The sequence below is a fragment of the Natrix helvetica genome (genome assembly GCF_964273705.1).
Source record: "Natrix helvetica genome assembly, chromosome: 7".
In the NCBI taxonomy this organism is placed as follows: Eukaryota; Metazoa; Chordata; class Lepidosauria; order Squamata; family Natricidae; genus Natrix; species Natrix helvetica.
In genome coordinates this window covers 55275250-55419428 of record NC_138558.1, presented here as the reverse complement: position 1 = coordinate 55419428, position 144179 = coordinate 55275250, and the positions used below count along the sequence as shown (strand labels likewise).

Genomic DNA, 144179 nt, shown 5'->3' with positions numbered 1-144179 from the left:
TATGCTTTACCAGAACTACAACTGGTACAAAAATTGGCAGCTTGTGTATATACCGACCTTGGGTGATGGAGACCCATATTTTGAGGGCTCTTCGCTAGTTACCAGTATGCTTCAGAATACAATTTAAGGTGCTGATATTGACTTATAAAATCCTTCATGGTTTGACACCTGGGTGTTAATCTGACTGTCTCTTCCAACTATAATCAATTTATCTTGTAGATAACTGTTGCTCTGAGGAGAGCCAAAGGTGACATTACTTTTGTATGGTGATGCTATAGTTCGAACAGCCTCTTCTTGGAAAAATCTCCCCATCCATATTGACTTTCAGAGAGATACTGAATACTGAAATATTTCAGAGAGCATATCCTCAATTTACTGTATAGCATCATTTTTATTTCTTAATTAATTTTTCTCCTTTTTTGACATATATTGTCAGTCTTTTTAAATTCATATTACTGCTTTGCATATTTGAAATCTGCTGAGCTGCTGTTGTGGTAGAGTATTAACAAACAAGGAAACAAACAAAAATAAACCTCTGCATATGCATGAACTTTGTTCAGTCTCTCATCTTCACAGGATTGAGTCTACATACTGTAACTGTTGTGTCTTGATACTCCCCAGCAATCAGATGCAAAAATGATGATTAGTGATTGAGAAATTATGGGTAGTTACATAAAGATTGCACCCAAACATTTCATATTAGTGAAATCAGCTGCTAAATCAAGACAAAAATTGATTTATTTTTATCTATTTTTAATTTTATTCAAATGAAAATACAAAACTAAAAAAAACTAAAAAAAAACACACCACAAAGTGGTTCCCCATGATTGTTTTGTTTGTGTGTGTGTGTTTTTTTTTAATTTTTTGGAATTTTGTACTTTACCTTCATTTCAAATTGCTCAACATCTCTTTTTTCATAAAACATGGCTTGGAAGTTTTTAATCTAATTTAGGATACTTTGTATGTGGGTTTTTCTTAATACAATACAATAGCAGAGTTGGAAGGGACCTTGGAGGTCTTCTAGTCCAACTCCCTGCCTAGGGAGGAAACCCTATACCATTTCAGACAAATGGCTATCCAACATCTTCTTAAAGACTTCCAATGTTGGGACATTCATAATTTCTGTAGGCAAGCTGTTCCATTGATTAATTGTTCTAACTGTCAGGAAGTTTCTCCTCAGTTCTAAGTTGCTTCTCTCCTTGATTAGTTTCCACCCATTGCTTCTTGTTCTACCCTCAGGTGCCTTGGAGAATAGCTTGACTCCCTCTTCTTTGTGGCAACCCCTGAGATATTGGAACACTGCTATCATGTCTCCCCTAGTCCTTCTTTTAATCAAACTAGACATACTCAGTTCCTGCAACCGTTCTTCATATGTTTTAGTCTCCAGTCCCCTAATCATCTTTGTTGCTCTTCTCTGCACTTTCTACAGTCTTCACATCTTTTCTACATCATGGTGACCAAAACTGAATGCAGTATTCCAAGTGTGGCCTTACCAAAGCATTATAAAGTGGTATTAACACTTCACATGATCTTAATTCTATCCCTCTGTTGATGCAGCCTAGAACTGTGTTGGCTTTTTTGGCAGCTGCTGCACACTGCTGGCTCCTGTTTAAATGGTTGTCCACTAGGACTCCAAGATCCCTTTTACAATTACTACTGTTGAGCAAGGTACCACCTATTCTGTACCTGTGCATTTTGTTTTTGTTGCCTAAATGTAGAACCTTACTCTACCGTTGAATTTCATGTTGTTAGATAGTGCCCAATGTTCAGGTTTGTCAAGATCCTTCTGTATCTTAAGCCTATCTTCTGGAGTGTTGGCTATTCCTGCCAGCTTGGTGTCATCTGCAAATTTGATGAGTTCCCCATTTATTCCCTCATCCAAATCATTGATGAAGATGTTGAAGAGTACTGGGCCCAAAACAGAGCCTCGGGGTACTCCACTGCATACTTCCCTCCATGTAGATGCAGTTCCATTGAGGACTACACATTGCGTGCAGTTGGTCAGCCACTTACGAATCCATCTGGTGGTGATGCTGTCCAACCAACATTCTTCTACTTTATCTAGTAGTAGGTTATGGTCTACCTTATCAAATGCCTTACTGAAGTCCAAGTAAACTATATTGACGGCATTCCTCTGGTCCACTAATTTTGTCACTTTGTCAAAGAATGCAATAAGATTAGTTTGGCATGATCTGTTTTTGACAAACCCATGTTGGCTTTTGGCTATTACTTTGTTTGCTTCTAGGTGTTTGCTAATTTGTTGCTTGATCTTTTTCCATCATGCATTTGTTATGGCTCTTTGCCAACAACCTTTTCAATATAATTGTTATTATGTTATGGCAAAGGATATAAAAACTATTTCAATTCCAAGCAATTCAGGATTTCTTAATATTTTGGAGAAACATATGGCAGGATAGAGAGAGGAGGGAAGGAGAGGAAGTGAAGTTGGATGATTAACATGCCTAACCAGGGCTGTCAAACTCGTGGCCCGCAGGCTGTGTCCTGCCCACACCAGGATTACTAAAGGGGAAAAAAGTCCCAATACATCACATGATGCCGTTGTGACACCGCAAGTTTGACACCCTTGTGTTCCGACATAGGTTTTCTGAGACAGTAAAAAGCACATGCTTAGTCCCAAAAACCCTCTTTTTATTTCAACGGCTGTGAATTATGTTCATTCACAGCCCATAATGAGTCACAAATACCTTGTAAAGAGTCTGACAGAAGTATGCCAAAGTCTTTTGGGATAAGGTTGATAAGCACCCACCTTTATCTCCCTTGAAATGCTGCCAAAGACCTAATTAGCTTTACAAGACCACACAGAGCACAGAGTCAAAACGGAGCTTCAGAATTTAAAGAAGGGGCCAATCATTTCCAAACCTTACTCCCGAGTTACCCCTTTTGTCTTAACTGTTCTTGCCTTCTGGCAGCTCTGCACATGCGAGCACTGGGAACAGGCTCCCCTTGTTCCTCTTCCTCGCTGATGTCTGTCTGTGGAGGCTCCAGAGACAGCACATAACTCCCACATGGCCCTGGCCCCCTCTCTGCCTCTGACGCAGAGCCCTCGTCCAAGCCTTCCCCAGATTCCAGGACTGGCCCATGTTCCTCCCCAACTTCCTCACTGTCTGACGATGCAGGCCACTGGCAGACCGCAACACCCTGCTGTAATCTCATTTCCTCAGAAAGTCTCTAAGCACAGTCCTTTGGTGAGATATTTGCCTGCAGGTTTCTCAGGACTATAGCATTGCTGGTTTAGTCATTTTCACCATATCATTAAATTGTTGGTTTTATAGCATGAACTTACTATCCTCAACTCTAATGGAAGAGAGGGAAATAAAAAATGTAATTATGACCTGGAAGATGTCTGCACTGTGGATCGGACAGAAGCTGAGAGAAAGCCAAAGGCATGAATAGAGAGAATGCTGATTTTCACTGCTGATGCTGTGAATTTTTGGGAGGGGGTATGCTTTGTGGTCACTTTCTGTATGCTAATGAAGTCAGTTATTTTCTTTTCTGTAATCCTTTTTGACATGTAATTCACAAGCAAAAAATTGTCCATATTAGGTCCACATTATTCAGCAAGATAACAGGCTTCATGCTATCTTTCAATTCAGAGTCTAAAAATATAGCACCAGAGACACGGCAGTATTTTTATGACTCAACAGTTGCATAAACTCCTCCAGAGGGTCACATTGCACATCCAATAACTGTTTTCAGCTTTCTGTGGTTTTGTGTCTGAACCATTAATTGTTCCAAAGAGGGGTGTGGAATAAATAATTGTACATTGTTAAAAAAAAATCAGTTAACTAGGCCTGTACTAGAATTAAGTGGTTCTTGTAATTAATATCCAAATCCACCCAGAGGTGGTATTCAGCAGGTTCTGACCTTTTCTGGAGAACCAGTAGCGGAAATTTTGAATAGTTTGGAGAACTGGTAAATACCACCTATGACTGGACCTGCCCCCATCTATTCTCTGCCTCCTGAGTCCCAGCTGATTGGGAGGGAATGGAGATTTTACAGTATCCTTCCCCTGCCACGCCTACCAAGCCACGTCCACAGAGCTGGTAGTAAAAAGTTTTGAATCCCACCACTAAATCCACTATAATTCTTACCAAATCGTAAGTGTATAATTTTTCCAGGCAAAATAATTCTCAAGTAACCTTAAGTACTAGGAGACTAATAATGCAATTCTGTAAGTTCTATTTTCTTCTAAAAATATTTGTGTATAAGTCTGCTTGTCAGTTTCTTTATTTTCCTATTAAAGTCAATTGGATACAATACTTAATAAATACATATTGAAATCTAAAGATATGCTAAATGACTAACAATCCCTGTCAAAAAGATAGCAATAGTTACCATAACAGATGAGTCAGGAAATGTTAATTGGGAAGAGAAATTCCTAGTTTCATGGAATACAAATGAGATTCAAGCAAAAAATATTTGCTAGGAGAGACCTTTGCTTGATACTTTCTGTCAGCAGAAACAGTACAAGTTACATGAAGTTACTGAATCCTCAGAGACTTTTGCCTCTGGTGGTTATTATGGAATGCCAGATTGGCCTGTAATGAATTCTTCGTAACTCATGACCTTGTGGGTGAGAGGACAGACTATTTTATATTACCAAAAATCTGGATGGGTGAAAAGAGGAAGGGTCATGTTTCAGAGATATGACCAATAGAGATTTGGGGTTTGTCATCAAGCACATGGTCAGAGCAGGGGAAATACGCCAGCAGTGTTTTCCAGGAACATTGTTCCACTTGAGATGTGTTATGCATGAAGTTGAGCTTAGAAATAATTCGGAATTTCTCTTATGGTACCAGCCCTCCTGCTGCACAGTAGCATTCATGCCATGGCCATTAAACCTATTGCTGAGGAGGCAGCGACGTGCGGTGAGGTTTATGGCTGGTGAGGCACTGACACAGTGGTGGGTTTCAAATATTTTTAGACTTGTGGACTTCAACTCCCAGAATTCCACAGCCAGGCATGCTCAGTTCCGATTTAAAACGACAGCATTGTTTTTCTCCTTTGCGAAATAAGTTTCCTTTTTTCATTTTCTTTTTCTTCTCCCTTCCCCTCCTTCCTCCCTTCCTCCCTTCCTCCCCCTCTCTCAAACACACACACACACACACACACACACACACAAATTGGATTGGACTATCCTATCCCCTTCCCTCTCTCACTCACTCTCAAACAAACACACACACACACACAAAAGTTGGATTGGATATCTTTTCCAGTTGTTTGAAAGCAGCTCCTCTGCCACCACCCCCATTCCCCTGCTGCTTTCCCCAAACACCTCGACCATTGCAAATGGAGCCTGCTGTCTGGGTGGGAAATGGCTGGAATGCAATAAAGCCCACTCACTCACCTCCTGCTGGCAGGCTGGGGTGAGAGGAGAGGCAGAGAAGCCGGAGGGGAGCCGATCCGAGCCTTCCAAAAGAAAGAGGCTGGGGGAAAGTGTGTGTGCTACAGCATGGCTCTTTGCCTGGCTTCCATGGATGGCTCTGCTTAATTGTTAAAAAAGCCTCTAAAAAGCACCCTCTACTATGAGGCAGGAGAATTGCGTGCCTCATCTACGTCAGGAAATTTTAGGCTTTTAACCCTTGTTTAACTCTGCTCGAGTGATCATAAAACGCCTAAAGTCAGACTAGATGAGGCATGCAGTTCTCCTGCGTCATAGTAGAGGGCACTTTTTAGAGGCTTTTTTAAACAGTTAAGCAGAGTCATCCACGGTGAGGCAGCAACTAGCTCAGCTTTTTCCTTTTACATTTTTTTTCTTTTCATGATGAGAGCGGTGAGGCTGTGCCTCACTTGCCTCACCTGACTGCACGTCACTGTGAGGAGGCAATGGAATTCCATAGGCCATTGGTGCTGAGGGAATGTAAACTCGTATTCCTTGAAAGGGAGATCAGAGGTAGCTCAGGAGTTCAAGATCACAAGACAACTACAGACCTTTCAGAATCAGAATACAGCTAGAAGGGTCCTTGGAGGTCTTCTATTCCAGCACCCTGCTCAAGCAGGAGATCCTATATCATTTCAGACAAGTGACTGTCCAGTCTCTTCTTAAAAACCTTCAGTGATGAAGCACCCACAACGTCTGAAGGCAAGCTATTCCATTGGTTATTTGTCTTCACTGTTAGGAAGTTTCTCCTCAATTCCAGGTTGCTTCTCTCCTTGATAGTTTGCATCAATTGTTTATTGTCCTGCCCTCTGGTACTTTGAAAAATAAATTGACTCCTCTTTGTGGCAGCTTCTCAAATCCCGGAATACTGCTATCATGTGTCCCCACCCCAGTTGTTTTTTTCTCTAGACTAGCCAAATCCAAATCCTGCAACCGATCTTCATATGTTTTAGTCTCCAGATCTTTGATCATCTTAGTTGCTCTTCTTTGCATTTTTTCCAAAGTCTCAACATCTTTTTTGTAATGTGGGGACCGAAACTGGATGCAGTATTCCAAGTGTGGTCTTACCAAGGCTTTATAAAGTGGTGCTAATACTCCACGTGATTTTGATTCTATGCCGCTGTTTATACAACCAAGGAATTCTATTAGCTTTTTTGCTGCTGCTGCCGCCACACACTGCTAACTCATATTTAAGTGATTCTCCATTAAGACTCCAAGGTCCCTCTCACAGTTACTGTTTTCAAGACAGGTTTCTGTACTAATCTGTACTTGTACCTTTGGTTTTTTCTGTTCAATTGTACAACTTTGCTTTTCTCCACATTAAATTTCATTTTGTTGAATAGGGCCCATTGTTCATGTCTGTCAAGATCTTTTTGGATCCTGAGCTTGCAAATTTGATGATTTCTTCTTCTATTCCCTCATCTAAGTCATTTATGAAGTTATTGAAGAGTACTAGGCCTAAGACAGAACCTTGTGGTACACTGCTGATTCAGTGGTGGGTTCCTACTGGCATTCCCACTAGTTCACTGAGCGCGTTCTCACTTTGCTCGCATGTGTGCCAGGTGCACGTTGCGTGTGTGTACGCACTTGAAAGAAAGATACTCAGAAAGCAAGGAAAACAGTTTAGGAGCGGCAATTTAATCTGCCCCCCACCCCTGATTAGCTGGGCTTCAGAAGCTGAAATAAAGGTAAGTATAACCCAGAGCGGGTTTCAAAGCAACAGAGAACTGGTTTGCTCTCTGCTTGATGGCAGAGCTACCAGTTCAGGAGAACCGGTCCGAACCGGTAGAAATCCATCACTGCGCTGCTTACTTCCCTCCATGTGGATATAGTATCATTAAGGACTACTTGTTGAATATGGTTTGTCAGCCAGTTACAAATCCATCTGGTGATTATGCTGTCTTTCCCACATTTTTCTAGCATACAAAGAAGTAAGTTGCGGTCTACTTTGTCAAATGCCTTGCTGAAGTCTAAATATATTATGTCCACAGTAGTTCACTGGTCTACTAATTTAGTCCCTTTGTCAAAGAATGAAATAAGATTGGTTTGGCATGATCTGTTTTTAACAAACCTGTGCTGGCTACTAGTTATAACTTTATTTGTTTCTAGACGTTCACAGATTTGTTTTTTTAAAATTATGTTTTCCAGTATCTTCCTGGGTATTGATGTTAGGCTGATTAGTCTGTAGTTTCCTGAGTCTGGGTTTTTTCCCTTTTTTGAAGATGGGAACCACATCAGCTCTTTTCCAATTCTTTTCCAATGCTCCAAGATTTTTTAAAGATACAATACAATGGTTCTAAAATAACATCTGACAGATCTTTCAGAACTCTGGGATATAAATCATCAGGTCCCGATGATTTATATTAATCAAGGTCAGGCAGGTATTATCTTATCATTTCTTCCTTATTTTAATTTTTATTTCTAGTCTGTCTTTTACAGATGTTTTTGGTAGGTTGGGCTATAGTTTCTTTTTGTGTGAAGACTGATGCAAAGAATGTGTTAAGTAGCTCTGCTTTCTCTCTACTGCCTGTTACTTGGGTAAGGGTGGTGGGGTGGTGGTGGTTATACGGGACTGTCTAGAGCCGAGGGAGTTCACTGTTCCTCAGATACCCGGGTGTGAGTCACTAGGTATGAAATGGGGGCCAGGGAGGCAGTGGGGCCTGCTGATTGTATACTTGGCTCCTCGCTATACGTCAGCGGCCCTGCCCGAGCTCCTCGAGCTGGTCTCGGAGACGGCGGTTGAGATCCCCAAACTTTTGGTTATGGGGGATTTCAACCTGCCGTCGACGGGAGCAGCGTCTGAGGTGGCTTGGGAGTTCATGGCTTCCATGACAGCCATGGGCCTGACCCAATTAATTCAGGGCCCCACACACAAAGGTGGCCACACACTGGACCTTGTCTTTGTATCTGAGCAGTGGACGAGTGATCTGGGAATAGGGGATTTAGATATTACTCCCCTGTCATGGTCAGATCACTCATGTCTCCGGCTGGACTTCCCTGGCGCTACCCTCCACCGCGAGGAGGCGGAGCCAGTTTGTTCAAGCTGGTACCGCCCCAAGCACTTGATGGAACCGGATAGGTTCCAGACGGAGCTTGGGCCACTACCTGTAGCCCTGACCCGCGCTCGGTCGGAGGACCTAGTCGACGCCTGGAATAGGGCGACGGCGGGGGCCTTGGACCGGGTTGCGTCTTTGCGACCTCTCCTACGGCAGCGACCCACCCGGGCTCCCTGGTACACCGAGGAGCTAAGGGTGATGAAGCGCCATAGGAGACGTCTAGAGAGCAGGTGGAGGTCCTCACGCTCCGAGTCTGACGGAACACAGGTAAGAGCCTATTTACGGACCTACCTTGTGGCATTGAGAGCGGCCAAACGTAGACATTGTGCCGCTCTCATTGCGTCTGCGGATAACCGCCCTGCCACCCTGTTTAGGGTGACCCGCTCTCTCTTGTCGCAGGAGACGCGGGGGGCACCCTTGCAGGGAAGAGCAGAGGAGTTTGGGGAATATCTGCAAGACAAAGTCGCTCAGATCCGGAGCGGATGGGCCCCCCTCAGTGGGCCGGATGAGCCGTCAACAGTGAGTCTTGTGAGTCCACTCTGGGAGGAGTTTGACTCTGTTGCCCCCGAGGATTTAGACGGGTTGCGTGGACGGCTGCGACCCACCACATGTTCAATGGACGCGTGTCCCTCCTGGTTGGTACTGGCATCCTGGGAGGTGACACGAGGCTGGCTCCTGGGCCTGGTGAACGCCTCATTGAGTGAGGGTTCCTTACCGACTGCCTTGAAAGAGGCGGTGGTGAGGCCCCTACTCAAGAGGCCTTCACTTGACCCAACGGAGCTAGCTAATTATCATCCAGTCTCCAACCTCCCCTTTTTAGCGAAGGTTGTTGAGAATGTGGTGGCGCAGCAATTTCCACGTCGCCTTGATGAATCCGTATATCTAGACCCACGCCAGTCTGGCTTCCGACCCAGGCACAGCACAGAGACAGCCTTGGTCGCGTTGGTTGATGATCTCTGGAGGGCCAGAGATAGGGGTTGTTCCTCTATCCTGGTCCTATTAGACCTCTCAGCGGCTTTTGATACCATCGACCATGGTATCCTATTGCGCCGGCTGGAGGGGATGGGAGTCGGAGGCACCGTTTTACGGTGGTTCGGCTCCTACCTCTCCGGCCGGATGCAATGTGTGTTGACTGGGGGGCAGAGGTCGACCCTGAGGCCACTCTCTTGTGGGGTGCCGCAAGGGTTGGTCCTCTCACCCCTTTTGTTCAACGCATATGTGAAGCCGCTGGGTGAGATCATCCGTGGCTTTGGGGTTGAGTACCATCTGTACGCTGACGATACTCAGTTGTACATCTCAACCCCAGGCCACCCCAACGAGGCTGTCGATGTGATGTCCCGGTGTTTGGAAGCCGTCGGGGTCTGGATGGGGGACAACAGACTCAAACTCAACCCCTCCAAGACCGAGTGGCTGTGGCTACCGGCACCTCGGTTCAGCCAGTTAACTCCATCACTGGCCATAGGGGGCGAACAATTGCCCCCTGTGGAACGGGCGCGCAATTTGGGCGTCCTCCTAGATGCCCGGCTGTCAATGGATGACCATGTGGCAGCCGTGGCAAGGGGGGCGTTCCACCAGGTTCGCCTGGTGCGCCAATTGCGCCCCCTTCTTGACCGGGATGCCCTACGCATGGTCACTCATGCACTGGTGACGTCTCACCTGGACTACTGTAACGCTCTCTACATGGGGCTCCCCTTGGGACGCGCCCGAAGACTGCAGCTAGTTCAGAACGCAGCCGCGCGGGTAGTCATGGGGAGTACCAGGTACTCCCATGTAACACCTCTCCTGCGCGAGCTGCACTGGCTGCCTGTGGTCTTTCGGGTGCGTTTCAAGGTTCTGGTTACCATCTTTAAAGCGCTCCATGGCACAGGGCCTAGCTACCTGCGGGATCGCATCCTCCCACACACATCCCTTCGGCCAATTCGCTCTCACAGGGCGGGGCTTCTCCTGGTGCCGTCCACTAGGCAATGCCAACGGGCGACACCGAGGAGTAGGGCCTTCTCTGTGATGGGCCCAACCCTCTGGAATGACCTCCCCCCGACATTAGAACCACTACTGACCTCCGCTCCTTCCGACAGAAATTGAAGACTCACCTGTTCCGACTGGCTGGTCTGGCATAATTATAACGTTTTCCTCCTGCCATACACACTTTTATTGGTTTTTAGAGGGATTGTCTCTTTTAAATTTAATTTTACAGGATATTGGGATTTCAAATTTTGTATATCCTGATTTATTTATTCAGCTGTACAGTTTGGCATATCTTTTATCCTCCTCACATATCTATTTATTTAATAATTTTAACTTGTTATATTTTTGCTACGGACTGTACACCGCCCCGAGTCCCTTTTGGGAGAGGGGGCGGTCTATAAGCGCTAATAAATAAATAAATAAATAAATAAATAAATAAATAAATAAATAAATAAATAAATTAATAAATAAATAAATACTTCCTTGCTATTTTCTCTCTTTAATGGACCGACTCTTTCCTTGACTTTTTTCTTTTATGTTGAAAGAAACTTTTTTATTATTATCTTTGATTTTTGTTGCAAGTCTTTGTTCATTCTGAGCCTTTGTTTTCTTGATGTGTTGTAGCAATCCTTTCAACTTCCAAAAAGGCTCCACACCCATTTGCACCACTCAGGTGACCCTGAAGAAACAGATAAACCTCCAAGTGGTCTTAACGACTCGCTAAAACAATGCAAATGTTTGCAAGCAGTATAAATCCTTCCATTCCCCACCATCCAGGCAGAGATGAATAAGCTTCTTGGATGAGAAGTGAAATGTCTTCAAAGAAAAACCAGAAAGTCCAGATGCCTCTTGAAAAAACACATTTAGGACAACCATGACCTGGATAACTGAGCATCTCCATAGACACAAGACTCTTTAGTTTCATTCTGTTTTGCCTGTATCTTCTTAATATTAGTATTACTAATTGCTGCTTGATTTTAACTCTTCATAGTTTGCAGTGTCATTGCTTTATAATGTACTTGTAATTCTTGATAAGCTTTCTCAATGGATGGTACAGTATATCTTTAGAAAAGCTGATGTTGTGATCCTAAAATTCTGTCATAAAATTGAATCTAAGTACACTAACACAAACCACATCTTGTGAATGGGGGATGAAAAAACTTTGATTGGGCCTACTTTTAAACTTAACTAAAGTGGTTTATAAAGAACGCACTTAAAACATGATGTTAGTTGCTTTGCAAAGTTCATCTTTTGAGGTGAACTTAACCTCCCTCCCACAAATTTTTCAATACACCTAACCCAGAAGTGAGGAATTGGATGGGATTTTCACCTACATTGGCACTGATACTGACAGTCTAAACCAGGGGTGTCAAACTCAATTTCACTGAGGGCTATATTAGGGTTGTGTTCGACCTTGGGGGGGAGGAAGAGTGGGTGTGGCTAACTCGATGTCACTCATGTCGGGGTGGCCTGAGCATTCTGTCAGCGAGCTCCTGAGCTCTGTTTTTGGCTGCCATGGCCTCCTGCAACCCTCTGTGAGTGAAAACGGAGCTCGAGAGGGCTGCTCGCAGCTCTCCCTAGTTCTGTGTTCACTGGCAGAGGCACCGTGGGACTGGTCCTTTGCTGTTTCCAGGGCAGCCCCATAGGCCAGATTTAAGTACCCTGTGAACAGGATACAGCCCCCAGGCCTTGAGTTTGACACCCCTGATCTAGACCTTGCTCTCATTACTTGATGACAATCTCAAGGTAGGTGACTAGAGGCTGGGTTGGAGCAGTGGAAAATGCATCTTCAATATATGCATTCATGCTTCTCAAGAAGCTATCACTCAATCTAAGAATTCTGTACAAAGATTAACCAGTCTACAATTTTTCTTTTCTTGGGAAGGTTATTAAGAGGGTTGCAATACAGGTAGTCCTTGACTTAATACACTTCATTTAGTGACCATTTAAAGCTACAATGGCACTGAATAAAGTGACTTATGACTGTTTTTCACACTTAAAACCATTGCAGCATTCCCCTGGTCATGTGATCAAAATTCAGACTCATATTTATGATGCTTGCAATGTCCTGCGGTCATGTGATCACCTTTTGTGACCGTCTGACAACCAAAATCAATGGGGAAGGCAGATTCACTTAACCATTTCACTAACTTAACAACTGCAGTGTTTCACTTAACAATGGTGGCAAGAAAGGTTGTAAAATAGGACAAAATTCACTTAATAATTGTCTTGCTTAGTAACAAAAATTTTGGGCTCAGTTGTGGTCATAATTCAAAGACTACCTGTAATATAATGTCTTGGAAGAAATTATTATCTCAGCTTAGATTATTGAACCTTTTTAATTGAGTTCAGGCCTTGACGTGGCAATGAGGTTGCATGGTTAGATGCCATCTGATAAGACAGATAGGGAAGTACGAAACCTCTTGGCATTAACTGATATCTCAGTAACCTTTGATGCCATCAGTGTCTCTCCCAGAGTCCAAATGCTTCATACCATATTAATTATTTATTAATTGATATTTGGATGATAACCAAGTTATCATCTCTATCACAGGTCTCTTTTAAAGTTAACAAGAACAAAGTCTATTTTATGTCTTCTCATGAAATAACATAAAAATGAAGACTGTGAAAGCTTTAATGCTCTATTTTATAAATATCCATAAAGATTGTTTTCCAAGGCAGAGCAAATTAGTAATATAGGTCATATCGTCAATAAAAAATATATATGCTGGGATGCTGCATAATTAGAAACAAGAGGAGGTAGTCGATTCCAGCAGCCATTCTTTATCAATCTTTCTCAACTGGTTACTTAGCACTTATCTCAGTGAAATAATGTGCTAAGAAGGAGCATAGGCTGATTTAACAGAGACTGCTTTCACAGGAAAGTTTTTTAGAATAAAGGAAGGAGGAAGATATTTAAGGTGCCAATAAAACATAAACAAATAGCCATAAAGACCATCACCATCTAGGTCAGATAGTTATTTGGATATGGCACATGCAGTCTACAGTTTTCAGTCAACATGCAATCCCCAGATCCTTTTCTCATGATCCTTTTCTTTTATAATTATCTAATTGCACTTGTTGATCAGGATTTCCCTAGTATCACCCATAACTCGTGGAGTAGATATCTAAATGTTTGAAATTACTAAGACTGTGGCACTACTAAAAATAAAATGCTTTAGTCATGGTATTTTAAATATTTGTTGGTCATTTCTCAATGCAAAGAACTTTCAAGAAAATGGCAAGAATGTAATTGTTAGTTTCAGATCTCTAGCTGCTTCTCAAAATTATATTTCAAATCAGTTGGCTATAAGTTGTAGTAGTTCTGCAGGTATTAAATTGTAATGAGGCTGAGAGTTTTAGCTGCCTGAGATATACTCAGATCAATAAGCGTACCGTATTTTTCAGAGTATAAGACGCACTGGAGTATAAGAGTACAAAACTACTTGGAGTACAAGATTTTGAAGAGGCAAATTAAAAAAAAGTTTTTGCAATCTGCAGACCTCCCAAAAACGGCCCATTTTTTTTGCAAAAACTGGCCTGTTTTTCATCAAAAAAGGCATGCATAGCCTTTAGGAGGCTCATAGAGTGCTCCTGTGTGTGTGTGGGGGGGGAAACGGCCTGTTTTTCGCTCATTTATGCCCTCTCCAGCCCCCAGGAGCACTCTGAACGCCTCCTAAAAGCTATGCATGGCCATTTTGGTGAAGGAGGCGGGGTTTCAGGAGGCAAAAAATGCTGGATTCAGTGTATAAGACGCACCCAGACTTTTAGCCTCTTTTTTGAGGGAAAAAGGTGCGTCTTAAACTCTGAAAAATACGGTAGTTATGCTTTTTGGTAGTTGAATATTGTCTATAAAAGAAAAATGTTCTGCAAAGCTCATTCTTTCTGGATACTCTTTGAGTTCCCACTTTCAGAAAAGAGATATGACTATTTTTTAAATCAAGAATCAAAAAATAGTTTGCCGTTGATTTCAGTCCCCCCCCCCCCAAGTATTTCAATGTGTGATACAAAATTCAGTATATTGTACAGTTATTACTTAATACAATAGCTAACCCTGTAATGGATTTTTGCATTCTTTAGAAAGCAACACAGCCAATGATTTCCTGGAGCATTTTTTTGCCACTTGCTGTATAAAAGCTGCATGCATTCAGCTTCCATAATGCAAAAGAAGAACTATTCTGCATGGCTGTTACATTCATTTCCCCAAATTCTTATATATGTATCATTCTTAGAATTTTGCATCATAATAATATCAGTGATGTTGGCTAATGAAAATACGTTTTTTCTTGGCTAGTGTTATTGTCTCATAATGGCAAATGCAAAATATTATATGGTATTGATAATTTCAGGAAACCATTTATTCCGTTCTAAATTGTTATTATAATTCAGAAATGACATGAATGACAATACTGAGAGAAAGCTTAATCCAAATGTAAGAAGAGTATCAAGAAATAATTGAATCATTCACTCAATATTTTTTTCTGGTGTACTTGGCTAGTCAAAGTTTTTGTGATGTATTTTGGCTTGTCAGAAGGATTTTGGCAGCAGACATCCAACACAGTTTTTAAAAAAGAAATCAGTGACAATTTTAAGAGTGGCATGTTTAACAACAAAGAAAGTTGTTAATAGTATCTTTGTATGTTTAGTTTGATTCATTCCATTTCTGCATCAGTTTAGGAGAGCATCAAAGCACTTATGTCCATTTCCCATCCAGCCTTTCTTGGGTGAAGCAATAGAAATGAAGTGGGGCTTTTTTTTGGAAATTAGCTTTAATTAGTTGTTCTATCTGAAGCTTCATCAAAGTGAAAGGGCATCTCAACAAGCTGCATACCTGTACATACATGCAGACTCATAAACAAATGGATATATACACACGTCATACAGTGATATCTACGCATCCAATCAGGTCCAGCAGAAGAGGCTTGTTAGAGGTTCCATCCAGTAGAGATGCTGTCAAATGAGGAGTATGGGCCTTTCTGGCTGTTCTGTTCTTGAATAACTCTGCTCTCCTGGTGACTGTACTTCAATTGTTTAAACATGTTGTATTGTTTTTATAGTTGCTTTATTTTTTGCTTATTTGGTACTGTTTATGCTTTAATTGTAAGTAATCCGGAGCCATGAATGTGAGATGACTCTTGAATAAATAAAGAAATAAATGGAATAAAGAAAGAAAGAAAGAAAGAAGGAAAGAAAGAAAGAAAGAAATTGAAGAAAGAAAGAAAGAAAGAAATTGAAGAAAGAAAGAAATTGAAGAAAGAAAGAAAGAAAGAAATTGAAGAAAGAAAGAAAGAAAGAAAGAAAGAAAGAAAGAAACAATTTTTTCACTGTAGATGGTATTTTTGTATATTGTTTTCATTCATGTATTCCATTTTAGCATTGAGATCTATACTGAAGAAACATGAATTTTAATTGAGTTATTGTTGATACGTTGTTGTGAAAATATGATACTTCTGAATGCATTTCTCTCTTGTTTCTCTTCTTCATTTATTACACACACGGGGGGGGGAAGGGATTGAGCGGGGGGAGAGAATTTTTCAATGCAGCAAGTTTTTTCTTCTGTATTTTATGTTTCTTTGTTTTACAGGGCAGGTGAGATTCTTGCAAAGAGCCAGGTTTAGATTCTATCAAACGGTGCAGTAGATTCTTGTGCCCACTCACCACCTTCTCCCAGGTTCCCCAGCACTTTTCAATGCTTAACATTAATTTATGTACTTCAAAATGTAGATGCTTAATAAAATATTTGGAAAATCATATTCATTCCTATCCAAATCAGCCAATCTCATTTAGCAGCACAGATGGCATTTTACTGTATCTGCTATCTGCCTTCAGTTAATTGTCTTGACAACTGTAAAGGAAAAGAGGGGTATCCATGAGGACTGCTAATGCCAAGATGGCATTTGTAAAAGTTTTCATTAAAATTAAATTATTAAAATATAGCCAGATAAACATGCCTGATAAGAGCAAAAGAGCTGAGTTGCTCTAAGGCATAAAAGTCTTCTCATATGAACCTATACTATAATGCAGAGGAGACATTTAAAGATTCACAGGATTCTTTTAAGTCTAGGGCCTGGATACACAATGCATAGCCAACCAAGTATTGCTAAACTATTATCTTCCAGCATCTCTTACACTTGACTGTACTGACTGGGTCTGTTGGGACATATGTTCACTCTTGTGCAGTTCTTAATAAGATTCAATTACAGGGAGTATAGCTATTCCATTAACAATATACTGTAAAACCAGGAAAAAGTCCTGCTGGAGCAGACCAAAGCTCTTTTAATACAGTATGCTGTTTCTCACAATGGTGAAGCAAAACCCACCAGCAGAATGGAAGAAACTAATATTCAGAGACTTACTTTCCTGGAATTTAAGAAGTATAATAAAAGTGGGAGAAGCCTTTCTCTGTTCATTTTTCTTCCTTCATCCATTCTGGAATGCTTCCACCTAGTCACCTCACCCGTTTTCTTAAATTATTTACTGTAATTTCTAAAAAATGGAACTGTGGGCTGTTTTAGATATATGTAGATGGACAACCTGTTAATGTCATGGGCCACATGTTATACTTTTTTGACTCGGTGAGAGCCACAGTGATTCTAGTAATGATACATAGTTGGAAACCCCACAATTAATTTTGGCAGCTGTAGTACATAAATTTGGCAATGTAGTTGGGAGGGAGGTTTCTTGGCAGGGATACAAAAATGTTAGAATCTGGGTATATAAAAGATTGTTATCTCTTTCCCATATTTATATATACTATAAATGTATGCTATAGAAATACTATACTATATTATAAATATAGTACTATAGAAAATATAGAAAACTCTCCAAATGTAAGGCGAGATTTGAGCTTTTGTATAGAGATTGTATTTTGATAGCAACTCTATGGTTGATGCATTAAGAATAAACCAACACAAAGTATTTTAAAAAGAAAGAAAATTGGGAATAGATATGAATACATCAATATAAAGATTAAACTGTTAAAGCAGGAACCGGAGGGTTCTCAGGTTTGACAGATGGCTGAATGGCCTATAACATTATCATTTTAAAAATGTTTTTTTAAACTGTGCAGTGCTTTACGTGTTATTTATTTTATGGTCTATTTTTTATTGAATGCAACCCAAAGTCACATTTTGTAAGACTGATGGCTATATAAATATGATAAACCAAATAAAATAATTGATAATGGGGAAAAAGCCTATGAAACTTTTCAACCCTGAGAAAAAGCAACAGAAAATCAATTCTGCTTTATTGTTTTTTTTTAAAAAAAACATAAAATATTTAGATACCTGAGTGCCAACTTGTGAGTTCTATAGGTCAAAAGATAGTCTAAATAGGGAAGAACACTAACTGTTATATATTGATCTAGAAATGAGAATATGTCAAAACAAACCTGCAACAAAGATTTGTGCTTGTATTGAAAGAAGAATACGAAAAATGTAATTATGAAACCAAAATTAAGCATAGTAAATTGTATGTTTTTGAAATGTTTGAGACAGACTAGAAATAAAAGTTAAAATAAGCAAAAAAATGGTAAGAGAACACCTGTCTGATCTTGATGGATACACATCACCTGCACCTGACTGATTAAATTGAGTTATAAAGGAGATGGCAGATGTTATCTCAGAACCACTGACTGTACCACATCTTTCAAAAATCCTGGAGCACTGGGGAACTACTAGAGGACTGGAAAAGATCTGATGTGGTTCCCATCTTCAAAAAAGGAAACAAAACCAGACTTGGGAAACTACAGACCAATCAGCCTTGCATCAATACCCATAAAGATACTGGAAAAGATAATAAAAAAAACCAGAATAGATCATGCCAAACCAATCTTATTCCATTGTTCAACAGAGTGAGTAAATTAGTAGACCTGCAAAATACTGTGGACATAATATACTTAGACTTAAGCAAGGGATTTGACAAAGTAGACCACAAGTTACTTCTTGGTAAGCTAGAAAAAAGGGAGATATATAGCATTACCATCAAATAGATTTGTAGCTGGCTGACAAACCATATTCAACCAATACTCCTTAATGGTTTTAAGTCTACATGGATGGAAGTAAGTAGTGGGGTACCACATGGTTCTGTCTTAGGCTCAGTACTCTTCAATATCTTCATAAACAACTTAGATGAGTGAATAGAAGGGGAACTTACCAAATTTGCGGATGATACTAAGCTGGCAGGAATCGCCAAAACCCTCGATGATAACCTCAAAGTCCAGATGGATCTTGACAGACTTGAAACTGGATCCTAGCTAACAAAATGAAATTCAATGTAGAGAAACGTAAAGTCTTACACTTAGGCAAGAACAACCAGAAGTGCACATATAGACTGGCTGAAACCAGGCTTAATAGCAGTAACTGTGAGAGGGATCTTGGAGTCTTAGTAGACAACCAATTAAATATGAGACAACAGTGTGCGGTGACAGCCAAAAAAACCAATGTGACCCTAAGTTGCATTAACAGAGGGATTCAGTTAAGATCAGGTGATGTACTAATACCACTCTATAAAGCCTTAGTAAGATTACACCTAGAAGACTGCATCCAGGTTTGGTTACCACACTATAAACAAGATGTTGAGACTCTAGAAAAAGTGCAAAGAGCAGCCAAGATGATTAGGTGACTGGAGGCTAAAACATACAATGAACAGTTGCAGGAACTGGGCATGACTACTCTAGTGAAGAGAAGGATTCGGGAGACATGATAGCAATGTTCCAATTTGAGTGGCTGCTACAGAGAGGAGAGGGGTCAAGCCATTTTCCAAAGCACCAAAAAGCCAGACAAGGAATAATGGATGGAAAGTGATCAAGGAGAGATTCAACCTATAAATAAGGACAAATTTTCTGACAGTGAAAACAACTAAGCCATGGAATAGCGTGCTGTCAGGTTTCCAAAAAATGCCCTAATTGATTAATGAGCCTTGGACCAAACTTCAAAAGAAAATTAGTCATTTATTAGGAGCATTTATTTTTTGCAAGATCTTTTCACAGTCAGATTTAAGCTTTGTTTGAGTTATAGCTGAACTTTACCCCTGTTCCTCCCCTTCCCTCAGTCTGTGTCATAAATCACATTCTCCAAAGAGGTGCAAGTCCTTGTCAAAAGATGATCACATGACCTTGGGCACAGCAACGGTCATAAATATGAACCAGTTGCCAAGCATCTGAATTTTGATCACATGATCATGAGGATGCTGCAAAGGTCGTAACTGTGGAAAATGGTCATAAGTCACATTTTTAGTGCTGTTGTAACTGTAAACAGTCATTAAATGAACTGCTGTAAATTGAGGACTACCTGTATAGAAAGACATGCAGTTCAATGTAAGAATTGCAACAGTCTCCCTGTCAGGTCCCATAGATCTCTATCGGGAGGCTGCCATTCTGGTGGGGAGGGAGCCTGGGTGCATTCCTTTTTATAGCCTTTTTTCTGATGCCTGTATATCCTGTACTTTGATTTACCTTCTTGGGAATGTAAGGACCATCTGTTTTTTTCTCAGTTCTGAAGCCTCCAGCAAGAGACTCCTGGGAACAACTTCTTATCACCTTCTCAACCTGCTATTCTCAAAACAACTTCCCACCTGTGGATTGGCTTATTCAACATCGGACTGAGGGGAGAAGTTTCTAACTGCTTTATCCTAACTGAATTGTGCGGCAAGTTTTAGATCCTGATTCTTTTCTCCTGCAATCACTTTCCTCCAATAAAAGGTTCCTTTTGAAATGTTAATTGTTTGAAGAGTTTTACTTTCTTTAACGAAGAGGCAGACCATTACACTTCCTGATGTGTAAGGTCCTATTGGTAGCAGGACTTCTACTGTGATTTCCCTACACTATCAGTGCTGCTTCTATTGTAAACCATCTAAGTTGAAATACTGAAGATCAACAGGATTCTGAGAGACATATTTTTCAGTTTAGAACACAAATTGAGCCAGAAAACATGGACTGAAGACAAGTATGAACACTTTTAAGTATTCCAACTAACTAAAGATGTACAAATAATTCATCATCTTGAATAAATAGCTAGTCTTCTAAAATTCTATTTGGCTTTTTTCACATGTATAACTGAGTATGTAACACACTCATCTTATATTTATTTTAATAAAAAATATGTGCTCAGCTGCTTCATACTGATTTTTAGTGTTGCCTTCAGCTTCCTTCTAATTAGTTAGAATAAAAAGAGTCAAGTTTCACCTTCGGGATTTTTAACATTTTTTTATTGCTTATAAGGCTTTGACTTTTGGAAATTGCCAACTGACAGAATTTCACTACTATATCTTGTATCCTGGAGATTTCTTTATCTTTTTCTTTTTATCCTCCTGCTAGCATGATAGATAAGAATGTAAGAAGTCTTCACATAACAGATGGCAGAGTAAGCTAAACAAAGTTAGATGAGCTGCTTCATATATTCAATAGGTACATCAGTATTTCAAGTGCCAAACAGATATACTGTAATGTATGGCCTAGAAAGCCAATATATTTTAAACAATTATTTTATCAAGCACATATTTTTCACTAGTGAGCACATTCAACACATTTCTTATTTTTTCTTTTTGTTTTGCTACACAAATTTAGAAGAGCTCATGGATGCTGGCATTACCTTTTGCAACGTAAATTAGTCAGATAAAAATATTAATAATAAAGCTAACATATTCTTCCATATTTTGAACTATACACAAGAAAATTTTCTGCATAAATAATTGATTACTTTTCCAGTTAAGTTACCAGTTGAGAAAATATATGCATGCATGAGCCGAGTAGTTGATTTTTAGCCTTTCATTCATACCATTTTCCTTTTTAATTAAAAAAAAAAAGATTTGTGTCCTAGGGCAATAGTATGGTACATTGACATTATAGAAGTGAACAAAACAATTGGCCCCCACCTTCAATAAATCACTAGAGATGTGCCATGTTCCTTCTTGCTTCAAACACTCCACTATCCTCCCAGTGCCAAAGAAGCCCTCCATCAAAGAACTGAATGACTACAGACCAGTTGCTCTAACATCTGTAGTTATGAAAACCTTTGAAAAGCTAATACTGTCCCACTTGAAAACCATCACGGATCCGCTGTTAGACTCCCTGCAATTTGCATACCGAGCAAATAGATCGACAGATGATGCTGTTAATATGGCTCTGCACTACATCCTACAACATCTTGAATCTCCAAAGACCTGCACAAGAGTCCTCTTTGTAGACTTTAGTTCAGCATTCAATACCATCATACCGGACATTCTTCTAAATCAGCTAGCGGTAACTGATAACACTTGTAAGTGGATCACAAGCTTCCTAACATACAGGAAGCAGCAGGTGAAGCTAGGCAAAATCATATCAGATACCTGTACAGTTAGCACAGGAGCCCCCCGGCCCCCAGGCTCTTCTCTTCTCTATATATACCAATGACTGCATCTCAAATGATCCATCTGTTAAACTACTGAAGTTTGCAGATGTTACAACAGTGCAGTCTCATTCAAGACAACGACGAATCCACATACAGATGGGAGGTTGAACAACTAGCCTCGTGGTGCAACGGAAACAAACTGGAACTGAACACACTCAAAACCATAGAAATGGTGGTAGGTTTTAGGAGAAAATCTCCTATACTACCACCTCTTACAATACTAGACAATACAGTATCAACAGTAGAGACCTTCAAATATCTAGGTTCTATCATATCTCAAGACCTAAAATGGACACCTATATCAAAAAAGCACAAAAAAGAATGTTTTTTCTGCGCCAACTCAGGAACCTCAAACTGCCCAAGGAGCTGCTGTTACAGTTCTACAGAGGAATTATTGAGTCTGTCATCTGCACCTCTATAACTATCTGATTTGATTCTGCAACACAGCAAGACAGACACAGACTTCAGAGGATAATTAGAATTGCGGAAAAAACAATTACTACCAACCAGTGACGTGCGGTGAGGTTTATGGCCGGTGAGACACTGACACAGTGGTGGGTTTCAAATTTTTTTAGACTTGTGGACTTCAACTCCCAGAATTCCACAGCCAGGCATGCTCAGTTCCGATTTAAAGCGACAGCATTTGTTTTTCTCCTTTGCAAAAGAAATTTCCTTCTTTCTTTTTCTTTTTCTTCTCCCTTCCCCTCCTTCCTCCCTCTCTCCCTCCCTCCCCCCTCTCTCAAACACACACACACACACACAAGTTGGATTGGACTATCTCTCCTACCCCCTTCCCTCTCTCTCTCTCTCTCACTCACTCTCTCTCAAACAACAAACAAACACACACACACACACACACACACACACACACACACAAGTTGGATTGGAGGGAAGAGCACCAGCGAGGAGACCACAGGAGGAGGCAGGAAGCCAGTCAAAGAGCCATACTGGAGCACACACACTTTCCCCCAGCCCCGGAAGGATCCAGCCCAGCTTCACTGATTACAGGTTTGAAAAGGCAACATGGCTCTGCCTGCAATCAAACTACACTTGGAGAGGGAAAGGGAGAGTAGCACAAGCGAGCCAGAGTCCTTCCCTCCAGCCTTTGCCCAAAGCCCCACACCAGGAGGATGAAGTTTGAATTCCTCCCCCTCCCTCCAATCCACATGTACCTTTTCCAGCTGTTTTCAACTCTGCTCTTGCCTCGGGTCCTCTGAAGAAGCCCCGCCCAAACAAGCGCCCTCTACTATGAGGCAGGAGAACTGCGTGCCTCACCTATGTCAGGAAATTTTAGGCTTTTAACCCTTGCTTAACTCTGCTCGAGTGATCATAAAACGCCTAAAGTCAGACTAGATGAGGCATGCAGTTCTCCTGCCTCATAGTAGAGGGCGCTTTTTTAGAGGCTTTTTTAAACAGTTAAGCAGAGTCATCCACAGTGAGGCAGCAACTAGCTCAGCCTGACCTCAGCTCTCGCCTTTTTCCTTTTACATTTTTTTTTCTTTTCATGATGACAGTGGTGAGGCTGTGCCTCCCCTGCCTCTCCTGACTGCACGTCGCTGCTACCAACCTGCCTTCCATTGAGGACCTATATACTGCACGAGTAAAAAAGAGGGGTGTGAAAATATTTACATACCCCTTGCATCCTGGACATAAATTGTTTCAACTTCTACCCTCAAAACAACACCTTAGAGCACTGCACACCAAGACAACTGGACACAAGAACATTTTTCCCCAAACGCCATCACTCTGCTAAACAAATAATTCTCTCAACACTGTCAAACTATTCACTAAGGCTGCATTACTATTACTATTAGTCTTCTCATCGTTCCTATCACCCATCGCCTCCCATTTATGACTGCATCACTGTAACTTTGTTGCTTGTATCCTTACGATTTATATTGAAATTGATTGTTTCCTGATTGCTTATTTTTACCCTATGATTATCATTAAGTGTTGTACCTTATGATTCTTGACGAATGTATCTTGTTTTTTTATGTACACTGAGAGCATTTGTACTAAAGACAAATTCCTTGTGTGTCCAATCACACTTGGCCAATGAAGAATTCTATAAAACAATTTTTGATTTTTGGGGTGGGTGGGGTGGGGTGGGGACTATTAAACCTGCAAGATACATGTATTTTATAGGTTCATATGTCAAAACAAAAACAGAGCTGCATATTACTGTTGATTGCTACTGTACACTCTCAGAAAGGGAAGAAAATGGTAAGTGAGCACCTGTCTACCCTAGATGAGTTCAAATCACCAGGACCGGATGGATTACACCCCAGAGTTCTGAAGGAACTAGCAGACGAGATCTCAGAACCACTGAATTATATCTTTCAGAGATCCTGGAACACCGGGGAACTACCAGAGGACTGGAAAAGAGCTGATGTGGTTCCCATCTTCAAAAAAGGGAAAAAATTAGATCCAGGAAACTACAGACCTATCAGCCTAACCTCAATACCAGGAAAGATTCTGGAAAAAATAATCAAGCAACGAATTTGCGAACACCTAGAAGCAAACAAAGTAATAGCCAAAAGCCAACATGGATTTGTCAAAAACAGATCATGCCAGACTAATCTTATTGCATTCTTTGATAATGTGACAAAATTAGTGGACCAGAGGAATGCCGTTGATATAGTTTACTTGGACTTCAGTAAGGCTTTTGATAAGGTAGACCATAACCTACTACTAGATAAAGTAGAAGAATGTGGGTTAGACAGCATCACCACCAGATGGATTGGTAACTGGCTGACCAACCGCACTCAACGTGTAGTTCTCAATGGAACTGCATCTACATGGAGGGAAGTATGCAGTGGAGTACCCCAAGGCTCTGTTTTAGGCCCAGTACTCTTCAACATCTTCATCAATGATTTGGATGAGGGAATAAATGGGGAACTCATCAAATTTGCAGATGATACCAAGCTGGCAGGAATAGCCAACACTCCAGAAGATAGGCTTAAGATACAGAAGGATCTTGACAAACTTGAACATTGGGCACTATCTAATAAAATGAAATTCAATGGTGAAAAGAGTAAGGTTCTACATTTAGGCAACAAAAACGGAATGCACAGGTACAGTATAGGTGATACCTTACTCAGTAGTAGTAACTGTGAAAGGGATCTTGGAGTCCTAGTGGACAACCATTTAAATATGAGCCAGCAGTGTGCAGCAGCTGCCAAAAAAGCCAACACAGTTCTAGGCTGCATCAACAGAGGGATAGAATCAAGATCACGTGAAGTGTTAATACCACTTTATAATGCCTTGGTAAGGCCACACTTGGAATACTGCATTCAGTTCTGGTCGCCACGATGTAAAAAAGATGTGGAGACTCTAGAAAGAGTGCAGAGAAGAGCAACAAAGATGATTAGGGGACTGGAGACTAAAACATATGAAGAACGGTTGCAGGAACTGGGTATGTTTAGCTTAAGAGAAAGAAGGACTAGGGGAGACATGATAGCATTATTCCAATATCTCAGAGGTTGCCACAAAGAAGAGGGAGTCAAACTATTCTCCAAAGCACCTGAGGGTAGAACAAGAAGCAATGGGTGGAAACTAATCAAGGAGAGAAGCAACTTAGAACTGAGGAGAAATTTCCTGACAGTGAGAACAATTAATCAGTGGAACAGCTTGCCTCCAGAAGTTGTGAATGCCCCAACACTGGAAGTCTTTAAGAAGATGTTGGATAGCTATTTGTCTGAAACGGTATAGGGTTTCCTGCCTAGGCAGGGGGTTGGACTAGAAGACCTCCAAGGTCCCTTCCAACTCTACTATTGTATTGTATTGTAAAGCTCTGGCAGCAACAAATACTTCCCCAGATGTATTTGATATTGAAGCCAGTTGATTATTATATATGTCATGAGCCACAGTGGCGCAGTGGTTAGAGGGCAGAACTGCAGGTTACTTCTGCTTACTGCCAGCTGCTTGCAATTTGGCAGTTCAAATCTCACCAGGCTCAAGGTTGATTCAGACTTCCTTCTAAGGTGGGTAAAATGAGGACCCAAATTGTTGGGGGCAATACGCTGACTCTGCAAACTGCTTAGAGAGGGCTGTAAAGCACTGTAAAGCGGTATATAAATCTAAGTGCTATTGCTATCTGTCCCAAATTATTAGTGAAAGAGAAATAACAACAACCATTACAATTCAATCAGTCCCCCCACTGTGGTGTTAATATTCACTATTAGCTTTCACCTTGCTGAACATATTGTTGCTGAAGTTCAGAAAGAGCATATATTTGATTTACACATACGAATGTATAAACAAGTAGATGTTGTATTATGACTGCTATAACCTAAAAGAATTCCCCATCTGTGAATGCAAAGGTGTATGCCAAGTCATTTCATTTATGTATTTATTGTGAATGTTACCTTCAGGCATTCAAGCTTTAACCCTGAGTCCAGTGAGTACACACTGGCTTAAAATTTTCACTGCAATGCTAATCAGAACCTTTTAATACTCAAATAAATAGAAATCTCACTTCCCAGAAGTGTGAGGGATCTGTCCCAATTATGAAAAAAATATATATGGGGAGGGAGAGCCACATCTAGTTCTCCAGGGCAAGTCGCAAACAGAGTAAAATGCCTTTTCCCAAAGAGTTGACAGTTGTTTACATTTTCATACGGAAGAATCCAACCAGTTGTCAAGTTTATTTTTAGCGAACATAAACTTTACTACTTGCCTCCTCTCTGAAGCTGAGGGATGGACATAAAAATGATTAAATGGCAAGATGAAGCAATGTCTGAACTCCAGTAAAGGAGGAAAACTTCTGAATTTATATAAATATTCTTCCAGTGGGAAAGGGCATGAATCTTTTACTATACAACGTTTAATTTTACTAATACGTTTTTGATTTAAAGGTGGGGAAAGCGTGTGTTACTCTTAAAAACTTCATACTGAAATAAATTTCCACAGAATGGCCATACTGACTAACAGAAAATGTTAAACAGCAAAAGAGTATTTTGCTTTCCAATAGCCATGAAAATGATTGCACAAAAACCTGGCTCTGATTTTTAAGAAGGATTCAAAAGGGCTGCTGTAGTGGGAACTGATTGAGAAAGATATTAACGATTCTAAATTTATCTAGAGGATAAATTGTGGCTTCACAGCTGCTATCACTACATCTGTGGGAATTTGCATATCCTCCCATGAACTGCTTTAGGCTTTTTGGCATAATTCAAGGATATGTACTTCATTCTCTTTGGGTGGTACAGTGTTCCTGAAAGTTCATAATGGAAAGCAGTATTGCTGCATTATATTCCATCTTTACTGGCTAGAAGGTAATTAGCCTTGCTGGACAAAAATCTCATTGTCAAGCAAATAGCTATGTTGTTTGAAATATTTGTAACTAGGATATTAAACTCTTCCATTTAAATTAGAATATTTCAATAGTTACTTTCACCAAGGAACATAGTACGCATACAAAGCAGAATGGGAAGAGAAAAAAGTGATTGCTAAATTGGCACCGCAAGAAAGTAAATATCAAGAGCATAAAATAAAATTCACAAAACAGACTTGGGTAGAACAGTACTATTCATTACCAAAGGCAAATTAAAGCTGTGTGCCACTACTTAATTCTCCTTAGTGTACTTCCCACACTACCAAAGTTTAAATCAGGAAAATATTTTCTGAACAATTAGGTAACTGATTGGGAATGTAAAGTAGGAAAGAGATAGTGCTAAAAGAATCTGCATTTCACCTGCTCTTTCCCAATCTTTGTTTCTTCAATCAATGATTTATGATGTCAGCCTAATCTAACCACTTATGTCCCATATTTTATTAATTCAGGTTAGGTACAGATGTGCTTGCATTTAAATTACTGGGCATTATTTTCATAGAAGCATGCCTGCAAAAAATAATTAAAGGCTGTTCTTACATAAAGGCCTTGACCTGCTTAGAATTGTGTGAAACTTGGCCCAAAGGCATTGCTGAAAAGAGAAATTACAAACTATATCACATAATCAGATAAGACAGTTTGTAATTTTTGAGACTGCACAGAAACCAGCATGCATTTTTTTTTGCTCTCAGATAAACTGAAGGATCTTCCTCATTTTTTCATGCTGAACAAAAATTTAATTGCAAACCTGGCCAGATGGTGCAAAATCCTTGGGCAAGATTTAGTGATCATGCAGTGTCCACTTTGCATATTGCTGTTATCCATTAACTCCAAAGAGCATTTTAAACTATTGTATCCTTATTATTGTTAGGAAAGTAAAGAAAAAAAAGATCAGTGAGGGGAAAAACACCTTTCTTTCCTTAACTTGTGGAAAAGAACAACATAAGGAAATGGAAAAAGTAAAGCGCATAAAATGTAGAGAGGAGAGCAACGTGGTTTTTAGACATAGCAGTTACTCATATTGATTCATATTGATTCCTTTTTATATATCATAATAATAAAAGTTTCTAAATGTATTTTGACAATTACTATCTGAATACATTTTAAACTTTTTCAAGTTTTAAAAATAAACTTCATAATTATACACCAGAAGGAAAAATGCACATTAAAAAAAGGAATGCGCACTGGCCACCTGGTCTTTGGGTTTCTGGCATGCATGCTGGTCTTTGTGTGCACCGAAGCACTGGAACCCCAAAGACCAAGTGGGTGACGCATGCATGGGTGCCAGCCAGCTGGTCTTTGGGTTTCCAGCACTGCAGCACATGCAAAGGCCAGCTGATCAGTGTGCAAGTATGTGTCGGAAACCAGAAAAGCAGCTGGGAATGGTGTGCGTGTCCACAGAGAGGCCACCTCTGGCACACATGCTATAGGTTTGCCATCATGGTTTTATAGTGTAGGAAGAAAAATCAAGGCCGGTTCCAAGCTGGGAGAAAAGATAAATGGAGCATAGTTACAAATAAAAAAGAAGGGGTCTGTTTATTTGGTTTCCAGAAACTTCAGTGACAACAGCAATGTCTCTGGGGTGGCTGACAAAATGGCTGAGTGAGTGGATGGAACTTTATAGTGTTTTGGGCAGTGGTGAGATTTAAATAATTTAACAATCAGTTCTCTGCCCTAATGACTGGCTGGGTAGGCATGGCTGGTTGGTCATGTGACTGGATGGGCGTGGCCAATTCAATGTAACTCACGTCAAGGAGCACCTTGCCCGGCCTCTCCTCGCCATGCCGGGCCACGCCTTGCCCCTCCCTTCCAGCCACTCCTTGTCACACCCAGCTGCTCGCCTTGCCAGAATGAATAGTTTTCAAATAAAAAGAATGCTTCCCTTGTGCAAATAAATAACAAACATCTTGACTTCAGGTTTGATGCATCTTGCAAAGTATTACTTTTGATTCTAGTCTCCTTTCCTACTAACAGGTCCATCTCAGATTGTAATTTGCTACAACCTCTCATCTTTTGCATCATTCCATGGGAGATCATTCTGAAATGTTATCTGTGATGTTTGAAGCTTTACAGGTTTGTTTCCTCCAACTCTGTTTTCGCATGCAATTCTTACAAGTTATTTTGACATTCCTTCCTCCTTTTAAAACAAAGTAGTGGTTAAGGTGCTAGCCTAGAAACCAAGAGACTCTGAGTTCTAGTCCCATTTTAGTTTTGAAAAAATGGCTGAGTGACCAATCACTCTCTCCGAGCCCAAACCACTTCTTACATTGTGGCTGTGAGGAAACTAAGAGGAGGAAGAATATTAGATAAGTTCTCCACCTTGAGTTCCTCATAAAGTAATAAAGATAGTGTAGGAAGTTATCACCTAGCCCTCTCCCAGAAAAATAAAATATCCTAGGAAATATTGATAAGGCAGAATATTATATTTTCCTGGATGTGAAAAAGGGAGAAACACATTTTAAACACTAAATTCCTGCAGCTTCCTGCCCATCCCCACTTTGTCAATGGGCCATTAAGAAGGCCAAGCTAGTCCACTTTACATAATAAAGAGTTCAGCTCCAGGGGGATGGGTGTAGAGTTCAGTGTAAGAGACAATGAAGGCATGATAATAAGCCTTTACTCAACTGACCACATGGCATCTGAACTCAATCAAACCTGGATTCAAAACAGCCTAGAGGGTTGCCCTTGCAAGGGCCCATGGGAGTCTGGCAACCAATCAGAATACATTTCTTACACAGGAACAGGAAACAGATAGGTGGGGCCGAACAGATTATAAAAATCCCTGCAAGCCCTTCTTCAGCCCTTCTCTTCCCTTCTCTTCTTCTCCACCAACATTGAAGCATGTGATCACCTTTGTTGTTCAGGACTCAAGCCATGTGGTCCTGTCCACCATTAAACCATCTTTCCAAGCAGCCTCCATGACTCCAGTGTCTTTTTCCCCACTTGGAGCCGAACCCAGAAGGACATTTCTCCCAACAATTGGCGACCCAGATGGGACTCCAAGCTAGCCTAACAAATGGATATGGCCCAGGTAAGCCTCCCATGCCGGCACAGACCCCATTGAGTCTGTGGGTGGACTTTATCTTGGCCTTAGCCATTTGGATCTAGGCTTTAAAGGGGTTTTGAGTTTGAGCTCAAAGGCTGCCTGGAAAGAAGGTGAATACCTCTAAATTTTAATTCTCTAAAATTTAATTTTAAAGCATGGGAAATGTATGTATGCCTGCCTGTGTGTGACTAGTGTGTGTGAAAATGGATGGAAAAGTGAATGAATTTTTTATTTTTTGTTGTTGCTGCTGTTTTTGTCCTGTGAGAGAAAAAAAAGCTAAAGCCCATAAGAAAGTTAGTGAGAAAAAGGGAGGTACGCATACCCGCTCCGACAGCACCCCTCCTGGGTCACTGTGCGGCTGGTCCTCCGGGTCTCTTTCCCCAAGACTTGAAACTGTAAGAAAAGTCCCTGCGTGAAAGGGCGCGAATCGAGAGAAGGTTCCCGCGGTGAGGAATGCGTCAAAAGTCCCTCCGAAGGGCACCCCCAGAAAAGTCTTTCCGAAGGGCACCAATAAGACCCTCCGAAGGGCAAACAGAGAAAGTCCCTTCAAAAGGGCACGAAAGGTCCTCTAAGGACGCGAAAGTAAAGTGGGGAAATACGAAGTGGCAAACCCGGCTAGGACGAAGTGAACCCACATCTAAACGGGATCATGGGAAGCGGTAGCTCGAGGGTAGCCATGGAAACCCCCCTAGGGGAGTTGTTGGGGGCCTGGGACGAAAAGCAAATGCCCGTCCTGGCCGGAATGAAGAAAAAAAAGAGCAGATTGTAGAAAATGGGCTTTGCTGAAAGATGATACAGGAAAAACTAATTTGGCTGAAAAGGTACTTAAAAGAAAATGGTGGGGTTTCTTTTTTTTCTCCTCTTGTCTGTCTCTTTCTCTGTCTTTTATGTAACCACGTGGTTTTTGTTTCTTAAGATTTGTGCCTTCCCCAATTTAACTGAAATTCATGGTGGGAATGATTTTGTTTTTCCCTCTTTGTCTGTCTGTGTGTATATCTAAGTCTTTGTGCACCCTCAAGGTAATTGTAACTAAGATGTCTCCAATCCAAAAGACAAGAATTTTAAAGTGTTCAAAGAAAGAAAGGAGTAAACTGGCAGAAATTGCCTTTGCTCAGTTTGTTGGGCCTAGAAAACTAACTGAAGCTGGGGAGGGTCTTTACTTTGTGTCTGTTCTGGCCAGCAGAAACAGAGTAAAAATATTTTTTTCCTTCCTTCCTTGCCTATACCTTAAAGTAACAACCCAGGAAATGTTTGCAAGAAAAGTTTCATCCTTGCATTTATTGTGTGTCTAAATGATTTTACCTGTCCATTTCTTTCCTGAAGCATGTGAATCCAGACTCCATTTCTCATCTGTGATATCCCCATAATGTTTATCTGTTTAGCTGCTTAGTAACTAATGGTTTTATTTTTTTCAAACTCTGCCTGCAAGCTATCTACCCCCCCACACCCCTCCCTTACCTCTAATCCTCCAACAATGCCTTTTCTGTGGGGGAGGGAACCTTGTTCTCATGTCTTTCAGCCCTAGAAGATTGTATTCTTCAGGTGAGTATAGATTTTTTTTCCCTTTTGGGGGGAGGAGGAGAGTGTTGCCTTGTGTGTGCATGTATGAAATGAAGGAAATTCCTACTAAAGGTTTGCCTTCAACCTGAGTAAAAACCCTCTGCACATTTTTCTGACCAACCTACTCTATTAGTCCTAAAGTAAAAACCTGGCCTCCAGAAGGCAGTTTTGATTTAGATTTTGTCAATAAATTTGCTGATTTTCTGGCCACCATCAGATGAATCAAGGGCCCCACCCAGATGCAAATGATGTGTTAATGAAAGTCTCCATACATCTTGGATCTTTAAAAATATGCCAGCATGTGCTGGGAGAGCCAACCTAGAACCCTGGCTGAATGCAAACAATGTGTGGACAAACATCTCTGTACATTGTTTCTATACATCTTGATATTTAAAAATGCCAGCGCGTGCTGGGATATCAAGATAGAATTTGGATCTTTAAAAATTAGCCAGCGTCCGCTGGCAGGTCCAAATTAGAAACGAACACCCCAGGGCAGAGACAGGCATTAACAATCTAGTGTGTGATCATTTCCAGACCTGGAGGGAAGTTGAGATCCTTTAATAATAGAAAATGGAGCTCATTGGCTTATGTACAGCTCCCTGAAGTAATTGTAATAACTGCCTTGCATGAAGAAAGAATGAAATGGGATTTTTGTATGTGAAATTAATGATTGCAGTGCAAATGTGAGTATGTTGATGGTAAAGTTGGTATGAATGTAGTTTGATTCCCTTTCATATAAAGAAGCAGTCAGTTACAAGGTTGTTTAATGGTATGTGTGTGTATGCATGTGTGTTATCATTTCCAAACCTGAAGGGAGGGTGAGATCCTCTAATAAAAGAAAATGAAGCTTGGTGGCTTGTGAAAAAAAAAAGCTTCCTGAAATACCTATGATTGTTTGGCATGAGCAAGCATGAAGGTCTGATTGCAGTATGAATGTGAGTATATGTCCCCCATGCCCCAGGGAGTGATAAGTGAATGGATCCAGAGATCCACGTGATTGCCTGTGTGAATTCCCCCCCCCCCATCTTCTTTCTGGGTCATTCTTTGGAGGGAAGCAGGAAAAGCGGGGAGAATGAGTGTCTGCTCATTTTTACCATGAGTGTGTGTATGAAACGCCCCAGTGATACCTGTGAATGCCTCTGGGCATTCCCCCCTCCTTCTTTCCCTCTTTCCTTTTGGGTCATTAAAGGCTGAAATTTTTTCTCCTCACTTTAACCACTTTCCCCCCCCCTCTCTTCTGAGAAATTTGGAGTAAATGGGTGATCTGCTCCGCTTACCTTTCACTATTGTGATCTTTTATCTGCATATAACAATTATGCAGTTACATTTCTTTGCTCTGAATACAATTTTGATTTTTTTTCTTGAAATTTTTGAGGTTTAAAATGCTTAATTAAACCTATAAAAAGGAATGATTTTGAGATATTTTGCTTACATTTGTAAATGTTTTAACATACTTAATGAGAATTTGCTTCCATCTGAATGGAATTTGATATTTTGGAGTGTTGACTCAAAGTACCTTTTTTTTAAATTGCAATTTTTTTTAAAGCTGTTTTTCTTCCCTCCCTCTTTTACACCTGAGTGCATTTTTAAATGTTTATGAGTCAAGGTGCTCTACCCTATGATATTTTATTTGTTTGTTTGTTTGTTTGCAACACAAGTTGTTGTCCCTCTTGGAAATTTACTCATCTTACTGCAAAAGTGTTTCAATCATACAGGCAGTGGGAATGTCATGTTCCATGAAATTTACATCGTCTGCCTCCTGAAATAATGTTTGGATTTCCACACTTGGACAGAATGGGTGAGATTCCACAAAATGAGACTAAAGATATGTCTGTAAAGAACTGTATTCTTGGCCTCTCCTCTTTTTTTTACCTCAGAAACAAAGGACTGCTAGCTCAAACCATAACTCTCCAATTTGCTGCTGGTGATTGCCTCCTGATAAAACCTGACATGAGGAAAAAAAAAACTTAGCCAAGCCTGGGACAGACTGCCAAGACTGACTGACCACTCTTACCAGCAAGCCAAGCCTAGTACCATCCAGCAGACATGAAAGAACCCTGAAGGAGATGAAGAAGTAAAGACCAAAAGACTCTTTTCAATTCCCAGAAGGCAGCTGTAAAGACTATGGGGGAGGGTGGAAACTGATTGTAAAGTTTTGTTTCTTTGCCTCCTTCACAGAAATTGTAAGGTCTTCTTTCCTGTCTCATTTATATTGTAATCAGTTTAATGTATTCATGTAAGAATTGTATTTGAGAATGGCTAGCACAGCAAGTTCCGAACACCTTAGATTTCTGGCTGGTGGGAGGGAAATTTTGTCCAAAATGTCTGTATTTTCTGTATTGTAGAAGCAGCTACACACACACACACACACACACACACACACACACACACACACACAAAGAGAGAGAGGGAGAGAGAGAGGCTCCATTCAGAATTAGATTGAAACTATCTCCTTGGCCCAACTCCACAAAGCTTTTCCTAGGTTGATTTTTGCCTTTGCACAAAAGCCTAAGCAGTGATATCTCCCTTTTAATCCCATGGGGGAAGGGAAGTTCCCCTCAGGCAATCCCCCCACTTGAAGAGCTAGCAGAGAGGATCTCCAAAAAACCCCAAGCTCTCACAAGAAAAAAACCACACTGCCCAGTAAAGCAGGATATGTTGCACTGGTGGTCTCAGGAGGAGGAATCCCAGGGCTCATTGTGTGTAGTTTTAAAAATACTAAATAGTCTGGATTGCACACTAGCTAAACTCAATTTGGCCTCACTAAAATAGGAGCCAGGGCAAGTTAAAGAAATCCCTTGGAAATGGGCAGCCTGTACTTCTTTAAAAGGAAGAATCCTTCAATGGCTGTGAAGGGTTTTTTTTGGACTTCTGCTTGCTTGTAACCTGGAAGCTCACAGAAAGTGATATCAACCATCTAAAAATAATTGGCATGGTAAATTGGATATTGTAAATTTCTTTCCAGAAATTGTACCCTGGTTGGTAAGACCTTCATGGTTGAAAGCTCTCTGGGAGCCACTGAAGGGATCCTTCTGCTGTCTCTTTCAATGCTTTTCCATCAGAAAAATTAAGTTTCCCTGATCTGACCAATTTTATCTTTTGTCAAAAACATGTGCGTTCCACTCACATTTTTTTGAAAAAAAAAAGGAGGGATTGTAGGAAGTTATCACCTAGCCCTCTCCCAGAAAAATAAAATATCCTAGGAAATATAAGGCAGAATATTATATTTTCCTGGATGTGAAAAAGGGAGAAACACATTTTAAACACTAAATTCCTGCAGCTTCCTGCCCATCCCCACTTTGTCAATGGGCCATTAAGAAGGCCAAGCTAGTCCACTTTACATAATAAAGAGTTCAGCTCCAGGGGGATGGGTGTAGAGTTCAGTGTAAGAGACAATGAAGGCATGATAATAAGCCTTTACTCAACTGACCACATGGCATCTGAACTCAATCAAACCTGGATTCAAAACAGCCTAGAGGGTTGCCCTTGCAAGGGCCCATGGGAGTCTGGCAACCAATCAGAATACATTTCTTACACAGGAACAGGAAACAGATAGGTGGGGCCGAACAGATTATAAAAATCCCTGCAAGCCCTTCTTCAGCCCTTCTCTTCCCTTCTCTTCTTCTCCACCAACATTGAAGCATGTGATCACCTTTGTTGTTCAGGACTCAAGCCATGTGGTCCTGTCCACCATTAAACCATCTTTCCAAGCAGCCTCCATGACTCCAGTGTCTTTTTCCCCACTTGGAGCCGAACCCAGAAGCACATTTCTTCCAACAATAGGATAACCATCTAGCAAAATAAATAAATCATTTGTGAGAATGATGTCCTTCTAAAGGAGAAGGGGTGCTGAATGTCTTGTCACATGCCTTATACTACTGAATTTATTTCATTTCTATCCACTTTATTTTTGTCTACCTTTTGGTTTATTCTTCAAAGATGGCATAACCTGTGAAATTCTTACCTGTCTCACATGCCAAGGTTATGTGGGAAAACATAACATGTGACAGGCAAGGCAGCAGAAATCACTAAGCAACTACAGAAAAGTAGAGAAAAATGAAGAAAGGTACGGAAAGACAGAAACGTGGAGGCACCAGGGTGCAAAAAGCAGAGGACCTCAGGGAGAAGGAGTTGAGACATCCACCTTTCATCAAACTGACACAACCTAGCCAACTACAGAAAGGTAGGAAAGTTATCCATGCCTCTTTTATGTGGTCTTCCCATTGGAAATTTTGAGATTGTTTCAACTGACAATTTTGCCAAACATCTCCCCAACTCACAATAAAATAGCGCTCACAACCCATAATTAAATAGTACTGTTCCAATATTTGAGGGGCTCCTACAAAAATGAGGGGGTCAATCTATTTTCTGAAGCACCAAAAAACATGACAAGAAACAATGGATGGAAACTAACCAGAGAGAGAAGCAACCTATGACTAAGGAGAAATTATCTAAGGGTGAGAGCAATTGACCAATGGAATAGCTTGCTTTCAGAAGTTGTGGGCGTTCCATCACTAGAGGCTTTCAAAAAGAGATGGGACATCTATTTGTCTGAAATGATATATTGAGTCTTTTGCTCAAGCAGGGAGTTGGACTAGAAGACCTCTGAGATCCCTTCCAACTCTATTATTCTATGTTCTCTATGTTCTAAATTGGGTGCTTCACAGCAGAAGCAATGCAACTAGCTGGACCACACATGCATTAAATTCAAGCTGCATCGTTGTCCCAGTCTGTATCTTTTTCCCCCAGGAAGAAATAAGAAGTAGCCAACACTGCAGCAGCTATAAAAGGTTTTGGGGAACTCCAGGGAGTATCAGCTGATCACATAAGTGTTACTTAATACCCTTTATAATTTAAAAACAGGTAATAATCTTGGTCAACCAGCTAGATGCATTGTCACCGAAATTCATTTCATTCTATTTTGGAACAGGGCATCCTTTTTCTTAAAGAAATGGATATTTATCTGCATGAAGATTATAGTATGGTGGTCTTGGGTAGAATAACTCCCTAAATGTGCATTCAGCCTTTCTTTCCCAAACAGTATTCAAGGTAGCAAGTTCTCACGAGTCCTATTATAATCCTCCAAGCAATATCCTTGGGAACAGGACTGACCTGCTCTCACCTTGCTCTCGCTGATGGCCTGGTGAGCAGGTGGCTAGCTTTGGCCCAGGGCATTGTTGGAAGGCCTGAGTACATAGCTGGGCAGCTGGGAAAACTGACGGCCTGGGCGGCCAGGTGAGCGGGCAAGCAGGCAGCTGGTATTGGCCCAGGGTGTTATTGGAAGGCCTGGGCACAGCGAGGGGAAGAGTGGCTGGGAGGGGATGGGGGAGGCGTGGGTGGGTATGGTGAGGAGAAGCCAACTGCACCCAGGCCTTCAGACAACACCATGAGCCAAGGTGAGAACAGGTAGAGGCACTTCCTAAGGATCCTCTTGGAGGCTTATAATAGGACTTATAATAGGTGGTGAGGTACACTATTCAGCTGGTTTGTCGAACTACACAATAAGCTACCAGTTCTACTAAACTGGTGTGAACTGGTTGAATCCCACCACTGGTTTTGGGATTTTGTGATTGAGATGCTCCAGGGGGTTATGCAATGTAGGGAGCCTTGTGTCTTTTACTATTTCAATGGTGGAGGGTTAATCCTATTATGTTCTAAAGGTCATGTCTTGTCCTTAGAAATTGGGTGGGGGAATGTAAATTCTTAATCCCATCAACTGGAGCTGTGGCTGAAAATGTTTTGTTTATGAATAGATTGACCCAGTCTTTCTGAATGGATACAAAATCTGCATTCCTAAAAGTCAGCCTCTTCAAGCTTCTTAGTCTGAAGCTGTTTTCCTATGGCAGGAATACTAGGGCTTCTTTCTGCCTTTGTTATGATTTGTCTCCATTTCTCCTTGGGGAAATATTCTATCCTGCCTCTCTTAATATTAAGAATAAAGAATATTTTAATCTGTAGAGGGGGGCTTCCTACAATAGAAAATTATGATGGAAGTCAGGTGCATTAGATATTCCTTGTGGAAAAATCACCTTGACTATGCTACCTCTTGACTCAGCTAGTCAGTACTTGACTGTTCCAAAACAGTCCACCTTAAAGAGATTTTCGAAGCTGCAGTAATTCAGAATGCAGCTGTAATTTTCTTTATAATTTAAATTATAATTGAATTTCTTAGTAATTACTTTTTAAAATCTAAATATCAGATCTCTATCGCGATACTGCCATTCATGTGGGGAGGAGACCCTGGATTCTTTGACTCACTTATTGCTCCTGCTTTCCTATGTATCCTGTAATTCCCTAGTTTTACCCTGTCACCTATTCTGCCCTGTGCTTTGATTTACCTTGGGGGATGTACAAACGGGGGGGGGGGGATCTGTTCTCTTTCAGTTTGGAGGCCTCACAGAAGAAATGCATGGGAACAAATCCTTATCTCTTTCTCAGGACAAGTGTTTCCACAACATCTTCGAACCTGTGAATTGGCTCATTCAACAGCAAACTGAGAGGGGGAGTATTTCTAACTACTTTATCCTAATGGAATTGCCTGGGGGGGGGGGGGAGTCAGATCCTGCTTTGCTTTTGTCTTGCAATCACTCCCTTTCAATAAAAGGTTCCTTTTGAAATGCTGCTGTCTCAAGGATTTGTACTTTCTTGATTGGGGAGTAGAGGCAGGACCTTACACTAAAGCAGTTCAGAGCCAGAATGATTGCCTCTTCCTTTACTAGCAATTTTCTTTTTTCTTTTTATAAAAAAGTTTTTATTTTTAGACAAACATAAAACAGACAGACATAAACACACACAAAATAAAAACCCTTCTCCAATTACTTACAGTGTGTCGATTGGTTACAAAACTTTTGTGCTTTCTCCCAATAGTCTTCACTTGCAATTTACATAAAGACTCATATCATCATTCTAATATGTATGTATACAATTGTTATGGCTATTAAACATTCATTTGACTATAACTATTATTACATCCTTTTTACGTAAAATATTCTAAATTTAAAATAAATTTGTATTATGGCATTTCATTACATCATCCTGAAATCATCCATTAGTATTACATCTTTATATTCTATTCTATAACAAAACTTTTCAACATCCTCTCCATAGTCCTCACTTACAATTTATATAAAATTACATATTATCTATCTAGTGTGTATATATATATTTGGGGATACCAGGGGTTGTAACACAAATACATACCTATTTCCCTGGCTCAGCTGATAAGGAGGAGAGCCTGTGGCGTAGTGGCTAACACAACTGCCTAATATGTAATACAGCCCTGGTTCGAATCCCAGTAAGGGTATGGATAGCTGATGAGAGCTAAATAGCTTGAAATAGATCTATACTAGTCTCCCTTTATTTATTTATCAGCACAAATACAACACAAACATAGCAAAGGCAACATTAAAAATAAAAATATAGTTTTCTGCCTGGATGGTCTTTTGTAATGAGCCGAAGGACAGAAAGGGGGAGTAGTGAGCTCCCTCCTATATTTGGGCATACCAGGGGTTGTAACACAAATACATACCTATTTCCCTGGCTCAGCTGATAAGGAGCAGAGCCTGTGGCTTAGTGGCTAACACAACTGCCTAATATGTAATACAGCCCTGGTTCAAATCCCAGTAAGGGTATGGCTAGCTGATGAGAGCTAAATAGCTTGAAATAGATCTATACTAGTCTCCCTTTATTTATTTATCATCTATAATATTCTCCCTTTATTTATTTCTCTCTCTGTGTGTGTGTGTGTGTGTGTGTGTTGTATTTGTGCTGATAAATAAATAAAGGGAGACTTCCTCAAAAGATCTTGCAAGAAAGAACGATGGAAGAAAAAATAAGCAGGGATGATAAACAGATACTTGGAATAGCTATATATACGTATATCTGTATTCATGTAAATTATGAAAAATATGAAAGAATGGTAGAGAGACGGACATATTACAAACTTACAATCATTAGCCTTCTGGAAGGAAAAGACACTTGAACTTAACTGAACTAAGCACTAATTATAGCTTATAATCTCATCGCCAAATGTTATCCATGCTTACTAAGTAGTACATTATAATAAAAACATATCCCAGGACATTCTATTCAAAAATAGATACAACTGAATTCAAGAATTTGCCTTTGAATAAGTGTAATTAAGAAGGCTGTCTAATTCTCACACATTTACATGCTTTATTTTTCGGACTATAAGATGCACCAGTGTATAAGACGCACCAAGATTTCGAAGAGGTAAGTAAGAAAAAAAGTGTTTGCCTTACCTCAGCCCCTAGCAGCCCTCTGCAGGCTTCAGAGGGCTGGGGTCAGGCAAAAATGCCCCCAATTTGTCTTGCCCCAGCCCTGCTGAAGCCCGCAGAGGGCTGCTAGGGGCTGAGGGAAGTATAAGTATAATCTTTTTTGTCATTGTACTTAAATACAATGAAATTGGTTTTAACCTCACTGGTACAAAATTACAACAGAAACAAAAAAAGAAAGAAAAAGAAAAAAACTAGCGTGTGCATGGAGTGATTGTGGTTGTATTTAAAAGTCTCACAGCCCAAGGATAGAAACTATCTTTAAACCTGTTTGTTCGGCTGGCTATACTTTGATGTCTTCTGCCCGATGGTAGAATTGCAAAGAGACACTGACCAGGGTGTGAATCATCTCTGAGTATCTTCCTTACTCTGCTAAAACAGTGAGATCTGGCGATGTCATCCAGTGGTGTCAGAGGGCAATCAATGGTTTCTTGTGCTGAATTGATCACTCTCTGTAGTGCCTTCCTTCCTGTTAAACCAGCATACCATACTGTAATACAATATGTGAGGACACTTTCTATGGTGGACTGATAGAAAGAGGTCATCAGCCGTTGTTCCACCTGATTTTTTCACCGGACTCTAAGGAAATGAAGTCTTTGTTGGGCCTTTCCAATCACCAGAGACGTGTTGTTTTTCCAGGTGAGATCTTGACTACTAAGCACTCCCAAGAATTTAAAAGAGGAAACACTCTCCACACAGCCCCCCTCGATATACAGTGGGGCAGGTTCCTCTCTGTGCTTCCGGAAATCTAGCACCATCTCCTTTGTCTTACTAGTATTTAGATGTAAGTTGTTTCTTGAGCACCATGCGGATACCTTCTGGACTTCTTCCCTGCATGCTGATTCATCCCCTCCAGTTATGAGACCCAGCACTGTTGTGTCATCTGCAAACTTTATTATGATGTTGGATGGATCAGAGGATATGCAGTCATATGTATACAGCAAGTACAGGTATGGGCTGAGCACACAGCCTGAGGGGAGTCTGTGCTGAGCTTCAGCACAGAAGATGTAAAGGACCCAACCCTTACTGTTTGTGGACGATCCGTCAGGAAGTCTTTGATCCATTCATAAGTGAGGGGAGGGAAATTCAGGTCAGTCAACTTTTCAATGAGAATTCCTGGTAAGATGGTGTTAAAGGCCGAGCTATAGTCTATAAAAAGCATTCTGACATAATTCCCAGATTTCTCAAGGTGGCTCAATGCAATATGTAGAGCAGTGGCGATGGCATCCCCTGTTGACCTGTTGCTTCTGTAAGCAAACTGGTATTGATCAAAATTTGGTGGAAGACAGGACTTGAGGTGTTGTAGGACCAGTCTCTCAAAGCACTTCATCACTATAGAGGTCAGCCTCCATTTTTGTGAAAAACAGCCCGTTTTTCACAAAACTTTGATGCGGGGGTGGAGCTTCGGGAGACCAAAAATGGCTGTATTCGGTGTATAAGATGCACCAACATTTCCATGCTCTTTCAGGGGAGAAAAAGATGGGTCTTATACTCTGAAAAATACGGTAATTGTTTGTTGCTCCTAAACAGTTCCAAGACACTCTAATGCAATATAAACAGCATATGCACACCTCACATTGCATTTTACTATTTCCATATCCAGTTTACCTTTTTATTTCACTAATAAAATTCCATCAGAATATTTCCTCCTCAGAATTCAAACAGGGCAACTACTGTAGACTTTGAAGACCAGAGGTGGGTTCTGGCAGGCACTACTGCCAGTTCGCTTGTGTGCGCTTCATGCACACACTGTACGTTTGACGCGTACTGCATGGATTAGAGTTGTTCTGCATATGCATAGGGGAACCACTTTGGGGGCTTGGCAGGCCTGGGTTGCTGCTGGTTCCAGCGACCCAGGCCGCCAAACTACTACCAGTTCGGCTGAAACGGTCCGAACCGGTAGGAACCCACCACTGTTGCAGATATATAACATAGCAGTTGTCAATGACCTAATGCGGCTGAATGATTTATTTCAATCTTTCTCCAACGAAAGAAGAATGGTTAGCCTGAAGAAGTATTGGGTTAAAATGTAGTAGATATTGTTCTTTCTTTCTTTCTTTCTTTCTTTTAAATAAAGATGCATTACTTGGCAAGCTGGCATCCTCAGTCTGGTTTTATTCACTTTTATAGAGAAATAGTTTTGTCAGCTTTATATTTTTTCATCTATATTTATCTGTTCAATGCATGTGAATCATCTATATGTGCTTATACTTCTGTCAATTGAGGATAATTCTTCATGAATCAAATAAGGTGGGATTTAATTTTAAAAAGCTAGTGCCAAATGCCACAAACTTCCTTGGTTTTTTTCCAGATAGTAAGGACAGAAATACAGTCTTTTACCATGCAAACTTGAATTCAAATTTGATGATTTTTTCAACATCTGTTTTTATTTTGAATATTTCATTTTAACTGCAGAAAAGTTACTAAAAGAATTTTGTTTTCTAATTTGACTATAAATGGTGTCATCTGAAAGTAAACACAGCATGTTCTGGTCTCTTGGCAACAAAATCTTTTGCTGCCATCCTCGGGACAAAATATTCATTGCAACATTTTTTAAAAATCTAGTAATAATCTTTAAACAAAGGAGTTATAATGGACAGTTAAGGTAACTGCAATACAGAAAATTGGGAAATAAAATGTTAATGAATGTTCAGAAATGCAATGTCTAATATTTTGGGTTACTGAATATTACAGCCCAGTTAAATTTTAGAAAACTAAAGGGAAATATTGGATAATCAGTCAAAAAAAATCAAAAGTGGAAGAGAGTAAGTGAGACTAAGCAATTTTAACAAGTACAATGCTGTTAAAAATCTAAAGATGTTACCTTCTAGCATTAGCTCTTCATTGTGTATACATCAGGATTGGGGGAGGGACACACTAAATGCTCGGTCTTAAAGGTAGCAAGGAAAATTGCAAAATTGTAAAGATAACATAAAATTTTTGAAGTTAAAATAAAAAAAGAAGGTGAAGAATTGGTAAATGGAAATTCTCAGTCATCCAGGTCACGATTGTACTCTTCAATATCTTCCTAAATGACTTAGATGAGGGAATAGAAGGGGAACTCATTAAATGTGCAGATGACACTAAGCTGGCAAGAATAGCCCAAACCTTAGAAGACAAGATCAGGATCCAAATGGATCTTGACACACTTGAACAATGGGCCCAATCAACAAAATGATCAAAATCAATCATTTTAATGTGGAGAAAAGTAAGATTTCACACTTAGGCAGGAAAAACCAAAGGTACAAGTACAGCAATGGTGGGTTCCTACCAGTTCAGACCGGTTCAGACGAACCAGTAGTGGTTTAGTAGCCTGGGTCGCTGGAACTGGCAGCAACCCAGGCCTGCCATGCCCCCAAATTGGTTCTCCGGGCGGCGGTGGCAGTGGCACCATCTTGTTTTTGAGTTCTGCGCAGGTGCAGAACAATTTTAATTGCATTGTGCATGCGTGCACAGCACGCCTCAAGCGTGCAGTGCGAGTGAAGCATGCAGCGCATCTGATGCGTGCAGCATGTGTGAAATGCGCATGAGCAAAACAGCAGTAGTGCCTGCCAGAACCCACCCCTGATCTAAACAAGGGTCTAGTTGCCCTGTTTGAATTCTGAGGAGGAAATATTCTGATGGAATTTTATTAGTGAAATAAAAAGGTAAACTGGATATGGAAATAGTAAAATGGCCGAATCTTGTTTTTGCTTCTGCACATGCGCAGAACAATTTTTATTGCTTTGGGCATGCACGTGCAGTGCACATCAAGCATGTGGGTGGCACATCCACAACCAAACCAGCAGTAGAGACTGCCGGAACCCACCCCTGAAATATAGATTAGGTAAACCTGGCTAAAAACAGTAACTGAGAGGGTCCCTGAATCTTAGTGTATGATTACTTAAATATAATCCAGCAGTTTGCAGCAGCAGCCAGAAAAGTTAATACAATCCTTGATTGCATAAACAGAGGCGTAGAATCAAAATCACATGAAATATTAGCACCACTTTACAAAATCTTAGTAAGCCTACATCTGGAATACTTCATCCAGTTTTGCTAAATACACACAAAAGAAATATGTTGAGACTTTGGGAAAAAGTGCAGAGAAGAGCAACTAAGATGAGTAAGAGCCTGGCAACAAAAGCATATGAAGAACGGTTGCAGGAATTGGGTATGTCTAGCCTAGAGAAAAGAAAGAGTAGGGTTGACATAAGGTGACCAATCGTCCTCCTTTAGGGAGGACAGTCCTTCTTTTTGTAAGTTCTATATGTATTTATATTGTGTTTTAATATGACTGTACACCGCCCCGAGTCCCTTCGGGGAGAGGGTGCGGTTTATAAATTAAATAAAAGTAAAGTAAAAGTAAAGTCCCTCGAAAAGTGTCCTCCTACATGTCCTCCTTGCTGTAAAATTCAATATGAAAGATAATTCTTGTTCAGATATTTCCAATATATTGTTAGAAGATGATACGTTGACAAAAATATTAATTCAGGCATGTAAGCATAATTACAATATAAAATGTTACAAATGTTTTTATTATGCATATATATTTTAGTGTATTATTGTTGCAATGAATAAAATATTTCTTTTATTTACGATATTTTTTTTCCAATTTATTTGTCCTCCTTTTCATTGTAAAAAAGTTGGTCACCTTAGTTGACATGATATCAATATTCTAGAGCAGTGGTGGCAAACCTTTTTGTAAACGCGTGCCTATTACATAAGCAATAGCGTGCAGCAATCTGAGGCAGCAACCTCGTGGTGCTGTGATGTAGCAGGCTGACTGTCAGATCCCTAAAAGTGATATTGCCATTCAACTGGGAGGAGGGCGGCCTTGGAGTCAATGTATTAGCAGTGCCTGTGACAACTGATATTTTACAACTGGTTTCCTGGCGCTGAAGTGCAAGGCACTTCAAGGAGATCCCCTCACCTTTACGGGGATTGTTTATGATGGTCATGTGGGACATTTCACTTTAATGTCTAATGGAAGATAGCCATGGGAATGTATGTTTATTTGGTTCTCAGGGCTGTTGGTAAAGGAAAGATCTTCACACTTGTGTATTGGCTAAAATCTGCAATCTATCTAATGGGAGGGGTCACTATCACTTTAATTCTACTCGCATTGCCTAAGGGAATTCAGAAGTTGCTTTGAACATAATGGTTTCCATTCTACTTAATAAAAGGTTCCTTTTGAAATACTCCGTTTCAAGAGTCTTCACTTTCTTAAGCTAGGAGAGGAACTCTTACATTGACAGTCACTCCTTTTGCAATGCAAAGTTTATTTTTGTATCTTTTCAGAGACAGAGAGAATGTGGCCAAATTCCCTTAGTTATTCCCTGGGTGTGGAGGCTGGGGAGTGGGAGGGAGGAGTGCGTGAAAGGGAGGGAGGGACCAAGAGAGAAAGAAAGAAAGAAAAAGAGAGAAAGAGACAGAGAAAGAGAGAGAGAGAGAAATGAAAGAAAGAGAGATGAGAGGGAGAGGGGGAGATAGATAGAGGGAGATAGAAAGAGGTGAGAGATAGATGAGAGGGGAGAGGGAGAGAGGGAGTTAGAGAGAGAGGGAGAGGGAGAAAGACAGGGGAGGGAGAGAAAAGAGAGGGAGAAAGAGAAGTATATAGCTGTTTCACATAGAAAACACAGTGAATCACAAAACCTGGGTAGGTGTGGCTGGGAGGGGTCATGTGACTGGGTGGGAGTGAGTGATGTTGAGTTGGCCATGCCCACTCATTTTTTGTGGCTTCCTGTGTGTTTTGTTTTATGTGGGAAATGGGTCCAAATGGCTCTTTGAGTGTTTAAGGTTGCAGACCCCTGTCCTATGTGAAAACTTAATATCTGTCCAATATCTGAGTTGATATGTTTGGTGAAGGCTTCCACTTCCTGTGTTTTAATCTTGACCCAAGTATCTTCTGCATATTTATACTAGTGAATGGGTGAAATTCCTGTGAAGCATTTTATGGCTTTGGTTTCTAATTCTTTCATGTAGAGATTGGCCACAATGGGGGACATAGGTAAATACATGAGGCAAGCCATGTTTTTGTCTGTAGAAATCTTCATTGTATTCTAAATAGGTGGCAGTCATACAGAGATCCTGCATATATGGTTTGGGCTGGTTAGATCTGTTGCCTAATGAGCTGTCTTGTACAGGCCATTTCTTCACTACTGATAGCTTCTGAATGCAGATGGAATGAAGTCACATCATAAGAAACCAATCTCATCCAGATCCAGTCTTAGTTTCCAAACCTTGCTGACAAAGTCCTATGAATTTTTGATGTGATGGAGGAGCTAATATGCAAAGCAGTTGCTGGTTGCATTTGCATAGCACCAGAGACTGCTGCGAAGAGCTGCTCTCTGTAAGTTCAGGACTGAAGCAAAGTCCAGTGTACCAGGGTAGCAGCCCGCATGCCTAATGGCACACAAATCCTATAACTGAAAATCTAAAACAGCAATAGTTCATCCTTGGTAAGTGCTTCAGTGATTGCAATTTTATTTTAGAATGTTTGACTTAGTTCAGTGCAATACTTGCTTTGCAGCTGTCTTTTGTAGTATTTTTTTAAAATTTGGATACTGTCATATTTGTAAGCAAATTGCTAGTCTATATGGACAGTGTGTTTATCTACAGTCTCTGGTCTGTGTTCTCCAGGCAGTAATTAGGTGTCCAGCTGAGCCATTCTGTTCTATTGAGCTGTCCCACTATTAGTCCCCTCTACCACAAAGATCCTGCAGGAGAAGGTCCTCAGGTACAGCTACAACTAAAACCATTACTCTAACAATAAAGGATTCTACTATATGTTGTTCAAAAAGGCTACACATTTAACAATCAAATTACACTTCTCAATCAATTGAAGTGGTTTGCATTTCATATATATATATATATATATATATATATATATATATATATATATATATATATATATATATATATATATATATATATATATATATATATATATATATATATATATATATATATATATATATATATATATATATATATATATATATATATATATATATATATATATATATATATATATATATATATATATATATATATATATATATATATATATATATATATATATATATATATATATATATATATATATATATATATATATATATATATATATATATATATATATATATATATATATATATATATATATATATATATATATATATATATATATATATATATATATATATATCTTATATCTTACCATCAACTCCCAAAAACAATTATTGGCTCGTCTGCTCTCCATACACCATATCTTACCCTTCTGGATACTTGTTTCAGAACTACTATTTCTCTTCCTTTGTATTTCAATGGTGCATCTCTTGCTCTTTGGAGTATTTCCACTCTCATTGCCTTCTTTGAAAATCTCACATGTACCTTTCTGGAAAGTTAGTTCCTTCTCGCATAACTTGTCTATAGTCTAAATATTTCTTAAATCCCAGAGGGGACTTCCTGTTTATTCTTTTCCAATGCATCTGCCAACAATTCTGTCATTTTTTCCGCAAGATCTTCCCCCATTTCTTCCTCAATATTCTGAAATCTCAAGAAGTATTCTGCTCTATCTATCTCCAACATAATTATGGATCACTCAAGTTCATTATCTACCTTAATCAGTCTGTTATCCATCTCTTCTACTTACGTATCTGTTGGCTCTGTCTTCATTTCCATTTTCTGAATCTGTTATTCATTTTCAGTGATTATTTGCTGGATGTTATCCATGTTGTATTCCATTTTTTGTTCCATCTTTTGCATCCTATCTGTCAGATCATCATGATTCTTAGCCATGGCTTCTTGTAGCAGCTGGAACATAGTTTTCATTTGTGATGGAAAGGTATTTAATTTTTTGCTCTGCAACATGGTATTTATAGAGCGTTGACTCACTGGACTCAATGCAGCTGCTGCTGTTGCTACTGCTGCTGGTGGTGCAGAGTATGTATTTTTCCTCCCTGTTTGCTTAAGTTTGTATTGCTTGTCATTTTGATAGTTTTGAGTAATCAAATATTTTAAATAATTATTATTTAACAGAGATAGCCAATCAGTAATCAAACCATCAGTAATAGGTCAAACACAACAATACATCACAGTACCCAACTTATAAAATATATCTGATGCAGTCCAACAATTTCCTTTCTTGTTCCCAATTCTTATTTTCAAGCCTCAAATCACTTCCCCTTTTGGGGGATTATATTTCAGAAAGCCAAAATATCCATAGTCCAAAGTGCTCTTTAAAAAAAGTTGTTTTCTTTTTTCTTTTTGGTAACTTGTAAATTGTAACCCACAAAGGCCCACCAAACTCCCAAAATTGTATCCAACAAATTATAAACTACCAAAAATGAGAGCTGAAAGCTGAGATATAAAGGTCTTCACTTATTTTATAAACACCTTCTATTATTTTCCAGTTTCTGTTGCCCAGTTTGTAAAATCCATATCCAGTCAGAGAGCTACAGTGTTTAAAACTTACACAGTTTCCACTCTGTTTCTCTGTAGTTCTCTCTATAAATAATTCCAAGGTGCAGACAGTTTATCTAAGTCTTGTAACAATGTTTTTCAATACGCTACCAAAGGTCAGTTGTTGGTCACACTTTCTTTTCCTCACTTTCTTTATGAGTTTTTTTTTTTTACCAGCAAGTGTCATTGTTGCTGTTTCTCTTCTACTCCTCTCCTTTAACTTTCTTTGACAAACAGCATTTCCCCCACTTTAGCAGTTCTAGAGTCCAAGTTTTATAATCTAAAAAGAACGTTTTAGTTCAATAAAATCCAATTAATATCATCCTTAGATTGACCAGTCCAATTTTCCTCTTTTAACCCCTATTTCTCTCAAATTGTTCAAATTGTTCAAGTTTCTTATCCGGATGTATTTCAGCTTTGTGCTTGTTCGCTGCTATTCTCCAGGGGTGGAGGATAGCCAAATCCACCCCCTTCTTTTACAGTCCCACTAACACTCAGCCAATTAAAAGGGGCAAATTCCACAATAGAAGTTAGAAAGTTCTCACCCTGTCACTACACTGTCCTTCCTCAGCCTTCACTCACTCTTCTCATGTCAATCTGTCACAGCCTTGGACAGCATGCAATGGCCGTCTTTTCCTTCCTTCCTGATTGAGAGCTTCCCCCCGGATCAAACAAGGAGTTAGCGATCTCCTTGTGATCTACAGGGTCTCCTCTCTTCTTCACCACCCCTCCAAGGTGGCTTAGGTCTAGCGGGACCCTCTGGCAGAAGGAATTTGGTGAACTTCCATAGAGCCATATGAAAGATAATGTCAGGCGTGCCTCCATCAATAACCAAGAAAGAAAACTCCTAACTCCATTGTTCATGGAATTAAAATACTTTTACTGGTTATGAAAAGATAGCAGCGAAAGTAAAGCAAGATCTGAGCCAGAAAGGCGCGAACAAATACATATCAAATGATAACCCAGCCTCCTCCCTCCAATGACCCCACCCCAGTGTCCAATCTGCAACTCCCTTAGGTGTCATGTGGGGTGCATCTCCAAAAGGCATCATCATGTTAGTATGTAGGACAGTTGGCCTTGACTAAGTCCAAACACTGGCCACCAGCATGCACAGAAGATGGTGAGAAGAAAATTCCCTTTTTCATATCACTCCTGTACCATTTATTCCCATCCCAAATACCATGCCCCCACCCTCCCCATTTCTATGGCAGCTGATAGTAAGTAACTGAAGCAGAGGCTGACATCCGGCCCTCCTTCAGAAAAGGACATCATCCCTAGGGAAATAGGAAACAAAAGAAAACAACAATAACAACCCACATCATATATTAAGATTAAGGCTTAGCAGGATATTTGGTGTAGAACTTCTGTAAGAGTTTGGGAACCCTGACATGAGATTTGTCCACCCATTCAACCTGGGAAGGGGGAAAATGTTTCCAAGACACCAAATATTGGATGCATCCTCTATGTTTCCAGGAATCTAAGATTTCTTTAATCTCAAAATGTTGCTCTCCTTCAATAAGAAGAGGAACAGGGGGTGAGGGTTGAAGCGGACGAATGGAAGAAGTGTGCTCTGGTTTTAGTAAGGGATAAATATGGGATAAATCTTCTGAAGGGTTTTTGGTAATTCCAATTTCACTGATACCAGATTTATGATTTTCACAATGGAAAATGACCCACATATTTCAGACCCAGCTTCAACTTCTGGGTGGTTTGTAGAAATTTAGTGGACAAAAACACCCTATCCCCAACTTGGTACTCTTTAGGCTTAGCCCTTTTTTTATCCGCCTGTTTTTTATGAGCATGGTGAGCCGTGTCTAAGGCTTTGCGAGTCATAGGCCAAAACTGTTGAAGTTGATTACTCCACTCAGACAAGGATAATTTGAGGTTTCTATTGAGGCAATTCAGGAATCGGTACAAAATCCTGGCCAAACGCAACTTTAAAAGAGATCATTCCGGTACTCCTATGCACTGAATTATTGTACATTATCTCTGCAGGTGGCAAAAGTTCAGCCCAATTATCCTGCTGATAATTAATAAAACACCAAAGGTACTGCTCCAGAACTGAATTAGCCCATTCACAAGCCTCATTAGTCTGTGAATGGTGGGCGGAGCTTAGTCCCTGGGTGGAGCCGATCAATTTCAGGAACTCTTTCTAAAAGTGGGAGGTGAATTGGACCACCACCACCCCTGTCCGAAATAATGCATTCAGGCACTCCATGTAATCTATACACATGTAAAATAAACAATTTAGCCAATGACTTTGCTATGGGATCTTGGAACCAGGCACAAAATGGACCTGTTTGGAGAACAGATCGGTGATTACCCAAATGATGGTATTTCCAAGGCTTTCTGGTAACTCAACAATAAAATCCATCAATATCTCCTTCCACCGGGCCCCAGGATGGGCAACACTTTGAAGGAGACCTTGGGGCTTCCTTTGTGGACTTTTTGCGGCTGTACAGACAGGACAACTGCCTATGTAGAACTCAATGTCTTTTTTCAGGGAAGGCCACCAAAATTGCCTCTTAATCAAATGTAAAGTTTTTACAAATCCAAAATGACCCGCCATTCTTGAGTCATGGACCCGTTGAAGAACAACAGTTTTTAGGCTGGCAGGAACCTGCAGCTTAGCTCCTACCCAAGCCATTCCATCTTTCATGGTGCATTCATCAGAATGTTTTTTGAACCAGAGACCTTTCTTAAGTTTGTCCATCAGGTCCGTGGTCACATCTAAGTCCACTGGGCCCTGGCTCCTAGTAATCATTGGGGCAGCCAGGTTCTTAGCCAGGATGACTGGATGAACCACGGTTGGTCTGGTGCTGTTGTACTGAGGAACCTGGACAAAGCATCAGCCATAAAGTTCTTCCCTCCTGGGATGTATTTTAGGGTAAAGTTGAACCGGTTGAAATGCCAGCGCACTTGTTTAGGTAATAGCTTATGCAGGGTTTTCAAGGCTTCCAGGTTTTTATGATCAGCCCATACCACAAAAGGGTGTTTTGCCCCCTCCAGGAAATGTCGCCAGGTCATCAAGCTCATCTGACAGCAAAAGCTTCTTTTTCCCATATGGCCCGTCTCCTTTCTATTTCTGTAAGTTTACATGAGGTGTAAGCGCAAGGTTGCAATTTGCCTTCTGCGTTTGATTGGAGCAATACTGCCCCCACTGCCACGTTACTGGCATCAGCTTGAACCGTGAATGGTGCATCCATGTCTGGGTGTTTCAAAACAGGCTCAGCAGCAAACAATCGCTTCAATTTCTCGAAAGCTGCTTGAAATTCCATAGTCCAATTCAGAGGCTTACCTGGCCTACGTTTAACCTCTCCCTTTGATTGTTGGAAATTTGTAATTGGCAGTGCAATGCTCACAAACGAGGGGATACATTGGCAATAGAAATTTGCAAATTCCAAAAAACTTTGTAGTTGCTTGCAGGTGCGAGGAGGTGCCCACTCAATGACAGCCCAGACTTTTGCTGGGTCCATCTTGATACGTTTGTGAGAGATACAGTATCCCAAATAATCGATCCTCCCTCACAGAGAGAATATTATATGCAATCAGTAAAACAAGGATTGTTAACTACAAAAATCTTAATAGTGTGTGCGTGGAAAATGTATACCCCCTCCCTCTGATGAAGGATATGTTGGCCCAATTGGGTAAAGGGAAGATCTTCATGAAATTGGACCTAAGAGAGGCCTACTACAGAGTCAGAATCAAAGAGGGAGATGAATAGAAAACTGCTTTCAATTGCCCACTCGGGTGTTTTCAATTCAGAGTACTCCCGTTTGGCCTACAGAGGGCGCCAGATGTCTTCATGCAATTAATAAATGAAGTTTTACATGAACACCTGTATAAGGGCGTGATGGTCTACCTTGATGACATCCTTATCTACACGAAAACACTTGATGAATACGTGACTTTAGTACGATCAGTACTAAAGAAACTCCGGGCTGCAGAACTTTATGCCAAATTGTCTAAATGTGAATTTCATCAAGAGAAAATTGATTACTTGGGCTACCGCTTCTTCCACAACAGCATCGAGATGGACCGAGCGAAAGTCCAGGCTGTAATTGAGTGGGCACCTCCTCGCACCCACAAACAATTACGAAGTTTTTTGGGATTTGCAAATTTTTAGCGTCAATTTATCCCCTCGTTCACCAGCATTGCTCTGCCCATTACAAATCTCCTAGTCAAAAGGGGAGGCCAAGCTCAGACCGGGTAAGCCTTTGAATTGGACTATGGAGTGTCAAGCCAATTTCGAGAAATTAAAGAGACTCTTTGCAGCTGAACCTGTTTTGAAACACCCAGATATGGAGGCACCATTTATCATTCAAGCTGATGCCAGTGATGTGCTGATGGAAAATTGCAGCCATGCACTTACACCTCTTGCAAACTGACAGAGACGGAGAGATGATGGGCTATATGGGAAAAGGAAGCTTTTGCGGTCAGATGGGCTTTGATGACATGGCGACATTTTCTTTTGAAGTATGGAGTGATCATAAAAATTTGGAAGCATTGAAGACCCCAAGTAAGCTATCTCCTAAACAGGTGCGTTGGGCGCAACATTTCAACCGTTTCAACTTTACCCTCAAGTACATTCCGGGGGGGGGGGGAAGAACTTCATGGCTAATGCTTTGTCTAGGCTTCCCCAATACAACAGCTCTAAGCTGAGCATAGTGCACCCAGTCATCCCAGCAAAAAGTCTAGCTGCCCCGGTGATTACTAGAAGCCAAGGCATTTCTAATTTAGAGGTCACAACAGACCTCATGTGCAAACTCAAGGAAGGCCTTGAGTCCAATGAATCATTCAAGCGAATGTACTATGAAGGATGGACTGCCTTGGGTAGGGGCTAAATTGTATGTTCCTGCTAACCTGAAAACTATTGTTCTTCAACGGGCCCATGATTTGAGAATGGCAGGCCATTTTGGATTTGTAAAGACTTTACCTCTGGTTAAGAGGCAATTTTGGTGGCCTTCATTGAAAAAAGATATTGAGTCCTACATAGCCAGTTGTCCTATTTGTGCTGCCGCAAAACGCGCAACAGGAAAACTCCAGGGCCTTCGCCAAGGTGTGGCCCGCCCTGAGGCCCCATGGAATCGTGAAATTTAGCATGCCTTCCCGTACCTGAGCTTCCAGAAGCCCCGTACCAGAACGCTCCCTCCCCTGGGCTGCCCCCCACCACTTGCTCCTCCCCCCTGCCCAGTTGCCGCCACTATCTCACCCCGCCTGTCCGCTCCAGGCTTGCCCCGCCCACCCACTTCATTTGCCGGAGCAGAGGATTGGGAGAAGTCCATATGGCGCGCACTCCCTTCTCTTTGACAGCCGCCTGGTTTCCAATGGGGGGGGGGAAGAAATCCAAGTGTTTTTCCTCCCTCTACATGGATTTCTTTCCCCCCATTGGAAACCAGGTGGCTGTCACACACACACACACACACACACACACACACACACACACCGCATGTGTAAGGAGGACTGGATCAGTTGGGAGGCTGGCAAAAAAGAAGCTTCTGTTTCTCCGTGGGCCGCAGGGACAGCGGTGGCAAGCAGTAAGTGAAGAGAGTGCCAGCCAGTATCCCTGCCTCCTTCCTTCGCGATTGCGGCCGGGGAGAAATCAGGGGGAGAGAGGGAGGAGAAGGCTGCCCCTAGCAGAAGCTCGGCTTAGCTGGGTGGCTGGCTGGGAAAGCAGAACCATATTCAGTTAATCCCCAGAGTGGTAAGAGGCTGAATTGGGAGCTCTGTGAATTGGTTTGTAGGACACAGAATGCTGTGAACATAGGATTTATTGGGGACCGGTTTTAGTTCATTGAATATATCTACGAATATAATTGGAAGGGAAGTGTGTGTGAGAGAGTGGGGGAGAGAAAGAAAGCAAGAGAGAAAGGAAGGAAGGAAGAAAGTGGGAGAGATACACACAAGAAAGGAAAGAAGGAAGGAATGGAGAGGGAGAGAAAAAAGAGAGAGAAAGATAGAAAGAGAAAGAGAGAAAGAAAGAGAAGAAGAAAGAAGGAAAGAGAAAGAAAGGAAGAAAGAAAACGGAAAAAAAGAAAAAAGAAAGAAAAAAGAAAAAAAGAAAAAAAAGAAAAGAAAAAAGAAAAAAAAGAAAAAAGAAAGAAAAAAGTGGGAGACAGAGATGAAAGAAAGAAAGAAAGAGAGGGGGAGAGAGACAAAAGGAAGGAAGGAAGGCAAGAAAGAAAGAAAAAGAAAAGAAAAAAGAGAAAGAAAGAGAACTTATGACAATTGAGCTCAAAATTTTGGTTGCTAAGCAAGAGCATTGTTAAGTGAGTTTCACCACATTTTCCAAGTTGGCCACACCCAACCGGTCACACGAACGCCATGCCACTCCCACAAAACAGGTCACACCTACGGAATAGGTTCTAAAAATTTTTTTAAACCCACCACTGAGCGGTATATAAGTCTTATTGCTATTGCTATTAAGATGCTTCAAGATGCAACCTGGCGATCCCTATGTCTTTTGCTATTTTAATGGGGGTGGGTAAATCCTATTTTGTCCTAAAAAGTCCTGTCCTGTCCTTGGAATTGAGTGGGGTAGGAAGATTTCGAATCCCATTATTTCCTATTCTTAGTCTGTTCAGTTGGTTTGATTATGAATCAGCTATAGCTGACAGCACTTATTTCCTTATGAATGGAGCTGTCTAGATAGGCGGCATCTGGTTGCAACAGATGTCTTGTTACAATATATCTCTTTTAGTATCTGCTGTGAAATGCGCCTCAGACAGTTTTTTATTAGCGGCTTGACTTGTAAATTTTTTTGAGGAACTTCTTATCCCTGGCTTTTCTAGGGAAAAGGAGTGGGAGGGGGTGCATGATTACTTCCTACAAAAGACAGCTGCAAAAAGAGCATTTTGAAACATTAAAACCCTTGGTTTAATATCCAGTTGTGTACTCTTTAGAAATATATACTATTACTACTAATATTTTAAAACAGTTAACACCTATAAACAATGACAAGGTCATGACTAGACAAGATTTAAATCATTGTGACTCAAACACTCTAGCATTGCTTTTTCTATGTGAAAAAAATGCTTGTTCTAAATACAGGGCATATTTTTATCTTCCAAGAAAAGTTTTCTGGAAAAAAATAAATCTGTGATTTATACAGCTGTAGATGTGGCGATAGGAACTGGTAGAAGGAGAATATACTCTAGTAAAACAGAATTCTGGGAAGAAGTCCACACATCTTAAAGTTGCCAAATTTGAAAAACACTGATCTAGAAAGAACTAATAGACTGAAAGAACTCAGTTCCTTGCTTAGAGTAGATGTCATCAGAAGCATTTTATCTTGCTCAAGTGACATCAAAAGCTAAAGATCGATTAGATTTAATAGATCTAGATTAAATGAATATATTAAAAGATTTAATCCATTCATTAAATAACATTTGGATGTACAAAGCAGTCAATGTCACTCCTATAAATGCAGACTAATATTGCTAGTACAGCTTCTTTACAGGACCTTGCAATTCTTCAGATGCCTCATTGTGTTTCAAACACACTTCTATGCCTGGAGACAGGATTGATAAAAGCTAAAGGAAGAATCTGCATAGCTTCCTTAAAGCTAAAACTTAAGTTTTCTTCCCCAGGACCTTGAATGTAGCACTAAAGCTCAATGTAAAAAATAAAGAATATAAAATAAAAAAAATACAGGAAAAGAAAGATATGTAAACCAGACTTTAAAGAAAAATGTCAAAAGCTGATTTGACGTTAAGTAAAAGATAAATTCTTTTTATTTAGAGTTTTTAATATAATGAACGACAAATATGGAATAATGAAAATAAAGTGCAAAAAGAAAAAGAACAGAAAAACAGAAAAATGTTAAGCAAGAAAAAATAAGCCTTCCAACCCTTTTTTCCCCAAGAATTACTGACAAACACCTTATTCTACCTCCCTCTTGGCATTACAAAGATTCTCTTCAGCCCCTTATTTCATCATTTTCCAATCATCACATCAGTTTTTCCACTTTCAGCAAAAAGTCCGGTCTTTTAAAAAAATACTTACTCTTTTGTCCCTGACAAAAGAGGGACAGGTAAATATCACTGTCTTTTAAACAAGTTTCCGAAAGAGAAAAAGATACAGAGCAACCATTCTCTCCCCCCCCCCCGAGAAACGCCCCCAAACTGTCGATTAAACCCCCCTGGGGAAACGGAGGCGTGGTTTGGTTGCCACAACAACCACCCCACTGATCTGTGCGGTCAGCAGCCGCGTGCTGGAGGTTGCTAGGTTACCTCTATGGCGAGGAGGCCTACACGAGCCGAGGCTGCTTTTGACTTTTCATACACCTGCAGCCAGGGCAGGAGAAAGATCAGAGTGGGAGCTGCTCAGCCATCTTAACGGAGACACGAAATAACCTCCCTGCGACGCGAGGTAAGGGCGTGGAAGAAGACAGCCCGGCGACGCGGCACTGTCTTCGGCGACTCAGGCGCTGGAAGGGCAACAGGGAGGGCAACTTAGCGGACAGGTTCGCTGGAGATCGCTACCTGTCCGGAGCCTTGGCATGATTCTTTCTGTGGAAAAACGGGAGGGCGATTGCTTGGCAAGGATCGACCCCCCGGGGTACTTCGGCAGCAGATTGGAACAGAGCAGCGATGTTTAGCTTTCCTCCTTGGAAATAAACGTCATCAGTCGGGCTGAATGTCAATTAATTGTTTAACTGTCCAGCTGGTTGCTATGATTCTTAACCTAAGAGTCTAAGGGAATAATTTGTAATTTCTCGTCGGTGCGTCAAGGATCCAGATTGGAACTGCTGCACCTGTAAAACAAGGCAAACTGTTTTTTGTGTGTGTGTGATGTTGGGTGTGTATCTGTTAAGGGCATTATTGCTGACACAAAAAGGGTAATTGGGTCAAACAGTTTAAGAACCACTGCTCATATATCATCATCTCATTATCCTTAATGGTGGAGTAATTACAACGTGTCCCCATGGGTACATAAGAAAGAATGCTTCTAGTAATTTCTATAGATAGCTATTTTGCAATCATATTTGTAAAAATTTAATAAAGTAACCCAAGTAATTAATTATCTGAATAATAATGGATCTCCTAGTACTTCTAGAGTGGCATGATGGAGTCAGTCATTACTATTTACTGAAATTAATGCAAATAAGAAATCGGTGCATCTAATCTCTTAACTCACTTAACAAATTTCTCATTTAACAGCATAAATTTTGGGCTCAATTACAGTCATAAGTTGAAGACTATCTGTATACCAATGCACACTCAAGAGACTTATTTGAGCAGTATCTATCATGAATTCTAAATCTATGCATTGCTTCTTTTAAGGCTGGTAGCCCCACTCCATCATACAAAGATACATTTGCCACTTTCTGGATTCACCCATTTCCTCCAGCTGGCTTATCTAAGCTAAAATGGGCAATGGTCTAAATAACATCTTATAGGCTGGACAATTACACGTATGTTGAAAACAACAGCTTTCCAAAATTGAAGGCATATCTGTATAACTGGGCAAGATGATAGATGGTAGATGCTATAAAGTGTCATGTCAAAATCAGTACAAGGTAGAAATTACTATCAATTTTACTCTCCGCAAATTTGTCACAGCAAATTTAATCATCTGAGAAATTAGATTATAGTGTATGGTGTTTTAAAGGAAACAGTGTTTATGCTCTTTTAGATAATAGGAATACAGTATCATTTAAATAATTTTTCTCTCTTATTACATTCAAAAAGAAAATACATCTTTACAAGACTACAAGTTGAATATGTAAGCTTAATTAACTCAGATCAAGCAACATGTCTGATGAAGATATTATCACTACTTTAGCCTACACCAAGAGCCCAAAGTTCTCCAAAAGAATCACTTTTCAGGTAAAATAATTTTTCTGCTTTGTATCCTGTTATTGGAAATCTGAGTTCTTCAAGGCATTTGAAAGAGGTGCTTTCATAAAACTTGTTAGCTTGACAAAAGTACTCTCTATCAATTCTAACTTGATATTCTCTTGAAGGCTCATATAACTCTAAATGATGGTCCCTCTGTCTGAACACAAACAATCCAGGTACTTTAAAACCTAGAAGAGGGATACTTTATTAATGTCAACGTAGTTTGCAAAACACCTCTTTAAGCTGTTTTGTATAGCCTTGTCATTGTTGAAATGATGAAGAAAACTGTTTTATATTTACATACATATATTATGTCTTGTAGCCGTGCAAAAACTGGGCCAACTGCTGAAAAAAACTATTCAAGTTTTTCTTAGCAATGGCATGCTAGTCAGTACCTTGTATTTTTTAAAATACTAATGATTATTTAAAGTTTCATCATGTCTGAAATATGTAAGTGCGAAACTTCTCTGAAGTATATCTGGATTTATAATTTAATTATTATCATCAAGACATTGTTGGCTGTCAGCAACCATATAGATTTTCTCTATGACAATCTGTCTCTAGCTTAATCTTTCATCTTTCAGTGAAATAGTACACTCATATCCTGTGGTTCATTCATCACCAGGATAACTGAATCTATTCACCTTGTCTTTGCATAATGTGTTCAAAGTATGATAATATGAGCTTGGTTATTTGTGCCCAAAGTGTCAGGCCTGCCATCTTCAGCATACTTCATTGGCATCCTTTCCTAAAATGGCCTGCACTATCTCCATGTTGGGCTTCTGACAAAGGATGGAGTGCACCTCACAAAGAGTGGGAAAATGTTTTCAGAAAATGAATGCCTCAACTTATCAGGAGGGCTTTAAACTAAAATTGAGGTGTGTGTGTGTGTGTGTGTGTGTGTGTGAGAGAGAGAGAGAGAGAGAGAGAGAGAGAGAGAGAGAGAGAGAGAGGAGAGAGAGAGAGGAGAGAGAGAGGAGAGAGAGAGAGAGAGAGGGTTTTCCAAGCAAAACCTCTAGAAAGCAAGTGAAATAATGAAGTAAGGAGGTATGGGAAGGAAAACAAACTCAAACCCCAATTAGGAGACAGGGAGCATACCCAGAGTCAGACATTAAGATATCAAGTGCCTACACACAAATGAACAGAGTCTGTGGAAGAAACAGAGGGTGAACTTGAACTATTAATACATGAGGGTAGATATGATATAGTTAACCTTTTTGCTAACCAACTAACAAACGTGTAGGAAACACTTTCCTAAAAAGGAATATAACTGCGGGCCTGACACAGGACTTTAAAGCAGTTCTTGAAAAATGGTGGTTATATGTTCAAACTCATATTATGGAAACTGATTGGCTATCTTTTTCTTTAGCTTGGAACTTTGCACATTAGAATTCATGATATGTTCCACAGTCAGAACTGGCAATATCTTTGATGTTACAATTTGACTCTTCTACCTCCTTTTAACAATATAATAGACAATATGATTGCTATATATTCCATAACTATATCTCATGTGTACGTATATGTGTGTGGATATATAAGAACCAAAATTAAGGACACATTGAAAGATATAATAATTAGCTGGGTTACCGTATTTTTCGGTATGTAAGATACACCGGAGTATAAGACACACCAAGATTTTGAAGAGGTAAACTAAAAAAAGTGTTTGCACTCTGCAGGCCTCCTAAACCCTCTGCACAACTTGTTTTTTGTGAAAAATGGGTCATGCAGAGAATTTGACAGACCTGCAAAGTGCTCCAGAGGGCTGGGGCAAAAACAAGCAAAAAAAGCCAATTTTTCGCAAAAAAAACAGGGCATGCATTGGCTTTGGGAAGCTTGAGGGGTGCTCCTTGGGGTTGGGGGGGGGGCAAAACCGAGCAAAAAATGGCCCATTTTTTGCTTATTTTTGCCCTCCCCAGTCCCCAGGAGCACTTTGCAGGCCTCCCAAACCCTCTGCATGTCCATTTTTGCGAAGTGGGCAGGGTGTTGGGATGCAAAAAATGCTGTGTTCAGTGTATAAGACGCACCCAGATTTTTGCCCTTTTTTTTTGAGGGAAAAGGTGCATCTTATACTCCAAAAAATACGGTAGTTATTTTAGAAACAATATTGCCTCTAAAGTTTGCAACACTTCTGTTTTTGAATTCATTCTGGAAAATATTTGTTTTTCACATAATAATACTCTTTATGTATTAATATATTATAGGAAGAGCTACAAGAAGCACTTCTTGCTCGTGAAATAAATCAGCAGAATGAAGAATATTCAGAAGACTTTGAAAGTGATGAATGTATGTTGAGGAAGACTTAAATGTTGTACTCTGTGGATTTCATTTTTAATCATGTTTAATATATTTTTAATAAATATAGATGGTGTTCATTGAGGGGCAGAGGTCCTGTCCAGAGGTGTTACATGGTTTGGTACTCTTTCTGCTCCTGTTTAACATCTACATGAAGCTGCTCAGTGAGGTCATTCATAGCTGTAGAATGAGGTATAGCAGTATGCTGATGATAGTCAGCTATATAGTGAAGTAAACAATGCTTCCAATATCCTGTTTTAGTGTCTGGAGGTTGCACAGGTCTAGATGGGGTAGAACAAGCTTCAGCTCAACCCTGCCAAGACAAAGTGACTTTGGGTTTTAGGGTCAGGTGGATTAAGGAATTTATCACCTTTGGTTTTGGATTGCATTTCTCCAGAGCAATGCATTGCACAATCTGGGAATCCTGTATTTAAAACTCCTGCTCGAAGAATAACTTTGAGTTGTATCTATTCCTGAATCAGGAGGTTCTAGATTTAATGACGCATGGCCTGATTACCTCCTGTATAGATTACTATAATGCACACTATTTGGGGCTGTCTTTGGGGCTGTACTCAGAAGCGTAAGTTGCTGCAAAATGAAGCACTGTGAGCAGTAATGTGCATACCTAGATCTTTACATATAAACCTCTGCTCTACAAACTGCATTGATTACTAATTTGCTCCTGGGACTAATTGCTGGTGAAGCATGCTGGTAATCTATATATATACTATATATAGACTGTGTGTGTCTGTGTATGTTCCAGCATAACTCTGTAACGGCTCGAGCAATTTCAACCAAACCTGGTACACAGATTACTTACCCTCTGGAGACAAATACTGGGGGGGGGGACACCCCTAATACCCCTCAGTGTGTGTGTGTGTGTGTATCCCCTTGAGATGCACCCGAAGACTGCAGTTGGTTCAGAATGCGGCCACGCGGGCAGTCTCGGGAGTCGCTAGATACTCCCACGTAACACCTCTCCTGCGCGGGCTGCACTGGCTACCTGTAGCTTTTCGGGTGCGTTTCAAGGTGCTGATTATCATCTTCAAAGCGCTCCATGGCACAGGACCTAGTTATTTGCGGGATCGTATCCTGCCCCACACATCCCTTCGGCCGATCCGCTCACACAGAGAGGGTCTCCTCTGGGTGCCGTCCACCAGGCTGTGCCAGCGGGCGACGCCCAGGGGAAGGGCCTTCTCTGTGATGGGCCCGACCCTCTGGAATGACCTTCCCCCTGATATTAGAACAACCACAGACCTCCGCTCCTTCCGTAAGAAGCTCAAAACCCACCTGTTTAATCTAGCCGGCCTGGCCTAATTCCAGCTCTCCCACCTCAGTCTGTATTTTTAAATTTCACGGGTTGGTCTTAGGCTAAGTTTTTAATTTTTATAAACTTGTACAGGGGTTTAAAGTTTAATTCGATTTTAATTATATTTATTATTATTTGTATGGTTTTTAATTTGGTACCTGTACACCGCCCCGAGTCCCTTTGGGGAGAGGGGGCGGTCTAGAAATCAAATAAATAAATAAATAAATAAATAAATAAATAAATGCAGGTGGCATGCAGATTTTCGGGTCTCTGCCGTGCATTGAGCACCAAGATCCTGACCGCCATTTTGATGAGAGGAGTGGGAAGCTTCGAATGAGGGAAAAGCCCTCATGGCGGGGAAAGTGGCAGCAGCCGAGAAGCAGGCAGGTATGGCTCCTGTTCCTCATGCAGGGGTGATGGGGGGGGGGGAGTTTCACGGTGAGAGGCAGGGACTGGACCGGGTGGAGTAAGGGACACTAGACTGCTGGCTCAAGAGGAAAGTGATACGTGCGCACGGTACACAGTAGTGGGGCTCAAACAGGCTGTGGGAGGAGGAGCACCCCCTCCTCCCCCGGCCACTGTGTTTGCAGCTTGGCTACAGAGTTTCTGCCTCGGAGACTTCCGAGGAGCACCGAGAGAAAAGGCGGATGCATCAGGGTCACTTTGGGCTCCTTCCTCATTTTCTTCTCTTCAGGTGGAGCTGCAGGAAGGCCTACTAGACCCAAAACGGGGCACGGAGGTGGTTGTGCGCACATGTGCAGGGACGCGGGAAACATGGTGTGTGTGTGTCGCGCAACACTATAGATATAATTCATTCTTTTTCCTGTCTAATACAGGATTAGGAAAAATAAATACCCAGGCAATGCCAGGTTATCAGCTAATAGTCTATAAAGCCTTACATGACGTGGGTCCAGGTTATGGGACCGCCTTTCCACAGTGACATCTGTCTGTCCCATCAAGTCTAGCAGAAGAAGCTTGTTACAAGTTTTGTCTACTAAAGACTATTATCTGGCAGATCCAGCAATGGGACTGTGACCTCCTGGTGACTGCTGTATGGTTTAATTATGTTTAACGTTTATATTGTTTGTATGGTTGCTTCTCAAAATGTTTTAATATATTTTTTATATTTGTAAGCCACATAGATTCATGAATGTGAGATGGGTGGCTATATAAATTGAATGAGTTATTGAATATAATATGATTGATAATCTCTTTTTATACTGAACTATAGCAAGATGTACAATTTATCTTAATTGATTCACAGATAAAATTTTTCTGAAGTGCAACATACCATATTTTGACAATTGTTTCACATAATTTATCACTTTGGAGAGGCATAGATTGATTTATGCTTGGCCGCAGAAAGGGTGAGAAAAGCGTTAAGTGCACATTGCTGTCAAAATCATTCTTTGATTTTGCACTGTTGCTCTTTCTTTTATACATGAAATGTCAATCTTTTTCCAGACTCAGAAGAGGAATTTCCTGAATCTGAGGAAAACATCTGTCCTAAATCAGCAGTCTTCACAGTATCACCATCTAAGTTTAATCTTTGTAACAGGGACACTTTAAAAAGTGAAAGTGCCGATGACTTGTCTTCATCAGAGGAATATGAGGGATCTCAATATATTTCCATTCTGGAGAGAAAGGTTTTGAGCAAAGAGAGGCAAACTATTCCTTTTTCACTAAGTGAACATCCTGGATCATGTAAAAGAGGTACAGCAAAACAATCAATTCCATTTGAAGTATCACTGTCAAATCACTGTTCTTTTGGAAAACAAACTGTTGGTAACTTGACTTTAGCAAACTACAAAGAAATGCCTCAAGAAGCAACCACATCAGAAAATAAACAACTGATCAAAGACACCAAAGATGACCCAGCTATTGAAGAAAGATCTGATTGTGAAGAAGATAACAGTCATATAGAGGAAACAATTAGGTGTGAATTGTCATTAGAGAAAAAGGATATGATCCAGTGTAAAATGGAAAGCAAGCCAGTGCCACAGCCAAGGGAGTTCAAGACTAAGGCTGCATCAGCATCAGGTAGGAAATTTATTTAAATGTTATTGCTTAAATTGTGTAATTTCCAGATTGCTAAAATTATTTTAAAACAAAATAGTTTTAAAATAGAAACTTTTTTATTTAAATAAAGTTTTAATGCTTTGAATAGGTGTGTTTAAAAGGGAGACAATCATTGTCTTTCTATTTGACAAAGTAAGTTTTGTTTAGTTTATTTAAAAATTAAAGCATTGCCATTTTGTCATGTGATATAATGTAGAATTGCTTATAAGGCAGCAGTATACAGGTAGTCCTTGACTTACAACAGTTCATTTAGTGATTGTTCCAAGTTACAACAGCACTGAAAAAAGGGATTTATGACAATTTTTCACACTTAAGACCATTGCAGCATCCCCATGGTCAGATGATCAAAATTCAGACACTTGGCAACTGACTCATATTTATGATGGATGCAGTGTCCTGGGGTCATGTACCACTTTTTGCAACCTTCTGACAAGCAAAGTCAATGTGGAAGTCAGATTCACTTAACAACTGTGTTACTAATTTAACATCTGTAGTGATTCACATAACTGTGGCAACTAGGGTCATAAAGTGAGGCAAATTCACTTATCAAATGTTTCACATAGCAACAGAATTTTTGGCCTCATTGTGGTCATAAGTCTAAGATTGCCTGAATTTAGATGCCAGGCATTGCTTTTTAAATTCAACCTTGCACCATGGTGACCAGCTCGATCAGGGTAAAGCAACAGACACAATTTACATAGACTTCTGTAAAGTCTTTGATTCAGTGGTACATGACAAACTACTTCTAAAACTAAAATCTTTGGCATTTCTGAATCCCTGCACAAGTCAAAATAGGGAGCACTTTATCAAATCCTGCACCTGTTAACAGTGATGTCCCCAAGGTAGTGTATTAAGACCCATTCTTTATACTTTACATAAATGATCTTTGCGACCATATCATAAGCAACTGCGTTCTCTTCGCTGATTATGTAAAACTATTCAACACCACTGACAATGCTACTGCCCTACAAAGAGACCTTGACTATGTGTGAGAATTGTCAAACAATTGGCAACTCCAAATCTCAACAAACAAATGCTCTGTCTTACACATTGGCAAAAAAAATCAGAACACCAAATACAAACTGGGTGGATATGACCTCGTGGATGACCCTCACTTTGTCAAGGACCTTGGAGTACTAATTTCTAATCAAAGAGCTCACTGTAATAGCATTGCCAAAAAGGCATTAAGAATCTTGCGAAGCTTCTTCTCCGGTAATATTCTATCGCAAACTAGGGCATATAAAACCTTTGCTAGATCTATTCTCGAATACAGCTTTTCTATCAGCAACCAACAATGCATATCAGACATTAATACAATTGAGAGAGTCCAGAGATATTTCACGAGAAGAAATATCCACTCCTCTGCTCACAACAGAACACCTTACACCACCAGGCTTGAAATTTTGGGCTTAGACAAGTTAGAACTACGCCGCCTTCAGTCTGACTTGAGCATAGTATGCAAAATTATCTGCTACAATGTCCTACCTGTCAACGACTACTTCAGCTTCAACTGCAACAATACACGAGCTCACAATAGATACAAACTTCATGTAAACCGCTCCAAACTCGATTGCAGAAAATACAACTTCAGCAACAGAGTGGTCAACACCTGGAATTCACTACCTGACTCTGTGGTTTCATCCACAAACCCCCATAACTTTAACCTTAGACTGTCTACTGTAGACCTCACCCCATTCCTAAGAGGTCTGTAAGGGGCGTGCATAAGTGCACCAATGTGCCTACTGTCCGTCCTACTGTCCCCACTTATTCATATCCATTTTCTCAGAGGTGGGTTCCTACCGGTCCAATCCAGTTCACCTGAATAGGTAGTAAAAATCTGACATACTTTTCTGAACTGGTAGTAATGGCAGCCAGGCTATGCCCCCGAACTGGTTTCCCAGTCACTGCTCGCTCGCCCTGCCCCACCCTGTCTCTGCTCTGCAGCTTGCCTGCCTGAAGTGCTGCGCCCCTGATCTGTCTGCCAGATAAGCCTGCGAGTCGCGGTTTAGCTAACTGCCCCTTCCCCCTTCCCTGTGGCCCTGCCATGCTTCCCTGCCTTCCACACAGCCTTCCCAGCATCCCCGTGGCCAGCTTGCAAAGGCAGGCAAGCCAAAGGTGCGTGGAAGGCAAGGAAGCATGGCAGGACTGCAGAGAAGGGAGCAAGCAGCCTACTCCCTTCCCCGCAGCCTTGCCATACTTCCCTGCCTTCCATGTGGCCTTACCGGCAGTTCCCCATACCCGCTTGCCTTCTGAGGTCGGCATCCAGCCCGGCCTGGCCAGTGGGTGGGCGGGTGGCCCTTGGTGGAAAAACAGATGCTGTTCTGGGGCTGGGAGGGGTGGCGGCGGAGGCAGCAATGCTGCGGGAGGGCAAGCGGACATCCCGGGGCTGCTGCAATGCCCTGCTCTATTTCTGCCCCCTCCCGCTGCAGGGCAATCCAAAGAGGGGGGATGCTGCTGCAGAAAAAGCTGCCTTCCACCCAGGCCTGCATGCCTCCCGAGCTGGCTCCGCAGGGCTTTGGGCTCCAAACCAGCCCAATTAGCTTCTCACCCAGCCACCTGCCTGATCCTCAGCCATGGCACTGCTTACCACCGGCGAAGCAGACCCAGGGATGGAAGCTGCTGGTGGGTGGGGGGCAGCCTCTCACACAGGGAGCAGGCCGTGGCCGAGTCTCCTTCCCCCGGAGTGCTGGACTCCACAGGCAGAGTCCTGGAGGAGCGCCGGTGGTCGGACAGGCCATCTGCCAAGAGAGCAGCCAGTTGGCTGGGTGGGAAGCCAGTGGGCTGTTTCGGAGCCCAAAGCCCCGTGGAGCTGGCACGAGAGGCACACGGACCCAGGTAAAAGGTAGCCTTTTCTGCAGCATCTCCATCCCCTCTTTGAATCGCCCTGTAGTGGGGGAGGGCTCTGCCTTTGCAGAAATTCATTTTCATTTCATTCATTTATTGGATTTGTCAACCGCTCCCTCTCCCCAAGGGGACTCGGGGCGGTGTACAGACAGAATAAAATACATTATATACAACAATTACAAAACCCCATAAAAACAAAGTAAACACAAGTCTGTACAATAGTGCAAAAATTAATCAGATTAAAACCAAATTAAAATACCCCAAAATTTAAAATGACCGGCCAGGAGAGTCGAGGGATTAGATCATAATTGTGATTGGGCCAGGCCAGCTAATTGGAACAGGTGGGTCTTGAGTTTCTTACGGAAGGAGCGGAGATCAGTAATGGTTCTAATGTCAGGGGGGAGGTCGTTCCAGAGGGTCGGGCCCATCACAGAGAAGGCCCTACTCCTGGGCGTCGCCCGCTGGCATTGTTTGGCGGACGGCACCCGGAGGAGTCCCTCTCTGTGAGAGCGAATTGGTCGCAGGGATGTATGGGGTAGGATGCGATCCCGCAAATAACTAGGTCCTAGTTATGGGGCAGGCACATGTGTAGCAGCCCCGGGACATTTGCCTGGTGCCTGCCCTCCTGGAGTACTTTCTTCCTTGTCCCGCTGCCGAAAGAAATAATATCCCACTGTCCTGGAACTGCGCTGTGCTGGGGAGTTCTCCTCCGTGGATGCGCCTGACTGCAGCAGCGCCAGTTGCAGCAGAGCACACCCTGTTTTCGCGGGCCCATTCCCCCGGCCGGATCAACCATGGTGGCACCAACAGATGGTGGGATATTCTTTTGGTGGCAGGAGAAGGAAGAAACTGCTCTCCCCTCCTGTAGCACTTTCTTCCTTCTCCCACCACCAAAAGAAAGAAAGAAATCCTGCTGTATTGCTGGTCCTGCGCGGTGCAGTTCCAGGATGGCGGAGAGCTAAGGCAAGCTCTGCTGCCGCTGCCGCCGGGCACATCCGCACAGAATTCCCCGGTGGAAGGGAACCCCACGCCGGCTCTTGGAGGAAGGAGGCAGAGATGCCGGCATGGGCTTTGCTTCTCTTATCCCCTTTCCTCACTGGCTGCAGCCCACCCCTGTCTGCCCTGCTTAGTTGGGTGGCTGGCTGGGAAAGCGGCGAGGGTGTGAGCGGCGGTGAGTGGTAAGGGAAGCAAATACCAGGCCAGTATCTCTGCCTCTTTCTTTTGAGAGCCGCAGCAGCAGGGAAAGTCAGGCTTCTTTGCCAGCCTCCCAGCTCGCAAAACAGAAATTTTTGTGGTTCTGTGGACATGGATAGGTTGGGGGGGGGGGGCATGTGACTGTGTGTGCGTGAGTGATGTTAAGGTGGGCATGCCCACTCAGACACATGTCGCCCCAACCTAGCCACGCCCATAGAACCGGTAGTAAAAAAATTTGAAACCCACCCCTGCATTTCCTGTATTCATAATAATGTTTATACTTATATCTGTTATCTTATGTATGCTTGACCAAATAAAATTGTGAATAAATATAACTGAATTCTAGTGAAATGCTATAAAGAATAACTGTTCTAAAAAGCAAAGGAGCTCTCATTTGCAGTCAAAACTGAATCAAATGTTGACATATATTTTGATACATTGTATTGTTTCAACCCAGTTTTGTATATGTATGTATATGTTATATATATGTCTGTGTGTCTGTGTGTCTGTGTATCCCTGATATATGTGTGCATGTGTGTGTGATATCTATATCTTTATATATGAGATAGGTAGGTAGGTAGGTAGGTAGGTAGGTAGGTAGGTAGGTAGGTAGGTAGGTAGATGTAGATGTAGATGTAGATGTAGATGTAGATGTAGATATAGATAGATACACACATGCACAAACATACATACAAAATTAAATTAACATTCAATTATATAGCTTAGAGCAGTGATGGCGAACCTTTTTTGGCTCCCGTGCCAAAAGCGGGGGGAGCTGGGGGAATGCAGGGGGGAGGTCGTCCGTGGGCCTTCAAGGTTATGTGGGGAAAATAGGAAGAGGAAGGAGTATTATATATTCACTGCCTTGAGTTATTTATAAAAATAATAAAGGTAGAATATAAATAAATAGACAGCTAATAAATAAATGCAGACTTTAATATTAAGTTTAAATCCTTTACCATACTTGTCACAGCAGTTCTTTTTTTCATTGTTATACTGTACTCAACATTTTATCCTTGTATTATTGACATCCTAAATTGTAATTAGTGTGGATAGGATATTTTTTTCTTCTCTATTTTTAATACTCTAACCCAGTGATGGCAAACCTTTTTTGGCTCGCGTGCCCAAGTGGGGGGAGCGCAGGGGGGACGAGTGTGGGCGTGCTGCACCCATAATGCAACGCGCGACCCCCCACTGCGCATGCGCGCACAACGCGCAACCCCCCCATTTTTACATGCTTTTTTCGCCCTCCCCAGGCTCCAGGGGCTTTATAGGAGCCTGGGGAGGGCAAAAGGAGCCTCCCCCAACCCCCCGGAGGCCCTCCGGAGCTTCAGGGACCGTCCGGAGGCTTCCTTGAAGCCTTCGGAGCGCTTAAAACCACCCTCCGAGCAAACCGGAAGTGACTTCCGGTTTGCTCGGAGGGTGGTTTTAAGCATTCTAAAGGCTTCAGGGACGGTCCCTGAAGCCTCCGGGGGGGCGGGGGGCTCTTTTCGCCCTCCCCAGGCTCCTATAAAGCCTCTGGAGCCTGGGGAAGGCGAAAAATAGATTTTAAAAAGGTGAACTCAGCTGGCCAGCGCGCGCATGCGTGCTAGCCAGCTGATAGGGCAGCGCCTCATGTGCCCTGACAAATGGCTCCACGTGCCACTTGTGGCACGCGTGCCATAGGTTCGCCATCACTGCTCTAACCCCATGATGGCGAACCTATGGCACACGTGCTACAGGTGGCATATGGAGCCATTTGTCAGGGCACGTGCTGGCCAGCTGACTTCAGCCTCCTTTTGAGGCCGTTTTTCTCCCTCTGGAGGCTTCCTTGAAGCCTCCAGAGTGCGAAAAACCGGCCCTATGGGCAAACCGGAAGTTTGGGAATGGACTTCTGTTTTGGCCATAAGGCCTTTTTTTTTGTCCTCCAGAGCCTTCAAGGGGGCAAAAACTGGCCATACAGGGAACCCGGAAGTCACTTCTGGTTTGCTCATAGGTTTTTGCCCTCCGGAGCCTTCAGGGAAGCCTCCTAAAGGCCCCTGAAGGCCCCAGAGGGCGAAAAATGGCCAAACCAGAAGTCACAATTCCCGAACTTCCGGGTTCCCCATAGGTCTGTTTTTCACCCTCCGGATCCTTCAGGGGCCTTTAGGAAGTTATGGGTTAGTCTGAGAGAGAATATTGGCTCATAATCACCCTGCTAATTTTCATGCTGAAGGTGGGACTAATACTCAGTATCTGCACTGTTTTGTTACAATTTGTGTGTGCTTGTAAGCGTGTGTGTGCGTGTGCGCATGCATGTTTAACATGTTAATGAAAGGAATAAATTGAAAAGCTAATATTGCAAGAATTAAAATACCAAAAAGTGGGTAAAAAGGAAAATAAAAGAGAAGAATCAGATTTCTGATTTTCTCCTTTGTATATAACGGTATCTGCTAATTTTGAATAATTTTAGACATTTGGGCCCCTATAGAAATCAGACTGTAGGTGATTATATTTGCCATGATGTGTTGCATATATGGGTACCATTCTTGCTTAAATTTATTTAAATTTCTATTGTGTATGTGTGTGTGTCTATATATATGTATATGTATAGGTGAATATGTGTGTGTGTGTGTATGTATGTATGTACATATACATATATACATTACATACATACATACATACATACATACATATATATATATATATATATATATATATATATATATATATATATATATATATATGTTGTGTTTGTGCTGATAAATAAATAAAGGGAGATTAGTATAGATCTATTTCAAGCTATTTAGCTCTCATCAGCTAGCCATACCCTTACTGGGAATCGAACCAGGGCTGTATTGCATATTAGGCAGATGTAATTGCCACTAAGCCACAGGCTCTCTTCCTTATCAGCTAGGCCAGGGAAATGGGTATATATTTGTGTTGGGCATCCCAGGGGTTGTAACACAAATATAAGTGTTATTGTCAAAGCACTTAGTATGCCCAAATATGGGAGGGAGCATACTGCTTCCCTATGCCTTTCAGCTCCACCTTAGGAGCCTTCCAGGCAGAAAACCATTTTTGTGTTGCATTTGTGCTGATAAATAAATAAAGGGAGACTAGTATAGATCTATTTCAAGCTATTTAGCTCTCATCAGCTAGCCATACCCTTACTGGGATTTGAACTTGGGCTGATTTTACATGTTAGGCAGTTATATAAACCTCTAAGCCGCAAACTCTCCTCCCTTATCAGCTGAGCAGGGAATGATTAAGTGTCTTGTCAAAGCAGCTGTTTTTTCTGCCTGGAAGGCTCCTAGGGTGGAGCTGTAAGGCAAAAGGAAAGCAGTATGCTCCCTCCCATATTTGGCCATACCAGGTGCTTTGACAATAACACTTAAGTATTTCCTTGGCTCAGCTGATAAGAGAGAAGAGCTTGTGGCTTAGAAGCTAATACAACTGCCTAACATGTAAAAACAGCCCGGGTTTGATTCCTAGTAAGGGTATGGCTAGCTGATGAGAGCTAAATAGCTTGAAATAGATCTATACTTGTCTCCCTTTATTTATTTATCAGCACAAATGCAACATATAGATATGTGTGTATTATTGAAATTGTGTCTTATAGTGCTGAACAAAATTTATTCTTGCTGCTATAAACATAGATATATGTTTAACTCTTTAAATTATGATATTTCTTTATTTTTTTCTAAGAATTATATGTAGTGAAAAAAGTTTTGGTTACATTTCACACTTAAATATTAGTATTTTCTGCTTTATACTATATATGACTTTATGGTACTTTGGAGTTTTTTTTTCTATTTTAACCAGATTTTTATAATGTCCCAAAGCAAGTAGTACAAACAAGTATTTTGATTAGGTTACTTCTAAACTAGGAAAGTACATTTTAAACTATAACTAGCTGAACATATAGCATCAAAATACTTCCTGACAACCACAGAGCAAAATACTGGGAGAACATTGACTTTAAATAATTTAATAGCTGTTGAAAAATAATTATTACCAAATTAACCTACATATCTGGCAAGAGAGAAACCGTTGGTTTTTACTATAAATTATCTTGTTTTAATAACACAGCAGATAGAAAATCAAACCTAGAAAATTAAAGGATTTTATTTGTTCAGTGAGTTTGCTGTTGATCATTCATCTAATTGGGGCCTTAAAGCATTTTCTAGAATTCTTGCATTGGAATTCTTTTTTTTTAAAGATTAGTTTATTTTGAAGTGTTTGCTAGAGCAGTAGAATGATAAAGCTTTTAGGCCCAGTTGGGTTACGCACAGTATATCTGCATTATCAACATAAAGATAAAGTGGTACACAAGGGAAGGACGTTAGAATTATGGTTTAGCAACAACATTGTTAATGAAAATGGTGAATAATAATCAAGGGAAGATTCATCCTGTCTTTAATACCTTTGGTAGCAAAGATGGGTTCTGTTAGATCACCAAAGATATTAACCTTAACTTCAATGGTTGTGCCATGATGTATTAGCTGTCAGGGTTCCAAATAGCATCCAAAATTAAATCAGAGTCCAAGGCAAAGTATTGCTCAAAGTTCCAATTTATTAAGAGAGCCATGTTGGCACATTTGGGAAAACCCGAATCTGAAGCTTCCTGGTTTTCCCCACCCAATTGAAAGTTCAAAATCTTGCCCACACGTCCATCACATGGGTCAATGTCCCAGTGCCATGCTGGCAGTTCTAACCATCAAGTTCCGGTCAAATGCAGAGGTGTAGAGACAAAAGGATGACCTTGGATTCTAGAAAGGAATTTTATTTTGGCTACATAGCATTTAACTCCATACCATCCCCCTCCCATTTTCCCATAATAGAAACGACATAATAGAATAATAGAAAGTGTGGCAGGCCAACGATCCAAAAGGGAATATGGCTGCAGGCCTGACCTTACATTAACACTATTAGAAAAGATATCAGATTATAGTTCTAGTACCTAATTTGGTGTGTGTGTTAAGGAATTATTTATGGTTGTGAAGAAGGGAGCAAGCTTACAAGGCAACCATGTCATGTAGAATTGTAGAATTGTGTTGTTGTTTTTTCACTTGGTTGCTAAAGTTTCACCTAATATATCAGGAGCAATAGGGAACAGATGGTTTCTCTGAATTGCATGTTAGTGTGCTACTGCAGAAATTAATTGCTTTCAAAAGAGGCATGCCTGCTGATACAAAGAAATGAATTTTAGCAATAAATACAAGCTCATATCTATCAGAAAGTCCCAGAATGTAACAAATCTTTGGACACATATTATTTGTGTGCTCTGACTATAACTGAATGAAGGCAGCATTTACGGAATTTAAATTTATTCTAAATGAACATTTTTAGAAGTAGGTAATCATTATTTTTTATATTTTTCTTAGCTGAAAATATAAGCATTCCTGCATTATATGATTTTTCAAAGCCATCTCCTCAACCTAGAAGTATTTTGAGGAAAAGTAACCACGTGGAAGACTACGAAGGAACGAAGGCAGAGGGAAGAATACCTAATCACCATCGCCTGTTTTCTTTATCTGCACCATCCTCTGAAACAAGATTAAATGATCAAGTGATGAAATCTGAAAGAAGAGCACTTTCTGAAAGTCCTGGTGCTGAGGTTAGCAGAATATTATAACTCTTACATATGGTACTAAATACCCAAAGAAAATTTACTGTAAGAATCTCATCTGATCCACATTTTAAGCTGACTTCATTCAGATTTTAAGCTAACTGACCAACTTAATGATAAATATAATTCATGTAATTATTAGAATAGAATAGAACAGAACAGAGTAGAATAGAATAACAGAGTTGGAAGGGACCTTGGAGGTCTTCTAGTCCAATCCCCTGCCTAGACAGGAAACCCTACACCACTTCAGACAAATGGTTATTTAACATCTTCTTAAAAACTTCCAGTGTTGGATCATTCACAACTTCTGGAGGCAAGTTGTTCCACTAATTAATTGTTTTAATTGTCAGGAAATTTCTCCTCAGTTCTTCTCTCTTTGATTAGTTTTCACCCATTGCTTCTTGTTCTACCCTCAGGTGCGTTGGAGAATAGTTTGACTCCCTCTTCTTTGTGGCAACCCCTGAGATATTGGCACACTGCTATCATGTCACCCCTAGTCCTTTTTTAAATCAAACTAGACATGCTCAGTTCCTGCAACCGTTCTTCATATGTTTCAGCCTCCAGTCCCCTAATCATCTTTGTTGCTCTTCTCTGCACTTTTTCTAGAGTCTCCACATCTTTTTTACATCGTGGTGACCAAAACTGAATGCAGTATTCCAAGTGTGGTCTTACCAAGGCATTATAAAGTGGTATTAACACTTCACATGATCTTGATTCTATCCCTCTGTTTATGCAGCCTAGAACTGTGTTGGCTTTTTTGGCAGCTGCTCACTGCTGGCTCATATTTAAATGGTTGTCCACTAGGATTCCAAGATCCATCTCACAGTTTGAGCAAGGTACCACCTATACTGTACCTGTGTATTTTGTTTTTCTTGCCTAAATGTAGAACCTTACTTTTTTCATCATTAAATTTCATTTTGTTAGATAGTGCCCAATGTCAAGATCCTTCTGTTATCTTAAGCCTATCTTCTGGAATGTTGGCTATTCCTGCCAGCTTGGTGTCACCTGCAAATTTGATGAGTTCCCCATTTATCCCCTCATCCAAATCATTGATGAAGATGTTGAAGAGTACTGGGCCTAAAATGGAGCCTTGGGGTACTCCACTGCATACTTCCCTCCATGTAGATGCAATTCCATTGATGACTACATGTTGAGTGCGATTGGTCAGCCAGTTATGAATCCATCTGGTGGTGATGCTGTCTAACCCACATTTTTCTACTTTATCTAGTAGTAGGTTATGGTCTCCTTTATAAAATGTCTTACTGAAGTCCAAGTAAATTATATCGACGGTTTTCCTCTGGTCCACTAATTTTGTCACTTTGTCAAAGAATGCAATGATTAGTCTGTCATCTGTTTTTGACAAACCCATGTTGGTTTTTGGTTATTACTTTGTTTACTTCTAGGTGTTCATTGATTTGTTGCTTGATTATCTTTTCCAGAATCTTCCCTGGTATTGAGGTCAGGCTGATAGGTCTGTCCTTTCCTGGATCTGTGTATTTTTATTCTTTTTTTGAAAGAAAGCTCTTTTCCAGTCCTCTGACAGTTCCCCAGTGCTCCAGGTTCTCTAAGATATAGTTCAGTGGTTCTGAGATCTTGCCTGCTAGTTCCTTCAGAAATCTGGGGTGTAATCCATTCTGTGTTGGTGATTTGAACTTATCTAGGGTAGACACGTGCTCAGTTACCATTTTCTTCTCTATTTTAACTTGTGTTCCTAATCTGTTTTTTGTGGTGCTGTTTTTGATAGGTTGGACTGTTTTTCCCTTTGTATAAAGACAGATGCAAAAAAATGAGTTTAAAAGATCTGCCTTCTCCCTGTTGCTTGTCACCTTCTTGCCACTTTCAGCAATGTACCAATTGTTTCCTTGACTTTTTTTAACATGTTGGAAGAAGCTTTTTGTTATTTTTTACTTTTTTTGCAAGGCTTTCTTCATTGTAAGCCTTAGCTTTCCTCACTTCATCTTTACCATTTGCTGATATTCTGCCTTAGTTATGTACCCCTCTTTCCACTTTTTATACTTACCCTTTTTGTCTTTCAATTTGTCAGAGAGTTCTTTATGCAGCCATGCTGGTTTCTTTTGAGAATTGTTATTTTTCTTCTACATTGGTATTGTGCGAGACTGGGCTTTTGTAATCACAATTTTTAAAATTTCCCAAGCTTCTTGAGTTGTTTCCCCCTTGAGGATTCTTATCCATTGAATCCTTCCCAAGCTTCTCTCTAAGTTTATTGAAATTAGCTCTCTTAAAGTCCAAGACTCTAGTTTGAGTTTGTTCTACTATTTGTGCTTGCATAATGTTGAATTCCAATATTGCATGATCACTTGCCTCCAAGGTTCCTCTAGCTTCAACACCTTCTATCATTTTCTCTCTGTTAGTGAGAATTAAGTCCAATATGGCTGATCCCCTTGTTCCCTTCTCTACTTTTTGGAAAACAAAGTTGTCTGCTAGGTTTGTTAGGAACCTGTTGGATCTTCCACTTGGTGCAGAGTTTTTATTGACTCAGTTCTGTGCATTTCGTCCCTCTTTTACTTTAGTATGCATATATGAGTGTGTCTATGTGTGTTGCATTTGCGTGTATATTTTAAGATACCCAAGAGACTTTATTTACATTATAGGGCCCCTTGATTGCAAACTCCTCATCCTCATTATCTATCCATTTTTCATCAGTAAATGAGAAAACTGGAGATTCTAATTTGGCAATATCTGGAAATGAAACCTCCTCTAAAGGTAAAGTATATGAAGATATAATACTTTGAAATATTATTTATAATGTATAGGATGTTTTAGTTATTTATTTATTTAAAGGATTTATGTGGCTGCCCGTCCTACAGCATAATTTTAGGTGATTTGCAACTATAATAAAACCACAAACACAATAAAAACAAGTTTTTTTAGCCCAGTCTAACACAATACCAATGAAGAAGAAAAATAACAGCTCCCAAAAGAAACCAGCATGGCTGCATAAACAACTATCTGACAAACTGAAAGACAAAAAAAGTAAGTATAAAAAGTGGAAGGAGGGGGACATAACTAAGGCAGAATATCAGCAAATAGCCCTAGCCTGTAAAGATGAAGTAAGGAAAGCTAAGGCTCACAATGAAGAAAGGCTTGCCACAAAAGTAAAAATTAACAAAAAAAGCTTCTTCCAACATGTTAAAAACAAGAAAAAAGTTAAGGAAACAATTGGTCCATTGCTAGGAGAAAGTGGCAAGAAGGTGACAAGCAACAGGGAGAAAGCAGAACTATTTAACTCATGTTTTGCATCTGTCTTTACACAAAGGGATAAAACAGTCCAACCTATCAAAAGCAGCACCACAAAATTAGGAACACAAATTGAAATAGGGAAGAAAATGGTAAGTGAGCACCTGTCTACCCTAGACGAGTTCAAATCACCAGGACCGGATGGATTACACCCCAGAGTTCTGAAGGAACTAGCAGACGAGATCTCAGAACCACTGAATTATATCTTTCAGAGATCCTGGAACACCGGGGAACTACCAGAGGACTGGAAAAGAGCTGATGTGGTTCCCATCTTCAAAAAAGGGAAAAAATTAGATCCAGGAAACTACAGACCTATCAGCCTAACCTCAATACCAGGAAAGATTCTGAAAAAAATAATCAAGCAACGAATTTGCGAACACCTAGAAGCAAACAAAGTAATAGCCAAAAGCCAACATGGATTTGTCAAAAACAGATCATGCCAGACTAATCTTATTGCATTCTTTGATAATGTGACAAAATTAGTGGACCAGAGGAATGCCGTTGATATAGTTTACTTGGACTTCAGTAAGGCTTTTGATAAGGTAGACCATAACCTACTACTAGATAAAGTAGAAGAATGTGGGTTAGACAGCATCACCACCAGATGGATTCGTAACTGGCTGACCAACCGCACTCAACGTGTAGTCCTCAATGGAACTGCATCTACATGGAGGGAAATATGCAGTGGAATACCCCAAGGCTCTGTTTTAGGCCCAGTACTCTTCAACATCTTCATCAATGATTTGGATGAGGGAATAAATGGGGAACTCATCAAATTTGCAGATGATACCAAGCTGGCAGGAATAGCCAACACTCCAGAAGACAGGCTTAAAATACAGAAGGATCTTGACAAACTTGAACATTGGGCACTATCTAATAAAATGAAATTCAATGGTGAAAAGAGTAAGGTTCTACATTTAGGCAACAAAAACGGAATGCACAGGTACAGTATAGGTGATACCTTGCTCAGTAGTAGTAACTGTGAAAGGGATCTTGGAGTCCTAGTGGACAACCATTTAAATATGAGCCAGCAGTGTGCAGCAGCTGCCAAAAGAGCCAACACAGTTCTAGGCTGCATCAACAGAGGGATAGAATCAAGATCACGTGAAGTGTTAATACCACTTTATAATGCCTTGGTAAGGCCACACTTGGAATACTGCATTCAGTTCTGGTCGCCACGATGTAAAAAAGATGTGGAGACTCTAGAAAGAGTGCAGAGAAGAGCAACAAAGATGATTAGGGGACTGGAGACTAAAACATATGAAGAACGGTTGCAGGAACTGGGTATGTTTAGCTTAAGAGAAAGAAGGACTAGGGGAGACATGATAGCATTGTTCCAATATCTCAGAGGTTGCCACAAAGAAGAGGGAGTCAAACTATTCTCCAAAGCACCTGAGGGTAGAACAAGAAGCAATGGGTGGAAACTAATCAAGGAGAGAAGCAACTTAGAACTGAGGAGAAATTTCCTGACAGTGAGAACAATTAATCAGTGGAACAGCTTGCCTCCAGAAGTTGTGAATGCCCCAACACTGGAAGTCTTTAAGAAGATGTTGGATAGCTATTTGTCTGAAATGGTATAGGGTTTCCTGCCTAGGCAGGGGGTTGGACTAGAAGACCTCCAAGGTCCCTTCCAACTCTACTATTGTATTGTATTGTATTAAGTTAACAAAATAAAACCCAGCATCTCACTTATCCGCATGACATGATCCAACAAACTATCTATAGACTGTCATCTTCCAATACCACTTATATCTAAATCAGTATTATAAATCTAGTGCAATTTTCCTTGAAGTAATTTCTGGCCATTAGCCTACATTTTTCAAAATGAGACTAGAGAATTATGTTCCTGTACTGTCTTTGCTTGTTTTTATCTAAGTTTCATAACATAAACAAACCAAATTATTTATATATTTATATATATATTGTGTGTTTAATTTATATCCTATTTTCTTTTGTTCTAAAATTAAATTTCTGTTACAAAAAGCCTATGATGCTGCTGATAAACATTATTAAGCCAGTTTTCATAGTTTAAATATAAATCATGTTTTTGTAGCTACCTGTCTTACAATTTGTCTCTTTGTGTTTTGCATTGATGAAGACCAGGGCCTAACAGAAGTGGTTATTCACTTGCTGGTTAGAAATAGATCTAAATGTTTAGATCCATGATTTTAGCGTAAAGTGAGTTACTTTGCTATGAGAATTGGAATGGTTGAATGGGCAAAATGTTGCTGACTGAATTTCTAGGTGTTCCAATTATTTTATAATTCTCTCACAGTTATCTGCCATTATATTTTCATATTTTCATGAATTCAAAAACCAGGAAAAACATTTTTCAATAAAATTCTAAATGATTTTCAAATCGGTTAATGTTTAATATCACTTTCAATCCAGCTATATATCGTCAATCCAGTAGCATATCGTCAATCCAGTATAATCTATTGTGGCAGTCCTCTTTCCTAACCCTTTTCCTTCCTTCCCCCTCCATTCCTTCCTCCTTCCCTCCCATGGCATTCATGTCCAGTGCTATAACATGATGGAAAATATAGTCTCTTGAAAAATTTTAATCTGAGCTACATTACATTCTCTCTTCCACAGAATTAATATTTCTCTTGTTGGGTTTACATACATTTTAAGTATCTAGATTAAATGAAGTAAAATCCACAAACACTAAATTATAAATATACCTGTCGTAGATTACCTAAGTGACAATTCCAGGATTGCAATTATTAAATGCTTGCCCTATTATAATACTTTAATTGATTTATAATATACTTGAGTATAAGGTATTTAAGATGAAGACTTCCAGATTTATTAGAGAAATGTAACGCAAGGATAATTTTTCTCTTTTTCCGTATTTGACCTTGATCTTTCCAACATGGAGATCATGGTTACATTATCAATCATAGTATATACATCATCCTTAACAGAAGGTAATCTGGGGCTACCTTTGAAGAGTATCCAAAAACATCAGCTGCATGGACAGTTAAACTGCTATTCTGTGAGCAGCACTGATTGCCAGTTTTCTTCTGGGTCCAATTGAAGGTGTTGGTTATCACCTTTAAAACCTTCATGGCATGGGTTCAGGCAGTCTGAGAAACCAGTTCATTTTGATGGAATTAGCATGCCCTACCCATGCTGGTAGAAGGGGCATGCTGGGCACCCCAACATCCAAAGGAATAGCCTTTTCTGCTCTTGCTCCTGCCCTCTGGACTATCATACCACCCACAATGAGATCTGCACTCACCTTTTTGGCCTTCCAAAAGGCCTTGCAGACATGGCTATGCCAATTAATCTGCACCCCAGTTGGGGTGTGGCACTTTGGAAGTGGTTGATGAAGTAATTAGATCCCCTTCTCCTCACTCTTCATCCTGGTTAATTTTACTTTCATTGAATTTTAAATTTATGAGCATTGTTTATTGTTTTAATGTTTTATAATGCATTTTAATTGAATGTCTGAAATGTGCCTCGAGTTCCTAATTTATTTAATAGATAAATATTTTTTTTAAAATGTTATGGCCCTACTTCCTATCAATAGCAATTATATTGGTTGCATGCAATGAAGCACTTCGGCACCAGGAAACCAGTTGTAAAATATCAGTTGTCACAGGCACTGCTAATAAATCGACTCCAAGGCCCTCCTCCTCCCAATTGAATGGCAGCATCACTTTTAGGAATCTGACATGTTGCCATCCTTAGAAAAAGGAGAGATCCACCTGTGAAAAGATAAAAACAAAAATTCCATCATAGTATTTTAACAAAGTTTGTCAGGATATTGGGATTATTTTAGCTACCCATTCATTTTGGGACGAAGGTAGATGCTTCCAAGCAACTAAGTATTGGGTTTTCTCCCTATGGTTCCTAGAGTCAAGGAATCCTCAACTTCCTTACCAGGGTTGGGCTGATCAAACGGGTGCACCCTGAGTCCACTAAGACAGAGATTTTTATCCCCCTCTCCAAGTTGGGGATAAACAGTCTTAGGGGGAAGGTAAGCGGTTTAATTGGTTTACTTACCAGTGGTTCATCCTCTGGATCGCTTCCAAGTGAGTATGGTTCCTCCTGCTGAGACGCCTGGGTTTCCTCCTCAAAGAGGGGAGGGGTGGAGATTCTACAATCTCCTTGCTCCTCAGGACCGTCTCCTTCCTGCGTTGGCCAGGTTTCATAGGTTTCCTCCCCAATGGGCACTCTGGTCTCCTAGCCAGTGCTTGAGAACGGCATTCTGCAACTCAGGGCCCTTCCTTTCCACACTTAAAACAAGCTGAGGGTTTTGGAGGCTGTTTGCAGATTGAAAGGTTCTTACTTCCAGTGGGGATTTCTTCCACACTCGCCCCGCTCGGTACTGGTTCCTCGATATGTCAATCTCAGCCTCTTCGGCAGTGAGATACCACTCACGTAGGTGGTTCAGTGCACCTCGGGCCACACAGGCATTGTAGAGGTCATCACTTAGCCCATCCTTGCATCAGCTTACCAGGATATCCTCTGGTCAGTTCACACGACATAATAGCTTTTGGAATTCTTCGGTATACTCTGCCACTGGCCACCGTCCCTGCTTCACAACTTTAATGTGGTCGCATGCTTTGTGGTCTGCAAGGGGGTCCTCGAAACGTCATCGCAGGGCCATTATGAAACGGTTGAAATCCAGCAGTTTTGGCACATCGGCATCATGTAAGGTTACCATCCATCTGGCAGCGGCTCCTTCCAGGGCTAGGGTAACCACTTGCACTCAGGATGCTTGCATTTGAAAATCGTATTCTTACATATAGGTGAGCACATGTGCCACAAAGAATCCCAATTTTTTCAGGTTCCCTCAAACTTCACCCCAAGGGAAGGAGTTTTTCTTTCTAATTGCAGGTTTTGGGGTTTTTTGGGAGTGGGCCCCAATCCATGCGCCAACTGGGGGAGAGGGTTTGCTGGGTTCCCTGCTGTTGCTGCTGTGCCATCTGCTTGATCAGCAGTGCCCAGAGGGGGTTAGCCCCTCTAGCATCATCTGCGGCTGCTGCCATTCTAATCTTGGCTGCCGATCTGGCTCCCCCCGGATGTTCAGATTTTCCTAAATCTCCATCACCAACTGGGTTACATGTCTCTTCAGATGATCCTCTCTCAGCGAGGCTTCATTTAGCTTCTCCTGGTCAGAGGGGGCTTCAGTCTCCAATTCCCACCCCGGTTTTCGGTTACCACAGGTGAGGGTGACTCCTCTGGACCTCCCATCCCAGCCGTCTTTCATCCTGATGCCGATTGACCAGCAGGACTTTTTGGGGTCCTCCAGGTTCACCTCATCCTCTCCGACAGGGTACATGAAGCAGGTCTCTGGTTGGTAGGGGTTTGATGTCTCCCTCCAACATTCAGCTTCCCCTTGCTCACTGTTGTGCTCCGACATGGTTTGCAGGGTCCCCTCAGTAGAGCAAATATTGCTTCTCCGGGCTGACCGTTTTGCAGAGCTTTGCTTTATGGGAAGGCTCCTCTCCTAACTTAAGAAAGTGAAGACTCTTGAAATGGAGTATTTCAAAAGGAACCTTTTATTAAGTAGAATGGCAGCCATTGAATTCAAAGCACCATCTGAATTCCCTTAGGCAATGCAAGTAAAATTAAAGCAGTAGAGACCCCTCCCATTAGTTAGAATGCAGATTTTAGCCAATAGACAAGTGTGGAGATGTTTCCTTTATCAACTGTCCTGAGAACTGAATAAACATACATTCCCGAGGCTATTTTCCATTAGACATTAAAGTGAAACATCCCACATGGCCATCATAAACATTCCCCCAAAAGGTGAGGGGATCTCAAGGCAGTTTGGCGCCAGGAAACCAGTTGTAAGATATCAGTTGTCACAGGCACTGCTAATAAATCAACTCCAAGGCCATCCTCCTTCCAATTGAATGGCAGTATCACTTTTAGGGATCTGACAGCATCTTTTGCACTGTACACACAAAGGAAGCTATCCTTATAGTGTTTATGTAGAGGAAATACACAGGCATCTGCCTCCCTTAATCCCATTTACCTTGTCTCTTCACTCAATCAAATATGTTTTCACATTTCCTGTTGTATATGGATATATATGTACTAAGGAATTAGTGTGATTTATATTTGTTTCATATGCAATTCTGAGGTAGATGTATTCAGCTTCACATACATTTGTCTGAATTCTTTTGTTATCATCTTTGTTAATTGTCTTTAAAATTAATACAATTGATAATTTTAACTTTTCCTTTTAAAAATAGATAATGAACATAAAGAAATTGACTATAGCCATGATCTCAGATTGCCAGAGAATGACAGAAAATCTCCTTCGGTGATAGAATTAATGATGACCACAGTTTATGAGAATACTAAGAAGCAATATAATTCAAATGAACACTTTCTAGAACAAAAAGTGCAGATGTTAAAACCCAGTGTCATTGAAGATAATTCTATTGAGACACCAAAAGATGATCAATCAGAACAGAAACTAGCATTAACTACTTCAAAATCTATAATGGATAATTCAAAGGATTTTGTAAAGGTAATATTAATGGGTCATTATCATGTATTCTTGGCAGGAATCAAATTAATATGACTGCTGTTAAAACGTGACCATTGCTGTACAAAGTAGCATAATGTTAAAGTGTTCATACATGATATACACAATATATTTAGTTATACATAACGATTACAAGCTTAAACTTGGATCTATGTTGTAATGTTAAGTGACAAAGGTCAATATTCGTAGTTTCTAATGGAATTATCTTTTCTTTCTCAAGCAAAATAAGTGCTTGAAAAAAAATAAATCAAGAGTTTTAAGTGTTGAATTGTAGCATAACAGTTATAGTGCCTTGTTAGACTTGGTGTATGTGCTGTAAAGGAAATTGTATATCACAACTTTTCCATCTTTTTTCAGGCCCTTAATTTCATATATCAACATAAATCGGTAATTTGAGTCTTTACTGGGTCGTATAACCATTTTTTTTGTTATATTAGGAAGAGGGTAAAGAGGTAGAGGCAGTTCCACAAAAAGCTAAAATCAGGTAGGAAATTTAATTTTTCTCAAAGAACTAATTGGAAATATTAATAATTGTATCTTTTTGGGCTAGGAAACTTCATTCTTTATATTTTACATAGTTAATAATAATTTGACATATATGCTGTGTGAAGTGGCATGATATTAAATTTTTCACAATTTATATTCTGATACATAAATGACAGACAATATAATTTAATACATGTAATCAGACTTGTGAGTTAGATGATTCAAGAGGCAGTAGTCATTTTCCAAAGCAATGTTCTGAAATATGTTTTAATTCATGATTGATATTACTGTATTTCTCAAAATCATTGTTTTTGTTGAACAGAACCTATTTAATATCTTTTATTTTAGAATCAGGTCAAACTGTTTGATGAAAAAGATAATCCAGGCAGAGTAAAAGGAAGGAGTTTTTAAAAATACATGACATGTGCACAGGAGGAAAATACTAGTTTTGCAATGAAGCTTTTGTTACCATTTTTTTTTACCCTCTCATTTCTTTCCTTCCTCTCTCTCTGTATATATATTGCTACTCTTACTATATTTTAATCCTTTTAATTTTTTTAGTTGCTTGTCACTGATCATATTTGCTATTAAATAAACTACATGTATGTGTCAGAGGTGGGTCCTCTCTATATGATCCGATACACCAGAAGAGGTAGTGAAAATCTGGCGTAACGAATAGGACCGGTAAAAATGGTGCTGGTTCAGGCAAGGGGGGAAAAAGCTTTAAAAAGTAAGGGGGGGGGGGGGAGAAGGAAGGAAACTCACTTTTCTGCTGGGAGATTCAGCAAAGGGGAAAAACACCCACAGAATTAGTAAAAAGTTTTGAAACCCACTCCTGGTTGTGTGTTTGTGTGTGTGTGTGTGTGTGTGTGTGTGTGTGTAATAATATAATTAATCCCAGATAAAAATTATTACATTAAAAAAGACAGATGTTTTCACTTGCCTAGACTAAATGTTCTAATGACAATTTCTAGTTCACAGACATATAATAGTTCTTCAGACAATGTGAAAATGTTGAATTCTATATTTCTTCTTCCAGAGATGGAAGTTTCTGACAATGTTCTCAGCTCTTCCTTTCAATAATTAACTGGATTGCAGAGTGAACAGGGCATTTGCAACATCAGAGGGCAAGAAGCTTGCCTACTGGATTCTCTAGACTATATAGAATATATTAGGCTGGATGTAATATTTTTGTTTCTTGAATTGTGCTTTCAGTATTGCAGTTGTGTTTTTAAGACTGTAATAAACCTAAGAATGCATACTTTTTCTTAGAATACCATGCTGTGTTTATTTAACCAATTAATAATTTAATATGATACTTTTATTTTACAGATCTTTGAGTACTCCATATTTGAAGAAAACAGGGAAATACTCTCCTGTCCCAAGAAGTACATCTGCTCAATATTTAGGGACATTAAAGTTCTTGGACAACAAGCATGTACAAAAATATGGTGCTGAGCTAGATAAAGCAGATAAAGCAGATAGTTTACGAGCAGCTGTTTACGAGGTATGTGCTTAGCATATTTAATATTATGAGAAAATCTGTCACATTAGCAGTTTCTCGATTTAGTTAGGTTACCAGTTTCTGGGTTTCTCATATCTGTTGAGATGATTCTCAGATTGGTGACTGTATAGAATGAATGAATGAATGAATGTTGAATGAACGAACAAATGAACGAACAAATGAATGAGAAAATACTGGTATTTGTCCTTCCTTTTATTTCATTTTTTAAACAAAAAAGGAGCAAATTGTCTTAAATTTCTTCATTTAATGTTAAGTCATTGGATTTTTTTGATCCTATTAAACCACATAAAATCCCAAATACAATTCAGGAACTTTGTTAGGTTAAACTGAATGCACACTGAAGATTCCACATTTCAGTTATTCCTCTTGAGGACATGGATTTAGTACAGATTCACCTAGCCAGCTCCCATTACATATTCCAATTTTAACTTTGATCCTCCAGGGAGACTTCTCTAGATTTATTGTTTTTAATAAACTTCAGCTTATATGCCTCCCAAATGATTTACTGCTGGGTAGTTCAGAAATCAATGTGAGATTTTAACAAAATCATATGACAAAATTGTCGTAAGGTGACACAACACTTTTCATTGATTTATGATAATTCCTGTGTGATTGCTATCTATTTCTCTCTCTTTATAGGACTGGTTGGAAAAGAAGAGAATCTTCCTTTTGGAATTACAAAGAATAAAAAGAAACAAAGCTGAGAACTTGCGACAGAAAAATGAAAAGGTTGGTTTTAAAACCTTAACCATAGGTTTTACTAAGGCATTCAATCAGAGGTAGATTCCTACCGCTTTGGCCAGATATGTAGTAACGCGGCTGGACACGTGACCGTACCAATTCTATCCTGGGCGCTGACATCTTTATTTTCTGTTCTGCACATGCACAGAAAAATCTTCATTGAAAAAATGTAATTTCCCCCCTTTTTTAATCGTGTGCGCATGCCAGTCCCTGAGAGTCCCCGGAGGCGTTTTTGCCTTCCCCCAGCCTCCAGAAGGCTTCAGCAGGGATCCGGGGAGGGAAAAATGTCCCTGTTTTTGCAAAAATCAGGTGAAAAATGGGCCATTTTTTGCAAAAACGGGGGCATTTTTGCCTTCCCCCAGCCCTGCTGAAGCCTGCAAAATGTTCCTGGGGGCCGAGGAGGACAATTTATTTTTCCTTACTGAGTAGTTTGCAGGTGCTCCCTTAGCTCCGGCGAGGCTGGACCCCCTCCCCCCGGTCAAAACTTTTTGAAACCGTTTCGATGGGCATGGCTTGGTGAGGGGGTCAAGTGACTAAGTGTGTGTGAGTGACATCAAGTTGGCCACGGCCACTCAGTCACATGCCCCCCATCTAGCCATGCCCACCAAACCGGTAGTAAAAAAAATTGAAACCCACCCCTGCATTCCATATATGCTCCAGTTATGTCCTGTTTCTTCTGACTTCATGCAAATGATGTTGGTCTTATAGACTGGCATGTATTCAGCATAACTGTAATAGTAAACGTTCATTGTTAAACTTAATTATGATAAATAAAGAAGCAAGTAAAGAGGATTGTATATCAGTTTATTTTATTATACACAGAATAACAAACATTAGTGTCAGCTCTAAACATAAACAGACAGGATGTTGATCATGTTTTTTTTTTCCAAAATAATTATTGATGTTTTTATATGTTTATATATTGGCTTTTAAATTTTTATTGGATTTTTTAAAAAAAATCTGTTGTAACTGCCTATATTTGCCCCCAATCAGCCTTGAATATAGGCAGTGCTGGCTAGGAACAAGTGTGTTCTGAACAATTGTATTTTTAAAGGTAGGTTTAGTAAAGGTGATGGGAAAGAAAGAATTTAATAGTATATTTTCCCCAGATCCTGAAGCTTTTCTAATTAAGGACAATATTTGTAGTTCTGGGTTGAAATGAGGTACTACATCTGATGTTACCTAGTCTGGGTAATAAAATGTCTGCAAGAAAACAATCAAGCTCAAAGAGCACCAAGGACTATTTACTTTTCTAATATACAAATTTATATTTATGCTTGTATGGCTTTATGTTCTTGTATCTCTACATAAAATATGAGATGAACAAAATACACTATATTGCCAAAAGTATTCGCTCACCTGCCTTTACTCGCATATGAATTTACTGTAAGTGACATCCCATTCCTAATCCATAGGGTTCAATATGACGTCGGTCCACCCTTTGCAGCTATAACAGCTTCAACTCTTCTGGGAAGGCTGTCCACAAGGTTTAGGAGTGTGTTTATGGGAATTTTTGACCATTCTTCCAGAAGCGCATTTGTGAGGTCACACACTGATGTTGGACGAGAAGGCCTGGCTCTCAGTCTCCGCTCTAATTCATCCCAAAGATGGTCTATCGGGTTGAGGTCAGGACTCTGTGCAGGCCAGTCAAATTCATCTATACCAGACTCTGTCATCCATGTCTTTATGGATCTTGCTTTGTGCACTGGTGCAGAGTCATGTTGGAAGAGGAAGGGGCCAGCTCCAAACTGTTCCCACAAAGTTGGGAGCATGGAATTGTCCAAAATGTCTTGGTATGCTGAAGCATTCAGAGTTCCTTTCACTGGAACTAAGGGGCCAAGGCCAGCTCCTGAAAAACAACCCCACACCATAATCCCCCCTCCACCAAACTTTACACTTGGCACAATGCAGTCAGACAAGTACCGTTCTCCTGGCACCCGCCAAACCCAGACTTGTCCATCAGATTGCCAGATGGAGAAGTGTGATTCGTCACTCCAGAGAAAGCATCTCCACTGCTCTAGAGTCCAGTGGCGGCCTGCTTTACACAACTGCATCCGGCGCTTTGCATTGCACTTGGTGATGTATGGCTTGGATGCAGCTGCTCGGCCATGGGAACCCATTCCATGAAGCTCTCTGTGCACTGTTCTTGAGCTAATCTGAAGGCCACATGATGTTTGGAGGTCTGTAGTGATTGACTCTGCAGAAAGTTGGCGACCTCTTTGCACTATGCGCCTCAGCATCTGCTGACCCCGCTCCGTCAGTTTACGTGGCCTACCACTTCGTGGCTGAGTTGCTGTCGTTCCCAAACACTTCCACATTCTTATAATACAGCTGACAGTGGACTGTGGAATATTTAGGAGCGAGGAAATGTCATGATTGGATTTGTTGCACAGGTGGCATCCTATCACAGTTCCACGCTGGAATTCACTGAGCTCCTGAGAGCGACCCATTCTTTCACAAATGTTTGTAAAAACAGTCTGCATGCCTAGGTACTTGATATTATACACCTGTGGCCATGGAAGTGATTGGAACACCTGATTCTGATTACTTGGATGGGTGAGCGAATACTTTTGGCAAGTGAGTGTGGTGACTAAGACCAGTTCTCCAAAATAGCAGGAATTCTTCAAGAAAGAAAGAAGAAAGTCACAATTGTCTGTCTTATTAGATACTTTTATATTAATATCTACCAATTCAGATAAATAGGTCACAGTTAGCAGCATCTGTGCTCTACTGTGTTGAATGTAGAGAGTTGAATTTTACATGGTTTGTAGTAAAAAATAATCCTATAAAACCAGCAATTTTACATGCCTGCAAGATTATTAGTTTATATGACCATAATAAAAAATGTATGCAACATTTACAATGTTACTTTCCATATAGAAAGAAGTTGCTAAAAGAGAAGAAGCATTTGCATCCTTTGAAGCTTGGAAGGCTATGAAAGAAAAAGAAGCAAAAATATTGGCTGAGAAAAAAAAAATAGAAGCAGCAAAAAAAAAGAAAGAAGCTGAACTAAACGAGAAGAAAAAGGAAGAGGCACAAAAGGCAGTAGTTTTTAATCTTGCAAATGTTAAATTTGGTGGAAAATCATATATACATTGAACTGTATTGTCAGTGCTCTCCAGATAGTCCTCGATTTATCACTACTCTATTTGCAACTAGTTATGATGGATGCCTGAAAAGCTACCTATAATCTGGTTTCAAAATTACTGCTGCTGCAGTGCCCCCATGATCATGTGAGCAAAATTCAGGCAAATTCACCTTTACAGCTAATTGCAGGGACACTGCAGCCGACTTCTCATCTCCTCGCTAACCTGCTCTGCTGGGTTCCCACAATCCTTAGGCCTTGCTTTCCCACCACACTGGCCTTGGACCTGCTGCTTACCTGACTGGGTTCCACCTGTCACTAATTGCTCATTTGCTTTCTGTAGCTCTCTGAAGCTTGTGTTAGAGAATGAGAACTGACCACTCATTTCCTTGGCATTTCTACATGGCTGCATGGATCTGTCCAGGAATCAAGCACCATTTTCAGAGCAGTTGCAATGAAAATGGTACCTGCTTCCAGGACTGTACCATGTGGCCTGCAGGTATGCTGACGGGTGGAGTGGCCTGCTTTCCTTCCTAACACAGCTTCAAAGATCTACAGAAAATAAATGAGCAAATAGTGATGGGGGTCGGATCCAGTGGGGTAAGAAGCAGGCCCAAGGCCATCATGGCAGGAAAGTGTTCTGACCTAGCCTTCCTGACACAGTAAAAAGCACACGCTTAGTCCCCAAAACCCTCTTTATTTCAAAGCTGTGAATTATGTTCATTCACAGCCTGTAATGACTCCCAAATAGTTGTAAAGAGTTCTACAATAGGCTGCCAAAGTCCTGATAAAACTGATAAGCGCCCACTTTTTTCTTCCTTGAAACGCTGCCAAAGACTTAATTGGCAATTAGCTTGGCAAGGCCACACGGGGCAAAGAGTCAAAACAGAGCTTCAGATGGTAAAATGACCAGCATGAACAAAGTTGCTTCCTGCAAAGTCTCACGTGCCTTTGCTCCTCCTTTATGTTCTATGGGAGGGACCAATCACCTCCAAGCCTTACTCCTGAGTTGTCCCTTCTGTCTTAACTGTTCTTGCCTTCTGGCAGCTCTGCGCAGGTGCACTGAGAACAGGGGGAGCCTGTACCTCTGCCTCGCTGATGTCCGTCTCTGGAGGCAGCACATAACTCCCAGATGACCCTGGCCCCCTCTCTGCCTCCAACGCAGAGCTCTCTGAGCCTTCCCCAGACTCCAGGACTGGCCCATGTTCCTCCCCAACCTCCTCACTGTCTGACTCTGCTGCCAGCTCTGCAGATCACAACAGAAAGGCCTGTGAGGACTCTTGGGCAAGGAAAGGACCATGAGGTGCCTTGGGGTGGGGGAGGCCTTGGAGGCTGGGGCAGGTGGCCTGGGCTTATGCTAGACCTCCCATCGCCTCTCCCATCGCTGAAGTACCCTATGCTCTCCTAATGACCTGTGCTGTGGTTAACAACTGCATCAGGGAGAGGAGGGATGGGGATCGTTAAGCAAGGCAACCATGTGGGTGTCTTGTTTAATGATCATCATAACTTACAACCATAATGGGCAGGCTCCATTGTGGTGGTAAGTTGAGAACTATAATGAATTTTAAATTTCATGGCAATTGTAACTTCCTTTTTCTTTACCAATTAAAGTGGAAAAAGATAAGAATTTCTGGATCAAATCTAATGGATTTGTTGTTTATTTTTTAGGCTTTTGAGAAATGGAAGAAAAAGAAAGCTGCATATTTAAAACAGCAAATACAAAAGGAGAAAAGAGTTGAAAGATTAAAAAAGAAGGAGCAGGAGCTTGTTGCAGAGAAGAGAAAAGACAGCAGATCTGCAATTGAAAAATGGTAGTTAATTTTGAATTTTATAAATTTGATTATGTCAGCTACTTCTAACTAAGTTTGTTCTGCATACTTTATTACACAACTTACTATATTTTATGACAATGCATATTTTGTCTATATTATTGTGGGAACAAAACTTTGGTCTGGTTCCAAGGCCGAGAAAGGCGCTGTACGGGCTTCCTTGTTTCAGGTTTCAGGCTCAGGAGAGTCTGGGAGGACCCTTGCTCTCCTTAGCAGTGGTATGGCACCTACTGAATGGACTTCACTCAGTGACCTCCTAGCTGGTTGCCCATGTCCAACTCTCTCACTCACTTTTCCATTTCACTTTTACCCAGCTTCCCTTCTCCCTACAGAAGGTCCTGTGCTCCGGCCTTGCTTGCTTTCCAAGGTCAGTCCATTGAACAGTTCTCTTTGTGGCTAGGAAAGACACAGAGGGAGCATGATCCAGCTGTGATTGATCCTCACACACACACAGGCATACACACATTTTCCCCATTCTCCTGGGCTTTAAAAGTTAAAATTTGGAGGTACTCACATTCTTTCCAAGCAGCCTGTTGAGCTCAAGACTCAAAACTCTGTTTTTATTACCCTTGCTCCAAATGGTCAAGGTCCAGAGAACCCACCCACAGATGCATGGGGTCTGTTGCTGACAAGGTGAAGGCTTACCCTGCCAGGTCTATTGGTCAGGTTAGCTTGGAGTCCCATCCAGCATGCCAAAATGTGGGAAGAAAAATCCGGTCTGGTTCCAAGCCAGGATAAAGGCACTGAAAATAAAATGGAGGCTGATTGCAAAGAAAGAAGGTTTATTTGGTTTCCAGAAATTTCAGTGACACCAGCAATGTTTCTGGGGTGACTGACTCTTAATTGGGTCAATGGATGGATCTTTATAGGGTTCCGGGGTTTTGTGATTGAGATGCTCCAGGGTGTTGTGCAATGTAGTGAGTCTTGTGTCTTTTACTATTTCAATGGCGGTGGATTGATCCTATTATGTCCTAAAGGTCATGTCCTGTCCTTAGAATTTGGATGGGGGAATGTGGATTTTAATCCCATCAGCTCCAACCTTCTGTGCATGTTGTTTATGAATAGATTGGCCCAGTCTTCCTGAATGGATATAAAATCTCCATTCCAAAAGGCCAGTCTCTTCCGCTGGAGGCTGTTTTACTATGGCAGGAAGACCGGGGCTGCTTTCTGCCTTTAAGAACATGTTTCTCCATTTCTCCTATCCTGTCACTTTTAATATTAAGAATAAAGAATATTTTAATCTGATGAGGGCTTCCTACATTATAAAACATTTTTTCTTTTAACTTTTAGGAATGAGAAAAAAGAAGAATTCATGAAGCAAAAGGAAAAAGAAAAAATCCAAGAAAGGAAAAAAGAAGTAGAACAACAGATTGAGAAAGAAGAACAAGATAAAAGAGCTCTAGATGAATATACAAAATGGCTGGTAAGTCTCTTTATTTGTGATAATATGTGATATTATTTCAGATATGCACACACATTGAAATGTGCTTAAACTTTCATTCTGAAAAGACCAGATGGTGGTAGTATAATCTTTCTTGCTAATTTTTTACAATGCATCTAGAAAACATCTAGATGCCTGACATTTTAGTGATGGATTTCTGCATACCAAAATTAAATATCATTTACATAATGTAGAAAGATAATCCTTCTATTGATGTAACATAAGAATAGTCAGATATGTTCAACCAGAATGTAATTGCTGTTGTCATGAGGGATGGAATTGGAGTGAGTTGTCAGAAATTATTCATAAGAAGCCTATTACGAGCCAAGTTACTGAGAAATAAATTTATCCTTCTCATAACTACCATGAGAGTCAATTTGGTGAAGTGATTAAGGCATCAAGCTAGAAACTGTGAGACCATAACTTCTAGTTCTGCCTTAGGTACAAAGTCAGCCAGGGAACTGTGGGCTAGTCACTTTCTCTCAGTCCTAGGAAGGAGGCAATGGAAAATCACTTCTTCTTAACAAAACCTTGCTAAGAAAACTGTAGCTACTTGTCCAGGTAATCTGAGAATCAAATATGATTGAACAAAAAAAAAACCCCATACCAATAGAATAAATGGATCTTTTTTGCTCATTATGATTAGTTATCCTCACCCCATATGTTCTATCATCCTTGCCTGGATTCTTTAACACCCACTATTTACTGGGTTTTAGTTTATGGTTTAAGCAATATTGTACTAAATATTAAAGGGCTGTGCACTTTGAATCTAACAAGTCTGAGAAAGATATCTGAAAAAATACTCCTGCTGACTCTTTGCAGCTCCCTAAAGGTATCTGCCTTTTGGTTCATGTTTTTAAGTTATTTTTCCTCATTATGACCATTGTTTTAATAATTTTCTTAACAAAAAGGAAAGTCCATTTATTCTGTAGAGAAGAATGACTCAGAGTACAATTTGCCATATTAGTGGTTTCTTGTCCTGCTAATAGAGTCAGAAGAGTTTTCTCTTCTCCTGTTCATTATTAGGAACAACCACTCCTACAGTACCATGTCACCACTGCCCAGAATCAGCATAGCATAGCAGCAGCTGCACAAGTGAGGGAATATAAAGAATAAATATAAAGAAACAGTTTTATAAACTCCAGGGTGGTTTTTAGTTTAAAATCTCAAGTAGAGGTAGGTAGGTGTTTGGATACTAGACTAGTGTGGAAGCTACAAGAGTCTAATTGCCTACTTGAAGTTGCTTTACTTTCTTAGTTTGACAGTATTGTTGATAATGACAAAATCTACAGTGTGGGCATACAAAAAAAGACGCTTCAGTTTGCAGGATCCAATCTGGAGCGATCACTTCTTTGTACCAGAATGTCTGCTTTGGGCTATTCTATGTGTAGTATTTATGTGGTGCCTGGTTGTGTGTGGCTATTTAGTTGTTAATAAGGGTGTTGTTGGCTGGCTACTAAGTTGTTGGATGTTGTTTCCTTGTGCTGCCAAGTTTTTGGCTTTTAAGTACCTGACAAGCTGGTGGTAAATCAGTACTGTTGACTGGGAAAAGGGGACTGTTTCACAGACTTCAACCATTTTGTCTGTCAACAGAAGTGTTGATTTACATTTCATAAAATTTACTGATTGCTACCAGGAAGGTTCAGGATAATTGGATCCAGAATTTGTTAGCTATTCCAGCAAAATCCAGAGGGATTTTACAAGTAAGTAGGAACGGCAGGTGCACTTTGCCTATCTTTCCTCTCTTCTGTGTGGCTTGTTCATAAGCCCCCATGTTGATGTCCTTGGTTTCAAGCATTGTATATCCAAATGGCATACCATCCCTTGAATGATCTTCGCCAACATCTTCCTTTGCCTAACTTCCTGCTAGCTGCCACTCCTTTTGCAGTACCAACAATATCCATGCATTTTTCCTGTTGTTCCCCCCATTACCTTGAAAATATCTACCTATATACACAAACATGTTTTGGTCTGGTCACAAGCCGTTTGAAACTTTCTTATGCATTGGACAAAATTTTTTGTGTCTCTCTCTTGATTTCTTTTGGTGTATGATTTGCAACTTGAGGATGATATACAAGCTATAAAATCTGTTATGCTGAGTTACAAAAGAAAAGACAGAACAGAGTATTTATGGGCAATAGAAAATGTAGAGTGGACTCAATAAGTTATGGAGAATTATATCTGATCAGCTATAGAAGAAAGAGATGTTCTTGGCTAGCAATAAGTGCAGATGTTAATGTAGCCTGATTTGAATTTCTGTGATACCATCAGGGTTTTAAAAGCCCAATAACCACACTTTTAGAATATTTGGGATAGTGCTGTACTAAATAATTCAAATTAAAATGTTTAATTTAAACTGATGCATTAATTCCAGTTAATTCCATCTCTGGCCATCGGGGGCGTACAACTTGCCCCCATGGAGCGGGCGCGCAATTTGGGCGTCCTCCTGGATGCCCGGCTGTCCATGGACGACCATGTGACAGCCGTGGCAAGGGGGGCGTTCCACCAGGTTCGCCTGGTGCGCCAATTGCGCCCCCTATTGGACCGGGACGCCTTACGCACAGTCACTCATGCGCTGGTGACGTCTCGCCTGGACTACTGCAACGCTCTCTACATGGGGCTTCCCTTGAAATGCACTCGGAGACTACAGTTGGTCCAGAATGCGGCCGCGCAGGTGATTATGGGGAGTACAAGGTACTCCCATGTGACACCTCTCCTGCGCGAGCTGCACTGGCTTCCTGTGGTCTATCGGGTGCGTTTCAAGGTTTTGATAACGATCTTTAAAGCGCTCCATGGCACAGGACCTAGCTACTTGCGGGATCGTATCCTGCCCCATACATCCCTGCGACCAATTCGCTCACACAGAGAGGGACTTCTCCAGGTGCCGTCCACCAGACAGTGCCGGGGAGCGGCGCCTAGGAGCAGAGCCTTCTCTGTGGCGGGCCCAGCCCTGTGGAATGACCTCCCCCCGGATATTAGGACTACCTCTGACCTCCGCTCCTTCCGTGCAAAGCTCAAGACCCACCTTTTCCAAGTAGCTGGCCTGGCTCAACCATAGTTTGATCATATCGCTCCTGACGGGTTTTTTAATTTCGTAATTTTACTTAGGGGATTTTAAATTGCTATTTTAATTGTTTCCACTTATCTGTCTACCTCCTCCACATATACGTCTATATTTTTGTGTATGTACTGTCTATATTTGTATTTTATGTGTTTTTTATTGTACGCCGCCCCGAGTCCTTCGGGAGAGGGTGCCGCTAACAAATATTATTATTATTATTATTATTATTATTATTATTATTATTATTATTATTATTATTATTATTATTATTATTATTATTATTATTATTATTATTATTATTATTATTATTATTATTATATTTCTTTTTTTCTTATTCTTGTTTTGATTTTTAAAACGAGTGCACTAATACTTTTTTGACTATTACAGTTTGACACATATATTTCTCCTTCTCTGTAACTCTGGATAATTAATTGGATGGCAAACTTATATTTTTAAAAAAATCTGACATATTGCTAGATATAGTTATCTATAATTATATGCTGCAACCATTGTAAATGCCAGCTGCCAAGCACTCACATTTTCATCACATGACCAAATTTTGTGAAGTCATAAGTGTGATGAACGAAGTCACTTTCTTCAGTGCGATTGTAACTTTAAGTGCTCACTAAAGGAACTGTTGTAAGTCAAAGACTATCTGTATTAAAAGAATGAAAATACTCAAAATGCCTGATCCCTTCTTAGCATATAGTTTTTCAATGTATTCAGTCAAGACATGGTTTTAAGGAATACATGTATGTATGTATGGGCACACATACACATTTATACATATACATATATACTTTTATCTCAATTTATTTGAACATTCTGAAGTCAAACTCCAAACTCTCTCTTTTCTGAAAGGTGATGGGTGACCTAGACAGACTATTAAATTATTAGGTTGCTGATCAGACTAATAGATATATATGCTCTTGTATTAAAGTCAGACTAATAGATTACCATGATTGTTTCTTTAACTACACATGGAATACTTGTGATAAATCTAATTCTCTTTGTAAAAAATATTAATATTGATTGCAAATAAAAATAATAAAAATCAAACTATGATATTTATAATTAGCACTGAATAGATATTTTTGTACTAGCGACTTGTTTTGATGGAAGAAAGTGTTAGAAAAGATTAATGAATAAGAACAAAAATAGTCTCTGCATAGATCATTATTTTAATTTGAAGCTGTAACAAAATCAGTAGGGCCCTACAACATTGTTAGAATTACCTGAAAATGCTGAATTTATTTCAACTGCAGTTTGTCAGTTGACAGATGAGAGAATTTTACTAAAACACAATAGAACTCTCACCAGATAAAGTTAAGAGATACATGCACAGAAATAGGCATACACATTTCTTTGTAATTTTGTAAAGGAAGCTAAAGTAATGTTGTACAAAATAAATGTCAAACTATTTAGCATTTATCCATGCATTATGCTAATAATGCTCATAATCTACTTCACTTTTAACAGGAAAAGAAAGAGATGGATGAAAGTATGCACAAAAACCAAAAAAAACTCCAGGTTATTCTTGAGGATGAAACTCCACCTCCGTGGAGTCCACCTGGCAAGGCTGTGTCCTCAAGAAGCTATTGAGACGCCCAGTGCCATGAGGGAAGTTGAACTTTTTGCCATCACTTAATCATTATTGCATAACAACTGGTTTTTAACATGAATTGAATTGGATCTTGCATTTTTTTTTCTATGTGAATGGTGATTTGGATTGTCAGTATACATACACCACATTATAAATGAGTGCTTCCCTACACATAAAATTAATTGACAAAACTATTTGTGTGAATAGGCTCTCAGCTTCTAACAATGCTCTCAACATTATTAAGAGGTTGGTGAACACAGTTGGACTCATTTAAAATTAATTTGTTTCTACATAAACAGTTGAATATTAAAATAAATTTTTGAGATAGCCAACATATGGATACTTTGATGAAAATTAATGATGAGAACATTTGACCCACTTTAAAGCAGGTTTTTTCCAACAACAATTGCCAAAATTGGTGTGATTGCATCCTACCTTTTTCAGAGGGAAAAGTTATAAAAACAGTAGTGCAATCGAGGCTGCATATTGCTTAGATTTTATTTCATGGCGATTCTGAGAAAAATTTGCTTTAAAGAGTGGCCAGTTGCTATTTTTGCATTGCTACAGTGCTAGTGTATGTCTAAAATATCAAAATCAAAAAAGCTTCATAAATCTAGGAAAAAATAACAAAAATCTAGATAGGCCTACAAATATGACATGGCTCTACAACATTGCCATGCCCACTGCACTGTTTATCCTTTTGAGAATTTCATTGGCAAATGAAATTTCTTCTTTGCTATTTGAGGACCAAGAAATGAATTTTGTACATTTTAATGGTTTTAAAAGCTTGTTTTTAGTGTTTGTTGTAGATAAATAACAGATATTTTCTGATTTATTTCAGAAGAAATTATAATAAATAATATATTTATGACCTCTGAATGTAACCACTAAATCATGATGAAAGAAATTTAAGACGATTGGCTTTTATTTTTGATTTTAAAAAATGATACATATTATTTGCACTATAGTGGTATAGCTTCCACAGCTGGCATCAATGAAACATGTTTAGCTTTCAGGATGAATGACCATGATCTAGGGCAGGGATGTCAAACTCGCATTGTCTTGGTGTTGTTGTGTGACATATTATGACTTTTCCCTCCTTCACTAAACCAGGTGTGGGCATGGCCGGCCGAGTGTGACCCATCTGGACCGCAGGCCGTGAGTGTGAAGGTTCCAAGAGTTGCCCTAATTAATTTATGAGCCCCGAGACGAAATTTTAAAAAAAACCATTCGTTTATTAGGACTAACATCTTGGCATGGACTTCTGTGTAGCTGAAACTAAATCACACTTAATGGAGTCTGACCTTTACCCCTGTGCCCCCTCCCCTCTGGCTGAGGTCACCAATCACATTCTCCAACAGGACGTTATGGCAGGGCTCTGGACATGCGCATTCACATCCCAGTACAGAAATATGAGACTTTTACTCTGGCCAAAAGTATGCATGGCATTTCCCTCCCCTTCTCAAGGTGATAGTAGTCATGGAAACGCCTTAGTTGTTGACAGTTAGTTTGACACCCCTGATCTAGGTTTTTTTCCCCTCATATTTTACAACACTTGTGGCTGGCATCCTCAGAGGCAGAATTAACTGCTTTGTGGTATACCTTTGAGTTGCTCATAGGTAGCTGAACCATCATGGTTTGTGAGAATAACTTCGAGGAACAGAAGAAAGAGCTAAGACAATGGTAAGATACGAGAAATCTAAATCCAAAGTAGAAATGTGACAAATGCCTCCGACTTGACCCTTCCTACATTTTTTTGTACATAAATGTGGGAAGTAGGACTTAGATTTGCAAGATTCCGTTCCTGTAACCCTATTATAAAAATAGTTTTACTATCCATAACTTAGGTTTCCAAGTCTGGGCTACTTTGAATGACTGATATGAAGTGGGCAGATTGAGCTCCTGTATTTAAACCCAACAAGTTGAGTTCTGGCTAATACAAATTCATAGGAGTAGTTTCATAGAAAAGTGGTTCCTGACTGGTTCCTCACCTAGATGGACCTCGAATTGGTTCATTTTGAAGAAATTACAATAAAACCAGTTCCTAATTAGTCTGTCTGTTACTATTAATACCACTACTCTTAATTTGTAATTTTGGAATTGTGATCAGTTGAAGCAAATACTGTTACCAGAGAGAGAGCAGAAGAAGAAAAAGTGGAGTGCATCGCCTGTAAACTGTAATCATTAGGGAATGGGCTGTTTCAGGCACACTGTTAAGGGAACAATTTTTCCAAAGAGAGAGAGAGACATGGCTCAGTTTTCATAGTGTTATAGTGCACAGTCAGGGGTGGGTTCTGGCCAGCTTTACTGCCGGTTCGCTTGTCCGCACACACACAGTTCAATTAAAATTGTTCTGTGCATGTGCAGAACTCAAAAACAAGATGGCGACAGCGGTGATTGGAGAACCGGTCCGGGGGTGTGGTAGGCCTGGGTTGCTGCCGGTTCCAGCAACCCAGACCGCCATACCACTATCGGTTTGGCTGAACTGGGCCAAACTGGTAGGAACCCAGCACTGTGCATCGTGCAATAATCCTTTTGTTCACAGGGCTAATGTCTCCAGGTTAGGAATTTGAAAAATTGCCCGTGTAGAAATCCTGGAAATTGGACTCCCACACATTTGGAGGACTCCATGTTGGAGAAGGAAGCTGAAGAGTATTCTTGTTGAAATGTAAATTTTGCAGAAACTACCATTAAGTTGATGCTGAAACAAAGGAGAATAGCCATCTCTAAGAAGAAAAAGGGACCACTAAAAAGAAATTAGCATTTCACATCTGTTAACATTTTGGAATATTTCCAGTCACAACAGAGACAAGCATTTCAGAAGCCTCCGTTGTTATGCTAAGCTTTGCAATATTTAAAATTTCATTTCAAACACTGGCAGACAATGGTATGTTGTTTTTGTAATACTCTAAATAATTTAAAAGGTAAAGGTTCCCCTTGCACATATGTGCTAGTCGTTCTCAACTCTAGGGGGCAGTGCTCACCTCCGTTTCATAGCCGAAGAGCCAGCGCTGTCCGAAGATGTCTTCGTGATCATGTGGCCGGCATGAGTAAACGCCAAAGATACACGGAACGTTGTTACCTTCCCACCAAAGGTGGTTCCTATTTTTACTACTTGCATTTTTACATGCTTTCAAACTACTAAGTTGGCAGAAGCTGGGACAAGTAACGGGAGCTCACTCCGTTACGTGGCACTAGGGATTTGAGCCGCTGAACAGCTGACCTTTCTGATCGATAAGCTCAAAGTCTTAACCACCGAGCCACCTAAATAATTTAATTCTCTCTAAAATTACCTATTTCAGGGGTACTATGCAAAAACATTTGTGGTATCCTTGACAGCATCAAAGTTACAATTCTTCAATATCCTTTCATCATAATTCTTTTAACAACATGTAATAAGACTATGATTTCTAATCCTTTTTTCTACCTTTCTATTTTTATTTTCAGTTTTTTTCAACTTTTAAAAATAATTGTAGAATAAAAGGGCAATTGTTTGGAGAAACGTTTGTAGCTTTCTACATTTTTTAATTCTGTTGGTTATATAGATTTTTCTGTATCTCCTTTAAAATAGTAGCAGAGACTTCCTTACAATAGGAATACGCTGCACATTAAGCTTGCTACTTACAATTCATCTTCATCTCCTCCATTGCATTTTCATAGTTTTTGAGATACATTAAACTTGGAATTGTTTGTACATATCTGTAGACTGATTGCCCAACTGCTAACACAAAATAAACATTAGCTAGGAGGAAGATTAATTTAGTAAAAATAAAGACAATTTTCTGACTTGGAAAGCAATTAAGAAGGAAAAAACAAAATCATAGACACATTATTCCATAAACATACATCTATACCCCACCTAGAAAAAAAAATACTTTGATTTAAATTTGAACCCAGTGAAATTAAACAAGTTGGTCTTATCCAAAATAGTTATCTACTAAGATTTTATATGCTTTTTATACCAATGGTTATATTGTTTGTTTGTTTGTTTGTTTGTTTGTTTGTTGTCAGCTTTAAAGAAAACAAATTATATCTAAAAAGTAAGAAAGAATTACAGCTATTGCTGTTACCTGTCTAGCTATTGTTTATGCTGTTGTTAATGTGCAAGTATATCAAAAAGTAATTCTGGGAGCTTCTCTTCAAAAACGCAGTGCTCCATCCAAATGGCTTGTTAGCTTAAAGCAGCGGTTCTCAAATAGTGGGGCACGCCCCCCTGGGGGGGCGCGAGGCTCCGTAAAGGGGGGCGCGAAGGCTCCCTTTCCATCTGGGTGCAACAGCGGCGAAGGCGTGGGCGAGGCATAATATATCCCGCCTGGAAGTGGCAGCACTTCGGACTGTGGATTTTCATTGGAGCCGCGGGCTGGAGCTGTGCAAGAAGCCTGCTCGGGCGGGGGTGGGAGGGAGGGAAGCATTGGACCGCCCGTCTTCGCCACCGCGTAGCTCGGCTCCCCGCCAGCAGCTCCACCGCCAGCATTCCGTCTGGAAGCGGAAGCGCAACAGCCGCTGTTGGGGAAGGGACAAAGGGGCGGCGGTCGCCCGATCTTGCCACCGCCACCCCTTCGCCCCTGGTAACGGCAACTGTTGTGCTGCTGCTTCCAGCTGGGATGCTGGAGGAGCTGCTGGCAGGGAGGGAGGGGAGGAGGGAGTAAGGATAGACAAGCAAGAGGGAAAGAAAGCAGGAGGGCAGAAGGGAGGTGGAAGGAAGGAAAGAAAAGCAGACACGCCGGAGGGAAAGAGGAAAGAAGGCAAGCAGGCAGGAAGGAGGCAAGGAAGGAGGGAAGAATGGAACTGGAAGGGAGGCAGGGAAAGAGGGAGGGAGAAAGGAAGGATAGGAGGATAGGGAAAGAGGAAAGAAGGCAGGCAGGCAGAAGGGAGGGAGGTGCAAGGAAGGAAGGAAGCATAGATAAGCAGGAGGGAAAGAAGGCAGGCAGGCAGGGGGAAAGAGGAAGGAGGGAACTGGAAGGGAGGCAGGAAGGAAGGGAAGGAGGAAGGGAGGGTGGAAGGAAGGATAGACAAGTAAGAGGGAAAGAGGAAAGAAAGCATGTGACTATGGTGGGAGACGAGGAAAGACCGGTGTGCTATGATACTAGACAAATGATACTATTTACAGTCGCGCGGGGGGGGGCGCGAAATGTTTTCTTCTTCCTAGGGGGGGCATGACAGAAAATAATTGAGAAGCACTGGCTTAAAGAGATGAGAGAATGTCAGCTGGTTAGATATAAAAAGAGATAGGATCCGTTATGATTCCAATAGCCCTTTAAATAGTCTACATGTCATTTTCCATAATTTGGACATGATTCCTAATATTAAGTCAACTTAAAGGAATTTTTGAGGGGCTTCAGTCTTTTTATCTTTTTCTTCATTCTTCATTCTTTATTCATTGATCTGGACTGCCATCTGTAAGAAATTGTGTAGACTCTGTTGCTGGGGCGAGATGTTGGACTAGATTACGTACAAGATCCCTTCCAACTCTGTTAATCTGTTAAATCTGTTAAATCTATTGCTTCTCTCCTACAGCAACAAGCTTTAGTTTTTCATAGTGACTTTATCATCTTTTGGAGATGGACTTAAAAAGTTTAACACAAAAGGGGCAACTTTTCACATTGATATTTGTTAAATTTGTTTGCTGCATCTTGCTACGTGATTGGATGGCTTAGGAAACTTTGGGAGCTTATAGCCATGCTTACATATATCATAGCAAAGTCTAAAGCTGTAATGTTTTTTAGCTTTACATTTAGATCACTTGTTCTGATTTAAAAGGCACATTTACTGTAGAAGTTGCATTATTCAGGCATAAGAAGAAGAAAAAAGCAAAACTATGCAGTCTGCAACACCAATTTACAATACCCAGGAGATAATAATTATTTTTAAAATGAAAAAAATGCTGTAGTTTACTTCTTTATTAGAGGAACAGTTTAGACAATTACTTCTGAAATTATTTTAATTGGACCATGAATTTGTACTGCACAGAAGGACTGTTTTTGTGTTCTTGTGTTATATTTGATTTATTTCAACAAAATATTATTTTTCTTTTAGATGTTTTAAATGTATTTATTGTTTGTGGTATTTCAACCTTAAAATATTCATATGTAATAAACTTTATTTTTCTATAAGTACTCTTTTATTACAGAGAATTTTAATTGAGATATTATAACTGATATCAGAAGCGTGAATTTACAAGATTCTTACACTTATTAATAGACAGTCTTGGTGAACAATTGTCCAGTGATCTACAAAGAAAAGCAATTTAGTAATTAGTCAAGAAAAGGAATGATTAGGAGTGTTTCAGAAAGTCAGTGATAGCTATATATGGTAAAGTCCACAAATTTAAAATACATTTTCAGACATACTTTCAAGTTTTGTTATTGTTCAAAAATAATACTTATTGTTGTATAGATAAGGTAGCAGTGGTTGTACGATTAATATATTAAATTAAAACAGTATAAAGTAATGGAATACTTCTGGAAAGTAAAATTTTAAGATGTCGGCAGTCAAGCCTAAACCTTTCAGAGAATAGGAACTAGAAATTTGCCTTTTATTACATCCATGAGAACGCTAAACTATTTTAGCTTCATATGTGCCACATTACAGGTACATATTATAGCCATAGATTTAAAAAATGCTAAAAACCCGCTTCCCTGAAAATAAGACCCCACCTGGTATGATTTTTCAGGATGCTCATAATATAAGCCCTACCCCCAAAATAAGCCCCAGTTAAGATCATCAACCAGACTGATGCATTTAGTACTACATTTTCCCAAAAATAACACCTAATGCATCTTTTGGAGCAAAAATTAATATAAGACCCCTGTCTTATTTTTGGGGAAACACAGGATTAGTTTTAAAGATCATAGATTCATACTTAACTGGATACAGCTGTGTGAAAATCCTGCATGCTTTCAATTTTAAGCTGTATTTACACATTTAATCAACTTTTCACTCATAGAAACCACGCAAAATTAGTACTTTGATGAACATTTTTGTAGTCGGATTGAGATGCATAATTTTTATTAATATAACCAGTCTTTTTAAGGTTTTGAGTGAGTTTATGTGCTAAAACAAACACAACTTGAATTTTTGAGAATGTTAGGATCGAAAGTAGCAATCAGCAGCGAGCTTTGACCGACCAATCAAAATGCAGAGGCTAAATCTATGAGCCAATCAATGTTGTCATACTCTCTGACTATAAATAGGCATGAAAAGCATTGAGAAATTTAATTTAGCTCTGGCTGTGGGCAAGGATGAAGGCCTTTGCCTTCACCAGTACTGAGCAGCGACATTGCATCGTTGTGCTTCATGAAGAGGGTTACTCCTGTACAGAAATAGCAAGAGTGTGAAATGCCATCACACCACAGTGAGCAGAGTGGTTGAAAAATACCAAATAACTGGTTCAGTTGATGACAGGCTCTGCTCTGGAAGACCAAGAAAGTCAACAAAACGGCAAGATCGGGCTCTGCAACGCATTTCGATGGCTGACAGGAAGCTCACCTCACCTCATTACAAGAATTTGGGGTGAAATATGTGATGTAAAAGTGTGCACAAGCACAGTGTGTTGCAGACTGCCTGCCAGAGAGCTCAAAGGCTGCAGGGCTCGAAGCAAACCTTTGCTCACAGACGCTCACTGTTCTCGACGTGCGTGGACCAAGAAGTATGCCAAATGGACCAACGAACAGTGGGCCAAGATCATCTTCAGTGACGAGAGCAATTTCTACTTGACTGGTAATCAGTGCAATAAGTATGTCAGAAGATTTCCAGCTGAAGAATTTAGGCCGTACTGCCTGAATCTGTCTGTGAAGCATCCATTGCCCATGATGATCTGGGGCTGTATCGCTGCTTCTGGTATTTGGTTGGATACAAATCGTGCAGGGAATCATGAATTCCAAGCAGTATGTTGAAGTCCTGGAAAAGACCATGCTTCCTTCAGCTTAGCAACTTGTAGGGAAGGACCTTTACTTCCAGGATGACAACACTCCTTGTCATCGAGCCAAGCCTGTCCAGCAGTGGCTGAAGAAGCATGGTGTTCGACTTCTGGGTTTGCCAGCTCAGAGCCAAGATTTGAACCCAATTGAGAACTTGTTGGCCAAGATCGGTTACGAAATAAACAAGAAGCATCTGAAGACCAAGCAGGACTGATTGAATCCATTATTGCAGCCTGGTACCACATTGTCACCAAAGATCATGTGCAAAGGCTTATACAGTCTATGCCAAAGGGATGCCGCCTGGTGATAAGCCATAAGGGCTGGCCAATTTCATATTAGTAACCATGTTTGCTTTCCTAAATGGTCCTTTTTAGGGCCACAAATAATAAAAATGTTAATAAAACACTAGCATCGGCCTTAGTAATTGCAACATCTATGCCACTGGGTATGCATCAGTTAATCTGTTTTCATAGTCATTGTGAGCATGCATTGTAAGAAAATTCACAATCCCCATCCAAACAGCACCAAATTGCCAAAAGCTTATGCTTTTCACTTCAAAAACACCAGTATTTATTTAATTATAACAATATTTGCATAGCAGTTAGCATAAAATATCATAAAATCAATGGCCTATCCAAAAAATGTCATAAACCTTAAACTGTAAAGCATGCAGGACTTTTTCACACAGCTGTTGGTAAGCAATCCTTAATTTAGATGCATATTGATTTCAGAAATACTATCTCAAGTTGTTTGTTTCTTGAACAATTGGAAAATGCCCTTCCATTTCATATAGTAATTGACTCCATTATTAGTTAAATTCTATCTACATCTCTGTCCACACCTGAGAGCTATAGGTTACCCAAGGAGGCATCAGATAGGGTTAGAGTATTTTCATTAGTTTCATGTCTTCTTTCTGGATCTGAAATGAGTGCATCAAGTGCACTGCAGTACAATTATATTTTGGACTCAATTTTATATACTATATTCCTGGATTACAGTAGGCTAATTTACAATAATCTCTAGTCAACATTGTATTTAAATCATACAATGCATTATGTATGCCTTATAGCCATCATGGCGAACCTGTGTGCAGAGCCCTCTCTGTAGGCACTCCAGCCATTGCCCCAACCCAGCTCCATCGCGCATGATTGTGCACCTCCCAATGGTCAGCTGGTTTTGGCTCTCTGCTGTGCATGCACAGGGGATGGGGCACATGTGCTGGGGCGCTCGCATGGCATTTTGGGGGTTTCCGTGCATGGCGCACGCACGCCGCACCCTGTTTTGGACCTGGAAAGGCTCCTGCACCAACCTGGAAGCCAAAAATGGACCAGGGGTGCACGGGGGATGTGCGTGAATGCACAGGGGCATATGTGCATGCACGAGCATGGCGCATGCACAGGGGCACATGCACAGGGGCACTTGCATTGCATTTTGGGGTTTAAATGGGCACTGCACCAAAAAGGTTAGCCATCACTGCACTAGATAGAACCCAAGGGGTAAATCAGTGTGTCTCAGTTGAAAGATGTGTGGACTAACTCCCAGAATTCTCCAGGCAGCCATCAAGGAGTTTCCACAGAAGGTTGTGAATAATAATAGAGTTAAGAATCTGTGTGAGTTCTGGATCCAGATGGACAGGTAGGCATTAGATAATCAACACAGACACCACAGTAGTAGACAAATTAATAGACAAAGACCAGAAGACCTCGGGAGGCCAGGCGAGCAGGTGGGTGAGGCGAGGCATCTCTTGACGTGACATCAAGTTGGCCACACCCACCCAGTCACATGAACACCCAGCCATGCCTACTCAGCCGGTCATTAGGGCAGAGAACTGGTTGTTAAATTATTTGAATCCCACCACTGGTTGGAAGAGACCTTTGAAGGTCTTTTAGTACAACCTCCTGCTCAAGTAGGAAGCCCTATACCAGTGATAGCTAACCCTTTTGTCCTCACATGCCAAAATTGTGTGTGCACGCAGTAGTGCACACATGTACCCACACCCACAATGCAATGAGCCATGCCCCCCTGTGCATGCGAAAAAAACCCTCCCATAGCAGGAGGAGGCATTTCTGCCCACCCCAGGCTCCATAGGCTTTCCTCAAACCTCCAGGAGAGCGTAAACAGCCTCCCTCGGGCTCCGGAGGCCCTCCAGATGCCAGAAACAGGCCCATTTCCGGACTTTTGGCAGTCCTGCTTTTGCCCTTCCCAAGCTCTGGAGACCTTCCTGAAGCCTCCTGGCACCAAAAATGGGGCACACCCCCCTGCTCCCTGTGCACACGTTTCCCGCATGCGCAACAGACTTGAAAATCAGCTGGCGGGAGGCGCACATGCATGTCTCTCTCTCTCTCTCTCTCTCTCTCTCTCACACACACACACACACACACACACACACACACACACACAAACACAAACCACTCAATGCTCTGGGGTTTTGTGTGTGTGTGTATTAATTTTACCATTGTCCACCGAATACATGGACACATATTTCCCCTAGGGACAAATTGCAGAAGGGCAACTATGTTACCCTGCTATTGCAACTAGGAAAACAATAGAGTCTTGCAACACGTTAAAGACAAAGCAGCTAACTGATTGTATTCTGCTGCTTCTGGAGAATCACAAGCACAATCAGCGTTTCCTGTGGATTCATTAGAAGATGGGCAGAGAGTAATATTTCACAAATCTGATGAACTGGTGTTAATTCATAATAGTTTATGCTGGAAGAAATCTGTCGCAAGAATTACTTTTTTCATCTCTTGATCCTTTTTCCTTTAGGTAAGCTGGATTTGCAAGAGCCCTGATGACAAGGAAATCAACCATTTACTTTAAAGTCTCATGCATAGCCACAGCTATTTATGATGACCTAGTTATTTAGCGATGTAGAAAGGTGCACTGCAGCAGATACGCTTTCCAGTTGTTAGCGCATGCACGCACACATAGACCCCAGAGCAATGACAGAAGCAATCTAAAAAGTATGCCTCCAAGGATGCCAATTCATCCTAAATAAATCGAGCCTTTGTTCGCTTCTCTGGCTATCAAAAAAGATACTGTCTTGAATGCCTTCATTCTTTAATATTCTGCTTCCTTCCTCGTTAAATATTCAAGGACATGCTGATCATGTCAGTCTGAGAAATGTTTGTTTGTTTTGTTTTGTTTATTGGATTTATATGCCGCCCTTCTCCCAAAGGACTCAGGGCGGCGTACAACATTAAAAAACACACATCCCGAAAGTTAAAAAGAAATTAAATACATATCCAAAAAACAAACCCAATTTATAGGACAATAAATAAAAATTATTGCTGATTACTGAACAATGAACTATCTGCTTTCATAATGTTCAAAAGCCAATAACTGATCCATTCATGAAAATAGCGTTTAGCTCACATAGCTCCACTTCAACTGCTAATTCTTGAACCCTTTGAAGAGAAGAAATCAACTGGAGCACTTGTAGAGCAATTGAAATGGCTGAATGGTCACTCAAATAAAGGTAAAAGGTTCAAAGAGAATCAATTGCATGCAATTACTTTGTAGGGTCTTATCGTTCACACTAAAGTTAAGAGGTATTTTCTTTTCCAAATGGGCTAAGTTGGTTTCTAATGAGCTAAAAGTAACGAGTATGGATTATAAGTGTATCTCACAGTGAGGGAGTAATTTTTGTTTGCTCTCACATTAAAAGATGGAGATTTTCTGATGGAGAGAACTGTCTGAGACGCTGGAACCTTAGATTGTACATCAAGGAACATAACACTTATTTTCCCCACTTAAACTCCCACAAGCTGGAAAAGACTTCCAATATAAGTTCTATCAGATCTTGATATATGTGTCTATCTACCATTATATACAGTAAATAGAAGACGGGAAAATGCTACAGCCCAAAAACTTCAGATCAGTAGTTGGGGCTTCTGCACATTTCTCCCATTAGAATAAATGTATGGAATTCATACAATCAGAAATGTACAATCGATGGTCCCAGAATCTCAACAGTCCTCTACTAGAAAATCCCCATCTTTTAATGAGAACAAACTAAAATGATTCAATGCACAATAAGGAATGAGACTAATTATAGATAATAATTGTCAAGACTGTGGGTGGCCTGTGGGGAAAGAACTATATATGCGTTTGTGCAGGAAGTTCAGAGCTGGTTTCACTTCTCCTGTGCCGATGTGGATTTATTCAGTAAAGTTTATACTCTTGGTAAAATAAAGTCCCAGGAGTTTATTTTTCTGGATTCGTCAAACTGGACAGTGCACATTTAACCAATTCTGCTAGTAGCAGCCTACCTGAACCCCACCAGGAGGTTGGCATTTTTGAGATGTTAACAACAGACAAAAGAACGGAAGGAGGGTGAAGCCAGAGGAAGGCTCCCTCGAGATCCTGGCGATGGCCCAAGCCAAAGTTAGGATACAAGCAGCTGGCGCATGCCCCAAACAGAGGGCCAAGAAGCCGGAGTAACAACCCACACTAAAAGGGTAAAGAGCAACAGAAATACCCTATTCAGGCCCCAAGGGCCAGTGGGTAAGTCACGTGGGAAAGACAGCAGAAGCAGAGGACTATCCGGAATCAATGGAAGGCTAGGTGAGCTAAGGGGGAGCCACCTCATTAAGGGCGGTGGTCATGGGAGTCAGGATGTGGGCCATGAAACTGTTGCCTATCCCATGTCCTCTCCTCCTGCAGCCAATGGTGCCAACCCACCTGGGACTGTGGGAGCCCCTCCATTAAGGGACAGCATCTCCCAAACCAACTGCCCCATTGGGGGGCAAGCACTTGGGCAAACACATTCCTAGCAGCAGCCTGTATTCCCATTCAGGCACCCCTGGCTGCAGTGGGGCTGCTGCCTGGATACATCCTAGTGCAAGAGGACCAACTGCCACCTGCCCTAGAAATCTTGTTTGATGGGTGACCCGACAACTTGGTTTACTTCCTGACCCTAGTTTGGAACTACATGGAGCACCATGGAGTGATATACCCAGACAAGCATGCCTGGGTCAATGATATTACATCAAACCTGGTGATTTGGTTGAGTTTGAGGAGTTGATTCAATCTATTATTTGGAATATTCAGCTATGCAAATTCTGCAGTCTTAAAAGGAGTATTTATTAATATTTAAAAAAAATTCCTGCCATAAATAATTTCTTGAAGGTGATGCATGGTTAATGATTCACTTGCCCATGTTGAATCTAAATTGTAATGACATTCTTACTCCATAGAAGTACTTGCCCATGATAATTTGTGGATTATCCATAGGATGTATGATTTTCAATTTAAGAATTCAGTGATGAAGTATCTGTCTCTTTTTCTGAAAATATTTTCCTCCACTTCTTAGATCTCACTAGTTGGCAGCATTCATCTGGAGCAAGCCCACTCTATCCAACAGGGTGGACCAAGCAGATATCCATAAGAAGGAGTCCAGCAAATAACATGTGGATAAAAATGCCAAATCCAGTCTAAACATTGTGCTGACTGTCTGGCTAGCCATAATAAGGCCATGCTAGTATTGGGAGTTCCTGGACATCTGGTAACATGTGGCTGCAGAACCTAGGACTGTTGACCAAGCAACCAGAGCCAGCAGCTGCAGGACTATTGGAAGAAAACTTGCTTCTTGTAAATATACAGACTGAAAACATAGAAAAATGATTTCCTTTTATAAATCAACTCCAATAAGATGTTTGAAAAAATGTTCCTGTTCTGAAAAGAATATTTAGATTCAGAAATAACAGAACATAACAGCAGATAGACATTGATTTCTAATATGAAACAAAGTGTTGACAAAAATAGAAGAACTGCAAAGATCTACTCAGAGCAAAGAAATCAAAGTCTTGCAAAGAAATAGCTGAGAGATTAGCGACAAACCAGGGGTAAGCATCTGAAGATTTTAAATGCAAAGTCACCAAACAAGAAAAGTTGTAGCAGTGCCAAAATTGAAAACAATAGTTTGCGTAAAGAAGGCAAGAGAGGGTTAAAAGAAGCTAATTGGTGAGCACCCAGGTGAAGATAAACTACATGGCTTTGGTTGGAACACTAAGATGGTCTTTATCCACTCATTGCTAAGCAGTTTAACAAGATACTGCAAGGAGGTAAAATTGAATTAAAACTCTGAAGCTTTGTGAAAGATCAATGGCATAATAGAAGACACAGCTGCTAGTCAATGGTGACAAATGGGAGAGCTTTTCAAGAGAAAAACCTTATCAAGAGAGAAATATTTCAAGGAGACACATTATCACCACTACTTGCATTGATTCCTCTGTCAACAGTATTGAACAAGTCAGCCCATGGCAATCAAACATCAAAATTACCAGCTAAACTACCTGACCTCCTTTACATGAACAATTTGAAGCTTTATGGAAAAAAACTCTTTGAAATGGAATCCAGCTCAACACTGTCTGAATATACAGCAAAGATATTGCAGAGGAACTTAGATTAGACAAATGAACCACCTACATCTGTGATGGCGAACCTATGGCACGTGTGCCACAGGTGACACATGGAGCCATTTGTTACAGCACACAAGGCACTGCCTTATTAGCTCCAGCGCGCATGCGTGCGCTGGCCAGCTGACTTTGGCCTTCTTTTAAAGGCCATTTTTTGCCGTCCGGAGGCTTCCTTGAACCCTCTGGAGCATGAAAAACCGGCCCTATGGGCAAACCGAAAGTTCAGAAATGGACTTCCGGTTTGCTTGTAGGGCCAGTTTTCGTGCTCCGTAGCCTTCAGGAAGCTTTCCTGAAGGCTCCATAGGACAAAAAACGGCCCTACAAGCACACCGGGACTTCCGCTGCTGATCGCGACGGGCAAGCTCTGCTCGCCCCGTGCTCTCCTGGTGGGCCCCTCACCCCTTGGGGGGCACAGGACGCCCCGTAAAGGCTCCTGCCGAAGGGGCGGCACCGCAGGGGATCCCCTGAGTCGGCGGCGGCCGGGGGGGTGGCGCATCGCCCTAGGCATCGGGAAGCATGATGGGGAGGCGCTCCGGCGTCTTCGTGAGGAGGCAGCTGGAAGAATGAGCGATCAAAGGACGCGGCTGTGATGCGGTGAGGTGGAAACTTCTCTCCATTCCCTTTGCCTGCTTGTAAAGAAATTGCCAGCTAATTAAAACTCTCTTTCAACTCGGTTTGGAGAAGCGCGGCTGGAGGGCGGAGGATTTCCCCCCCCCTCGGACAGGCGGCTGTAAACTGTTTTCGCTCTCAGCCCTAGGGGAGGAGGCAGGGAGAGAGCCAACTAATGACGCCACGCTCATAGCAAAGGGGAATTTCGGACTTTAACCCTATAAATGAAATGATGATCTGAAAACTTTGGAAACTTTTTATTATGCCTCCTAACCCCGAAGCTGGCAGGGCAAGATGGCATACTTCCGTTGTGTTTATAAACAGTGAAAATTGACTCCACCTATAGAACTTCAGGCTTCCGGTCTTTGTCTCCGTGCTACTCAGACAAATCTCTTGTTGATTTGGATTTTTTGGATTCCCTGGAGTGAAAGACTTATTACTCCATTGCCAGAAAGTGTGACCAGAAAAATCTCCTTCTGCCTGGACCTTTAGTCTCCTGAACTCTCTTGGCGGTTCTACCCCTCTGACTGATCTTTCTCTGTATTGACTCTGAACTCTTTATTGTTCATAAAATGTCACGTAAAAAACCACCACCTGGGAAGCCCGGCTTTGCTGCCTCTGCCCCGACATCTACAACATCTAGTCCCAGTACACAACCAACGATAACATCTTTGATGCAGCCTAAAACTACTGAGACTGATTTTCAACAAATGTTTCAACAAATCCTAGAGGGACAAGAGGAGATAAAAAGGCAATTAAAAGAGATGAAAGAAGAACTTAAAGAGAACCAGGACCAGACCAGTGAAAACTCACAGAGACTGGATCTCTTGGAGGAGGGGACGGCTGAGATGAGTGGGGGGATGGAAGGGGTGCAGAAGGGGAACAAAGAGCTTGAGATCCAACAGATGAAAATAGAATTTGAAAGAATGTCCTTTTACCTTAGATTTCAAAATGTGGTTGAGACAGATGATGAAGATATAAGGGACATTATGAACAAGCATTTTAGCTGAATACATTCACAAAGAGAAGCAACAGATGGGATGGGAACTAGATCTGGTTTATAGAGTAAATTCTGCATATGCTAGAACTCACAATGTACCCAGGGAGGTACACATTAAATTTCTTAGAAAGACTACAAGAGATGAAATCTTGAGTGCACAAAGGGGGCAAGTTCTGAAATACCAAGATAGGGAAATAACCATTCTGAAACAGATCCCCAAGAAAGTGAGGGAGAAAAGGAAAAACTATTCACAACTAGCGAAGAAACTTTACCAGAAGGGGGTGTGGTTCAGATGGCTGATGCCTGAAGGTATGCTAATATTCTGGGAGGATACAAGAATTAGAATCAATACAATCATAGAGGCACAAGCCTTTATGGAAAAAAATAAAGTACTCCTTGATAAACCAGATGATCTTGCACCAGACATACAGGACACGGGAGGGGCCGGAGCTCTGCCAGCAGGGGGAGAAGGGGCAATGCCAAGAAAACTCAGATCACAGAAATGAGCAAGAAAATCTGCTTGATATAAAGTGATTGAAATTATTACCTGAATTTATATGCTGACTAAATATTGCTATTTTGTATTGAATTTTGTCTAAAGGTATACTATGAGTATGGGGGGAGGGAACACCTGCCGCACACTGCAACTGCCAAAATTTGTAACCTTTTCCATTACCCCTTTCCTTTTTATTCCCTAAAAATCAATAAAATTTTATATATATATATTTTTTAAAAAAGGACACCAGGACTTCCGGTTTAGCGGTAGGGCTGTTTTTCGCCCTCTGGAGCTTTCAGGGAAGCCTCCAGAGGGTGAAAAACAGCCCTATAGACAAATCGGAAGTCACCGTTCCCAAACGTCTGGGTTGACCATCCTCCGGAGGCTTCAGGGAAGCTCCTGAAGCCTCCAGAGGAGTGGCGGACGCTGTTTTCACCCTCCCCAGGCTCCTAGAAAGCCTCTGGAGCCTGGGGATGGTGGAAAAAGCGTGCCAAGAGCGGGGTGGGGTGGTCACGCATGCATCCATGGGGGGGGGGGTCACACACAGCATTATGGGTGTGGCACGCCCATGCACGACCCCCTTGTGCTTGCCCCGCTTTTGGCACACGATCCAAAAAAGGCTAACCATCATTGACCTATACATTCAAGAAGGGAAAATAGTGAAAACTGAAGGAATCAAGATGTTCTACGGAAATATCAAAAGGCTGGATGAGACAATGCTTACAAATATCTGGGCATCCTTTTGGCTAACAGCATCAAGTACACTGAGTTCAAGAAAAAGGTTAGAAATGAATACATCAGAAGAGTGAAAAAAATCTTAAAAGTCCAAATTCAGAGATGGAAATACAGATATATATATATGCAGCTGGAATAATGGACTGGATGCAAGCTGAAGTAGTTTTGGGTGGGAAAACTAGAAAAATAATGGCAATGAATCATACCCCTCATCCACACAATTACACTGACAAACTTTACCAAGGCGCATAGGTACACCAGATAGTTGGTCATTGGAAGGATGATATGAAGGATAGTGAAGAACTTGTACTGAAGCAAAAATTAGCCCTCAATGTATGATTCTAATTGTTAGGAATTATGGTTGTAAGTTGTGGTGATTATTAAGTGGGTCACAACATAATTGCAGCAGATTCTATAACTTTTTATTGCAGTCAATTGAATACCACAGTCATTAAGCAAACTTAAATTTCCCCCCAATGGTTGTTTTTGCCAGAAACCAGAAGTAAATACTGGAAACCACCAAATAAATATATACTTTGAAGAGATTTTCAGACCATTTAAAATAATCTGTATCTAAATTCGTATCTGGATGGTGCATTTAAATACCATATAAATGGAATCTAAACATTTTGGGTATTGTTATAGCTTAAATGTTTCTTTGGTAAATAAGACAGAATTATGCCTTTCAAACTTACTGTATGGGAAGGGAGAAAAATCATGATATAATGGATAAAAATGTTTACAATACTCCCAATTGTTATTACAATTTTATAATATTTGTTATAATTTTAACAAATTCAAATCGATTTGGTGAGTTCTCTTATGAAAGAATATTGTTCATCTCTTTTGCCTGATTCCTGTATTAATTAGGTCTAATGGAACAGGGATTCAACTTCCTCTGCAGTATAAACGAAGCATTATATACTGTGGCTTGCAAAATGAATTTTATTATAATTCTACAATTTTATTACAGTTCTATCTTTGTTAGAAAGAAGAGCATTGCTATTCAAAGGTCAGAGGCAGAACCACTCTTTTGACCAACTAGCAAATCAACTAATACAGACACACAACTTTGTCTCTACAAAAACTTCTAAAATCCTAATCCTGTGGTGAGGGTTCAAGCAGCTTTACGTTCGCAAACGAGATAATTTCATACTATTTTCTGTCTTTGCCTATTGTTTACTCATGCTTAATTGCTACAGGAGAAAAAAAAAGAACTTTGAAATTTATCAATATTTAGTTTAAATATTAAAAAGGAATCCAAACTATTTTAATACAGCAAGATTTTAATGTCAAAGTGACTGTATTTAAGTAGGGAATTAAACACATGATATGAACTTTAAAAACATTACAACGTGCAAATAGAACAGTATTTTTAACAAATAAAATTTAACAATGTAAACAGTAGATTAATAAAACAAATATCATGCAACTAAAATATTCAGTAATTTTAAAGGACCCCAAATGTTTATATGTTTGGAGTTAAGGTTTCTGGTTTAAAAAAAAATACTGTGCATCATTTCCTTCTTACATAATACTTTGCTTTTTACCAAATACTGCTTTTCATCTCCAAAGAATGGATTCCTGGTAACAAGATTACAACAATTGCAAGCATTTAAAATATTTTAAAGCTTCTATTTAATGAGAAAAAATATTTTAAAAAACATTTAAATGGGTTTTCTTATCTATAATTTATAAGTAATATGAAATAACCAAGCAAAAGCAATTGTATAAAACCAATTGAAACTAAAACTACATTATAGGTTTTTTTTAAAAAGTGTACTTTTTTTCATCCAGCTTTTTTTTCATCAAAAGAATGAGGCCTGACTGGAGATGTACAAACGCTGTCCAACATGGTTGCTATTGGCAAGTGGAATTGATGATGATAAGGGATAGCTTGGATAAGAATATGGTCTTGATGTATATGGTAATACGCTGGTTGTTCCAGAAGAAAGCGTAGCACTAACAGGAGAAATGTTATTTACTGGATTTCGACAAAAATTGTATTCTGCAAAAGAAATTTATGCAGCATGAATATCAATTTCAAAATAAAACTGGAGAAATCATAATGTCAGCATAATTCCCTCCATATACTTCTTATTCTAAATCTTATCACTCAAAAACATAGGGATTATACTGTGGGCTACTACTACATAAATACAATTTTGATCTCAGGCTTTCAAAATATTTTATATTAGAGTTATGCCTTGTTGTAGTGCCTTGTTTTGATGAAATTTCACATGAAGCACTTTTTGCAAGTTGAAAGGTGAAACAATATTTTCTATAAAAGGAAAGCAGGTCATTTCAAAGGTCTATCCAACAATTCCAATAGCTACAAGTGACTTCTGCAAATGCACTATGCATACACGAGCTACCTTTTCTATTCAGCGACTGGGAACAAAAACAGCATTTCCTCCTATGCAAAAGCCATTTCCTGTTACTAGAAACTACAGGATTAAGTACAAAATCTCAATGGGTTAATTGCATTGCATCCAGTCCTCAACAGAAGAAACTAAACACTTCTGCAGGTGTATATGTTTCATTGAGATTAGGTGCATACATTTTGCATGTCCCTCTCAAAAGAATGAATATGACTATTTTAATATATGTTAATATAGTGAATTAAATATAGAACCTTTGTGATTCTTCACATAATCAAGCTACTGGCTGAGATCTAGATAACTCTGAATGTTTCAATGAGAAAAAAATATGTAGAATCTAAAGAACCATCCTATAACCTGATTAATTCCTACAACTTGTCCAATACATCCCAGAGTGTACACTATTCTTACATAACTCAATAAATATTTCACTGTTAAACACTAACTTTCCCATTTTAATAGGAAAAAAAGCACTGAAAGCCAAGGCAAGAAAGAAACTGACTGCAAAATCTTATGACATGTAAGAAAAATGTTATGTTCCAAGTAGCTATAGATATTTAATGATTATATACAAATGGACTTATCATTTAAAATCTTACAATTTGCATGGAGTAGGATTCAACACCTTTTTCTTAGAAAAACCCAAGCCATTAATATTGATATGAAGGTAAAGATAGTGTCCAGTAGTGTCTGACTCTAGGGAGTGGTGCTCATCTTTGTTTCTTAACCGAAGAAGCCAGCATTGTCTGAAGACATTTCCATGGTCACGTGGCCAGCATGACTATACACCAAGGCTCACAGAATACTATTATCTTCCCACTGAAGTCGTACCTATTTATCTATTTACATATGCATTTTTTGAACTGCTAGGTGGGCAGGAGCTGAGGCAAGTAACGGGAGTTCACTCCATCGCGCAGCGCTCAGGTATCAAACTCAGGCTGTCAAACTCAGCCTTTAAACACAGAACCATTGCGCCCCTGTTGTTGATACATTTATATCTATATATTTAATTAGGCCATGTGTAATGTGTTTGGACTGGAGGCATACATTCATTTCCTGGATATAAATCTCACACAATAGGATTTACTTCTAGTTGATATAATCAAAACTACATGATTGATAAATGTATGGCATGGTAAATGTAAACATTTTCACTTAAACTATGATTTACTTCTTTTATTTTGCACAAGCAAATGGAAATTATTTTCCTGCCACAATAAAATTAAAATAATCTTTCAAAATGTAAGATGGTTTTAATCTTTGCCTTTAAGATTTCATATTTGTTAGCAATAAACTGTTCAGAAAAAATAAAGTGGCAGCATTTTTAGTCATGTTACATAGCCAATATTTACCGACAGCAGTGACATCTTTTAGATGTAAAGCAGGGCATTTAAATATAATTATTAAAATCTTTTTCAATACATGGGCATTGATATGCATAATATACACTTCCCACTTACAACCATTTGTTTAATGCCTATTTGAATTCACTTAATAAATGCCTTGCTTAGCAATGGAAATTTTATGCCCAATTGTGGTGGTCAATAGAAAGTTGCTTTCCCCCCCTAACAAATGATATAGTACATATAACAGTGAGGTTGAAATCATAATTTTGATATAATGCCTAAACAAAACACTATTAAAATAATAGAGTGAGCCTATTTCATTCCATCATCAGGCAATACAATACACTTAAACTGATTTGACATAGTTACATTCTAATATACAACGTACATGGCTTCCTTTAAATGTTATATTGCAATAATTTTGCAGTTATTAAAATGAAAGGACAGTGCTGTGTAAATATCTAATCAAGAGAAACATCTATTTTATAAACTTCAGCATCGTTAAGATATTCTTTCTGCTTTTTTGCTACTTTTAAGGTTACAAAGTTGATTATATATAATTACATTAGATAGGTTAAAATAGTTATTAAATGTTTTAATTTCTAATTTGATTTCTTGAACCTTGTATTTTCCAAAAAAAATCCCACTTGAACATAAATTTCACATCTAATAAACCACAGCACAATATTATGTAACATTTAATATTTATAAAAGCATATAAAAGTTTATTTTAAAAAAATTCTTATAGCATATTTCTATAAACATATTCACATTATTTTGTCAATAATTTAGCATTCATCCTTATTTTCTTATCTACAGTTGACTTCAAAAATTTGAACATTATAATTTTGAATATGCAATGCTTACAATATAAACTATATTATCTAAGAATAGTTTATACCCATGATGGAGAACCTATGGCATACATGCCAGAGGTGACACACAGCACCCACTTTGTGGGTACGCGAGTCATTGCCCCCGTTTAGTTCCCCCGCCCAGCTGGTCTTTGGATCTCTGCCATGCATGCATGGGACATGTATGTGGAGGCCATGTGCGCATGGATGGGGAGGGGCCACATGCACGGGGGCCCGGCATGTGCAGGGGGCTGTGCTCATTGCATTTTGGGGGTTCAGGCACATGCTTTGGGCACTCGGTCCAGAAAAGGTTAACCATAATTGGTTTATTCTATTCTATCAATGCCAAATACAGTATCAAAAAAATTACTAGACTTAAACCAAGTACCAATTTTATTCAGGTTTGCTTCACTTAAGTTACTTACCTGTTTACTTTGTCCAAATTTTCCTACGCAGGTCCTGACTGGAGAGGTTATGTACCCTTTCTGCAAGTGGTGGAGACAGAATGTAACACTCTTCAAGAGTGATGTTAATCTTCATTGAAGTGTTTGAAATTCTGGGATTGATTTAACTGCAGTACTCCATACTACAAATTCATGTCTTTTTATGTATATATAATCCTTTAGTTAAAACTGTTAAGAGGGCATTAATGTTGCAGACACATACATTATATTTTAATCATCTTGCTATGGAAGAAGTTACAAACCCAATATCCATTAGGCTTATTGTATTATGCTGACACTGTAGAGTAACGTATGTGCAGATATGTGGGTTTAGAGTAAGACTTGAAGTAAAATGTTGCAGATATATTTTCATTTTGCTCAATACAAAATAATCAAGAGTACTGAACATTTTAATATTCTACTGTTAATTTTAAAAATCAGAATAACATTTTTTAAACATGACCAAATATTTTTTCACCTAATATCAATTTCTCATAATGTAAATCATGATAGTTTTTTATGTAAAGTATAGAGATTTTATTCAAAATAATGTAAATGTTTTTTTACAATTAAGCAGTCAATATTTCAAAGTCAGTTTTTTCAGAGATAATTATTGTACAATTATTAGTAAGCATCATGAGGAATGTTTATGAGTTATTCCTTTTTTCCAGTCAGGATCCAGACAGATCCTTTTTTCCAAAGGTAGTTTTGGAATCAGGATACAACTGCCAAATAAGAAGTTACCATAAAAATCTATGCAATGTCCTGAGAAAAGCATAGTTTATGTTTACTATAAGCTTATCATATTTCAGTTTCTCATATTACTGGAGTAGCATGTCTGATGCATAATTTTTGTGAATATAAAAGATCAATGGGAAATAGCATATTAATATGTGAGACTAATTTATAATTGTTGCAAATGATTAAAATACATTTTAAGAGAAGCAAAAAAGCAACAAATGTAACTTGTTTTTCAGAATGGTATGAATAAATAAATATTGAAAGAGTATTAACGCTAAAGATAGCTTATTTAAAAAGCCACATTTAAATTAACCGTAAGTTAACAATATACAACTCCATGGACTTTTTCCAATTGCCATATTTAATTTTTCCTTCATTAAATTTCATTGATGTAAAAGTTATTCGCTTTCCAGCTGTATCTAAATCTGCCATTTACCAGATGTGCTTGACCAGAAAAGTTGAAAATAGCCTGCCTTTGCATGATTTCAAAACACAAATTACCATATTTTTCAGAGTATAAGACACACCTTTTTACTCCAAAAAAGAGGGTGAAAATCTGGGTATGTCTTATACTCCAAATGTAGCCACCTGTGTCATCTGGAAAAGGGGCAGATAAAGCGGGTGCTGCAGAAATCGTGATGGCTGGAAAGGAGAGACGTTTCGCTTTCGGGGCTCCCACGTGGCTCGGCTCCCCGGAGGGCTCGGGGTGGCGATGGTGGCAGCAGCTTGAAGTGTGGAGGCTTCCCTTCCTACACACACACACACATTCCAAAGTTTCTTTTCTATCCCGCGCTTCTTTCACTAGCCAAAATCCCAACGATGCCAATAGCTTTTTCCAGAGAAAAAGTGGAGATCTAGGATCCTGAGAAAAGTCTTTGTGCAGAGATCGGTTCTCTTCCCTTGCTCCACCTCCTGCCCCCCAATCTCTCCAGATCTGTCATGCAGTGCTTATTGCTACTGCTGCTATTGAGCCCAGCTACCATCTCTTTGCTGACAGATTCAGGCGGATTTGGAGTGTGTGTGTGTGTGTGTGTGTGTGTGACAAGGCAGCCTCATTTCCTTTATCCTTCCCTTTTGCCGCTGAGATGCTGTCACGAGGAATCATTAATTCAAATGGAAGGGATCCCCACCCATCCTCATCCAAGTGCCATTCCTAGCCAAGCACAGCAGCAGCCATTAAGCAGCCCCCACATGTCTTTCCCTCCTAGCTGAAGAGAAGAAGCGAGCCGACTGCCGCTCCTTGGGCCAAGCGGTTCACCATCACCAGTCCGAGGGAAGGGGAAAAACAATAAAGCACGGAGAGAGCTGTTTAGTCCTGCCTTGCCATGGGAGGGGTAGAGAAAAGTGGATTTGAGATAGTTAAAAGCCTTACTCTTTGATCAAGCCCCACGTGTCGCATTTTTGCCCTCTCCAGGAGCACTTTGCAGGCCTCCCAAACTCTCTGCATGCCTCATTTTAAACAAAAAACGGGGTGTGCAGATGGTTTGGGAGGCCTGCAGAGTGCTCCTGGGAGCCGGGGAGGGCAAAAGCGTAAAAAAAAAATTACCTCTTCAAAATTTTGGTGTGTCTTATACTCCGGTACGCCTTATACTCCGAAAAATACGGTATTTTAGTGTGCTGAGACCCCACAATGTTTCAGAACTCCATGCATGGCTGAATTTGAGAACATGCCATTATAAATTTAATTATGATTTATAGCTTAATGTGATATAACTGCAACTAAATATATTTATAATTGTAAAATGATAGTTGGACTTACCTGAACTGTATTCTCGTAGGATGGGGAAGCCTCCAGGAGTGGGATATTCTCATAGCCAATCTGCCCTTAGACTGTTAATTTTGACAGTTATATATGCGTGTGGTCAACTGTCTGCACGAGGCTACAATAGTTCCTATCACCTTTTCAGAAAAGTTGGCCGCCCTTACTTTATAAACACTTATCTTCACGGATGGAATTTATGCAAGCCTTTTAAAACGAATGGATTAAGTTTTCTTCTTTTATTTTTTTTCTTTTACTATTCTTTGTAATCTATGGACTAAAATTCTCCTTTCATTACTGTGGGTGTTCTTCTACCTCATTTAAGAATCAGACTTTTTTTTAACTTGAAGTACAAAAAAGATACAAAAAGAAACAAAGAAAATTGCAACATTGCAACAATAACACTGCTACTCGGAGGCTGGAGGTTTGTGTATTGGAAACGAAACAGGTTTTTTTTTCCACTGATTATCCTGGCTTGGCACTTCAAGGTCTCACTGCTTGTTTATAGAGAGTGATAAGAAAAGCACACAGATGTTCCTTTGAAGTATATTTTTAACCAGAGAAAGGTGAAAATGAAATGTTATTATGAATCTATGCTTAGTCCTGTTAAAACCTTCTAAGCTAGAGCAGCAGTGTTTGTTAGCTGGAGATAATGGCACAATTTCAACAGCAGAAAGAAGTTTTAAGTCTGCAAAAGATATTCTCAGAAATACATAAATTATCAGATGCATGTGAGAGGTTAGAGAAGACATTGGAAGACTTAGTGCATCTAACAGCAAAATATGATGAAGAAGTTGAAGATGTTTATCAAATGAAAAAAGTGGTGGTTGAAATCCTAAAAATTCAAGAGGAAAATGAATATAAAGAAATTAAAATTGCTGATATTTATGGTGATTGGTTTGTCTCTGAAAATGGAGAGAGTGGAATACTGAAAGAGGAATTAAATGGAGGGGAAATCTACCCCAGATGGCAAGATACAGAAGAAGAGAAATCAAAAGAATTTATGGATTTAAAGAGAGACATTTTATTACCAATATCATTGATAACACTACCAACAATCAAAGATAAGCTGATTAAGGAAACAGAAGGGCATCGAAATTACATGAGACATTTTATAAGCAAAGAGTTGCTAAGAGGAATCCATACAAAGTTGATTAAGGAGATGATTAGAGGACTGACACCACAAATGGCAGAAGATATGAGACTGTTTTGCTACTGGAAAGATACAGGTTGATAGATGGAAGAGTTAAATTATACTCTATAATTTAATATAATTTAAAACTAGTTAAACTTAGTAAAATTTAGTGACAATAGATATAGTTAAATAAATAATTGATAATGATAATAATGTATACAATGTGCAGTGTTATGATAAGTAATAATTGGATATGAATATTGAATGGTACCCATGAAAGGAAGATTAGAAACCCTTTTGGATTATATATAAAGGTTAATAAAAAAAGAATTAATTTAGATTCAGTTAAGTCTTGATTATTGGGGGGGGGAATGATATGATAAATCATATAGTCAAATAAAGGAGGGATAATAATAACATACATATGTATGGGTACAACATAAGGAAATCGGATGTAAATTGTAAACAGTGATTTGGAAAGGAGGATTAGAAAACTTCGTTATTAAATATTATGGATGTTTAGCTAGAATAGGACATAAGGATTCAGTGTTATTGGAGGATTTTAGAAATAGTAAATGAAATGCCAGTATGTGGTTATGTATTAAATCTTGGTATATTCTATGATGAAGGACGTTTAAACAATTATAGTCAAATGAAAATGGAGGTATGATGATGGCAACATGTATAAATATCTGAGTTAAAATGCTTGAGTAAATATGAATTATGTTTGTTGACTGTGGAAGAGATGCACGTAAGCCTTTTTATAACCAACTGATACACTTTCTATAGTATGTAAAGAAGGATGTGTTGTGTTTGTTTTGAAAATTAAAAAAAACCTTTTTTTAAAAAAAAGAAAAGTTGGCCGCCCTTAGATGTTCCCGCTCAAGCGCCAGGCAGTCAATTGGAGCCACTGTGGTTCCGGGTAGAACAGGACCCCCTGGTGCAGGACAACCTCCTCCTCCTCCAGAATCCTCCAATAGGGTCCGCAAACCAAGGCCTATGAGGCCAAAAGGGTGCCACTATAATCACCTCCGCCCCCTCTGTGACCACACATCTCAGAACCCTGGGAATGAGGGGAATGGGGGGGGAAGCGTACAGGAGACACTCCGGCCATTGGCAGCGTAGTACATCTACGTTCTCTGCCCCTCGAGCCAGGAGATGAATCTCGGAAGCTGGGCATTGTTCGGTGACACAAAGAGATCCATCTGCAGCTGGCCGAACCTCTGACAGATCCAATGGAAGAGCTGGGCCTGAAGCTCCCACTCTTTGTGGTCAACGGTGGCCCTGCTGAACCAGTCTGCTTGATCATTGTCCACTCCGGAGATGTGTTCCACCATCGGCGACAGGAGATGATGTTCCACCCAAGTCCCCAGACTAAACGCCTCCTGCCATGGTACCATCGAGTGGGTGCCCCTTGCTTGTTGATGTGGGACTTGGCTGCAACATTGTCCGTCAGAATCAACACATGCCGGCCAGCCCCTTGGGAAGCAAAGTATTTGAGCACTAGGTGGACAGCTCGCAGCTCCAACCAGTTTATATTGTGTCTTACGTCTGCCGGGGACCACTGACCTTGTGCCAACTGCGAGCTCAGCACCACTCCCCAGCCGAAGAGGCTCGCATCTGCTGTTAATGTGAGATGCGCCGGATCCTTGAAGACCGATCCCTTCCGAAGGGCTGGGGAGAGCCACCACCACAGGGACAAGCGAACCTGGGCCGGAACCTTGACCTTGAAGGATGCATTGCTGGTGCCCTTGCATTTGTGTGGCAGGAGCAGCCGTTGCAGCGTCCTGGCATGGAGGCGGGCCCACGGCATTATGGCAATGCAGGAAATCATTTTTCCCAGCAGCTTGGAAAGAAGGACGACAGGAACAGACAGCTCCCTACGAACCTGTCTAACTAACTGGGTAATGCTTTCCTTATGCTCTGGGGAAAGGTAAACCTCACCCTGAGTGGCATCTATAATCGCCCCAAGATGTTGCAGTCTAGTGGATGGAATCAGGTTGCTCTTGGCAAAGTTAACTGAGAACCTGTGTTCCTGTAAGGTCTGAATGGTCAAGGCCAGAGACTGAGCCTGCTGAAGGGATGACGCTTGAACTAAGATGTCGTCTAAATAGCACTAAAGTCTAACCAGAACTGAATGAAGCTGGGCGGCCAATGTGGCCAGGACCTTGATAAAGGTCCGAGGGGCTGAGGCGAGGGTTAGGGTTAGGCATCCTCTATTGTAGTGGATGCCCGCATAGGAAAACCTCAGAAACCTCCTATGCTCCAGGAATATCAGGACATGGAGGTAGGCCTGAGTTAGGTCTACTGAAGCCATAGAGTCCCCAGGTCTAATCCCAGCCAAGATAGAGTGTAACAATTCCATCTTAAACCTCCTGTAGACAATGTGGTGATTTACTAGTTTGAGATCTAAAATCGCCCTCCACCCCCAAACTTTTGGGAACCACTAACAAGTTAGAATAAAACCCCTGGCCCTCCTGGTCCGTAGGGACCAGCTCTACAGCCTGAATCTTGAGCAGGTGTTGAATGGCCACCCTCATGAGATTTTGTTTAATGGGATTTCTTGAAGTAAAGAAAACCCTAAACCTGTTCGGGAGGGAGGAGAGGAATTCCAGATGGAGGCCGAATTGAATAGTATCTAGAACCCACCGGTCAGTGGTGATGGAATGCAACCGGTCTGTGAATAGGGTGAGGGGGCCACCGATCTGGGGAAGTGATTCTAAATTACTTCCCTCTGCGGAAGGAACGGCTGCCGTCCTTTCGAAAGGGCCTCTTATTCTGGGGTTGATAGTGGGACCTATCTCTATTAAAGGTCCTATCAGACTGCCTGTCCTGCTGAAAGGTTTTCCTCAAAGTGAGTTCTGCCTTTTTATCCTCTGCTTTGAGGTTATCGGCGATATCCCCTGGGAAGAGGAAAATGCCAGAGCAGCCACCGGCAGGTCAACAGTAGGCATTTGTAATGCCTGGGAAAACCCTGGTTCTAAATTATAAAACTTCCTCTCATTTGCCCCAGGAGTAGGAAATGCCCCTGGCTTTTCCCATTGGATTTTTAGCATGTCCAGAAAAAGTTGAGGAGCAGGAATCTCCTCCCTAGGGGCCTGAGGCTTAGAGAAAGGTCCCCCCTTTTCCCTTCTTGGGGGGCAGGAGTTCCCTCCTCCAAATCAGCAATGGCCCTAGCCTTACGCAAGAGGGATCTGAACACCTGAGGGGGAAAAGAGGCCTGCAGGTGGATCTGGGTCCTCATCCTCCTCATCGTCACACAATTCCAAATCAATCTGGGCCCCCTCACTGAACATTCACTGGACAAGGAGGGGTATTCCGGCCTATCCTGACCGGTGCCTTGAGAACGGGGTTGGTCTATACCACTTCGTGGGATCTCACGCTGAGATTGAGCAGCAGAGGCTTGTGGCTTCTGTGCAGCCACGTAGCTATGCCCCGGGAAACAGCCTGTGTAATGAGCTGCCTGTAACACTCTGGTAGCTCAGGCCTAGGTGGAAAAGCACTGGCTGAAGAAGCCTCTGGAACAGGGGCCTGTGGGGCCAGCCTAGGCCTGGCCTGAACCCCACGAGCAAAGGGATCTTCATTCCCTTGCCCTGGATCCCCAAGGGAGAGGTGGGGAAAAGGTTCATCCTCCTCCCCCGCAATGTGCCCAGGGGACCTCCAAGAGGTACCAGCCACATGGGAAATCTCAGGTGGGGATCTAGATTTCGGTGGAGGGGGACTAATGGCCATCCAGAACTACCTAGCCCTCTCCCCTGCCTTCCCTGAGGGCTTGCTGTTACTCCTCCTGGAGGAGCTCTTCAAGGTTGCCTTCTTAACCCTAGCAGAGGCCGTAGGCCTGGTTCTGCCACCCAAAGTGGAAGGAGCCTCCTTCGCAGCATACACCATTTTGTCTGCACTGCCCCCTCACCACGGAGTACTCAAGCGGTGCACAAAATGGTGCCCGGCTGCCTCTGCGACTGTTGCCTCTCCCTGGGAGCAGTCCTGCCCCCAAGACGGCCACCAATGTCCTCTTGAGGCTTCCTGAAGCCTCCGAAGCCTCTCACTGCTGCACGGCTGCAGCTCCAGCTATCCGGCGATTTGTTGCATTCCAACGGCTCTCCGCGATCCTCCCAATGCTAAAACAGCCTCTCAGCTGTTCAGCGGCTCTCTGCTCGCCTCTTGAGGCTGTCCCCCATCACACGGGAACTCAAGCCTCACCATGGAGTGAACCTTGGCATCCTGGTGGCCTCAAAACCTGGGTACTGAGTCCAGCAACTCCAATCAGGCTGTACATGAATTCAAGCACCTACTGGTGCCTTCGACCCCACAGATCAAAGTGGAGACTCCCTCCACTTAAAGAGACAGAGGCCAGGAAAGAAATTCTCAAATCCAATTCCGGAGCCAACTAAAGGTGGTGTCTTTCAGGGCTAAACTGAGTTGAAAATGGAGTCATGCAAAAGAAGCAGAGAGGCGTGGCTTCAAAATTAACGCAGTCTAAGGGCAGATTGGCTGTGAGAATGCCCCACTCCTGGAGGCTTCCCCATCCTCTACGGAGAACTGTTATATTTAACCACTTGCTTTCAGTTGACATTTTATGAGCAGAATGAGCAAAATGGAAATGATGAATAGGTCACACTTTTTTTGTTTCACATAAATTATATTCACATTATCACACTAAGCTAACAGATGATAGTACAGTACATGAAAAACAAAACCTTCAATTTGTAATGAATCACATACTGCAGTAAATTCAAATGTTTTAGAATAGAATAACAAGAGTTGGAAGGGACCTTGGAGATCTTCTAGTCCAACCATCTACTTAGGCAGGAAACCCTACACCACTTCAGACAAATGATTATCTAATCCCTTCTTAAAAACTTCCAGTGTTGGAGCATTTACAACTTCTGGAGGCAAATTGTTCCACTGATTAATTGTTCTGTCAGGAAATTTCTCCTTAGTTCTAAATTGCTTCTCTCTGATTAGTTTCTACCCATTGCTTCTTGTTCTACCCTCAGGTGCTTTGGAGAATAGTGTGACTTCCTCTTCTTTGTGGCAATCCCTGAGATATCGGAACACTGCTATCATGACACCCCTAGTCCTTCTCTTCTTAAAACTAGAAATATCCAGTTCCAGCAACAGTTCTATATATGTTTTATCCTCAAGTCCTAATCCTAATCATCTTTGTTGCTCTTCTCTGCACTCTTTCTAGAGTCTCCACATCTTTTTTATATTGTTGTGACCAAAATTGAATGCAGTATTCCAAGTGTGGCCTTACCAAGGTATTATAAAGTGATATTAACACTTCACATGATCTTTATTCTATCCCTGTTTTTGCAGCCTACAACTGAGTTGGCTTTTTGACAGCTGCAGCACACTGCTGGATTGTATGTAAGTAATTGTCCACTAGGACCCCAAGACCCCTCTCACAGTCACCCCTATGGAGCAAGGTACCACATATACTGTATCTGTGGATTTTGTTTTTCTTGCCTAAATGTATTTTTCACCATTGAATTTAAGTTTTTAAGGCTTAGTGTGATGTGAAAATCCAGTTTGAGAAATCAAGGAAGTGTCTTTTCAAATAAAAATATTATTGACTACTACAAAAATTGAGAGGTGCACTGACTCAGTGGCTTAAAAGATGCCAGAGAAGATCTACATTCATACTACTGTGTGAGGGCGTGATGAAGTGAGGTCCCATCTCACTTGCCACAGCTCCTGTCAGTTTAGTAGTTTTGAAAGCATGTAAATGCAAGTAGATAAATAGATACCACTTCAATGGGGAGATAGCAACGTTTTCGCCATACACTTTGCGCTGCAGCATGTCATGCTGGCCACATGACTGAGGAAATATCTTCAGACAGCGCTGGATCAATACATTAAAGAAATGGAGATGAGTACCACTCCCTAGTCAGCTACGACCAGCGGAATAAAACCTGCAGGGATTCTTACCTATTACCACAAAAATTACAGTTTCCATCCATTATCTGTTAAGTACTAAGAAATTTTTAGATTTTTAAAGGTTACTATCTTGTAGACTCATTTCAAAGGTAATTAAAAAAGGAGATCCAAACTTTATACTGTAATTAACATAAATGAAATTTAACTTTCTTAAAACCATAAGGAAAAAGAAATTAAATAGGTATGAAAATCAATTCCCAAACATTGCTTCCTTTTCTACTGAACCATTTTAATGATAGTATTTTTAAATAGAAAAAAATTAGAAATCCAAATTAACTGCCACTGCATTTTCAATAACACTTGAAGGAATATCTCAATGTTAAATGGTATAAAGGCAAATAATTCATCGATAGATAGAAGCAAACAGTATATCTAAAATAATTTTTAAAATATTAATTCTCTACATTTGCTACAAAGATTTTTTTAAAGTAATAAGCAAGATGTGGTTTGCTTCTTAATAAAAAAATTAAAAACTCACTAGTATATCCTGAGGTGACAGTATTTTTACTGTATATACACATATATCCCTAAAGGGAGAAAAACCTGAAATACTGCCAATGTTTCTGAAGAAGCTGCCTACTAAGTGGAATGGGCATTTTAGATATGTTATGCCAAATAACAACAATTGAGAACTAAGATGATTAAAATTAAAACCAAAGTTTTAAAAACTTACCCAAGTGCATGAGTGCAAAATGTGCTGCTAGCTCTTTTGCATCTTCTACTGTTGTGCAGAGTTTGTCTGGCATAAAGTAACTCTGGGATCCATTTGCAACCGCTGGAATAACAATCTTATATACCAGCAAAATTTTTCCATCTTGACTTGTAGTCGAATATAAATAATATTCTGGAGGTGCCCAGTTATTTTTATTGCAATAATAATCTAACTGCATCACAGCAGAACTAAAATGACTCGATTTTAAAGAGTACATGCTAATTGGAGTAAGTTTTGTTCCTGGAAAAAATGGATAAGTACATCTTTCAATTTCAGGAGGACTTGGACTATTCTGCCCATTAAGGCGTATTGGAAGATTTGCTGGTTTTGTTAGTGATTTGTGATGACCATCTTCTTTGTTTGTAAAGACTAAAAGATTTTCAGAACTGGGGCTAATTTGGCCATTAAGATGTTGTCTCCAAGTGCTTTCTTTGTTTACTGGCTTGGCTAGTGTTACCTCAATGCTAGCACCATCAATACATTTTCCATTCATAATTGACATAGAAGCAACTGCATCATCTCGGTTGAAAAAGTGAACAAAAGCGTAATCTCGAAGTTTCTTTACCCGTTCAATAGCTCCAGGTTTGAATTTGTTAAACTCAGCCTTAATTGTTTCTTCTGTAGTTGACATCATCAAGTTTCTAACATACAGTACTTTTACTCTCTGCATTGTTTCTTCATCTACTTCTTTTTCTGGGTCTGCCCAATCTACTTGAATAGTGTGCCCCCATAATTGGAAAGTTCCTACCAAAATAAAAAAGGTCATCAGTTTTTTAAAATTTAAATAGAAGTAATTTTGTTCCCCTTAAGTTTTGAAGAAAGATACCCAACAGACTACAATTACATAAAACTATACACACAGTGTGTGTGTGTGTGTGTGTGTGTGTGTGTGTGTGTGTGTATGATGTATATGTATATTTTCACGGGTGTAGGTATGCTGGTCTTGTTGCATTGTCTTTTCCCGTTTGAGATTGTCTTGGCAACGTTTCATATATTTCATATATATATGTGTGTGTGTGTGTGTGTGTGTGTAAGAAATTTTTAAAGAAAGGAAAGTTTTCTAACAGAAATCGTATGGTAATGAATTTTATGACATTAATTTATGGGTACTCTAAGCAATGGGGAATCGTTTTAAAGAAAAAGAGGTGAAGGAAAAAGTGAGTGAAAGGAGGTGGAAAAAAAGCTAGAAATAATACAAGGGAGATGAGGTAACTTTGGAGGTTGGGAGTTTGCCACTTGCTCTCCTGATGCTATTTTATTTATCTGCATTCCTGATCTGTGGTTCTTGTAGATTTAAACCTTATTGACAAAACTCTAATATAGAATGCAAATATGGACATTCTAATCCCTGAGAAAATCTGGTGATTCTGCCACTTCCTTTCCTGAAGCTGGTACTTAAGTAAAATGGTTGCTATATCAGCTTTAAGAGCCCCTGCCTTACAACATGCCTGATTAGTGAACAGAAAGTGGCTGGAATAGGACTACTTAGCATCAGAGGGGATTGAGATGTAACACAGCACATGACAAAAGACAAATTCTCCTGACTTGCTGGTCATTTAGATTCCCAGTAATATAGAGCATTAATGTGTTAGGGCTCTTGAACAAAGTCAGACTATCCCTGCTGTCCTTTTCTTGCTGTATCAGTTGTCCAATAATAGTACTACAAGGAATTATATAAGGTATGTTGCTTTTAACAGCAAATTAGTCAGAGCTTTGTTACACTGTTCCTTGTCTTGAGCGGGTATTCTTCCTATGCCCACTGGTCATATGCCACATCAGTATTTTCTCTCTTACCTTAAGAGCTGGCACTGTAAAGATAGAGTACACCCTGTCTGTTGGCCTTTTAACCCAGCAGCCAGGGCCCAACCTTTTGGTCCCCAGGAACTAGTTCTATGGATGTTTTTCCAGACAGAAGGGGTGGTTTTGTGTGCTGCCTGCATTCCACAGATGGGTTTTTGCTTGTTTATGCAGACTGGTTTCTGGCATGCCAGACCAGTGCCAGTCCACGGACCAGGGGTTTGGGGACCCGTTTTAGCGCATCAAAAACATGCATGAACTACACCTGCAAATTTGCTTACAAAACTCAGGCAATCTAAACTAATTAGTAAAATTAGTAAAATATCAAGTCAAACAGAGATTGAGGTAAGTAGTTTTATGATATAATTTTTTTGTCATAATTGATTTTTGCCATCTTATTTCTAAAACTATTCTTTTCCCTATACTCAGAGCACAACTGTTTAAAAAATCTACTAAAACATTGAATATCCAACCTTTTAATAGCAAAAAGTTGGTTATCTCTGCTGTAACCCAAGTACAGTGCAATTAAACCTGAAATTAAATTTATACCATGAATAACAAAGGTTGAGGTCCATATCTCACTGTCGTAATTCAGAGTAGAGGAATAGTCCATGACTGAATTAATAGTGAGAATACCAGGCATATCACTAGCTATCTTGTCTAATTTGCCAAATTCTAAACCATGCTTCCCTGTTAGCCCTCTAGGAGTGGTGGCGAATCTTTTTGTTGTGTGCCAAAACCGTGCCTGTACCCATAATGCGATGTACAAGCGAACCTCTCACATACCCCATGCATGTGCCCCTACTGTGCATGCGCGTATCCTGCACCTTTGTGCATGTGCACACGACCCTCCTGTGCTTCCCAAGAGGCTTTCCAGGCGCAAAACGGGGCACAGGGGGACTTTGCACGGCACCTCTGTGCCCCGTTTTGGGCTAGAAGGCCTCTTGCACCAACCTGGAAGCCAAAAATGGGTGGGGGGGATGGATGCCGCACATGCGCAAGCTCCCAAATTACAATGCGACCCCCCAACGCATGCGTCCCCCACGTGCGTAACAGAGACCCAAAGACCAGGTAGACAGCAGGAGGCGCGCACATGCGTGGTGGAGCTGGCTGAGGCGATGGCTGGTGTGCCCGCAGAGAGGGCTCTGCGTGCCACCTGTGGCACGCTTGTCATAGGTTTGCCATCACAGCTCTAGGATATAATATAAGCATAGATTGTGATAGTGTGTTCATGCACAGAAGTTGCCTATAACTTCCATCATCTTTCCAAAAAATACTGAGATGTCCTCTCTGCTTACCGTAAGTGAATTTGCCTACCTTACCCTCAAATCAAGACTATTCACTTTTAAAACAGCAATATGCAAATATCTACATTTAGTAGAAAATGGGAGGTATTTCTAATTTTAACAATAAAGGTTCTAGGAAGGAAGGACTGCAAAAGAGAAGCCTACAACCAGGGGACAGCATAATACACTCCAGCCATGTTTATTTTTCTCAAAATCTATGCCTTCTACATGTGGGAAGCAAAGGACTCTGGCACTCTTGCATACTGAGTAGCTTTTAGTATAACTTAAACATACATGTTCTCAACAAGAATGTGATTAAACCTTCTATGTGAAGAATGAACATATTTACCAGGAATTAATTTTCTCCTTGCCATAGCTGCAGCTCTGTGGGATTCATATTCTACAAAGGCAAACCCACGATTTTTTGTCTTGTCCGTTGCACTTGGATACACAAGAACATCTACAACACCTTCAGTGACTTTTCTCATTTCATCCAAGATTTCTTCTTTCTTCTTTTCCTTTGGAATGGCTCCAATGAATAGTCTGCAGTTATCCAAACTTATACAAACACCAATGAATTTTCCAGGACGAATCTCATAATTATTAAGGGTCTTAATGGCAAACTGAGCTTCTTCTTTTGTTGTATACATTACAAAAGCATATCCACGATTCTCACCGCTAAATTCCATCATCAATCTAAATTCATAAATCTTCCCAGCTCTTTCAAAAATAGGAACTAATTCATCCTCATATATATCACGAGGGATTTTCCCCACAAAAACTTCACAGCCTCGGGGTGGTGGCGGACCTTCCCAACCTTAAAAAACACATTCGACATATTTTTATTAATTGATACTAAGAAAAAGATCCTGACCAATTATTTATCATATTATTTTACTATCACTTACCTTAAAACAATTTGGGAGATTTTCATGTAATATCAAACAGATTATACAAACTGAAATGCTCATGCACTCTACAAATACTGATTCTCCAACAGTTCTCCATTAGATATGACTTGTATTATCTGGTCAAAATTTACTTCAGTGATTTCTATTTAAACGAAGATCTACTGCTTTGATTTAAATTTAGTCCTAAATATGAATAGTGAGGAATATAACCTTATCATACTTGGTTCAACTAGAATACCTAAAATTAAGTAAAATTTATTTTATTTATTTTTATTTATTACACTTATAAGCCGCTCCCTCTCCTCTAAGGTACTCGGGGCGGCGTACAATAAATACATATCATATGTTACACAGGAGGTATAAAAACTCATAACAACAATTTTAAAATAACACAATAATTACAATAATTAATGGAGTTAAAAACATTAAAATACCCTAAAATTTAAAATTGCCAGGGGGATTAGAGAATAGAGCTATGGTTACACCAGGCTGGCTAGTTGGAACAGGTGGGTCTTGAGTTTCTTGCGGAAGGAGCGGAGATCAGTAGTAGTCCTAATGTCGGGGGGGAGGTCATTCCAGAGGGCTGGGCCCATCACAGAGAAGGCCCTGCTCCTGGGCGCCGCCCTCTGGCACTGCTTCGTGGACGGCACCCGGAGGAGTCCCTCCCTGTGAGAGCGAATTGGTCGCAGGGATGTATGGGGCAGGATGCGATCCCATATTTTAACTTAAACAAGGAATTGTCATATTGTAAAGAAATGCAATGTGCACTCCATGGTTATTCGGCACAGATGTGCAAAACACTGTGAAAAAATGTTCTGTGCAGATAGTGGTTACGGAGTAATCCATTCTGAACTAAACATGCCTGGTTGGGGGGTTCTGGTCTATATGTGGAATAAATGGGTCTGTTTTGTTCTGAACAGAAGTGATGGTGGGACAGAAGAAAAAATGCCAAGGATATCAGCATCTTAGGAAGGTAAGGGAACAATGGAAGAGAACTTGGGCAAAACACTTAAGAAGCAATGAGAGGAAAGCCAGCGGGTCACTGCTGGGTTAAGCTGGCAGGTGAGGGGTGGGAAGAAGAAATAGTGCCAGGAAAATAAGATGATTTGATGGAGTATGCCACACTGGGAACTATGTGGGAGTAGTCCAGTCCCACCTGGATTTTGGTTCTAGCAACCATAGCTAACCTGAAATGATTCAGCAGAATATTTGAAATACAACGGTTTATTAGGGGTTGGGTATTCTCCCATTTCGCACATACCCTAATCAAAGCTATACTACCTAGGCAATAATTACAGGGTCTATTTTTGTGCGCATTAATCATTTTTCAATTATTTATTTTTCCAAAATTAATATTTTCAAATCAAGCAATAATCAAATACCTGGTGGAGGTCCACCAAATTTTCGTTGTCCATTTTCTTGAACCATATTATACCCTGTCTTCTCCATAAGAGCCAATAAGGCAGCTTCATTCTGAGTACGAGATCTAACTTTATTACATCCATTTGTTACATCTGTGTGTTCTTCATTCATTTCTGTAACATCTTAAGGAGAACCAATAGTTATTATATACATGGAACACATTCCTTAGAAAGGAGTTCTTACATGAAAATCAAACATTTTACATGTGTAAATAATTTCAAGGAAAAGTAAAGCCATATCTATGGAAAATAGCAAAATATTCTCAAGCTGGTTTATTAAATAGTGATTTTGATGACATAGGTTTTCAACCTATACACTGTATGGTTTATTTTTAATTTTACTACTACATTCCTCAAAGAATCAAATTGCTATATATATGAAATGATTGCAGAATAAAAATGGCAAACAAAATCAAACTATTCAAATTATGCGTACTATACATTAAATTAAAATTGAAATCACGTTCAAGATTTAGATTTTCCTTCTGAGATTATAAAAAGTGCTTTGAGAAATTTAATCTTAAAAACCTCCTTCATCAAAACTTTCTTTCCTAATGGAATCTTGAGAAGAGATAACATGTATCATGGGAATAGGGCAAATCCAGTTGAATTTGCTGGATACACAGACCTCTACCATATGGATAATTTAAGAAGGGATTATGGGATCGGCTGGTCTAAATTATTTTGTGGACATATTTTGCAAATTATGTTGAATCCCTCTGAGAAAGGGCTTTGCATTATTTTGTTTGGTGAGTTATACTGGTTAAGGAGTTCATCTGAGTAAACTCAAGTAAAAGTCAATTCTTAGCTCCAGAAGCTGACTTGATGATTTAGCCAACCTACTTCATAGTGTTATTCTAGTTAGGAAAATTGGAGAAGGAATATGTGAACACTACTTGAGCTGATGAATGAGGATATAAATTTAACAAATAACATTGTGAATATTCAAATTTTCATATGTTCATATAAAGTAAAGCATACATTTTTATAAATATCAACCTTATCAAAAAGCTATAATACTCTTGTTGATCTCTCTCTCTCTGGGTAGAAATTAAAATACTTGATGTTAACTATTAGAGACTGAATCCTATTCAAATTCTTATTTAACATGTTTGCTTTAGGTAAAACAAATCAACAAAAATATTATAATAGTATTCGAGTGTGTAGAGTTCTGTATAAGAATGAATCCTTATTGTTTTATAGTAGAACCCATTGCTACTTGATTTAAATACCTGAATTAAAATGCTTCATTACGGAGAACTAAATCATATACCGTGTTTCCCTGAAAATAAGACAGGGTCTTATTTTCTTTTGACCCCCGAAATAAGTGCTTGGCTTTATTTTTGGGGAGGACTTATTTTTGAAGTGCAGAAGACGGTGAGCATGGTCACCTCATGGCTGCTGCTCTGTTGCAATATTTTTGAGGTGGGGTTATTTTGGGGGCGGGGTTATTTTAGGGCATGCGCTCAAAAGCCCGATTGGGCTTATCTGGGGAGGTCTTATTTTCAGGGAAACGGTAGTATGATTTCAAACATCATATTCAAATTAATCCAGCATTTATTGTATAATTTGGGATTGAAAATTCATTAACAGACTGGACTACAATATTCCTTGACTTACAGCCACAATTGGGACCAGTTTCTGTTGCTAAAAAACAGTTTTTGAATCAATCCCAATTTTAGGACTTTTTTCACCATGGTTTTTACATGAATTACTGTAATTATTAAGTGAATCACATGGTCATTAAACAAATTCAGCTTTTCCCATTGACTTTGTTGGAAACCAGTGGGAAGGTTCAAATGGTGATCACATGACCCTTAGATGCTGCAACCATCATAAACACACACCAATTGGCTTTAATTTTGATCATTGAACACAGGATGTGTAATGGTTCTAAGTGCGAAGACTAGGTGTAAGTCACTTTTGTCAGTGACATTATAACTTAGAAATTTCACTAAATGGATGGTTGTAAATTGAGGTCTACCTGTGTATACTTGTAAACCGTACTTTGAAGAAATAGTCACCAAAATGCATTTCTTCAACTCTGAAACAGCCTGCTTTTTCAACTCAGAAACAACTCAGACTGATTGCAATCTTAATAAAATGCATTTTAAAACCATATTTTTCTACTAAGGAATACTGAAAAACATCTATCACATATTGCTTTATTACAGAGAAAGGTATAGTAGAATTTAGAGACAAACCTAAACTAGTGGTGGTGAATTAAGTAGATGAGTAACAAAAACTGATATTCCCAAAATTCTGCCAGCTTCAGAGCTGAGTTATCCTTTGCTAATTTGGTTCATTTTAAAATTATTATTTTAGCTTGATAAGCAAGGAAGGGGAAATTTTTCAGTGGACTTCTCAGAAAACAAAATGGACTCACACATACAACGGTAGACTTAATGTCAACAGAGTATGCTATATATTCAGGGTGGATAAAAATTGCTTTAAAAAATAATAATAAAAATTGGAGATCTAAAATTTAAATTGGATTTTCTCTTATTGAATTTAATAAAATGCTTTTGGAGTAAAAATGTAGCTAAATATAGTTTTCTATTTAAGATACATTAATAATTTAGTTTATTCAGCATGAAATCGAGCTTAGTTATGTAGGATGAGGTTGTATATTCTGCAATATTGGGACTGTTGCTGAGTCAACAGAGGGTCGGAGAAACCGCTATGGGACAGAGATGATAGTTGCTCTTTAAAAAATATGATTTAAATGGAGTTTAAATCCACCCTGTATATATTTCATGCATGAATTAGATTTAAGACTTTTACCAATGTTTAAATTCTCCACGGGAAAGTAATATTTTCAAAATGAATATCTGCAGAAAGCCAAGCTTATATCAAAGTGATATATGCATGGTGATATCACACTACAAATGATGCTGCTTGCACGCTTGCATCAGATCCTAAGTGCAAAAGGGATGAAATCTGCAAAGTGATAAACAGTATTACATCAATGTTTGATCAGAGGTCCCCAAACTCTTCAGTTAATTGATCTTTCATTAAGTTTTAGATTCTTCATTGACCCTAAATGTTTATTAAATGAAAATGTAATAAATCTACTTTAATAATGCTATGAATATTAGCAATAGAGACAAAGCTGCTCTCACTGGTAGCTATCCAACCTAGGCAACAAACTAGTCCGCTAGCCACTTCACATTCAGGACTAGGGACTCATATGGAGCTCTTCAGAAATCTCAAAAGATTAAGTAAACCCAATCAACTCTCCATCATTTATCGACTACCTACTGACCTCCAGCCATTTATTGACCTCTTGGATAATCCTATCAGCCTGGGGTTAATACTGATCACTTTGTGAAGCCCTGTTCCAAACTGTATTTTAAATCTTATATACTAGTGTACAGAGTACTTAGAGAAAAATAATTTATATGCACACATTACACTTTAGAATGATTAAAACTTACAAGATTTTTTATGTTTCAAAATCAGTTCACACTGTTCTCTGTAGCCCTTTGAAATATCAAACTGTTTTCAAATAAATACTTTAATACATGGGTTGCACAAACAGAACTCTGATCAATCATCCAGTCCAATAAATCGGATCAGATTAATATCTGTGGACAAAAATGAAATTTCAAGTGAACACCAAGTGATATTACGTTTATTACTTATTGAAAGTACATTTAATTTCATTCTGTGTAAGATAAACCTGAAGATTCAATTTATACAGATTTTTCTAATATCAAGCAAGATGTGATCACACTTGTCATTTTTTAATTCCCAATTCATATAAATAAGCCAGGTTAAATAAGCAGGAGTTTTTATATCGGAAAAAAAATTCAGATGAGGGATGGCATAAGTACCATTCTTCCCAAGCACTTTTCCTAGATAAGAAAGCAAACTTGCTTGGAGATCAGATTTCATAGGTCAGCTCCATCCCCTTGAATGCTAAAATTACATATAGTGATTGGAGGAAATTTAATAAATATACCGTTTACTGCTCTAGCACACACCTTGTATTTTGTGCATTTCTTACAATGTATGGAGATTGAACATCTCTATATAAAAATGTCTATATTCATCACTTTTCAATTTCTGAATCAAATATAATCTAAAACATAGCTGAAAGGTTATCATGAAAATACTGTATTGGAGAAATTCTATAAATACACTCTGCATCAGACACCATGGAACTTATCTGCTAAAAGTTAAGAATTTTGCAAAGAAGTAACAGTATTTTGCGAAAACCAATCTCTCTACAGATTAACAATTGCCAAATAGCCAAGGTTAAAGATATAAAAATTCCATCTGGCTTTGGTAAACAGAAATATATGCTTGCAAATAATGGAAACAATAGTGTTTTCTTATTGTCATTACTTATTTAAAAGTTGCCTCTTTCATCCTGAGCCTGCCTGATTATAAAAATCCATAGGTGTTTTTGAAAGTAGCCTGTACTTGAAGGCCTATTTTTGAAGCCTATGTGAAATAACCATGTATGTGATATACATACAGGTGTGCTATATAATTCTTTTCACCTCTGATTGGACTAGATAAAAATGAGGATTGTAATCAAAAATACCTCGAGGCAGGATTGGAGAAATTGCTTTAGAACTATGATTGCCTCTAGGAAAAGTAGCAAGCCAAATTCTCTTTAAATTGGGCGTTCACATTTGATATTATAATTTTGATTCTTTGATGTAGATGGCTTTTGATTTTATCTTGGTTTAATTATTTTGGTTAATTTTTTGATTTTTTTAAAAACGACATTCTAGTGTCTTCCAGTAGGAAGTAATAAAATGATTACAACTGGTTATATCCACCGATTAACCTATAGCTATTTTGCATCTGTACTTCCTCCGCTATTCCTTTACTCCCGGCCTGGCCCTCAACCTCCCCGCCACATGAGTTCCTCCCTGCCTCAACGCTGAGTCGTTACTTTCTATTTTCTCCTCGACTACTCCTAACAGTCGTTCATTTTCAGTCTCGAAGGTCGTTGTTTTTAACTGACAAATTACTTAATGGGCAATTTATTACGATTATTAGTTTAAGTTAGTCCGCTTAAATTAGCGCCCACGGCCGAAAAAAAAGATACTTTTTACACCACTGAGTATTTCATAAAGAGGACTGTTTCTACTTTTTATAACCACCCTCTTGCTCCCTCAAGCAAATCCTCCTTTGAGGCGTCTTTATATTGGCCCTTTTAAGCGAAGAGGCATGCCCTGCACGAGGGACTGGAAATACTGCAACGAAGGTCCCACCCAAGGGTTGGAAACTTCTCATCCACGACGACCAGCGACGCCTCGTCGTTCAAGCGTATCCCACCCAATACCCTCCGTGCCTTACAAACTAGCCTACCGCTCCTTCCCTGGAGAGGAAACGGCGACTGATTTGCAGCTACCGACACACAGTCTCACTAACGCACGGCCCGCGCAATTTTCAGGCAGGCTCTTCCGAACTTGCGCGGGCTTTTTTTTTTTTTATATTGCCTTCTGTTTTATAGGATTGACGGCCCCTCTAACCAATGGAGAATGAACTTAGCGGTGTGGTTCTAAGCGAGGTGGGAAGATTCTGTTTCCCACTTGGGTTTCAAAGTGTGGGAGAGGATGGGGCGGAGTTGAAGTTGGAGATTCGTTAGTGGGAAGGGCGGGGCAGAAGAGAGAATGTGGGCGGTGGTAACGTTTATTCCAACGGACGAGAAAACTTTCCATCCTGAGTGCCAGTGCGTTACTGTGTGTAGTCTACAATTGCGAAGTACATTGACAATTTACAACAAATTAGGCCCACGATGAGGCAACTTTTCCCCTTAGGCAGGACAAACCAAAACATTACCTTGCCACTACTTTTATCTGCCTTTCAGTAGCTGGGTTCTTACAAGTAAACACATTTACACTTTAAGCAACGTTAATTTGCTTTGGCGATCTTTTTTTCTGTCACGCGTCTGGGATACAGATTTTACTCTTGTCCTTAGTGCAAGGCAGAGAGTGTTTTGTAGTCTTAGGTTGCGTAATCATTTGACTCTTCACCATGCAAGTAGAACGAATTGAATTGTAGGCAAACATTAGGGAAAAGTTCAGACCGATTGTTTTGATGGCAGCTCTCTGAAATAGACCAGATTAGGAAACCTTTTATGAATGCTAATACAGGTAGTCCTTAATTTACAACAGGTTGCTTCTTGACTCTTCATTTTGTGATGGACCTATGTAGAAACTACTTATAACCATGGATCTGAAGTTCTGGTGGTCAGGACCCTCCCCTGCAGTCATGTGACTGAACTTCAGGTGCTCAGCAACTGGGCCACATTTTGTTTGCAGTGTCCTATGGCTGTGTGACTTTTATAGCATTTACTTCCAGGATTCAGCAAAACCACACCGAGAGCAAATGTGATTGCGCTTAATGACCACACTGGCTACTTTAGGATTGTTGTATTTGCTTAAAAATCACCACAAAAAGAGATTGTAACAATTTTTTTACAACTGTCACAGCTTACAATAATGATGGGCAAGGCTCCATTACAGTTGTAAATCAAGGACTACTTAATTACTTTTATCATAGAGTTACAATAACAGAATCTTGCACGTCTCAGCCTGCCTCCTCCTCTACAAGAAAACCAGGGAGGATCAAATCTGCGTTATCTGCCTTGGGTTCAAATTTCTTTTATCTGACCCTTGTTTTTGTTGCAGCTCTTCCTCTTGTTCCTCAAGGATACTGTTACAGCCGATTACATCTATTTAGGATTAACATAACAAGAAAGGTATTGCTCCAAAGTAGCACTTGCCTTTGCAATGTCATCATTTGATTGTGGGCGACGCACTTCAGACTTGCAAGAAAGAGCATCAGTCTGCTTATTCTGTGAGCAAGGGACATAAGTAACACAGAAGTCAAAATGAAGGAAAAATTGGGTCTCTCTGATCTGATATATGCTTTCTATGGTATGTAATCTGTAGATAACCCAAATTCTTGTGATCGGTCTAACTTGTAGATGACATAGAAAATGGCTTTGAGGGTTAAGAGGAAGGACCACTAAAAAAGAACAATCAAATAAGTGGTGCATGACACTATTCCAGGAGACTAATTCAAGGAAACATCTCATACAGATCCCCCCTCCCCCCCAGTTCACACAAAGATAAAGTGAGAGAGGAAGCATATTCAGACTTGCAAGGTTGTGTTACTACAGCTGTTATAATAAAAATAGTGCTGACTTACATGGCATTTGTTTCTTAATTGGCTCTACCTTGTAGGGCTGACAAAACTTGAATAGAGTGCATTGCCCTTCCAACAGATGTCTCCAGTGGTAAGAATGTCTTGTTTAAATCATCACTATTTCTTTCAGCAAACAGCATTTATTTAGAACAGGGCTGTCAAACTTGCGGCCCAGATGCGTCACACGCTGGTCATGCCCCTGCCCAGTTTAGTGAAGGGGGGGGGGGAAAGTCCTGATACATCACCTGACAACCCCTGATTTAGAACAAAAGGCCCAAGGCAGCAATTCTAGTCCTGAAACATCTTTACTTAAAGGTAAATTGGTTCCCAAGGCAAATTAAAAGCAACTGTTTTAAAAGAGCAGATGTAGCATCAACAGAGAAGAGCCTGACAGGTGAAAAATTTGAAAGCTTGACATATTTGGGGGATCCTCTTGGAAGAGCCCCTTTGTAAACTTGAACAAATATTGTATGAGCTTCAAAATAATATATAAAATGCTGATAAATGTTAGAACATATAGAAGACTAGCTCTTTCAAATGTCATATGATAGTCTTTAGAAACAAAAATAGAAATAGAATACTTATTAGCCAAGTGTAATTAGACACACAAGGAATTTGTCTCTGGTGCATAAGATCTATGTACATGCAAAATAAAAAAATAATCATAACGTCAAACTAATGATACCAATGAGGAAACGTAGTGAAACAGATGGATAAAATTAATACAACTATACTACATGGGTAAATATACTTAGACATAATAAGACAGTACTGTGGTAATTAGGTGTTCAGCAGAATGATAGCATGAGGGAAAAAACTCTCTGTCTAGTTGTTTTGGTATGCAATGCCCTGTAGTGGTGTCCTGAAGGGAGAATGTAAAACAGTTTATATGCAGGATATGAGGAGTCTGTAGATATTTTCTCAGCCCTTTCTGACCCATGCAATATACAGGCCATCAGTGGAAGGCAGGCTGGTTGCAGTAGTTTTTTCTGCAGTTCAAACTATCAGTTGGAGTCTGTACCTGTCCTGTCAATAGTTGTACCAAACTAAATAGTTATAGAAGTACAAATGACAGACTCAATAATTCCTCCGTAGAACTGTAACTGCAGCTCTTTGGGCCTTCACAATAAAAAGTTGAGTACAAAAGAGAATTAGTTTAACATAACTATTTGTTATTGGGAAAGGAGAAATAATAGGGCAATGAAACAATATATCTAATTAAAAGTTTTGCACATTTGTATAACCTGGTGCAGACATTTAGCATGCTGATCTGTGAATGTGGGGCTAGCACTCCATAAAAAAATAATAAATTAAATTTAACTGTATGGCCCTTTTATTTAATTGGAGCAATCGGACCACACTTTCGGGCATCATAGAGCCCAATATGAGGATATGAGCAAGAGTTTTAGAACTTTGTAATGTTTTTGGGGGATACTCCAGGACAATGTATGAGTTTGCCTTAAGGCCCATTTTGAGGTAATCAGATTGATCACCTGACTCTTAGCAATCTCTTAGTTCAGATGTGTCCTGCGATACGCTGTGGAGTTGGCTCGTGGGGCTGTCCCAGAGACGGCAAGTAACTGGTCCCTGCTGCTCCAGGACTGGCCATGCCCACCCAATGGGCTACAATGAGGCCACCCATCCCAGCCCCTCAAGGGCAGAAAAACCACCTGATGTGGCCCACAACAGGATCAAGTTTGACACCCCTGTCTTAGTTGGTGCTGACTCTTAGCAATTTCCAATAGGATCTATTCCATCAACTACATATGCCAATAGCCTGTCTTTACCATAATGTTATCTGCATATTTCAATTAATTCTTGCTCTTCTGGCAAGTTCATTAAAGCCAATTTCAGTGTAAACATACAACTGGCATTAAAAGATCACATAGAGTCATTATTGTCTAAAATTGGAATTGCTGA

At 40.1% G+C, this 144179-nt stretch overlaps 2 protein-coding genes across 2 annotated transcripts; one reads left to right on the top strand and one right to left on the bottom strand.

The window, feature by feature from the left end:
- The first annotated feature begins 56724 nt into the window (after nt 1–56724).
- On the top strand, nt 56725–99576 carry MAP9 (microtubule associated protein 9). Its single transcript, XM_081958894.1, has 14 exons — nt 56725–56856; nt 58179–58316; nt 60533–60614; nt 63397–63972; nt 73395–73627; nt 76252–76363; nt 83110–83390; nt 83846–83892; nt 85227–85401; nt 86059–86148; nt 89041–89202; nt 90914–91056; nt 92365–92497; nt 97056–99576. Exons 2-14 carry the CDS (start codon nt 58242–58244, stop codon nt 97176–97178), a joined length of 2232 nt encoding a protein of 743 aa, XP_081815020.1. The 5' UTR covers nt 56725–56856; nt 58179–58241; the 3' UTR covers nt 97179–99576.
- Nucleotides 99577–115625: 16049 nt separating this feature from the next.
- Nucleotides 115626–140607, bottom strand: RBM46 (RNA binding motif protein 46). The gene is made up of 6 exons (XM_081959157.1): nt 140415–140607; nt 138524–138673; nt 135048–135209; nt 133104–133571; nt 129633–130415; nt 115626–116368 (listed from the first exon to the last, which is right to left on the bottom strand). Exons 3-6 carry the CDS (start codon nt 135196–135198, stop codon nt 116169–116171), a joined length of 1602 nt encoding a protein of 533 aa, XP_081815283.1. The 5' UTR covers nt 135199–135209; nt 138524–138673; nt 140415–140607; the 3' UTR covers nt 115626–116168.
- Between the last annotated feature and the right edge of the window lie 3572 nt (nt 140608–144179).

Excerpts from the sequence above, each read along its gene's own strand:
- RBM46 (XM_081959157.1), bottom strand. The coding sequence starts at position 135,198 with ATGAATGAAGAACACACAGATGTAACAAATGGATGTAATAAAGTTAGA. Across the intron at positions 133,572-135,047 it reads ATTTGGTGGACCTCCACCAG|GTTGGGAAGGTCCGCCACCA; the intron begins GTATTTGATTAT and ends GTGTTTTTTAAG. Across the intron at positions 130,416-133,103 it reads AAGGAGAAAATTAATTCCTG|GAACTTTCCAATTATGGGGG; the intron begins GTAAATATGTTC and ends TTATTTTGGTAG.
- MAP9 (XM_081958894.1), top strand. The coding sequence starts at position 58,242 with ATGTCTGATGAAGATATTATCACTACTTTAGCCTACACCAAGAGCCCA. Across the intron at positions 73,628-76,251 it reads CTGAAAGTCCTGGTGCTGAG|GGCCCCTTGATTGCAAACTC; the intron begins GTTAGCAGAATA and ends TTTACATTATAG. Across the intron at positions 83,391-83,845 it reads ATTCAAAGGATTTTGTAAAG|GAAGAGGGTAAAGAGGTAGA; the intron begins GTAATATTAATG and ends TTGTTATATTAG.